The following is a 101236-nucleotide window of genomic DNA, read 5'->3' on the forward strand; positions in this document are numbered from 1 at the left end:
TGTGATGTCTAGTTACTAATGGTGCTAAGGATGGTGTCTATTGGTGTTGACACTCAAATTGGACCCAAGCCAATTTAAATAGGCCCATGATAGTTTGGGCCCAATCTAAGGAAAACTTCATAAAGCAGCATCATAATAGTACCATATTGGTTTTCCTATGGGATAAGACCACTCCTACCCTTTATAAAATAAGGGGTACATGGCCAATTGAGTTCCCATCTATCCAATCGACACAAAAACACAACAAATCAATCTACTACCTCTCTTTTCCCCTCTCTTCCCCTCAACTTCTCCTTGTTCTTTGTTAATGCTGCATGGATGGTGGATCGATGATGGCAAAGCTCTAGAATGGCCAGGCTAGCTAGAATAGCCCATAGCCACTGCATGCCCCGACGGGGTCCCTCCCGAGCGTGTGGTGTTTGGGGTCTCAAGAGACCTCGCCGGCGTGTCTTGTGTATCGCGCTCCCGGTGAGGCTCCTTTGGCGATGTGTCTTGCATATCACGCTCATTGCTGGAGGCACAAGGTCTAGGTGTGGACATCCCCTAGGCATCGGTCGATCCCAAAATTGGATAGGCCCTACATCGAGCGAACTAGCTCCTTATCAAGTGTGTGACCTGATTAAGCGTCAACACACTTTTTGGTGACCCCACTGGGGATGATTGGTTTGGCTATCTCTTATAGACAATCTCTCTGACCTAGCCTTACTCCTCATTGATCTATCTTCTTGAGCTCACCATTACCATTGCATCTGGCCCAAAAGGCCGATCGCATCTGGTTTTGACCCCTTGTGATCATGTTTGCAACTTTGCAACATGTTGCGCTTGCTTTTGGAAAATTCAACAAGGCAGTCAAGTTCTAAGTCATGGAGTACCAAGGTGTGACACCACAAAGTTAATACAATTACCATGAGGTATAGCTTGCAAATGCATCTTATGATTCTAATAATTATTTTGCAAGTTCTATGAACTCTCATGTTGGTGTTGCTAGTTATAATGGTACTAGATATGTTACATTGGCTAATAGTTTTGATAATGCTCCTCATTATACACATCATAATTATAAATATTATGGTCAAGAGCCGATGTCAACTATGAATTATTTGAGTTTTAATGCTACTAGCGACATACAACATGTAAATCTTTATTCATCGGCTATAAGTTCACAACATGTGGTTCCATCACAAGACATGCCGATGAATGAGAGAATTGGCTATAACAACGCTAATTATTTAGTCAATTACTCTCAAAATTTAGCACCATACACTAGTGCTCCTATTCATAATTTGGCTTCATATGTTACTCCCAACTCGAGCCAAATTAATGAAAATTCAGCAAGGCATGCTAATGGTAATACTCATGATTCGGCTTCATATGTTGCTCCTAACTCGAGCTGAATCAATGAAAGGTGGGCAAATATTCATACTCATGATTCAGCTCCATATGTTGCTAGTAATTCAAGTCAAATCAATAAGAATTCAGCAAGATATTCTCAATCAGACATTGATTTCAAAAGGGCAATGTTAGAGTTTGAAATAAGTCTTGAGAAGCAAAACGAAGATGTCACACCCGATTTTAAGGATAAAATGGGATGCATAATCTTATGTGCACCTAGAGATCAGTCACACACATAAGCCGATAAATTATAGATAGTATCATCACAAGTGTTTATTACATCATGAATAATATGACATAGTCTTCACATAAATACCACGAAAGTATAAAGATAACTCTCTCATGAAAGCTCCATAGCACAGGGACGTCAACTGGTTGACCACAAGTCTAGTAATCCTTAGGAAAGTTGTCATTACCATTGCGATCTATTACTCATCTGAGATTTTTATCTAAATAATAAAAATAAACAAGCATAAGTACATGTCGTACTCAACAAGTGTAACATGGGGCTCATGAGGCTCAAGAGGCTTGACACAGGTTTAACAACATTTAGCTTTTAGTTGTCATAGTTTTAGCATAAGAGTATCAACAAGTTGTTTTAATCCCAAAGTAAAACACATGATTAATGTAAACATAAGTAATATATAGCAAAAACAATTACTTAATAGTGATAATCTATTCCATAAGGGTTCCAAGGCCGCTCGTGACCATGAGCACGGCTGTTATAACAGTTTTACACTCTATAGAGGTTGTACACTTTCACTGTGAGTCATAATACCCATATGCCTAGGTTTATAACTCCCAAAACACTTCCAAGGTGAGCAGGTAGGGTACACTATGAAGCCTTTCAAAGGTTTGTCTAACAAGTTAGGGCCGCTAGGTTTCTAATTGGCAAGTAGATATAGGAACCCCCCTGTCGAATGGCACAATTCCTTCATGGCTATACACATAAGAGTAGAGGTTGTCCTATACCCATCTTGACAAGCCCCTCTTGTGCCATAACAAGCTATAAAAGGTCATCATACTTGACTAAAGCCATAGCCATGTGGCCCTCACAGATGTACTATAAGTCCCGAATGATCACTTACAGATAAGTCCTTAGGTAGAGAAATCTGAGGCATTTAGAAAGTAGCTAAACACTCCAACCCCCTTTTTCCAAGTTGCTAAAAAGTCATGTTTTAATGTTTATTGCATATACTATTAGTTAAGTTACAAGATCATGGTTTAGTTGAGCACTAGCAAAGCTACCCAATGCATATCCCATAGGAGTCAAGGCATAAGTACAATTCTAGGAAATCCTTATCAAGGTGACGCATGCAAATATGGATTGATTATTAAAGTGAATAGGTAAACAAGGATGATCCCATACTATACTTGCCTTGATCAACATGTTCTTGCTGATCCTGCTCATCAAAGTAGTACTCTTGATCACCCATGAATTGCTCACCATCTATACTCGATAATCACAACAACATACAAGCATCCAGAGCAATCATGCATAGCAAACAAAGACTATACATTAGAACAGTAGACCAACAGCATAAAATCAAGATGAAAAGTTTGTAAAATGAATCTACATCTCGCTACAAACACACAGACGCGAAGATCATGAAAACCAGAGCTAAAACGAAGAATTTATGAATTAAACAAGATTTCCTTTAACAAAATAATAAATTAAATCTAACCTCGAATTTCAAAAGTTCAAAGCATACTTAATAGTAGTATAAACATGTAGATTATGCAATTATGAATCTAACTTAAGTTGAACGGATCAAATCGGATTTAAAACAAAGATTTTTATGGCCTAAATAAAACTAGTGACAAAACTGTAAATAGATGAAAGCGTATTTTGGATCTAACTGAAGAAACTATATTTCCTAGAAGAGAAAATGTATTCTAGGAATACACTTTGGACCATGGGTTCGAATCTACAAATGTGCGGGGGTTCTTCTGCAAAACTACCGACCAAAACGGTACCGGTGAATATCGACCGTTGGATCGATGATGGACGCCTGAGAATAGATCAGAGAGAGAGCGGACCGATGGTGAGCTGGCGGTGGCGCCATGGCCATAGATGGGAAGCTCACCGATGTAACTAGATACTTGCGTACGGGTCACGATAGCATGAAGCGAGGGCATCGGAAGACAGAGAAAGCGATGGCGAACTCACCACAGTGAAAAACTACAGCATGGAGTGGACGAAGGCGGCGTGCAGCTCGAGATGGTGGACGGCGGACAATGGTGTAGGGCTTCACGATGGCATAGCGGCTCAGTGAGGTAGCGGCTTTGGCGAGACTTGATCGAGAAGCGGCGTGGTGTAGGGAGTCAGTATTTGAGGGCAGGAGACGTGGGGCGCACGCACACGGGCGGAGTCGGGGGTGGCGTGGGGTCTTAGCGGAGTCTGGCGCAGACACATGAGTAAGGCAACTCATCTAATAGAGTGGGCCCACCCATCAGCGAGACGCACGGGATAAACGAGCAGCGCGGGTGACGCGGCTGCTAGCTGGGCTGGCCCAAGGCGGAAGCGCGAGGAAGGAGCTGGCCCACTGTAGGGAAGCGGGGAAAGCGAGAGCATGCCGGCTGGCCTACGGGAGAGGAAAGCAAAGCTGGGCCTATGAGGAGAAGAAAAGGCCAAGCTAGGTCAGATGCCAGGGAGAGGGAGAAAAAGAGAAAGAATTTCCTTTTTATTTTCTTAAACACATTTTCACATCCAATTCAATTCAAATTAAAATTCCATTGCAATTTTTATCAAACCAAGCATCACAAAAAAGTTATGCAGCAGCGTGTATGCACAAACATGTAGCTATACTTTAATTTTAACAAAGTTTTTATTTTTCTAAATTTAAATGCTCACAAAATGCATAAATAACTCATTTTCACATATTTTAAAATGATGCAAATTTTAGGGTGTTACATAAGATCATAAGATTTTAAAAATAAATATTTTGGGAGTACTAGCAAGGGGCCGATCACACCTAAGTCATCGGCTATGAGTATGAAAAAAGAAGCTTTGTCCATTAGTACAGTGAGTAAAGTGAGAATTGATTCGGATGTAAGCAAGGGTTCAGCTACAAAAGCCAAACAACACAATATCCTTTTCGAAACAGTCACATCTCAAGAAATAAGTCTTGCTACAGAAAAGCATGAGAAGCACAAGAAAATAGCTAGATTTGATTTTTTGGGAGCTAAAGGGGTTGTACATTTATCTAGAGATAACTACATCATTGATAGAGATCAAGCCCATACAAGCAACAAAGAAGGGTTGCCTGCTTGCTCAAAATTGGTTGAGCTGACTTTGAAGTTGGCTAAGCCGATTACTGCCTGTCCTGAGTCGGCTAGGCTGACTTCCAAGTTGGCCAGGCCAACTACCCCTGCGGGTTTGCCTGCTAGTGCTAAAGTCGGTTAAGCCAACTTCCTATGTTCTAGCACAGCAGTTGTTTAGGTGCTTCTGGGTGATTTGACCCCTCTTGTTGATTAGTTTCTAGAGATGAAGAACAACACCATTCAAATCAAGGATGTGCACTTCTCAAGCCTGATCAACAATGCACAAGGTACAAGTACTTTACCAAATTCCTAATCTGGCCATATTATTCCAATTGCTACATCTATTAGCGATATTCTTGCTACTAATTTTAAAAGGCCGATTGTGGAAGGTACTTTACTTGTTGATGATAAAATAAATTCAAATTCTATCGGCCAACACAATGTTCCATATGCCAAGGCCGATAGTGGTAGTTCATCAAAGCTAAAGTTTTTCAAAAGCAGCTGCAAAGGTGTGGCCGAATGGATTGATAATAAAACTGATCCATTCGTTTGCCTAGCTTTAAAGCTGACTCCACAAAAAATTAGCTAAACAAATCAAAGTACACCTTTGACTTTATTTTTTGTGATCATGTCTTTGATATCTTGCTCAAGAATAATTTTGTTAGAATCATTGATCACAATGCTTTGCCATCTATTCGAAACTTAGAAGAGCTTACGTATTGCAAATGGCATAACTCATCTAATCATAATACTTCTAATTGCAATATGTTTTATTGAGTGATCTAATCGGCCATTGATAAAAGACGATTGAGATTTTCTGAAGCTCAACAAATGGACCAATTGGATCCAATTAGTCTTGATGGCAAACATGTTTCAAATCAGCTTGCATTAATCAATTTACTCAAAGCTCAAGGCTCAAATGCCCAAGAGAGAGATGTGGAGCCCTCAACTAGGTACAAGGTTGTTGCTCATGAACTGCAAATAGAAGATATTTCAGAGAACAACAAAGTTATCACAGTTCCAGAAGACACTAGGGGGGCAGGTAAAATCTCTTGAGCTAAAGCAAAAGTCGATTGATCTCGTTGAGTAAGAGAAATCAGCTAAAGATTCTCCTTTGGAGCATGTCGATCAAGATGGGAAAAGGGAGGATGCTTACATAGCTATTGGAGGTAAAGGTCATGACAAGCAGAAGGGTAGAAGGCCGAAGCTTAGCTTTGAGGAACTTCTAGCTAAATATGAGAAGATAGCAGAAGCAAATGTCGCTAATCGGCCAAAGAAAGTCCAATCATCAAAACTGCATCCAAAGCGCAAGTCTCAAGAGCGGAATTGGCAAGGAGATATATCTCACACAGCAGCAACATGTTCTTCTTTTGAGTAGCCAATTCCCATGTCATATGGACCACAACCCACATATTTTCATCCTTATTTAGGTTGAGGCTGGTTTGATGAAGTGGCACATGTTCCACCATATTTTAGGCCATAATATGTAGAGTATGCAGCTCCTAGACACTTAGAGAGATCACCATCTTGTAAAGACTATTTTTGATCAATATCAGTCCAGAGCTCAACCAAAGAAGAAAGTGGTAACGCAAGTTTACCATGTGAAGTATGATGGCTGTTGACGGTAGTTAACATTCATCACAAACCATCAATATAACTTGTAAAAATGGCTAAAATGGATCACCAACATAGACTTAGGGGTTTAAACTAACAAATTCTATGAGTTTTAGTGAATTTGTGTTTTTAGCAGGATTTAATCAGAAAACCACCTAGGAGGACATATTTGTCAAAGGAAATCATAGAATTCCATCGCGTAATCAACATAGGAAGACTCCAAAAGGCTCTCCACCAAAGTAGGACACATGACACTGACATGTGGGGCCGCCAGGCTGCCCGGTCCTTGTTGGTCCCACCTATCAACCTCGTTGCTACGTCGGTTCTCCATCGCCTCCTAGGATGCATCTACACCGTTTATTCAAGTCAGTTTGATCTGGGGTCCAGGATGATTCAATGGGGCTATATATATCTGCCTGCACCCCTCCCTCTAGGATATGCCTCATTTGATCCTGAGAGCTGAGAAGCCAGCAACCCTAATTCATATGTCCACCAGGATCATAGCTAGCAATCAAGAGAAGATTAGTCCTCAATAGGATCTAGTCTTGTATTAGAGATAGTGAGATAGAGTGAAAGGGAAGAGTTCTAGAGGAGTCCCGGCTTGTCGGTGCTCTCTCTATGGCTTGTACTCTGGTGGAATCAAGTTCTTCTTGAGCTTGCTTCTAAGATTTCTCTGGTAGTCGACTTCTAATTTAAGTAAGCATCTTGTTCATATTGTTCTTCAGGTTTGTGACTCTCTTTTGAGTACTTTAATCCTTATAGCTCCTGGGTTAAAGTAGTATTCATAGTGTAAGCGTGGTGCTTAGACTCGGTTACTCGTGGATGTACCCTACTTTCTGGATCGGTGCTAGCTCGCGAGGGTGACTTTTATAGCCTCATTGAATCCTTTGTAGTACACCTCCCGTTAGTAGGCCTAGCAGGACATTGTTGCTATAGAAAACATACTCTACCTATGTTTTCTCTAGTAATATCCCCAGAATTGAACAATAGAAAACAAAGCTTACCGAAGTTAGAACTAGAAGACCTTAGCAGTCTCCTTTACGCTCCTATTATCTAGCCTTGATTGTGAATTGGGATAAGTTAGATTTGGTTAATCTCACACACGTTTCCTTGAGTTCGATATAAAACTAGGTACTCCCGGTAAAGTGCTACATTGGTATAATATACGTGCGCCTGCAAATCATTCTGTGTGCATTAATTTAACCAATAAGCATTTCTAGCGCCATTATCGGGAAAACGGTTGCTAAGTTAACATTGAACCTAGCTTATCCTTGGATCATTATTCTTTTATTCTTTTATCTTTTATCTTTTATCTTTTCCCTTTTACCATGGATCTAGAATCCACCCCTATCTACCAATATGGTGCACCCACGAGCACACACCTACAACCATGAGAGTCTTCAAAGCCTATCCTAACACTTGGCTATGAGCTGCACCTGCATTTAATTAACATGGTTTAGGATCAACCCTTTTCGGGTGAAGATGATTATTCCCACCTAAATGAGTTTGAGAATGCCTACGCGTAGCAGGCATGTCATACGGAACCTTATGATGGAAGCTTTTTCCCTTCTCTTTGACGAGAAAAGCTAAACATTGGTATAATCTCACCATACGGAGTAGACAAGGAGATTGGGAAGCCTTGTGTTCTTGTTTTTGTTTACAATTCTTTCCCATCTCTAGAGTAGTTAGTCTTTGTTCTGAGGTTCTATCTTTTAAACAAAAGAAAAAAGAATCTCTAGGCACGGCATGGGAACGCTTTAAAACTCTCATTAATACTAGCCCTGACCTTACCATTCAAGACCCTATTCTTCTTTAACACTTCTATATGGGTCTTGATAGGAAAACCTCAAAGCTTCTTAATACGGCCTCAGAAGGCTCGTTCTTGCATGTCTCTACCAATTTAGGGAGAAGTATTCTTACGAAAATCTTAGAGAACATCCCTAAAGAAGTAGAAGAGAAGCCATTAGAGGAAGAATCCTAGATAGCTGAACTAGAATTCTTACTAGACCCATTACCAACTTCAACTGTCCCAGATCCCAAACCACCAAAAAAGGAGGAAACTCCAATTTTGGATTTTATGCTTGAATTCGAGGATGAACTTTTTGATGAATATGGAAATACCTCGAATTACCATACCATATGGAGACCCTAGAAGTCTAGAAAATCATCATTTCATGAAGAACCTTTAGACCCTTCCGAGGAAGCTTTCCTTAAAAAGACTATGAAAGAGCTAGTGTCTATTATAAGCAATGAGAGGTTAGAAGAGTCAGAGCTTTCCTCTAATGTGATTCACCTAGATTCACCTTCTATATCCATTCGTTGCCAAATTAATAAAGCTCCTTTCCATGCTCTTTACAATCTAGTTGTGGGTGTTAATATCATGTCTGCATCTTTTGCTCATGATTTATTGACACACATGCCATTAACCCCCAACAACAAAGTTATTGAAAAGTCTTTCAGAACACATTCTCTTAAGTTTAGGATTTTTGTATGTCCTCCCTATCTAGGTAAAAGGAACTTAGGTTCATCTGAGCTTCTATATCTTTGATATTATGGAGTTCTACCTATTGATAGAACAACCAATTGAAAGACTTATCCAAGAAGGACAAATGGGGAAGTTGAATATAAGACTCAGAAAAACTTTAAGCTTTATATACCCATTACTCATTCTCTAAATGCTGAGATTGAGCCAATTCTCGAGGAAGACCCAATGGAAGAGGTTAAGGTTGCATCTCTTGATGACTTGATTGAACCCAACCTTGAAGATGATGCCCAGTTCTTCATCGAGGAGGAAGATGAGAATCCCATAAACCCTAAACCTTTAGATGAATTGCTGGAACCACCTAAGCCCACCATTGAGCTTAAACCCTTGCCTTCTGGTCCTAGATATGTTTTTCTCAATAATGATCAGGGTTCTCCTATGATCATAAGTGATAAACTCTCTTAGGAAGAATCCCTATGCTTGCTAATTGTTTTAGAAAAGCATCGTTCTGCTTTTGGCTACTCGCTCCAAGACCTTAAGGGAATCAGCCCTGCTGTTTGCACCCATCGCATCCCTATAGATCCTGACTCTATACCTTCTATGGAGCCACAGCGTAGGCTTAATAATACGATGAGAGAGGTTATTAAGAAATAGGTTTTGAAACCCCTGCACACCGGGATCATTTACCCCGTGCCACATAGTGAGTGGGTTAGCCCTGTTCAAGTTGTACCTAAAAAGAGAGGCATGACTATTGTTAAAAATGAAAAGAATGAATTAATCCCCAAAGAACCATCACTGGATGGTGGATGTGCATTGACTACCGAAAACTTAACAAGGCAACAAAGAAAGACCACTTTCCATTGCCCTCATTGATGAAACATTGGAGCGACTAGCGAATCACTCTTTCTTCTGTTTCCTTGATAAGTATTCAGGTTATCACCAGATACTAATCCATCCAGACGACCAAAGCAAAACCACCTTTACTAGTCCATATGGAACTTATTCTTATCGTAGAATGACTTTTGAACTATGTAATGCTCCAGCTTCTTTCCAAAGATGTATGATGTCTATATTTTCTGATATGATTGAAGAAATCATGGAAGTTTTCAAAGATGATTTTTTTTGTTTATGGAAAAACTTTTGATGATTGTCTTGAAAATTTAGACAAGGTTTTGCAAAGATGTGAAGAAAAACACTTAGTCCTTAATTGGAAAAATTGTCATTTCATGGTTAGAGAAGGCATAGTGCTTGGACATTTGGTGTCTGAAAGAGGGATTGAGGTAGACAGAGTTAAAATTGAAGTAATTGAATAGTTACCTCCTCCTGTAAATATCAGAGGGATCTAGAGTTTTCTTGGTCATGCTGGTTTTTACCGCCACTTTATAAAAGATTTTTCACATATTGCTAGACTGCTAACAAATCTTTTGGCTAAGGATATTCCCTTTGAATTTGATGATGCATGTTTGAAATCTTTTAACATTCTTAAGAAAGCACTTATCTCTGCACCAATCATTCAACCCCCTAATTGGTCATTACCTTTTGAAATTATGTGTGATGCTAGTGATTATGCTATGGGGGCAATTTTGGGACAAGCCAGAGATAGGAAGCATCATGCAATTGCTTATGCTAGCAAAACTCTGACGGGACCTCAACTTAATTATGCAACAACTGAAAAAGAACTCCTGGCTATTGTTTTTGCTATTGATAAGTTTATATCTTACTTAGTAGGAGCTAAGGTGATTGTTTATACTGATCATGTTGTTTTATAGTACCTGCTCACTAAGAAAGATGCTAAACCTAGACTTATAAGATGGATTTTATTACTCCAAGAATTTGACTTAGAAATAAAATATAAAAAGGGAGTAGAAAATTCTATTATTGATCACTTGTCTAGAATGCAGTTTGAGAATTCACAGGAACTGTCCATCAATGATTCGTTACGGGATGACATGCACTTCAAAGACACAAAATCCAACCCCCGGTATGCAAATATTGTTAATTTTATGGTTGCAGGTTACGCACTACCAGGGGAGAACAAAAGAAAGCTCATCTATGAAAGTCATCTCCACATATGGGATGAACCATACCTATTTAGAGTCTGCTTTGATGGCCTACTTAGAAGATGTGTATCGGTGGAAGAAGGCATCAAGATCATCGAACGATGCCACTCATCACCATATGGAGGACATTATGGTGCATTCCGCACTCATTCGAAGATCTAGCAAAGTGGATTCTTCTGACCAACCATGTATGAAGATATAAAAGACTTCATCTAGAGATATGGAGCATGTCAAAGGCATGGGAATATCAATTCAAGAGATGCCATGCCACTCATCAACAACCTTTAGATCGAGCTCTTCGATATCTGGGGAATTGATTACATAGGACCATTTCTGAAGTCAAAGAACTGTAAATACATCTTGGTGGCAGTTGACTATGTCTCCAAGTGGGTTGAAGCCATGCCATACAAAGCTATTGATGCAAAGAACTCTAAGAAAATGTTTGAAGAAACAATATTTCTAAGATTCGGAGTTCCAAGGATGGTGATTAGTGATGGAGGCACTCACTTCACTAACAAGAATTTTCATAATTACTTGTCAAAGCATGGAATCCATCACAATGTTGCTACTCCATATCACCCTCAGACAAGTGGCCAAGCAGAAACATCAAACAAACAAATTAAGAATATTCTTGCAAAAGATGGTCAACGAGATGGGGACTACATGGAAGGATAAACTACCCGATGCACTATGGGCTTATAGAATGGCCTATAAAACACCATTGGGCATGTCACCATACCATCTTATCCATGGAAGGACCTGCCATCTACTTGTTGAGCTAGAATTCAAGGCTCACTGGGCCATCAAGCGATGGAACATGAACTTTGAAGCTGCCAGAACCAAGAGGAAGATGCAACTCTCTAAACTTGATGAATGGCGTGAAAAAGCATATCATAACACCAAGATATACAAGGAAAGAATGAAGAGATGGCATGACAAGATGATCAAGAAGAAGGAGTTTGCCCCAGAGAAAAGATATTACTTTTTAATTCTAGGGTTAAATTATTCGGGCATGAAAAACTTCAGAGCAAATGGGAAGGACCATTCAAGGTGATAAGCACTTCATCGCATGGAGCGGTAACACTTCAAAACGATGAAGGTACATTATTCAAGGTAAATGGCCACCGTCTCAAGATCTTTCTAGAACCTAAAAAACACCTGAGGATTTGAATGAGGTAGATTTCCTTATTTTACCAAAAATTTACACCACTGCCATCCTTCTTACGTTTCATAACGTGAAAATATACTTTTTGAGATTAGATAGGGATTAGAAACCACCACAAGAAAAATCACCATGAGAGGATGACATGTGGGGCTAGCTAGCCCCACCTAGAGGCCGCGCGGCCCACTGTCAGCCCCTCTCATGCCTAGTCAACTCTCTCATGTCTTCTAGATCCTTCCTTGTTAGAATCCTACAGTTTTTCACCGCATTCGCATATTCTTTCGTTACAAGACCCTTAGGGATAGATCTTGACCCCTGTTCCAAGTTGTTCCCCCTATATAAGTGAGCCCCTACCTGCCTCCATAGCCATCTCATCAAAGCCTCCTCTCTCCAATAGCAGCAAACCTCTCCTCCTCTCTAGTCCCCATGGCAAACAAAGAGATCGTCCCCTATGGTTTTGATCTTAGCAAGAAGCCCAATGTGCTTGCGCTGACCATCATTCCTCTAGAGGTCACCCCCATTCGCTCAAGCCAATCCTACTTCATCCAAGCTATCCATCGTCTGGTGATCGCTCCACCGCCACCACGTCCACTTCTTGAAGACAAGCCATGCCAACAAGAGCCTCGTCTAGACATCCAGAAGCTGATCAAGGTGACAAAGGAGATCAACCTCCTTCTTTTGAAGGGACATAAGGTGCTGACTGGAGTGAAGACCAATAAATTTGGAGATGTCACATGTGCGAAATACAAATCGATCACCCCTCGTACCACCATTGATGGAGTCCAAGCTATGCCTGATCAGATCAAGGTTGTTCCCCCAAAGGAGAAGAGGAGGAAGGTGCCATCACCACCTATCCCAAAGGTTGAGAAACATCCAAGGATGACTATTGCCCTCTTAGAGAAGATTAAAGACCTCTCTGATGTTATCTATACCTTAGAACAAAGGATCAATGAAGAACAAGTCTATCGCAAGAGCCTACAACATGATCTTAGCACTTTAAATCATTATGTTGCTAAGATGAGGAAGTGAGAATTAGATAGTTGATGATAAGGCACGAGTGTCGGGTCGAGTGTTTAATATTTAGGTTGCTCGCTTAGCTCAGATTGTTAGAGTGGTTGAAGTTTATGTTTAGGTTGGTTTGTGTAATAAAGTGTCTTATGATATTAATGGAGTCTTATTATTATTATTTTCTCTCTATTTCTTTTGGATATGTGTTTTGTCTCCACATGTTGTGCATAAAGGTATACAAGAAAACAAGTGGGGGGAAACACACCACATCGACAAAACAGAATTCGATTGCAAAAATCATGAAATTCAGAAAGCAATGGACCAAAAACTACGCTCGCCAAAGTTAGACCAAAATAGACCCAAGAGTGGGCCACCTAGCCTCCTACATGGGCTGACCAGCCCACCACAGTGCTGCTTCACCTCACGCTTCATCCACGGTCAGGTTTGCGGCCCATACACTCTATTTTCACCTATTATGCTTTCCGTTTCGAAGCAAAATGAAAATCCTTTGATAAAACAACTTTAAAACCTGAGAAGAGATTATTCAGTCATGACTTAAGGATAGACTCACATAATACTTTTCCTAGAAGCCTTGCTACTGTTGGGAACTTATTATTAGGGACCCCATGTTACTTAAGTTGTTGTGGAATGAGATATAGTAGAATAATGAGAACTTGATTCTTGATGTCTTGTTATTGGAGAATTTTATTTCAAAAAGTAAAATGAATAGCTACACCTCTCCTTTGTGGTAAGTAATATCCCACCAGAGCCATATATAGGATAGAGAAACTTTCTACTTGTACTACTTGTATTTGTATTGAGTTTGGTCAAACCTGGTGACCCTTGTTGAGAAATTTATCATACTCTCAAGATCAAGATCACGTACACTCCACATATATTTGCTGCTCCTACACTGGGAGTATGCAACAACATGTTTTCCATCCTCCCAAAAATGTTCTACTCCTATATTGAGAATAGACACAAAAAAATATGCTTGCTAGGATAAATGCTCCAAGTTCTTGTAAATATCTCTCTTGAAAAGTTTCAATTGCAGAAAGAGAGGCATGGGCTATGCAAAAGTTATTCATGAAAAGAAAAAGAAAGAAAGTATTAGAAAAAAATGGACAAGTGTTCAAGATATCTAAAACAATGGGTACTCAGATGCTTGCTTAAAAAAAGAGAGAAAGAGATGAATAAGATAGCCCATATTTTCTTGCAAAAGTTTTCAAGTTTCAAATAAGATAGACATGTTTCAAGGAGCATAGTAGAATTAGGTTAGCCACCATATACATATCCACACACATGCATATCTTGATCTAAGAGTATGACATTTTTCTCCTCAGATCCTCATTTTGACTTTACAATATATGCAATGCAAGTATGTTCTCATATCCATCCCTACCTGAGCTCCACATAAGCTTTTAGAAGTAGGTAAAAAGAAGGCACAATCATCAATGCCTTGGTGAGGATCCAAAAATACCACATATACCGAGTGATTCGAGAGTACCACAAAAAGGAGAAGGTAAGCTATGTTTTTGTTTTCAAAAAAATTTAATTGTTTCTCCAATTGACTTGACTAAAGGAAGATGGTGATCTGTTTCAACCTGTTCCATTCTTCAACCACCCAAAGTTTCATGGTAGACACTTTGAATCCTGCAGTGCATGAATGACTAGGAATGGTTTTATGTTAATGGCTTGTCATAAGGTTATGTCTTGAGTAATCCATCTTTTTATCGAGGACGAGTAAAAGCCTAAGTGTGGGGGAGCTTGTTGATGGTAGTTAACATTCATCACAAACCATCAATATAAATTATATAAATAGCTAAAATGGATCACCAACATAGACTTAGGGGTTTAAACTAATAAATTCCATGAGTTTTGGTGAATCTGTGTTTTCAGCAAGATTTAATTAGAAAACCACCAAGGAGGACCTATTCGTTAAAGGAAATCATGGAATTCCACCGTGTAATCGATGTAGGAAGACTCTAGAAGACTCTAGAAGGCTCTCCATCAAAGCGACATGCAGGCCACCTGGCCCCTGTGGGTCCCACTTGTCAACCCCATTGCTACGTCGGTTCTCCACCACCTCCTAGGATGCATGTACACCATTTATCAAGTCAGTTCGATCCGAGGGTCTAGGATGATTCAATGGGGCCATATATATATGCCTGCACCCATGCTCCAAGGTATGCCTCATTTGATCCTGAGAGCTGAGAAGCTAGAAACCCTAATTCATATGTCCACCAGGATCATAGCTAGCAATCAAGAGAAGATTAGTTAGATTTGGTTAATCTCACACATGTTTCCTCGAGTTCGATATAAAACAGGGTACTCCCGGTGATGTGCTACATTGGTATAATATCTATGCGCTTGCGGATCATTCTGTGTGCATTAATTTATACCAATAATGGCTAAAAGAAGAAAAGTTTAGAGTTGAATTCAACTAATGGAAAGCCGATTACATTGTTGAAAAATCAGGCTATTGATGGCAAAGACATGGGAACATTATCTATTGATATTCTAGGTGCCAAATCTAAACAAAAGAAGGTGAGAGTGCCTAAAATCAAGAAAGATTTGCCGCTATCCAAAACATAAATAAAACTGATATGCTCAATCGGTTTACCAAAGTGGCAAGAATAGAAATTATAGAAGCTTAGTGCAAAGAAGCTGAAAGAAAAGGGCTTGGCGTGGGTTCCTAAAGGAAGTATTCAAGCTCAGAAGGATGATGCTCAAGCAAGTGGTGCAACAAAGGCAAAGGAGAGAAGGAGATTCAAGAAACAATTGCCAAGTTAGAGGTTTGCACCAAACTATCAAAATCATTGGTCATGGCATCATCCATACTCTCTGCCTATGCCTATGTGGAATTCACCTCCAGGTATGCATGGTTATCCCTCAGCTCCTTATTTTGATCCTTGGTATGGATCTTTATGTTATGGAGGGTTATCAAATTATTTTGCTTACCGATGATCAAGAGCTAAAATATTTATTTCGGTTATGCATACTTTTGTGGATGAATTCATATGGCCGATGTTTTGATATCACCCATAGTGTAAAAATATAGCCGATGAATGCTTGCAACCATCATGCTATTAGAAAGCCCCCATGGAATTTACTATGATGGCTTTAAGGCCCGGGGGCATGATATATGCATTTTGATTTACTTCATGGATGTGACAATATGATTAATCGGCTTGCAAATAAGGCCAAGGTGTTGACATAATCATTATTTCTCACAATGGTGCCGTTTGAGACATCAAGCCGATTGAAATTACATTTGCACCAATATTTGAGCTGAATGTGAAGTTTTCTTATTCATCTTGGCTATATTGCAATCCATAGGGTATAACATGTTGAAGCCTTTGGTGATTCCTTGATAGTGGCACAACAAGTAGTTGATGAGTTTCAATGCCTAGAAAGATCACTTGATGCTCATCTTGATATGTGCCTTGATATAATTGCTTCTTTTGCTGAATTTTGAATTTGGCATATTACCAAGGCATGAAAATCAAAAGGCCAACATTTTAGCTTAACAAGCATCTGGCTATGATGTCGGTGGGCGTAATTTCCATATTCAAGAATAGCCGATGCATGAAAATTTCAATTTTTCCCGTGCAGGTGCAGACTAGTCGACTAAGCCGACTGTCCTAGTTGGCTCAACCGACCCCTCTCTGCTGAAGCCCAGTCGGCCAAGCCGACACCTCCAAGTCAGCTAAGCCAACTGCCCAAGTCGGCTCAGCCGACTCCCCTATGGCCAGCCCGGTCACTTCGCCTAAGAAGCTCCCAAATCGGCCCAATGTAACTTCTAATAATGTTGGGGGCAATTTAGAAGATTGGAGGACTCCCTTGATGAGAGATTTATGTTATCCAAGTGCTAAAATTAATAACGGTGTTCGGCAGAGTGCTTTCAAGTATGTATTACATAATGATGAGCTCTATCAGAGAACTACCGAAGATTTGTTGCTCAAGTGCTTAGGATCTGATCAAGTAAGAGTAGTTATGGGAGAAGTCCACGAAGGCATCTGTGGTACGCATCAATCAGCACCAAAAATGAAGTGGCTATTGCATAGAGCTGGTTTCTATTGGCCTACTATGATGGCTGATTGTTTTTGTTAATACAAAGGTTGCGAAGAGTGTCCAAAGTTTGGGAATATTCAGCTTGTGACTATTGCTATGCTTCATCCTATTATCAAACCATGGTCTTTTCATGGTTGGGGGCTAGACTTCATTGATCAAATACATCCCCATCTTCAAAGGGACACTATTTTGTGTTGATTGCTATGGATTACTTTATAAAGTGGATCGAGGCAGTTCCTTTGAAGAATATGACACACAAGGAGTTGAGTTTATCACCGAGCATATTATCCATAGATTTTGTGTTTAAGGGAGTGATGGAATTTGCCAAATTATATAAAATTAAGTTTCTCAATTCATCTCCATACTATGCTCAAGCTAATAGCCAGGCTGAGTCTAGTAATAAGACTTTGATCAAGTTTATCAAGAAGAAGATTGAGAAGAATCCAAGGAGGTGGAATGAAGTTTTGTCTGAAGCTCTATAGGCACATCGCATTTCAAGGCATGGTGCTACAAACATTACTTTTTTGAGTTGGTATAAGGTCAAGAGGCCGTGTTGCCTATCAAAGTAAATTTGGATGCATATAGGCTTGCTAAACAAAATGATTTATCTGCTGTTATGTATCATGATTTGATGATGGACAATATCGATGAAGTGACTAATCTGAGATTAAAAGCTCTCAAGGAAATAGAGAAAGACAAAGCTCGAGTTGCCAAGGCATACAATAAGAAAATCAAGAGCAAATCCTTCTAAGTGGGAGAATTAGTTTGGAAAACTATACTACCAATTGAATCAAAGAGCAATCAGGTTGTTAAGCGATCACCAAATTGGGAGGGTCCTTACAAAGTGATCAAAGTCATATTCATAAATTCTTATATGCTAGAGACATTGCAAGGTGAACGTCTCACAAGAGCAATCAACGGGAGGTGCTTGAAAAAGCACTTTCCAAGTGTTTGGCAAGAAACCTAAGTGCTCTCCAAATAATGGCCGATACATGTATTGCCCTTAGAACAAAAATGGCTGATGTATACATCGCCCTTAGTCGCTAAACAGCCGATGAGATGGGTATCGTCACTGTTTGGTTTTATTTTGATTGATCAAGTATTTTTAGGTCCATGCATCATTCACCTAAAAATAGGGGGACATATGTTGACACTCAAATTTAGCCCAAGCCAATTTAAATAGGCCCATGACAGTTTTGGCCCAATCTAAGGAAAACTTCATAAAGCGACATGATAATAGTACCACATTGGTTTTCCTATGGGATAAGACCACCCCTACCCTATATAAAATAAGGGGTACATGGACGATTGAGTTCCCATCTATCCAATCAACAAAAAACACAACAAATGAATCTACTACCTCTATTTTACCCTCTCTTCCCCTTTACTTCTCCTCGTTCTTTGTCAGTGCTGCATGGATAGTGGATCAACGATGGCGAAGCTCTAGCATGGCCAGACCAGCTAGAGCAGTCCATAGCCACCACACGCCCCAACAGGGTCCCTCCTGGGCGTGTGGGGTTTTGGGTCTCAAGAGACCTCGTCGGCGTGTCTTGCGTATCGCGCTCCCGGTGAGGCTCCTCTAGCGACGTGTCTTGCATATCACACTCATCGCTAGAGGCACAAGGTCCAGGTGTGGACATCCCCTAGGTGCCGACTGATCCCAAAATCAGCTAGGCCCTACATCGAGCGATCTAGCTCCTTATCAAGTGTGTGACCTGATTAAGCATCAACAATTGGCAACTCCGATTGGTATCATGCTTCAAAGGTTCATTCTTTACACCTTAGCATCATTTGGTAGCTATTACTCTCCCAAACTTCTCATCCATGCATATGTGCAAGGTTTCAAATCCAAACTCTTAGCACATATGTAGGGGGAGCTAATACTACCAATTTGGGTTGATGAAACTTGTCCATAATCTTTACACATGGTAATATGCTTAGGCAAGTAACATGAATCCAAAAAGATTTCATTGAATATCTTTGTAAATAGGTTATCATCAATTACCAAAAAGGGAGAGATTGAAAGCCCTAGTTTGGTTTTGGATAATTGATAAAACCTAGGACTAACCTTTGATCTAAGTGTGTGAATTAGAAAAGGTGGTCCAATCCAAGTGATAGAGCAAGATGAGGTCCATAGAGATGAAGATGAACATGTTTTGATGATGATCAAGCTCAACTTGGAAAAGAAGAAAGAGAAAAACAAAAACCGAGAAGATCAAGACAAAGGTATAAGATAGGTTTTTGTTTTGCACTCAAGACACCATAGAGGGTGTGAGTGACTTAGGATCGATAGCCATACTATAAAGGGGGGAAATCTTTGGCTAAATGGTTTATCGAGTGCCACTAGGTGACATGATTCTTGCACATGCATTTAGAAACCTAGTCTGCTAACCTTGACCCTTGTAAAATGCTTTGAAAAATGCTAACACATGTGCACACAAGTTCTACACTTTGTGGTTAGCAAGTTGGAAGTAAGGGTGAAGTGGTTGTGGACTTAGAAAAATAAAAAGAGGAGAAGGTCCATGACCGGACATTGTCCGTGGGGTGACCAGACTCACCTCGGGCGCGTCCAAACATTTATAGGCGAGGCAGCGTGGCTAGCTAAGAGCAACATAGAGTGATCGAACGATGGCATTCATGCACCTATGCGTCTGGTCATCTTCTACAGAGGGTGCGCGTCAGGTCGGCTGTGATGTAGGATGACGTTGGCTTCATGTGGGCATGCAGAGAAGAGATGCAAGGATGGAATGCTGGGGCACATCAGGTCGCCATTGACCTGATGCATCCAATCAGAGAAAACCGGCTCTAGATGCTCTCTAGACTTGATCTTATGCTAAGTGATCCAGAGTCTAGTCATTTCTTCTCTAAGTCTGGTCCCAACTTAACCCTAGGGCGCTTGATCAGTTGACCATTGAAGATCGACACTCGGTATTCAAAGGACGTGACATGTGGCATAGGATCCTCAATTGGATACTGGCTCAAGCGCATCCAGTCAACCCAACCGGCGCGTCTAATCAGTACACAGGATGCCCCACCTTGGCATGGCTCTATTCGTTTGAGGGGCTCTATAAATAGTGTTTGGCCGGCTCCAAGGCACCTCTCTTGGCACTTTGACATTCCTAACATCCTTGTGAGCTTAAGCAAACACCTTCCACTCATCTCCATCATTGATTCATCATCATAGTGAGATTAGGAGTGATTCCAAGTGCATTTGCTTGAGTGATTACATCTAGTGGCACTTGGGGATCATTATGGCTGTAGATTTCTTATTTCTCTTGGTGGTTTCCGCCACCTAGGCGCCTTGGAGCAGCGGAGGAGCTTCGGCACGAGTTGATGAATATTCGAGGCTAGCTCCGGTGATTGTGAGGGATCTTGTGCCTTCCCCGGTGGAGAGCCAAAAGGTAACTATAGTGAATTGCTCATGTCATTGAGTTACCTCACTTGTGGGTAGGTTCTTACAGTGTCCAATCGTGTGGATGAGGTTCGTGCAACACCTCTTAGCCACCAAACCACCAAGTGTTGGTCGACACAACGGGGACTAGTGTGCCGGCAAGCATGTGAACCTCAGAAAAAAAAATTGGTTGTCTCTTACCCTTTGGTATTCTCCTGGTGTTTGAATTGGTATCCATCTTGTGATCGGTTCACTCCTCTATGCGGCGGTATAATCACCCTACTCTCTCATTTACATTCCCGCAAACTAGTTGTAACAAGCTCTTTAGTGTAGCTAGAATTGAGAGCTTGCTTTGTCGCTTAAGTTCATCTAGTGGAGCTCTTTAGTGTAGCAAGTTTAAGAGCTCTTAGTGAGTAGTAACATAGTCAATTGTGTGCCTAGTGATCAAAGTAACTAGAATTATTGGATTGGTGGCTTGCAACTCTTGTAGAGCTAGAGCAAGTTTGCATTTCACTTTTTATCATACTAATCAAATTGCTCTAATTGGTTTGTAGAATTTTAAAATAGACTATTCACCCCCCTCTAGCCATATTAGGACCTTTCAGCCACTCACCTCGTCCCGCACGCACACCCCACCCCCGTCGCGCCCCGACCGCCGGTCTCCAGCTCACCGTGGCCCATTCTCCGGTGCCCGTGCCATGCCACCATCACTCCCTGTGCCCATTGACTCTCCAAACAGTATGAAATATGTGCAACATGAAACATTTGAATGCAACATCCAAATGAAGCGAATGAAACATTTAGAACATACACTTGCAACATATGTGTGAAACATATGCAACATCAGATAAAACACTTGCAACTTGCGACCATGAAAACATGTACTGCAACATAAGACTGAAACAACTGAAACATTTGGAACATATTCTTGCAACACATGTGTAACATCTAGATTAGAACGCTTGCAATATACATCTGGAATATATGAAACATTTTCAACAACACATCTGAAACAATTACAATATACCTCTGAAACACTTGCAATATGTGCAAAATCTCTGATCTACTTTTGCAACATCTATATGAAACATTTGCAACATACCTCTGAAACACTTGCAATATGTGCAACATCCCTAATCTACTTTTGTAACATCCATATGAAATAATTGCAATATACCTCTGAAACATCTAAAACACTTAAAACATACGCTTGGAACATACGCTTCCACCGCAACATCTCCTTGCTGAAGTCGTGCATCGCGGTGGCTACGACGTCGTTCATGTGTTTTTTTCTTGAATACCCAAAAGAGTTCTATGGTTCATGTGTACGTAAGGGCCCCAAATATTGTTTTGCCCTAGGCCCCTAAAAATTCAGGACCGGCCCTGATCGCACCTCTCTGTTTCCATCGAAGCTGCTTTCCTCAACATATGGATCCAAAGCCGAAGAGCCCTCATCCCACGGTGGCAGAGAGAAGGTGGACTAGTGGAGCCAGTCATAGTCGCACGCTTGTTGGGGTCGTAGAGCGCCGAGCGAGCCATTGGACACGGATGAAGTCCTCGTCGTAGGAGGTAGGGTGCGGGGCAGCACGCGGAGGTGGACGGTGAGCGCCAAGCGCCGGTATGTGGCCTTGATATCTCCCATGCGCTGGCCCCGGTCGCGGCCGCTGTCCCCACAGCCTTGTCAGCAGTCAGCCTCCCTAGGACCCTGCCACAGGCCCCGTCTCTGGACGGTGGCGATCCTCATGGCCGAGCAACTCGACATCATCATCCTCCCCTGAGCTCCCCTCCGTAGGCGGTGCTCCTCATGACCATCTCGACGCCATACTGATGCATCCGGGGAGCCAGAAAGGATTGGATCTGATCTAGTCGTGTAGTTTTCATTTTATTGGGGAAGATTGGATTGCCGGTTTCAGGTGCAGCGATGAGTGGGAGGAGCCCTTAAAGCAGTGGCATGGAAGGTGAAGCGCAAGGGACTCTTCTGGCGTGATCTCAGTTTTCAATGTGGATGTGATTTGAAGGGACGCACGAGAAGGGGAAGGAGAGGCATGCACGAGGAGATTGCGAACTTAACTTGTTTGATGACGTGGCTTTATAGAATTACATAGAAATCTGCTAGTGGGGGTCTCCTATTTAGGTACAGTAGATCACCCCAACCACTTTTATACTCATTTTCCCTCTTGTATATTTGCATAAAGAATCATATCTTACTCTTTATTCTTTCAACGTCCTTCCACCTCCAGATTGACACGTCGATAGGCGCAGATATATTTCCGCGCGATTGGATCGATTTTCCCAGGTACAGAAAAATTAAGAGTTGTTGGAGAGCAGTTTTTTAATCTTGCTAAGAAAATCTATATTGGGAGTGTGTTTTGAAAACTCCTGGAGATGCTTTAAAGACATCTCACATACATGCATGATAGTCTGGTGGTCAGCGGACAAATAGCTCGCACTTTTCCTTTAGCACCAGGCTGATTTTTGTGAGCACTGGACAAATCTGCTGCCTTGTTCCCAGTAGGTCAAGCTTTCATATTTTGGACATAGCTTTTAGTTTCCAACACTGATTTTATGATCTTAGATTTTTTGAAAAATTAATGAAGAGCCCTACAACTTTGAACTGATATCATATCAATTCGAGCAAATCCAAAATCATGAGACAAGTCCAATTCATTCATCTCTGTATCTCGGCTTCAATTTCGTTTGCACCTTCGCATCCAGGCTTCTACTTCTTGGTGTCTCAGACCTTGCTTAGTTCCTCCCCCTAAAGTTTACTTCATATCCCATTGAATGTTTGGACACATGTATGGAGTATTAAATATAGACTAAAAATAACTAATTGCACAGTTTGTGACTAATTTGTGAGATGAATCTTTTAAGCCTAATGAGCCCATGATTTGACAATGTGGTGTTACAGTAACACATGTGCTAATGACGAATTAATCAGGCTTAATAAATTCGTCTCGCGGATTACTGACGGATTCTATAATTTGTTTTTTATTAATATCCGAACACCCTATGTGATACCCCCATATGACACCTGATGTGGCACCTTAAAACTTTACACCCTGTATTTAAACAAGGCCTTAGATTTCTAGCATGTCTGGTAGGTTTTTAACATATCTTCTAATGTCTTGCTTGAGATGTTAATCACTTTGATCTTTACGTTGCTTAAGTCCAAACCAACATTGGCCCCGTTCGCTGGTCTGAAACTTGGCTGAAACTGGCTAAAAACGTTGTTCCGGCTGAATTGTTGTGAGAAAAAAAACATTGTTTCGGTTGAAAAAAAGAAGCCGAACAAGCCGAATATAGGAAAGCGGAACGGGCCCCTTGCGTTCATTTGTACTTTCCTAGAATACTAGCCAGCATTGTTTGTCTAAATGATCATATCGTTTCTTAAACATCAAAATCTAACTTAATGGCTTATAGTGTTTATTAACCTTACACATAGTATCATGGTAACGTGCGGACCACACGTCGGCAAACAGCCACGGGTCCAGAAAACGTCAACAAACCTCCGAGCAAGTGTTGGATGCCCAACTCCGATCCACGCGAAAGCAATTCACATTGGGCTCAACGGGTGACCTATTGTGGCATGACCAATGTTAAAAATCTGGCCATACCTAAGGTAATAACGTGAGTCAAGTTACGTTTTTCTTTGCCATACCCAAAACAACTTAGAAATGGCAGCCCCATCATTCATCAGCAGAGTGGTGTTACTAGTTACTCATCAGCTCACCCACAAGGCCACAACCACCTGGCAGCCACCACTGTAGGCCTAGTTTGGGAGCTGGGGCCAGATTATCCCAGGGTGCGGACGCTCAGACAGGGATTTCAGCGGTCATTCAATCTCCCGTCCCCAGCATGCATTTGGAAAAGTGACGCAACGTTACCACCTTGCATGTCGCCACTGGCGGAGCCAAGCCCCCCCCCCCCCCCCCCCCCCCCCCCCAATATTTCACAACAAAAAAATTTAGTAGTATGACTTAATATTTTTTTTATTTATATTAAGAGAGAGATTATATAAAATTCTTGTCATATATACATCATATACGTCTTGCTGTTAACGGGCATATCACTTACCACTGGAAAAAATAATGTCTTAGATCCTAGAATACATATAAGAAATTACGAGCACCCATTCAAGTCAGTGAATTAATTCCGATAGTCATCACAAGGAACCTAACGAGTTGAGTTACACTTAGTTTTTACATATGGGCTCTTTTGGCCGGCCCCCCTAAGGATAATTGCTGGCTCCGCCACTGCATGTCGCCGATACAGGGTATCAGGGAAAAGTGAGGCGTTCCCGATCGATTCGGTTCACGAAGGGCATCAGGTCCTACTGGCGCCGGTGCGACAACGACCCGCGCGTGGACGGCGGCGCCGGCACGGCGGGCTGGTGCGCCTCGGGGACGGGGATGGCAGCGGCTGGCCCAGGCCGTGGGCCATGAGGATCGGCGGCATGTTCCGGCCGGCGCGCCTCGTCAGGGCGCCAGCGTCGGCGCCGGCCCCGTCCCGGGCGGCGACGACCGTGGCCAAGGCGCCCATGCGCGTGCTCGGGCGGATACGGGACGCCTACGTCGACGTGATGCTGGGCGCGGCCAAGACGCCACCGGCCGTGGCGCGGGCGCTGCCCAGCGCGCCCGAGGCGCTGTGGCAGAAGCGGGTGCCCGTGCGCCGGTCCAGTAGCCAGCAGGCCCGGCAGAAGCCCGATGAGTTCGGCCAGAGGCTCTTCATGGAGATGTACAAGTCCGTGATCGCGTCCAGGAACCTCTCGGGCATGCTCCGCGCGTCGGTGGCGCGATAGCGAAACCAGATGTGCTGCTGTGGCAAGTCAGTATATATGACCAGCAACACAAGTCTTCCACATTTCTTTGCCTCTGGTTAACAGTAGTACATGGTACGCATTTACGTCCCAGTAATTTGTAGTGACCAATGTAATGATGTAACCGCTTCAACTGCTGTTTCTTTGTGATTTGTGGTTGTCATAGATGTTCAGACTATAAAGGAGAATTATATTAAAACTTGGCATAATATATCCCTAAATTTTCCTTTGAGATAGAGGGCCCCTGGACAGCAGCGGTGGCTTGGAGCCCTAGCTGAGCGGCGGCGGTAGATGTTGGGACCATCTAACTTCCCAAAGAACAAACAAATTATTGGACCATAACAGAGCTTCTTTGCTAGGAAAAGAATTATGAAGGAATAGTTATTTTGCATGAAACAATCCATGTGCCACATACTAAAAGCAAACTGAAGTAACTTTAATAAAAAGTTTATGTTAAAATAAAATGGAAAATTCTTGCAACGGTCATTAAGAATGGGAGGCTTCCTCCCAAAATGGCGTAAATGGATTGAAGTGTTTGTTTAGTGGTAAGGAATTGAAGGAAATGACTAAGCGGATTCCTACTTCCAGACAGAAACTGGTGTCAGACAATCCACTTTCCCCAATACAATTTAACATACTCCCTCGCTCCATCTAAAAATAGTTGACGAACTGGTCTCAGACAATCCACTCTCCCCAATACAACTTAACATATTCCCTCCATCCCAAAAATAGTTTTTTTTTTTGCGATCAATCCCAAAAATAGTTGACGTTACAGCATTCAAACATAGTCTCAAAATACTTGATCTTCTTGCTTCTCAATGCACCTTTCTCTTTGCACAATACATCTTTCCCTTTTCATAATATAATAATACATCTCTATCTCCATTCCTCTCTGAAGACATTTTGGTCTTTTAGCTACAACATTGATACTCGTGCGCAATCCTAAAAACTTCAACTAGAGTTAGGACAGGGAACGCACGGCTGTATCACGTGGGAATTCGTAGTTCAGGCGGTTACAGCAGATTTTCGTTCTTGTGTGTCGTTCCCCTCCGCTCGCTCGTTGCTTATAACTGCGAGACGGTTATTACATGGGCTTCCATTCTCCCGCCCAGACACACACGGGCCAAGCCCACTACTATACCACTAGGCCCATGGCCATATCATGCATCCACGTGTGCCAAGCCCACTACTACACCTGTGTCTCGCTCGTAGCTAGGCTGGGGCTTGCACAGGCCCATATTGTATCATGCTTCATGCCTGTTGCATCCCAAAAATCGAATAAACAGTGCAGCTACCCGCTAAACAAATGCACCCCCAAAAATAGATTACATGTCGTTTAAAAAAAGATTACATGAACAGAAGACACAATTTAAGTACCTGAGACTGAGAACCCACAGCTGACTGACAATGAAGCTATCTTGTGTATGAATATTCACATTATGCTCTTATGTATGTTACTCGTATATATGTATCTTATTTATTTACGTTGTTGTTCGTATTTTTATACATTTTTCGTGTGAATTACATACATGACTTGCCGACTTTAGATGAAACAAAAACCAACGGTTCTAGGGCGGCCAAAGGCTGGCCTTCGCCGCGCCCTGCCGCGCGCGTGTCGGCCCTAAGGGCGGGGCAGGTGGAGGCGTTCGGCGGGGGTGAGCGTGTGGCGGAAGTGGCAGCGGTGGCCGTAGGAGCAGACCTCGCCGCCGAGCACCATGCGGCAGACCTGGGTCTTGTAGCGCGGGTGGCGGATGACGGGGCGGAGCTCGGCGACGCCGTGAGCGAACTGGCACTGGTCGCCGTAGGGGCACGCCCCGGTCTCCTCCCACTTGTTGCACAGCTCCGTCTTGAACGTGCCCTGGTTGTACACCTCCAGCTCCCCATCCAGCTCCATGCCACCCGCCGCCGCCGTGTGTGGCGGCTCTTTGGGTTCCTCGCCTTTCTTGTCGCCGCCATTGCCCTTGCTGTACACGCGCTGCTGATGCCAGCATCGCATCAAGGTGCATGCAACAATGTCAGATGCCGATTAACAAGCGGGGTGGGATGAGGTTGGCGAGGCGTGAACTGGGGCTCACCGAGCTTGCGTTGGTCTGATTCGACGCGCGAGGCTTGTGGTTGTTTGCGGCCGGCGTGGCGGGGGCCTGCACCTTCTTGGGATTGTTCATCTTGAGGTAGTCGCTGGAGCGGACGGAAATGCTCTTGGGCAGCACGGCGGGCTTCTCGGGAGCGCATTCCTTGGCGGCATGCTTGTGGTCCCCGAAGCCGAGCCGGCGGACCTCGTCGGCGATGGCGGCGGCGGCGGCCTGCTTGCCAATGCCGCTAAGCAGCGCGAGGCGGCGCATGAGGTCGGCGTTGGCGACGCGGAGCTCGGCGTTCTCGCGGTGGAGCGCGGCGGCCTCGTCCACGGCGTCGGCGAGGCGGGCGAGGCAGAGCTCGTAGCGGTCGGCCACCTCCTGGTACTGCAGCGCGAGGCGGGCGAGCTGGAGCCTGTGGCCCGTGGCGACGGCGTCGGCGTCCGCGGCCGCGGCGTCGTCGCAGTCGTCGACGAGCGAGGCGGAGGAGGACGGCGAGAGCGAGACGGAGGAGGTGGTGGCGAGCGGCGACGGCGAGGAGAAGCCGAAGCTGGGGCTGAACGGCGACGAGCAGCGGAACAGCGCGTCGTCGCCGCCGCCGCCACCGATGCCGACGGAGGCGAGGTTATTGAGGTAGCCCGGCGGCGAGGCGAGGCGCTGGTCCCCGAAGGCGGCGAACAGCTTGAGCTCCAAGGCCGAGTGAAGGCGGCTGGCATTGCCCGGAGAGTTGAGAGCTTCCTGCATGGTCAGAGGCTTGTTCTTCCAAGGCAGACAAGTAGCCTCGATCTGCGAATTGAAGAAACAGGTTGAATTGAAATGGTGTTCTTGCAGCACAAAGGCGTTCGGTTCACTGAATTCAGCAAGCTGCCAAATGCACGATCCAAGTTTTGACAGGCTCCCCTGTACTAACGTGTAACCACCACTGACCTTGGATGAACTCGAAACAACCATACGACAGAAAAGAGTGCAATCGTGATCGACAGAAAGAATTGCGATCGGTGTTCCGTTAGCCACCAAAAATGCAACGAAGAAGCCATTAAATTGAGCTGCTGGACCACGAGCAATCAATCGTACCTCGTGGACGAAGAAGTGATGGAAGCAGAGGAGGGTATGTCGGAGAGGACGATCGAGGACTGTGGAGGGGAGGCGGGTGCTGGGAAGGAACGCGTAGCGTCGGTGCCTATATAGCTGGGGAGCATGCCAGGAGCAGGGGAGGCCGTGGGGCCCGCGAGTCGGCGAGACCGAGACAGCAGGGGGGGGGGGGGGGTACCGGAGCACGGTCGGGGGTCCGGTTCGTTCCTTCTCCCTATTTTCCCAGTCGGTGGTTGGCAAGATGGCTCTGCTTTTGGACCTCTGTGAGCTTCGCTTGTTTTACGCCGTCAATGGAACAGTTAGCAGTACCAGTTTGGTGCCGCTGCCGCTGCCGCACGACGACTGACTGCCCGATCGGTTCGAGCTGTGATGCTTGCAAATCACGGCTCGAGTGTTCCGCACAATGTACAGACTGGACTGGAGCATGTTGTATGTGCCAGTGCTGCTGCGGTTGTGCTAATCATCAGGGTTGTGAGATTGTCTTGTCCCGTCTTGTGGAAATCGATGGCTGAGACTGTACAAACAACATGATATTTTACCGATGGCTGAGGACTCTAAAGGGATCATGTGTTCTTTTCACAGATGACCACCCGTTCACCTTATCGATCGATCCGGTTGGGGAAATGGCAGTCGTGCCAGCACGGGAGGGTGCTAACGTTAATTTCTTCGACCACACTTCATCGAGCGAGCCGATGCGGACATGTCGGGCCTGTGCCTTGGGCTTTATGTCAGGTCGGGGAGGTTGCATTTCCCGCTCCTACTCCTCCTACAGTCCCGAAACGATCTCTCTCCAGCCTCAGCACAATCTAGGAAGTGACCATTTTCTGTATACATCCAAGAAACCCGTGCATAATCCAAGAGTCCAGAACGTAGTGCGTAGTCCTCTGTTCTTGTATCGCCTGCTTTCGTTTCTACTGGTAGGTAGCTACTTCAGTTCATTACCAACCTTCGACTGAGGAAGAGTGTTCAGAAGCTACAGATGTAGATGCTTTATAAAAAAAAGGGGCAGTTAATTGAAAAGCTGTTCCATGTTGGCATGCGCAACCATTTTGGCCACGCCGGCATCTCCGACGACTAAAAAGAATAAAATGTGGATATTTTTTAAGTACAACATTTGTTTTGGTTCGTCCGTCTGCTCATGTCTACGATCCCACGACATCTTCCACATGCATAATTCTTCTTGATTGAATATTGTCTGTCATGTGATAGAGGAATCACGGCAAAATAGAAAGTAGAAAATTATTGTGCTATCCATATACGCATTGCATGTTTGCATACACCAGCATACATGGCAACGAGCAAAATGAGAGAGAATTAACACAGAAAGAAAGAGAATTAAGACAAAATGAACCTCTTGCATTTCTAAGAATCTTGCCAAATCTGCGTATATTTAATTACTTATTCTCTTTGCATTTGCAAAAGGGACAGCTTTTTCCTCCTTTCATTTGGTTTCACGCTCACGTGTTCCATCGCCCTCGCTTGCTATTTCTTGCTGAAATTGCCCTTGGGTTTGTTCATTTTGAATCCTTTTCCCATATCCCCGTTCCCCAATCCATGGTCCATCGCGACAGTAGACACCAAACACCATTTCTTGCGTGAACTATAGACAACTAAATCTTTTGTACTAAAAACACACGGATCGCACGATAAGATAACAATATTGTTAAATTAAATACCGACGTTAAAGTGATATTTAATTCAAAAAGCAAAGTTAGTGAAATTAACACAGTCACGGAGAGCGTGACGTCGTAGGCTCACAAACTCTACTGTATAGACTTTTTCGTGATATGGCTAAGATAATATTTTATATCAGTAAAAAAAATTCTCCGATATCCATTTCTTTCATGCGCCAACAAATCCATGAATAAGTTTCGCTGCATCTCCATATAATCATGTACACACAGGTTCGAGTATATATGTAAATATTAGTGCCTGACACATGGATAATACTGCGTGTCTTAAAAAATCTCTCATAAAATTTTAAAACAAAGTATGTTATACTCACCGTATAAATGTGTTGCTTTATGACTATTCCACATAGACATATATTATAGAATAAGGTATCCACTTGAGTATCTGTTCCAAGATGCTGAATTAGGTGTTGTAATTCTTAATTTCAACATATTTTTCAGGTCAAGGCAACCAATGGTGACACTTTTCTTAGTGATGCATAATTTTATGGTGTACCTCTTGACTATCTGAGTAAGGATAAGTTAGCACTGCAAAGGTTCAGAAAAGCTACTGAGAAGATCAATGTTGAGTTTTTCTCCACTATGCATACTAAAACATATGTCCCTGTTTATCATTGTCGATGCTTTTGATGCAAAGCAATTCAACATTACCATGATCAGATATAAGTTTGAGTCTCTTGTGAGCAATCTCACAGAGGGACTCTCATCTTTTATATGATCTGTCTCAAGGATATTGGCAGGACGATGGACCCATGTTGGAATATTGCACCAAAAAATATCCACGTTTTGTCCACGATTTATTTCCCATAAATACATGCAGGTACTATGATAACACTAACTACACCAAATAAAATATTAGAGAGAATTTGCATTGTCTTCAGAAGGATTTATTTATTAAGTTCTTTGGACTCTACAAATAGTTTTAAAATATCTGTTTACATGTCTTACCTCGTATCCTAATTCAAAATTTTGTAGTTTAATTACATTATTTAGGTGATTATATATATATAATATTCAATACAAGAATAATATATGCATGATCTTCTTGAAAGATTTCTACAGTGTAAAGACATCTTCGTTTTTCATGCATGTCCGTTCTAACGCTATGGTAAAACAAAAGGACAATATATCAAATAAAAAATAAAAACAAAACTCATGCTCAAAGTCAAAGAGATAAATTATGGATGCTTGAACTTTGTCATCCATTATCTACCGGCGTGCCTATAAAATAGACTGAATAAACAATTAAACATAGATAGAAAACTAAATAAATGAAATGATCATTGCAAGACATCAATCATCTCATAGCTTCGGACAATATCGCAAAGCTACTAAAAACTGTAACCATGCCCTCACCTCAAACATTGTCCAGATAAATGGATTACAATGAAAGAAATGGATATCGGAGATTTCTTACTGCCAATATAAAATAGGGGCTCTTGCGTTTGTACCCTTGTTTTGTATCGAAATTGTGATTTTGCCCCTGTTTTTTTGACTTTGTGAATTTACCCCTACTGTGCCATTCACGAAGCACCAGTTTGCCCCTGCTCCGTCATCCACCCCTAACGGTGTTAAACTTTGTACAAAAGGACATGAATGCCCATGCGATTTTGCCCCTGTTTGTTATGCCTAATTGTGATTTTACCCTGATTTAGAATTATACTTTTTTATTGTATGCTGACAATTGATTAAATTTGGTCAAACATATTTGACACAACTTACAATTATTTGAACTCAGATTTAATATTAATAAATATTCAAAATTTTGGGACCAAAAGGTTTATAATGATGACAGATGTAACGCCATAAGAAATATTTCGATATAATCTTTTGTGTGGGACAAAAAATCTTCAATTTATAAGAACGCATGTAGAACATCGGTTAACAAACTGTATAAGTAGATGCATGCACTGATAACCTTAGTGCCTTACCACATAGAAATGTCATAAGTACATGTTTTTTCAGCAAAAATAACTACCATACAAGTTGGTTCATGTAACACTACAAGCCCTAAAACCACACAGAAGTATTTCTTTCCTTCTGCAATGCTGGCCATAAGATGTAAACTGAAAAAAATGGAATATTCCTGCTGCATGTTGCTGTCGTCCGACCCCGCAGTCCAGCCTGACGCCGGACGCCCTGACCAGCCGCACGTGGGCCAGCGGCCAGGCGCAGGCGCGCAGCGCAACTAGCCACCCGCTGCCGGCCGCCCAACGCGGCACCGCGCCGCAGCGGCCCGCCGGCCTCCGAGATTTGGAAGGACGAGGACCGGATGAGAGCCGCCGCCTGCCACGGTACGCAGGTATAAAATGATTTTACCAGTCTTCAACCAGTATTATAGCTCCATTGAAAGAAATTGTTTGCACGGGAAGCAAAGGAAATCAGAAAGCGATGGAAAAGATACTAAAAGTGATTGGACGCGAAGGATCACAGACAAAAAATACTTAAGAATCAAGCATGAAATAGTTCTTATCCAATGTGAATAGCCCACTATAAAAGCACTAAGATTAATTGCAGATTATAGGCCAGCACAACAGAAAACCTGGGAAGCAAAGGACAAATCTATCCAGTACAGAAATCCAGGGAGGATGCCCTTACCACTTTTGAAGATGAAGCAGATGATTCGGTTTCATATATTTGCCTCCCTGAGGTGCTTGGCGTATCATCTTCGGTAGCATCTTCAGGCTTGGAATGCCTTAGCGTTGCAAAGCTGCAATTCTGTGACACAGAGCAAGAATATCAAACGGTCAGCTTCAATCAAGTAAGATCCATCTGCCAATGTCTACAAGTAAGAGGCTGGTAGAAAAGTGTGTGTACATGTCCATGCAGCTTATGGAATGCAGAAGGAAATTACTTACTATAGGCAGTAAAAGGTATCAAACACCGGGAACAATGGACAAAATCAAAGGACTGTGCTGGAAAAGGAAGACGGCGTGTGCCCAACATCAAAAGAAATGCTGGAATTCCTCTCTCCAAGGCAAATTGTATTTGAGACTTATGCGAATCTCTTGGTGCAAATGAAAGTGTCATGATATTCTCCTTAAGCAAAAATCCACCTAAGCTGGCAACCTTCAGAGAGGAAAAGATCATTATGCCCGAATTTCCTTAAAAGTAAACCGAGAGCCTTCCCAAGTTTAGATTAACATATTACCCCGCATCCCATATCAAGACCTGTCCTGACGACACCAGTTTTCAGTGGAACATACTGGCTAAGCTTTTCAATATATTGTTCAGCTCCGTCAGGGAACATAGTCCCACCACCAGGAAAAATGAAGTGCGAACCTTCATGCTTCATCCACCCTTGATGACCTTTTCTTTCAGCAATCTTACCATAAGGCATGTTATCATGCCAGATCTGAAAGGTGAGCAATAACCATGGTCAACAAATATCAATCGAACAGATGAAAATTTAATCTGCATCCTAGGATAAACACATGAAACAAAAACACCCACTAATTGACAGAACTGAAATTACCTAAGTGATTATGTGCCCCCAGTGTAAGGTCATATTACCATCGCAATACCAAACATTCTGATACCTAGGCTATCATGTACACTAAGACGAATGTCTGATCACTTGCTTTCCTACAAACTGTCACCACAACTGAGAGCACGTATTTCACCTCCTACATCCTACCCTAAAAATAAACAAAAATAATCCAGAAAACACAATTCATAAGTGCATGCCAGGAAGTCCATTTCTGACATGTATAGAATCAGAAAACCATGAGCGTTGACTACTGGCAGCTAGATGCAGAAGTCAATCATACACTAGCACGAAGCTACAACTACAAAACCAAGCCAGTCTAAGCTTCGCTGAACGAATCAGGCTCTACAATGCACATAACTCAAACCTAAATAGACATCTAGCGGCAGATGCCTCAGATCAAACCAAGTTCTATGCTAGCATCCGAGCCTCCAAAGAGTGACGTAATTAACCAGCGATAAGTTCTGAGTGTCAAAGGCCAATGCCGACAACATGCACCTTGTGGAGGCTCTCGGGCCAGGGCACGGGAACGCGGTAGCCTCGGGGCGGCGGCACAAGGCACGCGATCGCCTCGCCACGAGCCGGGCAGTGGCGCTCGCGGTAGTAGTTCATCTCGCGGCTGAGGCGGGAGCTGCGTCGCGGGTCCTCGCAGGGGAGGAGGTCCACCTCCGAGACGGCGCACGGCGGCACCGCGCCGCCGCTGCCGCCGGCGCGGGCGACGGAGGCGGCGGTTAGGACGGGGTCCCCGCGGCGCAGCGTGAAGACGAGCGCGAGGAAGACGACCACGGCGATGAGGAAGACCCCCCAGACGACGTCGAGGAACGACCACTGCCATCCGCTTGAACCGCTGCCCTTCACCCGCTGTAGCCACCGCGGGCTCCATCGCCGTCACCTGAGCTGCCACTCAACCAGCAGACCAGTTAAGCGCGAATCAGCACTAGTTCAGCGCAACCAACACGCATCAACCGACCGAAGAAATTCCCACCCGGAGCACGGGAGCTCTCCAACCCGGAGCTCAGGATATCGCGCGCGCGGCCCAGATCCGGGCGAGGGAGGCGTGCCGGAGAAGCGACGGAGCTCAGGATCTCGCGCCGATGCGGGGTTGCCGGAGCGCCATGACCGGCGGGCGAGGTCGCCGAGGGCCGCCGTCGCGTGGGCGCGGGGTTGCTGGAGCGCCGTGGCCGGCGGGCGCAGGGGCGCGCGGCCGCGACGGTGCTCGGCCGCCGGTCTTCTGTCCGCACGGAGCTTTCGCGTCAGTCGCGAGCGGATAGCAATGAATGAAGAGAACGAGCGGATAAGAACGAAGAGGAAGGGGCATTTCAGTCATTTCGCATTTGATTTTATGTGTTTTGTTTTTTTTTTAATTGTTTAATCAGTCTCTAAATAACGGACATCCAAACCAGGGGCAAACGGCTCCTTCGTTTCAAAATAACAGGGGTAAAATCACAAAGTTAAAAAAACAGGGGTAAAATCACAATTGAACCTCTGAACAGGGGCAAAAACACCATTTTCCCTATAAAATATTATCTTAGCCGCATCACAGAAAGATCTATAAAGTAGAGTTCGTGAGCCTGCGACGCCGTGCACTCTGTGACTGTGTTAAATTCATAAATTTTGCTTTTTGAATTAAATGTCACTTTAACGTTGGTATTTAATTTTTTACAGTATTATTATCTTATCGTGCGATCCGTATGTTTTTAATATAAATTGTTAGTTATCCTGTAGCAACGCACGGACACGCTACATAGTCTAATATATTTGCGAAGTATTTACAAGGAAACGAAACACAACGTAGCTAGTGCTGCAGCCAAGCTGAGTCAGCCAAACGAATCGTGGCGGGTCCGGTCCATATATCCTACACACACGACAAGCACAGGACTATCCTACCTCAATCGATCGGGTACACGCACGACATAGGAGTATCTCTATCGGGTACGCACAAATTGCTCCTACATGGCGTGCATCCTCGCGCGGTCAGTGACGTGGGTGACAGTGAAGGCTCATCTCTCCGTTCGCAACAACGCAGGGCAGCGGGCTTGCTCCGATGGATCGAGCTTGCTTTGCTTTCACGGGTGAGTCCCTCTCGGCGCTCGCTAACCACCTCGATCGCGGCAGCCGCAGCCGCCTTAGGAAAATCAGAGTAACAAACATCGCGGCGGCCAGCGGTCACACCACACCGCGCACCGACGACGCGCATCTCCTCTCCTCCCCCTGCTGCAATCATGTTGCTTCCTGCTTACAGCTTTAACTAACTACTACGAGTTCGCCTACCGCGGAGGGAGCCGGAGCGCGCGGCGGCACGTCCCACTCCATCGTTTCCTTTCCTCGTCTGGGCCGGAGACGGAGGCAGCCGCGACTCCGCGAGCGACAGACAGAGCAAAAAAACAAGGGAAAGCTCTCTTGTGTGCGCGAGAGCCTTCCCCTGCCCGGAGTGACGGCCAAACGAATGGATGGACTTTTTCTTTTTAGGTGAGGGCGCGATTACGTACCCTGGTCTGGATCTGCTGCGGTCGCCGGTTGCCATCGGGTTTGTTATGCACTGTGTCTGGTGATGCCGACGGGTCGTGCGAATGAAGGCATGCACGCTGATGGATCCACCGAGCAGCTAGCTGCTGGGGACGGACGCACTGATGTGCCACTTGGACCAGAAATGGATGTTTATATGTTATCTTTGGATGGTTGCCGTGGCTATCCTATTGTATTGTATGTCGGGCCAGCGCGCGGACATGGGATGAAGGATGAGAAACTGACGGTTCCATCCCACACGAGAAAGATGCGGGAACTTTTTCAAAGTTGATGGCCGGGGGCGAGACCCTCGATGATTAGACTCGATGAAAAGTTATTTATGACAGAAATTTTGGCTTTTCAATATTAGGTATACATAAAAACAACATGCTATGTCAATAATACTTCATGTTAGCCTTCTTGGCGTTGTTACCAAAGTTGTGGACAGCTCCGAGGTTGCCCATAAGCCATAAACCATAGGACGCCCCTCTCATATACTAAGCAACGGTTGCCACGTTCTTTTTTGTTTTGCTTAGATTATTTTGTTATTAAATGGTTCTAAATTGTATCTTCTGTGTTCTTATTAAATTCACTTGCAGAAAATAAATCACATTGTATCACGTATGGTTGATAACTAACAGAGCGGCGATGTATTTATTGTAAGGGTTTAAACATTTTAATTGGAATCTTTATGATGACTAATGTTATATATGTTCTTCATCAATTTGATCAAAAAAAAGTTCTTCATCAGTTTGACTTATATAAGATTTATTGGGTACACAGGCCGTCCGATCAAATGGAATGGAAGCACAAACCTCCGCGCCGAATTATCGATAAGTCAAGGTCAGCAACCCGTGGCCTCTCAATCCGGCCCAACCGGCACTATCGGCCTTCTATCACGCATGGGCCCTCGTCCAGTTTGATGTCATATCCGGATATCCCGGAAGTTTTGGCGACAGTCGGCAGCCTACTGGAAAGTCTTGATAGGTCCGTCGAATTTGGCAATCCCATCAAACTAGCTTCATTCCTGCGTTCATCGGACACGGCACAGGCAAGGCAATAGGCAATAGTGTGCCAAACTGCCAAGGAAAACACACATTATTATCTCAACAGATCAACGTGCATGGAAATACCGTGGCGTTGGTCCTTTGATAGGTTGATTGCACTGTAGAGTACTCAGTACGTTATATGTATACCGATCAATGAGCAATATTGTGGATGTGTTCTTCTCAAACTTATCACGCTTTCAGTCTTCTTCTGTATCCACGGTGTAGTTATCTAATAAGGTGACGTGTGAGATGGCAATCCTATCCTTGGACATTTTGTACCTGTGGATGTGAGTGTAGGTACAAAATTTCACTAACAGATGTGACTATTTGAGTATGAGTATGAATTTTTTATCCGAGGTATGAATACAAATATGTTGCTTGACTCATTAGCGCTTAAATAGGAATTTATCTATTCTAGTTACAATATAACTTGTGGGTATGGATACATACGGGTATCATTACCTGATGGGAGGTGCAAAATGTTATCTATAGGTATATGTGTAGGTATCTGTTACTTGCTACTTAAAAGATACGGACTGGTTTCGTCCACAGGAAAAAAAAATCGTGTGCGCGCCTCTGCCAAACTCCGAGTGGAGTCTCGGTAGTTTCCCTGTGCCGCTGCAGCCTGGGCTCCAGATACGCTCGTCCAAACAGGCAACTTCGTGCGCGCGCTATATCCTGACTATCCGGTCTGAGACTGAAACGATCTCCACTTCTCGCGTCCGCGGAAGATGGCGTGGGAGCAGCTCCTCGGTCCCCTGGAGCAAGGTCGCACCGCTCGGTGGGAGCCTACGCGCTCGCCTGCCTCCACGGACGATAGCTGAGCGCGGCGTCGGCGTGGAGGTGGCGAGGGACGATAGCGACGGCTCGTTCAACAGAGACGGCGTCGCGGAGGCATGACGACAAGGTTCTGGCTACCAACGCGATGAAGCTGAAGGGCGGGAGTTCTCTGCGATCAGCGACGACAGGATCAATAATGGACGACATTTGCACAGGCTGCACGATAATTACATAAGGTTTGCGATGAAGCTGAAGGGCGGGAGCAATTGATTTACTGGGTTTTTTAATTGATAGTTGTAGGATTAAAGAGATATTTTAACACCGTATTTTATACAATCGCTTCACGAACAAAAACTAGCAATCCAAAGTTCGTCATAGGTCATTTTTTTTGGTCATGGATCCACCTGTGGCAGGCCACCTGTGCAAGGCGCCTCTCGTGCTGTGAACTGCACCTGGCGTGGTTTCCACCTTGCTGGCATGTGCATGTAAATGTGTTCGATGAAAGCTAACGTACTCATGCAATTAAATTTTTTTTGGCGGTCAACGGCGAGGCGGTCCCATCTGAATTTATATTGGCTCAAAACGGGCCGTTAGGTAGTTTAGCAGTGTTACAAGAAATTTTACATGGTTCAAGCATCACCCAGGTGGTGATGACTGAAAAGGCAATCAGTTACAAAATGATGTGATCATCCTTGTCTAGCCGTTTCAAACAACTGGCACCATTGATCGGCGACGTGCCGCTTCTTCCTAGGGAACCTGCGTAGCCATTGCTCTGCCGTCGCTTTGCACGCTGCAAGAACTTGAGTGATGCTTTGCCTTTCGTTTCTGAAGACGGCAGCGTTTCTTGTTTTCCAAAGTTGCCAGCAAGACAAGGCAACTAGCGCTGCGGACCGAGACTAGCTCGGGTGGCAAGTGCCCAGGTGTTCGGGCTTGCCGGCCGGAGTTCGATCCCCCGGGGAGCAGAATTTCCGGTTTCGCACCCATATTTATTTCGTGCAGACGTGCTCATCCTCTACGAGGAGCTTCGGTGATCTTTAGAAGGACGTTTGAGGTGTATAGGTTATAGTTTTTAGGGGTATGCGTATGTGTGGTGGTGTGAATGTGTTGTGTTGAGTACAGATACTATAACTTGTACGCTAGAAGTCTAGGTAAAATAAAAAAAAAGGCAACTAGCGCTGAAAACCCCTCTTTCGGGACTCCTGTCGGAGGACTGAAGGTGTGGATGCTGTCCATGGCCATTCCCGCTAGTGAGTTCAAACCAATCTTTTCCCAGAAGTGCCTACCGATTGAGCAGCCACCCATGATTTGTTCCGGAGTTTCATCCTGCTCGTTGCAGACCTCGCATGTGGCATCCGGCAGCACATGTTAGCGATGTAGATTTTTTCGGCATTGGATCCTTCCTTGTGTCAGTAGCCACATGACCATTTGAACACGTGGCGGAGCCACGTTGCGCCAGACAAATTTTGCTCTATCATGCAATTAATTTCAAGATTGCGAAATGTTTCATTTGACACTTTAGAATCCCACCAAGTATAAATTAAGACGACAGAAGCATACGTACCAAACTGTGTAAGCTTCTTTCTGAAAAAAAAAAATTGTACAAAACGTGAATTTCAACGTCACTTTGACTGAACCAAGAAAAAAAAACAGGAAAATGAAAAAAAAATGATGGGAACAGACGCTCCTAGCGGAAAAGAGGCGAAGGATGTGTGGAGTAAATAGAATCGAATGGATTTGAAAATAGTTTAGATTCCAATACAAAATCATTTATTACCTTTTCATTATTTTCTAAAAATAATCAAATCAGCCTAGTAAACTTGTAAAATGCATAATTATAAATAGAAGACTTCATATTTTCTATGGAATTAGATTCATTATTTTTTAATATGTTCATCCAGGCCGCAAGCCACATGTAGCCATAATTGTTGGAAAACATTCATTGTCACAGTGCAACGCACGGGCAATTCGTAACCCCATGCAACGTAGGGGCTATATCTAGTTAAATATTATCTATCGGGGTTATAACCCAGGGTATTTCAAGGCATCGATTAGTTAGCAGACAACGAGGCCTGCAATGCGCTAGCTGGCGAAGGCCTAAACGACTAAGGCCCAGTCAAGTCAAGCAATCTAGGCCGGACGCAAGGGCCAGAGTCAACCATGACCTCTTCCTCCAGCCCTAGCCGCGCGACATTCGCAAATCACACGACCTCTCGCCATTACGACTAAAAGCATTTAGGTCTCTAGTTGGGTTTCGGTGATTAATGACAATACGTGATTACTATGACTAACGTGTGTTTTGTAGAGGCAATTAAGTTAGGTCATGGTAATGGAGATCGATTGGGCTATCATGGTGGTCATGCCTCTACGATGGAAATCATTTCAGTTTTCAAAGGATGGACGACAAGGTTAAGGATGGACTAGTTCTGAGTGTCGATTGGAGTGGAAGAGACACTTAGAGTAGTTTAGAACTTTGTTTTTTCCTTTGACCATACTATTAAGGGGGGTATGGCCGGGTAGCTTGACCTAGGTGAATCTAGTGAGTTAGGTGTGGTGCACATTTGCTAAATCTAGACTAGGTAGCTCATAAAAAGCCCTTAGATTCATTGGAGTAAACTTCATTCACATATGATCGAGAGTTGGAAGTGAATGGAGGGTCAAATACTGACCGGACGCTGGCTCCGGGGTGATCGGACGCTAGCGCAGAGTCCGGTCAGTTCATTTAATCAAGGTGAAATCGTCTGGTACGACCGGACACTGAGAGTGAGAGGTGAAGTGACCGGACGCTGAGTCCCAGCGTTTGGTCGACTCCAGTAAGGTTCCAGAGAGGGAAAATCACGATCGGACGCGTCCGGTCACAACTTAAACACTGGAGTTCATGGAGAACTGACCGGAGTGTCCGGTCAACATGACCGGAGCGTCCAGTCACCCCGCAGAGGCACATAACGATTCATTTTTTAGCCATGGTTATTAATACTTCATCCATTCGTGTGTGGGGGTACTTTTGCTCATTCCAACAGCTGAGAAACACCTTTGAGAGTGCAAGAAGAGCAATGTTCTAGTGAGGTGATTGAGATTTGAGAATCCTAAAGAGAGCCCTCATTAGTGAAAGCAAGAGTAGCAAAGTGTGCATCCGCCCTTATCATTAGGCTTATCGTGGTCAAGTGAGAGTTCGTGCTTGTTACTCTTGGTGATCGCCATCACCTAGACGGCTTGGTGGCGATTGGGAGTTTGGTGATCATCCGGCGGAGCTTGTGGATGACCCAACTCAAGTTGTGAGCGGTTGTGGGTGATTCACCGCGATGGAGTGTCAAAGAATCAACCCATAGAGAGCACTTGATCTTTGCGCGAATCAAGGGGAGCTACACCCTTGAGCGGGTGCTCCAATGAGGACTAGTGGGGAGTGGCGACTCTCCGATACCTTGGCAAAACATCACTGCGTTCCTCCTTCTTTCTTTACTTTGTGCATTTACTTTGAGCAATTCAATTTTTGTCATTTACATTCATAGAATTGTCATGCTAGAGTAGAATTGGAACATAGGTTGCTAAATTTTTGTGTGGTAGATTAATAGAAACACTTTCTAGGCATAAGGGGTTAATTGGGCTAACCGTAGAATTTAATTATTGCAAAGAAATTTCGAATTAGCCCAATTCACCCCCCCTCTTGGGCATCTTGATCCTTTCAGTTGGTATCAGAGCCTCGTGCTCATGTTTTTAGACTTAACCGCCTAGAGAAAGATGTCTCACGGGGATGGATCTCCTCCTATCTTTGAGAGGGATGATTTTCCATATTGGAAAATCCGTATGGAGGCGTATCTATAAGCTCTAGATGTTGGAATACTTAGAGCCGCCTCACAAGGCTTCTCAAAACCTTAGGATGCTACACACCTACAAGGCAATGAGGTGAATTATGAAAAATATAATGCAAAGGCTCGAAACAACATCTTTAGAGGCATTTGCAAAGATGTCTTTAACCGGGTGAGGAACCACAAAGACGCCCATACACTATGGTCGGATGTTTGTGCGCTCCATGAGGGAATAAAGAGTGAGCGTGAGGAACACTATTATCTTGTCATGAAAAAGCTTAACTCTTTTGAGATGCTTCCTAAAGAATGTGCTAATGAAATATACTCGCGCTTGAATGTTCTTATAGAGGAAGTCAATGGGCTTGGACTCAATCAAATGCAACCATTCGATGTTGTAAGAAAGATCTTGAGTGTCCTCCCCATTGACAAATATGGGCATATTATCACCGTGCTTCATCAAGGTGATCTTTCCACCGCTACACCGACACAAATCTTGGGAAAGATCAATGCTCATGAGATGTACATGCACATCACACTACAAGATGGCTCATCCTCCACTAAGAAGAAAGAAAAGGACTTAGCATTCAAAGCTAGCCAAGAGAAGAGCAAAGCAAGGCTTGAGTATGAGAGCTCAAGTGATGATAAAGTTGATGATGCAAGCCTTGCTCTCATGGTGAAAAGAATAGCCAAGATGCTAAAGAAGCTCAACAAGAGTGGCATCAAGTTCGATGGCAAGAAGAAGAAGTTCTTCACAAGCTCTAGAAGGAAGCCAATCTCGGAGATGGATTGCTATAATTGTGGAGAACTTGGTCATCTAGCATATCAATGCACAAAGCTCAAGAAAGATAAGTACAAGAACAAGTACAAGGGCAAGAAAGATGACTCAAGCAATGAAGAAGAAGATGAGAAGAAGAAAAACAAGCTATACAAGAAGAGAGATGGCAAGAAGAAGGACTTCCACAAGAAGAAGAAAAGTGGAAAGGCATACATCGTCGGTGATTGGCTCACGGACATTGATTCATCTAGTGGCTCATCCGATGATGATAGTGACAACGAGAAGGTGGCCGCCATTGTTATTGACTCTTCATCATCTTTACCGCCACCATCACCATCATCCTCTACACACCTATGCCTTATGGCCAAGGGTGATCGCAAGGTATCAAATGATGATAGTAGTGGTGATGAACATGCTAGCAATGATGATAGCGATAGTGATGATGATGAATATAAATCACCTTCTTATGATGATCTTGTTAAATTGCTAAATCAATACACTAAGACCATTACAAAGAGTAGAGCTAAAAATGAAAAACTAGAAGCTAAGAATGATTCTCTTTTAGCTAAATATGATGTAGCCGAAAAGGCTGGTGTTGAGCTTAGAGAAGCAAATGATGCTATATCATTCAAACTCAATAAGTTCAAATCTTCTAAGAAAGAGCTTAAAGATAAACATGATAAACTTGAGAGGATACATAATGAGCTCATCACTAGCCACAACAAGCTAAAAGAAAAATATACTACTCTTAAGATTAATCATGATAATCTTGTCATTGCTCAAGAATTTCTATCCAATGAGCCACATGATACTACTAACAATGTTGTTAAGATTGATATAGCTACATCATGTGATGATTTGATCATTGAGAGCATTGAGCAAAGTTCTAGTTGCAAGGGCAAGCAAGTGGTTGAGGCTGATGATTATGATGAGTTTGTCAAGCTCAAGAATGACAATGAAAAGCTCAAGAAAGATCTTGAAGAGATCAAAAGCCACAACACTATTGTGCTAGAAACTCTTGATCATGATAGTGATTTGACTCTTGAGAATGAGAAGCTCAAAGAAGAGAACAAGAAGCTCAAGGAAGAGAAAAATAATGATGCTCTCAAGAAAGAGAACAAGAAGCTCAAGTTGGAGAAAGAGCATCTCAAGATTGGATTGAGCAAGTTCACAAGAGGCAAGCATCTTCAAAGTGAGCTACTAATGAACACCGTCATGAAGATGGATAGAAGTAGCATTAGGTACTTGGCAAACCAAGAGAAGAAGGTTCAAGCTCAACAACAACACAAGTCAAAGCCAAAGCCAAAGAGATATTTTGAGTGTGGACAAGAAGGCCACTTTGCCCATGAGTGCCAAACTCCACCACCACAACCCTTGCCTAAGCATGCTAGACCTTTTGCCTTTAATGCTCATTACATACTTAGAAAGGATTCTAGTGGAAAGATGAAAGTCATGTTCTTAGGACCTCCAAACAAGGATAGGCCTAAGAAAATTTGGGTTGCAAAGTCACTTGTTGAGAAGGTGAAGGGCCCTTAACAAAGCTTGATCTCTTGTGTATAGGTGAACTACAAGACCGGTGAAAGTCATTGGATAATTGATAGTGGTTGCACACAACATATGACCGGTGATTCTCGTATGTCACCTCACTAGATGAAGAAGTAGATGGACAAGAAAGAATCACATTTGGAGATAATTCAAAAGGCAAGGTTAAAGGATTGGACAAAGTGACAATATCAAATAATCATTCTATCTCAAATGTGCTATATGTTGCTTTATTGAGCTTTAACTTGCTATCCGTTGGACAATTGTGTGATCTTGGCTTCCAATGCTTGTTTACCGAGAAGGAAGTAGTTGTATCTAAAAATGATGATGATCAAGTGATATTCAAAGGATTTAGATACAACAACCTATATCTAGTGGATTTCACCTCCGAAGATGCTAACTTGAAGACATGCCTATTCACCAAAACAACACTTGGGTGGCTATAGCATAGAAGACTTGCTCATGTTGAGATGAGCTCACTCAAGAAGCTAAAGAAGAATGATTTGGTGAGAGGGTTGAAGGATATGAAGTTTGAGAAGGACAAGCTTTGTAGTGCATGTCAAGCCGGCAAGCAAGTTGCAAATACTCATCCAACAAAAGCTTTCATGTCAACCACAAGAGTGCTAGAACTCCTTCACATAGACTTATTTGGACCAACAACATACAAGAGTTTGAGAGAAAATCTTTATTGTCTTGTGATTGTTGATGACTATTCAAGATACACATGGGTATTCTTCCTTCATGACAAATCCTAAGTTGCATCTTGCTTCAAGAAGTTTGCCATGAGAGCACAAAATGAATTTGAAGTGAAGCTTAAGAAGATTAGAAGTGACAATGGGAAGTAATTTGACAACACAAACATGGAAGCCTATTGTGATGAAGTTGGGATCAAACATAAGGTCTCTGCAACATATACTCCTCAACAAAATGGTGTAGTTGAGAGAAAGAACCCAGACATTGATCACTCTTGCAAGAACAATGCTAGATGAGTACAACACCCCCGATGCTCTATGGGCGGAAGCTATCAACACCGCATGCTATGCATCAAACCGTCTATTCCTTCAAAAGTTTCTTGGGAAGACACCTTATGAGTTGCTCAATGGGAAGAAGCCGGACGTCTCTTTCTTTAGGGTGTTTGGTTGCAAATGCTACATCTACAAGAAGTGGCAACACCTAGGGAAGTTTCAAAGACGTTGTGATATTGGTTTTCTTATTGGTTACTCATCAAAGTCCAAAGCATATAGAGTATTTAATCATACCACCGGCTTAGTTGAAGAAACATATGATATAGAATTTAATGAATCTAATGGCTCCCAAGGAGCACATGAGAATCTTGATGATGTAGGTGGTAAACCATTGAGGGAGGCTATGAAGAACATTCCGATTGAAGACATCAAGCCTAAAGATGATGAAGATGATGTACAAGTAATTGATCCACCTTTTTCATTAAATGTGCCATAAGATGATGATAAAGATGGGAGACTAGAAAATGAAGACACTCATGTCTCTCATGATCAAATGGTGGTACAAGCACAAGATGTTGATGCTCCACAACCCCTTCCTCAAGTGGTCAATAGAAGAAACACACCTCTACTACAAGGTCATCCACAAGATCTCATCATAGAGAGTCCATCAAAGGGTGTAATGACTTGCTCACAAAAACTTGCCTCATTTATTGCACATCACTCTTTTGTCTCTTGTTTTGAGCCTACTAAGGTAGAAGAAGCTCTTCAAGATTTGGATTGGATAAATGCCATGCATGAAGAGTTGAACAACTTCACCCGCAATAAAGTTTGGACTCTTGAAGAGCGACCAAAAGGTGCAAGAGTCATTGGAACAAATTGGGTGTTCCACAATAAGCAAGATGATCAAGGCATAGTTGTGAGGAACAAGGCAAGACTAGTTACAAAGGGGTTCTCTCAAGTTGATGGTTTGGATTTTGGAGAGACCTTTACACCGGTTGCAAGACTAGAAGCCATTCGTATCCTCCTTGCATATGCATCACATCATGACATGAAACTATATCAAATGGATGTGAAAAGTGCATTTTTAAATGGCTTTATTAATGAACTAGTCTATGTTGATTAACCTCCTGGGTTTGAAGACCCTAGATATCATAATCATGTTTATAGGTTATCCAAGGCGTTATATAGGCTTAAGCAAGCCCTAAGAGCTTGGTATGAGCGTCTTCGGGACTTCCTCATTGAGAAGGGCTTCACCATTAGGAAGGTCGACACCACACTATTCACCAAAAAGCTTGATGGGCATATCTTCATTTATCAAGTGTATGTTGATGATATCATCTTTGGATCATCAAATAAAGATTCTTGCAAAGAGTTTGGTGAATTGATGTCGAAAGAGTTTGAGATGTCAATGATTGGAGAGCTTATATTCTTTCTTGGTTTTCAAGTCAAGCAAATGAGAGAAGGGATTTTCATCTCTCAAGAGAAATATACAAATGATCTTCTCAAAAGATTCATGATGGATGAATGTAAGCCAATCAAGACACCAATGCCAACTAATGGACATCTCGACCTAGATGAGGGAGGTAACATGGTTGATCAAACTCTCTACCGCTCCATGATTGGTAGCTTGTTATATTTAACCGCATCTAGGCCTGACATCATGTTTAGTGTGTGTGTATGTGTGCTAGATTTCCAGCTAATCCTAAGGAAACTCATTTTATTACTATTAAAAGAATCCTTAGGTATCTTAAGCACACACCAAGCATTAGCCTTTGGTATCCTAAAGGAGCTATATTTGAATTAGTTGGCTATTCTGATTCGGATTATGCCGGTTGCAAAGTGGATAGAAAAAGCACATCCAGAGGGTGCTATTTGTTTGGTGGATCACTTGTGTCTTGGTCCTCCAAGAAACAAAATAGTGTAGCTTTGTCCATCGCCGAAGTAGAATATATTACCGTGGGTGCTTGTTGTGCACAAATACTTTACATGAAACAAACTTTGCTAGACTATGGTGTAGTTCTAGAAAAAGTACCTCTTTTATGCGACAATGAAAGTGCGGTAAAACTTGCAAATAATCTGGTTCAACACTCTCGCACCAAACACATACATATCTATCATCACTTTCTTAGAGATCATGTTGCAAAGAATGATATTTCATTAGAAGGTGTAAGGACCGAGGATCAATTGGTGGATATCTTCACTAAACTGTTAGATGAGGCAACTTTTTGTCGATTGCAGAATGAGCTCAATGTGCTTGATTTTAGTAACTTCACTAAAAATTGAGCTTGTGTTGTCCATTGCATTGCATTGTAATATACAACATGTTTAATCTTTGGTAATGCATATAGGGCTTGTCTAATATGGTTAAGATAACCGTCATAAAGCGTGTGAAGAACCTTAACCTTGGATCAAACTTGACAAACAACTAGATTTACTTTCAAGTATTGCATTGCAAATGCATGAATGTTGCTTTGTCGTTTATCTTCAATTGCCCTCTTATTGCCTATTTTCTTAAAAAGAATTATAGCCTAAGGCAAAATATTTTTGAAAATTTTGAGGATTTGAGACAGGTCACTCACATCAGTCCCCATTGGTGTTTATTTGGATCTTATTAGAGTTGGGACTTGATTGGGAACAGGCAGCATGAAGGACTTTGGAGATTTGCAGGAAAAAGAGTGACTGGACGCTGCACCGGACTCTAAAGTCCAGCGTCCAGTCAGTTCACAGGAGGTGAACTGCTGCTAAGAAGGAGTGACTGGATGCTGAAACAGTGCCTTCCCAGCATCCGGTTAGATGGTGATCCAGTGTCCGATCAAGCGAAGAAGACGAAGTCAGGATCGACCGGACTCTGCCTGGGTCCGGTCAGTGGTGATCGGACGCGTTCGGTCGTGATTCTAGGGGTTTTGGACCTCTCTGGAATCGACCGAACGCTAGGTGGCAGCGTCCGGTTGCTGCCACCGGAGCGTCCGGTCAGTAGAAAATGTACGGGATCCGGTTTCTTCTCTGTTTCCTTATCTAATCTATTGGGGCCACCATAAATCATGTTGTGCCATGACCTAGAGCCACATACGCTGTCATCACCGCTCGCCTCGCGCGCCTTGCTCCCACGCCACCATGTCGGAGTTGCTCCATCTGCCCACGCCTCTGCTCCACGTGCCCGTGCTCTAGCAACGGCGCCCAGCCCACGCCGCCAGCAGCCCTTTTGTGCCACTCTGCTTCGCCATCCACGCGCCAGCACCGCTACACCTCTGCTCCGCGCGCCCTAGCTCCACGTCGCCATAGTAGCGCCACCCAACCATAGCACTCACCTGCCTCGCCGCGCCTACACCGTCGTTTGCCCCATGCGCCGAGATCCCACAGTAGCAGCGCTGCTTCACTAGCATCGCCCCCATGCTCCAGCGCCGCCGCCCATGCTCGTGCCCTCACTGCATTGCTCGGTCACCGAATTTCACTGTAACCCTAACCCTAGATGTTCAGTTGCTGACCCAGTGATTCCCCGATTCATTCCTCTTCTCGTCGATTTGCCGGTTCATAAGGTAGCAAGCCCTTATTTCCAAGTTCATATCCATTGCTTGCTTTCTTAGGGTTTCATATCTCTAGATATATTGTATTTATTTATATATCCTATCTATTCTATCATGCAGCGAGTCGATACCGTTGTGGTCCCTTTGGCAGTTGACAGTTAACTCAGGGCCAAGCTCGCGAGTACGGATCGAGGCCAAGCCTCAGAAGTGACAGTTGGTAGTTGTTCTTTTTAGCTTCATTAGATGGCTCGTGTCAAGAATGTCGGAGAAGGTCCCGGTGATGAGGATCCGAGGCCCCCGCCTCACCAGCCTATAGATGCAAAAGGCAAGGCGACAAAGATGCTAGCAATGAGGAAGCGCAAGTACCCTGATGTAGATACAATAAGAGCAGCCATAGTTGTAGAGGCCGCAGAGCACGTAGAGAGAGGAGATGCTCAGAGTGGTGTTGTTATTGCAGATCAGCTTTCTCCATCTACGAGGGCTGCACTTGGGTAGGTTGAGCGCCATCATGGTGGTCTAGCTAGGACTCTCATGGTTGGAGGATGGTGTGTCGCTATTGATGAGAGTCAGTCTCAGGGGAGCCTCAGTGGCAGCCACAGCCAGCAGAGCAGACTTAGGAGGGAGAGCAGGCCAAGGAGATAGAGTAGGTACCTCAGCCACAGCTTCGTCGCTCTAGTCGTACCCGTGCTCCAGTCACACCGAGGTCAGAGACACAATGGAGGGGTTCACGTCGACCGCCTAGACCACAGGGTCCGCCTCTAGGGACTCACTTGTATTTGAGGGCCACCCAGCCAAGCAAATTCAGTAGCTCAGATTTGTGGACTTTGAGCAGTGGTTCCCACCAAGGAGGGATGACCGAGCTTCAGAAGGCTTCTACACACCTCCGCAGGAAGATTTTTATAATGCATATCTTAACAGTGGGGCAGTATTCAGATCTCAGAGGGTGTGCAATAGTGAGACCATTGTAGCAGTAGCTAGAGAGCATATTCGCCCTTACCTATCTTACCTACCAGGGCTAATAGATTTACTTGGACAGACAGGCCTATATGTTCCATCTTGGGTCCATCAATTCTATGCTACACTTTAGATTGACCCGCAGCACAGATTCATTCAGTTTGCTTTCAGAGGCAGAGATTATAGGCTGATGAGCACTAGGGTTAGAGAGATACTCAGACTTCAGGAGCAGCCTATCCGGCTACATGAGGTTTGCTATGGATAGACATCGCCTCCCAGACGCCCTCATGGTGGTCTTTTGCCCCTACATATCTAGTCCGCCATTGCTTTACAGAGCCATTCGGCAAGGGGTCGAGCAGGACACCCAGTGATCTCACTCCTATAGCTAGAGTGTTGGATGCTATTATAAGGAGGACACTGCTTTTGAGGATGGGGTATCATGAGGGCTTGACTCGCATACAGTTATGGTTACTGAACTCTCTGATGTAGCAGACAGTGTTTGACATTTGGGATCTCCTTCTATCAGAGATGGAGGAGACTATTGCAGAGGGGTTTAGGGGTCACAGGCAGCTGCCATATGCTCACTGGATTACATTCTTGATCCATAGGGCAGTTACTATGAGGCCACCTAAGATGCTGGCAGAGTATAGTGGTGCTACTATAGAGTTCTCTGCATACAACATGACTCAGATGATCTATCATAGTACAGTGAGGACACCCAGCCAGCCGAGCTGATGTCCAGAGGTGCCAGAGACTACAGCTCAGTAGGATGAGACCATCAGGGGCATAGCAACTATAGAGGAGGAGCAACTTGATGCTCAGTAGGAGGGGATGGTTGAGTGTGACCCCAGTGATAGCTCAGATGAGGACTACCGTGATATCCCTTAGATGCCTCAGATGCCTCCAGCAGGAGGGGATCATGTCGTTCACCCATTCGACCTATCCGTTGGCTCTAGGATGAGCAACGGAGACGTATTTGATGGAGATGCAACGGTCTTTGTAGAAGTCCCAAAAGTGATGGCCAGTAAATGTAGTTCCGAGGTCAGTGATGATGCTGTTCGGGAGACCAAATATGTGGATGATGTCTTTGAAGAGCTCGACTGCTTTCTTTGCAGTAGCCGAGACGAGCGGTTTATACTCAATCCACTTGGAGAACTTATCAATGGCGACGTATATGTACCGAAAGCCACTTGGCACTGGCTTGAAAGTCCTAATCATATCCAGTCCCTAGCATGCGAAGGGCCAGGAAGCTGGGATGGTTTGTAGCTCTTGTGCCGGCACATGTATTTGCTTGGCAAAAAATTGACATCCTTCATAATGTCGTACAACGTCTTCTACATCGAAGATGGCTATGGGCCAGTAGAAACCTGCTTCGAAAAGCCTTGCTGACTAGTGTTCTTGAGGCCGCGTGATTGCCGTAGGAACTAGAGTGAATTTCGAGAAGTAGCTTCACTCCCTCTTCGTGGGTGATGCATTTCTATAGAATCCCTTCCTTGGCACTTTTCCTCATCAAGTTGCCGTCTACCAGCACGTAATGCTTCCTTCATCAAATTAGGCATTCGGTTTTAGTTTTGTTGGCGGGTACTTCGGTGCTGGTGAGGTACTTGATGAATTGTTCCTTCCAATCAGTGGCCGGCGAAATTACCGATAGTACAAGCTGCTCGGTGACGGGAACTTCCTGTACTTCCTTATCTTTCTTAATAGACGACGCTAGGAGATCTTGAATGAAGACCCCCGATGGACTCACGGCGCGAGAAGAGCCCAACTTAGATAAATGGTCGGGGACCTGATTTTGGTCGCTTACCACGTGGTGGTATTCGATGCCGTAGAATTTTTCTTCAAGTTTTCTAACTTCGGCGCAATATGCATCCATCTTCTCGCTGGAGCAAGACCAGTCTTTGTTAAGCTAGTTGATTATCAGCGTGGAGTCCCCGTATACCATGAGTCATTTGATGCTGAGCTCAATGGCTGTACGGAGTCCATGGAGACATGCTTCATATTCAGCGGCATTGTTGGAGGCCAAAAAGTGTATCCGGAGAACGTATCAGAGCTTATCCTTTGTGGGCGTAATGAACAGAATGCCTACACCAACACCATTGATGTTAAGGGCGCCATTGAAGTACATCACCTAGTGCTCGGGGCAAGTGGCGGCGATAGGCTATTGGATCTCGGTTCACTCAGCGATGAAATCAGCGAGCGCCTGAGACTTGATCGTAGGCCTGCTTCAAAATTCAATGGAGTAAGTGTCGAGCTCGACAGCCCACTTGATGATACGGCTGTTGGCCTCTTTGTTACGGAGGATGTCCCCTAGAGGGAACTCAGAGACCACGGTGACCTTGTAATACTCAAAGTGGTGGTGGAGCTTATGTGGTGTAATCAAGATGGCGTATAGCAACTTTTGGACCTGAGGATAACAAGTTTTGGACTCGTTAAGGACCTCGCTGATGAGGTATACTGGACATTGCACCTTATAGGCATGCCCAGCCTCCTCGTGTTCGACCACGATGGCTGTGTTGACGACACGGGAAGTAGCGGCGATGTAGATCAGGAGAGTTTCATCTAGCCATAGCGCCGTCATGATCGGAGGCTTTGTTAGGAACACCTTGAGCTGCTCAAAAGCTGTTTCTGCCTCTTCCGACCAGTAAAAGCGCTTGGAGGCCTTGAGGAGTTTGAAGAACGGTAGCCCTTTTTTGCTGAGGCGCGATATGAAGCGGCTTAAAGCAGCCATGTAGCCTGTAAGTTTCTGTATATCCTTGATGCATGTTGGCCATTTCATGTTGGCGATGGCGGAGACCTTGTCAGGGTTGGGTTCAATGCCATGAGCGCTGATAATGTAGCCCACCAGTATACCGGATGGAACTCCAAAGATGCACTTTGAAGGGTTCAACTTCCATCGGTACTTTTTCAGGTTGGCGAACGTTTCTTCGAGGTCGGCAATAAGATTGTCGGCGGTCCTAGACTTGACAACCACATCATCGATGTAAGCCTTGATGTTGCGACCGATCTGTGATCGAGGCACATCTAAATGGCCCTTTGATAGGTTGCCCCAGCGTTCTTAAGTCCGAAGGACATGGTGATGTAGCAGTATGCAACAAAGGGCGTGATGAACAACGTCTTGACCTGGTCTTCTTCCTTGAGGGAGATCTAGTGATAGCCAGACTAACAGTCAAGGAAGGAGAGCAGTTCGTAGCCGGCGGTGGAGTCTACAACCTTGTCTATTCGAGGCAAACCGAAAGGGTCTTTAGGGCAGTGTTTGTTAAGATCAGTATAATCAACACATATTCTCCATTCCTTATTCTTTTTTTGAACGAGAACAGGGTTTGCTAACCACTCAAGATAGTATACTTCTTTTATAAATCCGACAGCTAGGAGCCATTTTATTTCTACCCTAATAGCCTCCTTCTTGTCTGGCGTGAATCGGTGGAGTTTCTGCTTGATCGGTTTGGCGGTCGGCGAGACATTTAAGGAGTGCTCGATCTTCTCCCGTGGTACCCCCAGCATGTCTACAGGTTTCCAAGCAAACACGTCGATGTTGGCACGTAGGAAGGAGATGAGCGCGCCTTCCTATTTGGGTCAAGGTGAGCCCCAATCTTCACGGTCTTGAAAGGGTCGTCGAGGCCGAGGCCAACCTCCTTTATTTCCTTGGACTTGGCAGAGGCACGGGGAGGCTCCAGCTCTAGGATCTCCATGTCGTCGGCGAGCAATGTCTTGGCTTCGGTGACCACACTGGCCATCTGGATGGAGAGGTCAGTGGCTTTGACGAGAGCGAGACTCTCTGTCTTGTAGGCATAGGCGATGGAGAGGTTGGCCCACAAGGCCAGAACTCCTGCAGGCGAAGGCATCTTTAGCACCAGATAAACATAGTGCGGTATAGCCATGAACTTGGCTAGAGCTGGCCAACCAAGTATGGCGTGGTAGGCGGTGTTGAAGTCAGCGACGTAGAAGTTGATGTGTTCGACGTGGTAGTTGCTTGCCGTGCCAAACTGTACTGGTAGGGTGATCTCCCAAAGCGGTTTGGAGGCCCTACCAGGTACCACACCCTAAAAGGAGGAGTCAGAGGGTGTGAGATCTGATAACCCAAGGCCTAGCTCCTTTAGGGCTCAGGTGAAGAGGAGATTTAGGGCGCTCCCACCGTCCACGAGCACCTTTCTGAAAAGCACGTTCTGGATGGTTGTGCCGGGGACGAGGGGGAAACGCCCTATGTAGGGGATGTTCGCCCACTGGTTGGCCCTACTGAAGGTGATGGGTACCTCGGACCATGGGCGATAACTAGGGTTAGCGGTGTCGTCTTCCGTAGTGACGGAGAGCACCCGCCGTGCGGTGAGCTTCCGTTCTCTTCTGCTTTCAGTGGTGGCGAGACCCCCGAATATGGTGGCGACCACCTTGTCGTGGTACTAGAAGGCATTGTTGTTACCCCCAGGTGGTCGGTGGTCTCTGGCTCCATCGTTGGTGTCGTCTTCCATCTTTTTGTCCTGAAATTCCTTAGCCAAGCCGAGATAGTTCTTCATCTTGTGTTTGGCGTTCTTGTGAAGAAAGCATGGGCCAACGAGGATTTTTTGGTATTGCTCGTCGTAGTTGCGCTTGGTGTGAGGTTGATTGATGGCGGCGATGATGTGGTCTAGCCGGTGGCGATGATTTTGGCCAGGCTTGGGTCCTTCTATTCGATCACAGCCGTTGTCATGATGGTAACTACGGACATCGAAGTGGCGGTCGTTGTGGCATCGGTCGTCGGGGCGGTCATCTTAGCGGTGAGGTTGGCAATGGGTGCCTGCATCCTCGTTGAAGCGCACCTCGGCTTCCTCGGCGTCGGTGTATCGGTTGGCAGTAGTGATCATCTCGCCAAGGCCTATGGACGGCTTGCGGTTGAACTTGGAGCGAAGCTCGCGATGGTGGAGTCCTTGGGTGAAGGCGGTGATGACCTTAGCTTCCGTGATGTTGGGAATAGAATTCCTCATCTCGGAAAAGCATCAATTGTAGCTACGGAGGAGCTCGGACAGCTTCTGGTTGATGCGGTTGAGATCATGCTTGGTGCCTCGACGAGTACACGTAGCCATATAATTGTCGGTGAAGACTTTTTAGCTCTTCTTAGGATCCGATGGAGTCTGGGGCAAGGCTAGTAAACCAGCTCATGGCAGGTGGTGTGAGCATGACGGGGAGATAGTTCGCCATGACACTAGTGTCTCCTCCGGCGACGCGGACAGCGGTGGCGTAAGCCTGTAGCCACTGTGTTGGATTCATCCTTCCCTCGTAGGGCTCGACCCTAGTAATTTTGAAACCATGGGGCCATTGGAGTGTTTGGAGCGCCCTCATAAACACTGGAGGCCCTTCGGGGTTGTGGTCGGTGTTGGCTGCAGCGTTGCCAGCGTCGATCTGCTTGAGAGCTAAGTCCAGGTTTCCATACTCCTGCTCGTACTCCTAGCGGCGGTGCACTTCGTCTTCATGGCGATCGAAGCGACGTTGCTCGATACGCCATCGTGCATCCCGGAGGTTGCTGAGGTGCACTCGAGCGTCCTATTCGACCTCCTAGTCATGTTGGCGATGGTGTTCGGCACGATGGCCCCTGGCTCCCCCTATAGAGGCAGTGACTGGTCAGTGAAACGGCTTTGACTGGGGCGGCGATTGGATCTCAGCGCAGCTGACTAGCGAATCGTGCTCGTGGAGCACAAAGGTCTCTGATCCTCGTGAATCTCATTAACCTGACAGTGTGCCGCTTTAAGCATGGTGGCGACCTTGGCGAGCTCGGGCGTCTGCGGGAGGCGGGCGAGCACGTTGGCGGCCACTGTCAGATTAGCGCTTGGAGTCTTGAAGACATCGTGGCCATCAACGCGGAGAAACTCTTTGTTGAGGTCACGGTGGAGTGGAAGTGGCCTTCCTTGTGAGTCGAGCTAATTATTTCGAGCAGCCTCGGCCCGTGCAATAGCTGCCTCATTTTCTCGACGCTGCGCACGGTTGACGTTCCGGTTCTCATGAGCGACGCGTTCCTCCTTGGTTTCGCTGTTCCAAGGAGGGCTATCGATGCTGACGTTGAAGATCGCGCCACCCCGGAAGGGTGGAAAAAGGAGCTGCTCGATGAAGGTATCGGCGAGGGTCTCCGTAGAGCCCTAAGACTCGGAGCCTAGGTTTTCCTCCGAGATGGTCTGGAGGGACACTCCAGGGCACCAGTCTACGTGTAGCATGTTGATGGTTGGCGGAGGCTGAACAGCGAGCTGGTCGGCGAGTGGATGGGCATATCCCACCTGGTCGGCGAATTTCCCCCTCAGGGCGTCTTGGTAAGTAACGACAACGTTGGTGAGCCTGAAGGCTAGAGCCGTAAGTCCTGAAGTTTTTCAAGCAGCCTCCGATAGATCTAGATCGGAGGGTGGTCAGTGCTAAACCAAAGTATCCAGGGCCGATTCGGCGACGGAGAGGCAATCGGTGAGCTTCAAATCGACCCGATCGATGGATTCGATCAGATTGTCATTGTTGATCTGCCTCCTCTGGTAGCGAGGAAGCGGGTGGCGGGTCGTTGATGAAGGAGATCTCGGAAGTGGTTCCAAGATCGGATCTGCTATTGCAGGCGCGAGGGTGGTCAGCACAGAAACGATCTACACCGGCTTGAGGAGCTCACCGACTCCGTCAGCGTTGATGACCCACGAGATGGATCCGACCGTGAAGATCTGGCCAGGCTGCGGAAGGGACGAAGAGCCTGTGGAAAAAGCCATCTTGATCAATAAGGAAATAGCACGCACAGCCCCTACCTGGCGCGCCAACTGTCGACAGAATATCGTCGATAGTCCTCCGAGGGGTATCCCACGAAGGTAGATTGATCGGCAGAGGAGCGTGAGATCAAGGACAAGAAGGCAATAGAGACACACGAGTTAGACAGGTTCAGGCCGTCAGTATGACGTAATACCCTACTCCTGTGGTCTGTTGGTTTGTATTAGCTATCGTCTGATATTGCGTGTGTTTAGAGGGGTCCCTGCCGCCTTATATAGACCGGAGAGCATGGTTACAAGTCGGTTAGATCTGAGAGATAACCGGAAAGTAATAACTAATTACAGGAATCTTGTGATCATACATATCCTAACATATCTCGTAGTATCTTTGGGATATCTTCCAGATGTCTTGCGGAAGGCGTCGACCAGAGTCGTGCCCCGCAAGGCGTCGTCTTGTGGGCTGGGCCGCCCCTGAGGGCGCAGCCCATGTGGTCTGCCGTGGGTATCCGGGGTCATACCCCCACAGGAGGGTAGGCTCCGCCTCGGCCAACGTCTAAGGGCCGGCCCTGCCTCGCCCGATCCATCGAACACAGTTCCTAACAGAAGTTCACGTCGCCGCCAACCACTACGGGCTAGAAAGTACCACTCAAGGTCAAACCTCTGGCATCGTGCAGGAAGCGATCACATCTCAGCATGACCCATCCCTGCGACATGTCATTCTGGGGAACTCACATCGCCCATAGTGACGGACGCATGGTCACTGTGCTGCCAACTCCTTGCCTGACCACCGTCCAACGTCAGTCAACCGGCGTCAGTTGACTGGCACTGTACCGCTAGCCTCCCGTATGGTTTTCTGTCAGAGGACCCTCTGACCATTCCGTCCGCTCGGATGGGACGGAAGACAAGAATGGCGCACGACGCCTGCACGTAAGCTGCAGTGGCCAATAGGACCCCGGTACGCCGCCGCTGCCATCACGATCTACAGGGTCAGCGGGACCCACGCAAAGAGGAGGGCGGCGCACCTCCGGGAGCCTGATTTTCTCTTTCCTTTTTCCTCCTCCCTTCGGTGGTTAAAATCCCCTGCTTCCCCTTGACCTATAAAAGGGAAAGCAGTGCGTCCTACTGAAGGGATCGATTCATCGAAAAAACACGTCACATCACACCAGAGACTTGGGAGCTACCTCCCTCTCTCGCTAGTTTGTAACCCCCTACTACAAACTCAGTGCTAGTAACACGAGCAGCTCAAAACTGGACGTAGGGATATTCAGCCCGAAGCAGTATAATTCTTGTGTCCTCTTAGCACATCATTCGGGTTAGACGCGTAATATACAAATTTTCTAGCCGGTGTCTAATCGAAACACCGACAACATTTCACTAGAGTATCTCTACCAGACATTTCATTTTAATGCCTGCATTTATAAGCACATAATTTGGGTGCTTTATTTTGCAGGCCTTGAAGCTATCAGCTCCTCTTGCAACTGGTCTTATCTTGGTCTCATGTTGCCCTGGTGGACAAGCGTCAAATGTTGCAACTTATATATCCAAGGGAATTGTTGCGCTTTCAGTTCTTATGACCACGTAAGCTTGATGTTTTGCTTGCAAAAGAAAGGAATTTGTTTGGTACTTATGTTAATCTCTTTGACATCCATACACCTGCATCTTTCCTGAGCTTCTTTATCCATTACTAAAGCTGTAGATACTTAGCATCCGCATGCATGTATCCTTTTTTTAAGAATATACACTGCATATCTTTGCATTAAGAATAATAATAACTTTTAAGAGTTCAAAATTGAGCCACCAGGGTCACTCGCACACATTTGCAATATTGACATCACGCACACAGTTACTCGTGCACATTTGCTCATGCTATGGGATTATACACATCTGTCCTGACACCGTTTCATTTTCTGTTGCACTTATCATTTTATTATTGTGCTATCTGTTTCCAGGTGGAGCATTTAATTGCTAAAGGTTTATACTATCACAATCACAATATTGATTTGGACAGTGCATTCCTGTTGCCAGTTTCTATTGCTAGCTTTATGTTGTCGAGTTGATCTTATGCCAGATCTCTCTGTAACATCAGTCCCGCGATTTAATGCCAACAATGCTCTGCTGTTGTCTGAATCAAAATTTGGATTTAGTTGAGGATTCCATGGTGAAATTTTGGAGTGAAAAAAAAAACTTTTGGAATTAACATAGGCAATGTCAAGTTTAACTAGCTTCTAGTCATAAATCACTTACGAGGTTTATACCCTCTGTAGTATCATAGCAGAAGATGTTTGTGTAATATTTTTCTGTAGAATTTGATTTGCAGGTCATTGACTGTTGCATGTAGTATTTCTGATTTCACTTTATTGTTCTGTTATGCTACTTAGTTTTTGATTTAGAGATATTCTTTCGATGCTATTTATGCTTCCTTCAGCCTACTTCTCTATTGCATTCTAACATTCCCCCCGTGCATGTTATAGTTGCTCAACTATTGGTGCTATAGTGATGACACCCCTCTTGACAAAACTCCTTGCTGGTCAACTAGTTCCTGTTGATGCAGCAGTAAGGACACTACAATCCTGTTCCAATTTGTTTCCTTAATTATGTCTGCCTGAGTTAAAAGGATATTTTGTTTACGCAGGGATTGGCCATCAGTACTTTCCAGGTTGTTTTGGTGCCGACTGTTGTTGGAGGTGCTTAAAAAGCTTAATGGGAGATTAATTTACTGACTTTTAGTGTCTTAGAAATATTTTATGACAGCTGGTGTGACTATTTCTTTCACTATTCAGTATTGGCCCATGAATATTTTCCTAAGTTGACTGAGCGCATTATCACTGTAACGCCCCTGATCGGTGTCCTCCTCACCACTTTGCTTTGCGCAAGCCCTGTAAGTCTTATAAAGAACTTTCCTGAGTAAGATTCAAGCCTTTGTATAACTGTTAGTAATTCAAAATCATTTTTTTATATATTTCATGAAAACCAAAATCCACTTTTGTTGAGTTAAAGAAAACGCAATAACCCATTCTAACCTGAACAAGCATGTGATGATTCTAAGCATGGTCAGGTGTCCTTATATTTTCTTAAATAGTAATGAGTATAGGTATATCCTATTCCCTTATACTCCCTGCTTTCAAATTGTAAGTGGTTTTAGTTTTGTCCTAAGTTAAACTTGTCTAGCTTTGACCAAGTTAAAAAAAAAAGACATACCCAGTGCAGAGAGCTTCCGCCCTGTGCGGGACCTTCCGGTCACAGGCGGTAAGACTCTACCGCTTGCACCAGGCCCGCCCTTCCTAGCTTGACCAAGTTGATAGAAAAAATATATTAACATCTACAATATCAATAAATATACTATCAAAATACATGTCATGTTGTATATAATGAATCTTGTTTGATGTTGCAGATGTTTGTGCATTTTATTATAAACTTGGTCAAAGCTAAAGAAGTTTTACTTAGGACAAAGCTAGCATGACTTACAATTTGGAGCTAATGGAGTATATTAGTAAATAGTTGCTCCTCATAATGATATTTTGAATAGTATGAATGGGATACTATTTTTTTCTCTAGTTTTGATTCAAAACTGAACTTTTGCAAGATTGGACAAGTCGCAGAAGTGTTGAAAACTCAAGGTGGTCAACTTATTTTCCCTGTCGCTCTGCTTCATGTTGCTGCATTTGCTCTTGGGTACTGGTTATCGAGATTATCTACCTTTGGGGAATCAACCTCTAGGACCATCTCAATTGAATGTGGGATGCAGGTAAAGATATGTTGATATGCTCAGGTTTAATCTGTTCTCATCTAGGCATAGAAATTTGTAGCACCGTTCAAAGCTAGATGGTTCTTATTCGTTGTTTGGGATGTTATTGGATAGTTATGGACAAGTAAAGAATCAATTTGATCAATTATTTGTATAAATTACTCTGCTTGTATGGTTTGTTATGTATTATGTAGGTTGCTTAAACACCAATATTCGTAACATTATTTTGCTGCCTAATCGCTCAAACATGTTATCTGTCAATTGGTTGATGATGTGTAGACGGCCCCTTGATGAATATGTTTAGTTTTCCACTATTGATATAAAATGAAATGAGATTGACTTTTGCAATTCATACTCTGTTCTATCGAATGAAGTTGTTAGACACTGAAATCTCGGTGATTGTACTAGCAGTTTGGTTCACAAACCATCAAAACATCATTAGCTGGATGACTACCCTTCAGTTACCCTTGCCTAGAGCAATGTGCATTTTCATACGTTTAGTGCTTGTCAATCTCACTTTTTTTCTGGCAGAGTTCTGCACTTGGATTTTTACTTGCTCAAAAGCATTTCACAAATCCACTCGTTGCTGTTCCTTCAGCTGTCAGCGTTGTGTGCATGGCTGTAAGTTCTCTAGTTCCCCTCTCTAATCCCTGCACTCATTCATTTGCATTCACCACAATTTTTTTTTGGGCGGCGTAAATAAAATATATTTGTCAAAGGTCTTCTATTTTATTTTTTCCATGACAGCTTGGAGGGAGTGCTCTTGCAGTTTACCGGAGAAACAAAGGGCTTCCAGCGAATGACAAAGATGATTTCAAGGAGTAAAGAAACTCAACACATGAGCTCCTAGCTATTAGAGTGCAGTTAGATCAGAAGGATATTCATGTTCTAATACTTTAGGCATAGATAGGAAGGCCTATTCTACTGTTGATTATCATTAGGGGTTCCGCTTTGCCTATGTTTGGTGTGTACTATAGTATTTCATACTATCTTTGTTCATGAATAAATCACGTTCATGAATAAATCAATTTTTAGAGTTATCCTAAGTCAAACTTTTTTTTTATGTTTAACCAAATTTATTAAAAAAGTATAAATATTTGTGATACCAAATAAAATAGATTATGAAAATAATAGTATGATGTATCTAATGATACTAATTTGGTGTAACAAGTCTTGGCGCTCTTTTATATAAATTTAGTTAAACTTAAAAAGTTTTTGAAAATAAGCTGCTTCCGTGCAGAGCAGTAAAAAAAAAGTTTTGTATGGGTTTACGATGCAAGGGTGAGTAAATAATATTTTGAAGAGACTGATCTGTTTGTTTAGAGTTGTCGTAAGTCAATTGTTAGAGTTCTCCTAACTCAAACTATTCAAAATTTAACCAAATTTATAGAATATTAAATTATATTTATTATTGTTTGTATGGGTTTTATTTTAGACTACTCCCTTTGTTCTAAATAAAATAACTTTTTAGAGCAGTCACAGCATTGTAAAAAAAAACTCTTCTTTTAAGAAGAGAGAAGGAGCCTCGTTTTTGCACGTTGCAACATACCATGACCGGAAGAAATATGCTAGCATCGAGGTCTGATTGCATCGATGCCACGAGGTAAATTTTGTTTTGGTATGCCTGAAGCACTCACATACTACGCATCGAAGGATTTCAAAAAAAAAAACTCATCCGCGATGGCTAGACAGCCCCTGGGTAATCTTCTCACGCAGATCAAGAAAATCTCTGAACCTCTGCCCCACTCATACACAGCGGCACCGCATCTCTGTGAGATGAGCTGGTCACAGACCTGTGCTTTGGATATGGGACAGACGAGAGAGTTTTTTTAACTCGCTCGGAAAAAATCCCCGAAAACAACGCGCTGGTGTGCCACACCTAGGGCTTGAACCCGCACCACGAGGGTGCTACTGAGAGCGCTAAACCAGACGGCCTGGCTAGCGTCCGTTCGCGCCTTGAAGGATTTCTTTTTTTTTACCTTTTTTATTCTTATATCTTATATTCTTATGGCACACTTTGTCGATTCTGGATTGCCTAAGCTGCAGCCTGCATGGTTTAAAATCCAACGTGACTGGTGACCTGTGAGGTTCGTTTCTCTTCTAACCCAGTGCCTTTGCCTGTGCTGCGGCTGCTCTTAGAACATCTTCAAAAAAAATCTTAAATTTACGTTTAAAACCTCATTTAAAGAGTCATTTAAATAGAAGTAGTTATTTATATCTTTCCACACTCCAACAATTTCTTTATATATTATGTGTATTTTTGAGACACCTTTTCACTCTTTATTTTTGGCCAATGAGAAATCCATAATCGAAGATAGCAATATCTAGAGATCTGATCGAAGAAGCGGGCCTTACTAAGGTACATCCCTTACCTCATACTCCCTCTATCCCCCTATGTGTGCTGTTCTAGGAGTAGTACTAGATGTCCAGATTCACACAATATTCAATGCACCTGTACATCTGTGTCTAGGTTTAGATACTTTTTTGGCTACACAAGTCTAGAGCCAAAACGACTAACATATTGGGACGGAGGGAGTAGAAAGTAAGATCTCAAATAAATCTTAGCCCTTGATTTTTGAGTTGCATACAACAATTAATTAATTATAATGTTTAGAAAAAGGAAAAAATAAAAAGGCAACAAACTAAACAAATGTAAATAAGATATCTACTATCCACGAATAGTTTGTTCGTTGCCATATAAACCAATGGAGTGCACCAACATGCAACAGCTACATGGAGGTGGAGCGCCCAAGGCAAAGGCCTAGCACCATGCCGGACCTGACAAAGTAGAGCTGTAGAGGTACATCATATACACGAACATGTCTTGTGAATATATTGATGGTTTGAGCCTAATCAACTTCAAAAGCTGCACTTTGATTACTGAATACTAATGTTGAATTATAAAAATAAATATTTAATTTAATTACCAACATGTTCACGTTCCAACTTAAATAAATAACTAAAATGCACCTCTACGTTTGTCACATTATTGTAGAAAAAAATACAACTAACATCTATGTACAACTAACGTCTATGTACATCTAACGTTGAGATAAGTTACAACTCCACGTAGATTGATTAATGAAAAATGTTACATGTCACGTTGGGAATCATCCAATACAAATCCACGGTCACATGTTTGTATCTCTAATTGATATATAAGTTACCTCAAATTTGATTACTTTCCTATTTCTCAAAAATAATAAAAAAACATTTCTCCTATTACCTGGTAGGAGGTAATATCTGATTATAGCCACCAAAATCGACGGTCCACAGTTATTTAGGGTACCGTAGCAAAACCATGAAGAAGTTGTCTAGGAACTTTTTATCACCAAAATCTCTATTCCTATAAATATGGAATGATATCTAAAGAAGCTCTTGGAGTTGCTCTTAGAGAAAGCTAAGTTAAAACTACTACTTTATTCCCAGGATAAATCAACTTCTAAAGTTGTTCTAAGTCAAATTATTTTAAAAATTTGACTATATTTATTAAAAACCCAATATTTATAACACCAAATTAGATTTATTTGGTTCATAGACGTTGTTACTTTTCTTCTATAAAGTTGATCAAACTTATGGTAGTTTAACTAATTTTATAGAGAAGAAAGAAACCTGGTCTGCGGGGGCAAGACGACAGCATTGCACTTTGAGGCCAATCTCAACGGGGTTTCAAAGGAGTTTAATAAATTTTGTTGACTTGACAGCTTATTTATAAAGAGAGATAGAGAGAGTTCTCCACTGAAATTGGCCTAAAGGTAGAAAGACCCCTCACGCAGGCCGAGGGTGCTACTAGTAGTTTAGACCAGCCGGTCTAGGCAACGTTCGCAAATAAATAAATACGCTATAAATTTAACTTTTATGATAATATTACTAATCGGACATCTTAAATATTTATGCTCTTTCACGGTAAATTAGGTCTAACTTAATGTACTTTGACTTTAGGACAACTTTATAAGCTATTTTGTTGTAAAAAAAACACTTTATAAGCAAATTTTTGAATGAGGCGGGGGGGGGGGGGATGATGTATTAAAAAAGCATTTCACTATGGTGCGAAGTCCATGTATTAAGGTTGCCTTGCATTCTAAGTAGGCCGAATTAAACATGGCAACGCACGGACGCGATTACCACTTGTATTGGCTGGCGCGGACATGATCACTAGTACTGTATATATAGTACAGTACTGGTAACTGTTCAACGTCAAAACCGTGGGTAGGTAAAACCACCGGTAGTAGCCCGGCCGGAGATGCAGACCAAACCACACGCGACATTAGTATGGCTCGAATGCTCGATGGCTTCCGTGCGTGCAGGTGCAGCATGGCTACGGCATTTTTCCGTCACTCTGATGATTCTGATGGGGTGGTAGGAGGATCCAATCATACAGTCTGTTTTCAGCCAAGACTTATCAATTAGTTAGCAGTATTTTTTTCTCAAAATAAATCAATACTAATCGAACTTATCAGCCCAAAAACCAGCAAACAGCAGACGACTGGTGGTGCCATCATAAAGCTCGAACGCAGTCGCCATGCCCTCGCTCTCGCCGCTGCCCGTACTGCTACGTATTCTGCAGCTAGCTGCATGCCTCCCTCCGTCCCTCAAGCCTGTACTATTCCTGTAACGTCAAATCGACACGTACTATGAACCCTACCAAGGACCAGCTGGCGTTGTAGAACGGCGAGAAGAATGGAAGATCGCCATGTCCAGTCCACTGGAAACTTAGGGCAACTTTAAACGTAGTACTCCCTCTATCAAAAAAATTAAATCAACTCTCACTTTTTGAGAAAATAAAACAATTTTAAATTTAACTAAATTGACATAAAAATACTAGTATCTATGGTACCGAATAAATATTATTAGATTAATCATAGAATATATTTTCACGATAAACCTATTGGAAAACATAAATGTTGATACTATTTTCTATAAATTTGATCAAACTTAACAAAGTTTAACTTCTTCTAAACCTAGAATTGTATTTTTTGGGGGATGGAGGGTGTATAATTTAAGTAGGGCTAGCTATATATTCTGCCACATCAAGGTGTGCTAAGTGCTAACTTATCACATTTTGCTCTAGTGTTTAGTACAGTCTAGCATCCTTGAAAATCAAAAAATGAAATTTGTCTAGTTTTAACAGTTGAAGAGTGTCCGTTACCTGGGTTCAAAGTTGAGGCTTGAAAATTGGACTCGCGTGTAACTTGGGTGTTGAAAAATGTACTTTACCCTTGTTCCATCTACCTAACTTTCCACCACACCCTATTATGTTTGCGGGCAGGTTTGCAAGTGCAAAGAAATTAAAACAAAAAAAAAAAGCCTTAGTGGGTGCTAACTTCTTTTTTTTAGGAAGAGTAGGTGCTAACTTTAGCCACTGGCGCAACGGATATTAGCTTGACACCATCACTCTAACTCCAATGTTTACCTAAGGTACGATCGTCTTCTTTCTTCTTGAAGCACCTTCTTATAGACCAAACATTAAAGCTGCTCTTACATCGATGACTTTTAGACGGTGTTTATTTAGGGATGTCACGTCGGAGTGGAGTGTTCAGATATTAATAATAAAATAAATTATAAAAGTCCTCGGTAATTCGCGAGACGAATTTATTAAGCCAAATCAATCCGTCGTTAGCACATGTTTACTGTAGCACCACATTGTCAAATCATGTACTAATTAGGCTTAAAAAGATTTGTCTCGTAAATTAGTCACAATCTGTACAATTAGTTATTTTTAGTCTATATTTAATACTCCAGGTATGTGTCAAACATCTGATGTGATAGGGAATAAATTCTAAACAAGGCCTTAATCTGCTGCATGACTGATGCTTGCTGATCTACCAATGGTAAGCGGGAGACTGAAATCCCGTAGCGGTCCCCAAGATTCAAGAACGACATATGGGCCTTCACGCGCCGCGTTGCTCCTTCCGTTTTGCCCGTATCTGATGCGCCGGCGTGGGGCGACGCTGGCTGGCTGCCCGATCCCATCAAGACCTTCCCGTCACGCATTCCTCGGCGGGAAAACCTCGTGGGCGCAGCGTGGGGACGACGGCTGGGAATTGAAGGAGGGGGGAGCGAATATCCCGGCCCGCGGGGCATGGCATGGATCCCACAGTACCAGTACGTGCCCCCGCGCGCACGCAGGTTGTCACCTCCGCTGGATCGCGCCGCGCCCGACGCACCGGCACCGGCCGGGCCTGCCGCGCGCGTGACCTCACCTCACGCATGACACGCCCACGCCGCTAGCCGCGTGGCCCTGCATGCCGCACGCTGGCCGCAGTGCTGCTCCTTGCATGCTGCTGCCGCTGCTGTGCTGCGCCTGCGCGCGTGGGCCAGCGGGCACAGGCCGGGGCCCTGTTTAGTTTACCCAAAATCCAAATTTTGGCACTATACAAAAAGAAGATTCCTCGTCACATCAAACTTGCGGTACCTATATGGAGTACTAAATGTTAACGAAATCAATAACTAATTGTACAGTTTGGTTGTACTTTACGAGACGAACGTTTTAAGCCTAATTAGTCAATATTTGAATAATTATTATTAAATAAAAATAAAAATTACTATACCTATAGTACCTGCCAGAAATCAGGCGGCGCCGAACTGGGGACCAACTAAACGTGGCCCTGGGCGCCTGGCCTGGCCGGTGGAGATGACCGGAGGGCGGAGGCTGACGCCACGCCTTTTCCACCCCCTGCGGCCTGCCGCCTGCCGGCCTGCGGACCTGCGGCTCCGATCCGGCCGTCGCGCTGGCGAGCTTTGCGTGCGGCCCCGCCGTATGCCTGGCTGGCTCCACTCCACTGGCCGTCCGTCCCGTCCCAGCGGACGGTGAATGATTGAGGCCTGATTTAGAATTATCCCATCAAATCTTGCGGCACACGTATAAAATATTAAATATAAACAAAAAAAACTAATTGCACAGTTTGATTGAAAATAACGAGACTTATGTTTTAAGACTAATTAGTCCATGATTAGCCATAAGTGCTACAGTAACTACCATGCGCTGGTGATGGATTAATTAGGCTTAATAAATTTAGCTCGCAGTTTACAGATAAGCTATGTAATTAGTTTTTTTATTAGTATCCGAAAACTTATTCCGACATCCCGAAACATTAGATGTGACGTCGGCCTGAGATGATGATACGAGGTACTTGATCTTTTTTCTGCCTCTTTATTAATCGTCGTCCTTTCCTTTGCCAGCGCAGGGGCGATGCAGAAGCAGCCCTACTTTACCTGGCAAGTCCTGCAGTAATGACCGGAAGGTTTTCGAGATCATGGTACCTTCCGCTCCCTTCCATTCTTCCCCACCACGGAGCCAGCAAAAAAATTATAGGCCAGACGAATTTCAAAGAGAAAATAAATAAAAAAAGGCTTTATTTTCACGACGCACCATATTCACATGCTACAATCACACAAATCAGGACAAAAATGCTACAATCACACTTTATGGCGAAAAGTAGACAAGAAACACAAGATGTTACCTCAGATTTGAAGAATAAATTATAGTTTATCCATACATTGTAAAATACATATAACTAAAAGAATGGATGAACCTGTAGATTGGATGAATATCAATTAACGGCCGGACCCAGCACCATGAACTTCCTGTACCTCACGCCACTCCTCTCCTCCTCCCTCCATCGCCAGACGCCAGCTGACTAGCTCCTGTCCTCGGCAGGCGCACCTAGGCTCCTAGCGGCAGCCGACGGGCGGATAGGCGCCGAGCGGTGGCTGGCCGGCGGCCGCTACCGCTGGGGGGCGGGCGGCAGATGGGGTAGCGTCGTGGCGTAGTGGCATGCGGTGGCCGGCGCAGCGGCGTCGAGCGGCGGAATCACGGATGCGCTCGAGCTCGATGCGGAGTTGCGGACATGGACAGCGGCCGGATGCGGGATGCGTTCGATTGGGGAATTGGAAATCAAATTGGGCCCTTACTGGGCTAAACTAAACTGACAAAAAAGGCCCAGCAACAACCATGGACTAATGCTGTTGACGCTCGTTTGTCGCCAGGGCACTCTGCTTGGCACCTCGACGACCTCGCGTCCTCGGCAGCCGGGGATAGGGAAGAAGATGGGATCTAGGGTTATGAGGCTACGCCACCGGTAGCTAGGGCGGCCGCCCCACCACGCCTCCAGGGCAGCTCCGTCCCCATAGGCTCAAACTCCCATATTCCCTCTGTTCTGAATATAAGATGTCCTATAAAATATTAGGACGGGTTCCAGGATAAAGCAAATGACATACTCCCTCGATTCCAAATTATAGGACATTTTGAATTTTTAGATACATAATTTTGATATACACTTAAATATACACTATGTCTAGATCTATAGTAAAGTCAATAAGTTAAAACGTCTTATAATTTAAAAGAGAGGAAGGATGTAACTCTCATATAATTAGAATGCTTACTTACTATATTGGGTTTTTTGGATTGGTTTCATTACAATTCTGAAAATTTTGACAAATATCATTACTACTCACCTATTTTGAATTTTACCATTACAATTCTTTGATTTCTTAAAATACGCCATGATGTACGTTTGGAAAGGACTTAGGCCCACAGGTGTACACGGCCACCTTCCGCTTCGCCCTAGCCTACAAGTCACTCGTTTGGTCGACAAGAAAAAATTGAGACTTCGATTCAACTTCTCTGGTCATGTGTTCGGTGTCAAATTATTTCTGCTTCGTGTTTTTGTAGTTCATTGTATTTTTATCGTCTTGTTAGCAGTTTAGTTATTTTTCTTTTCTTGTTTTACTTCCGGATTTGGACCTGACACTAATGCCTCTTGACTAAAAAAAGTTTAAGCTTGTACTTTATCTAACATTCCCACAATATCATGTATAAGCACCTTCAAACATAATAATACATGCCCGAGGAAAACGAAAGTATCACCGATTCATAATTTCAAATGATCGTTAGTTCCATATGTTAGTAAAACAAAAACCTTACATGCTTACATACTACCTCCGTCATTGAAAGAATGTTATTAAGAGTCAATAAATCTCAAATTTGACTAAATATATATATAAAGTACTAATATTTCTAAGGTGTAATAAATATCATCGGGTAAATTATGAAATATATTTTCATAATTAATCTATTTAGAGATATAAATGCCGATGATATTTTCTATATATCTAGTCCGACTTAAGAAAATTTGACTTAGTCCAAACCTAAAATGACACTCTTTCAAAGACGGAGGTAGTGTGTTTATCTCGTGAAAAGTCAACTTCATCAGTCGAGCTTAGCTAGAATTTTAAATGTAGTTTGGTTCATTTTTTTCCTTTTTTGTACTATAACATTTTGCAGCAATAGCAGGGCACATTGCTTCATGTTTGGTTTGGCTTTGATGTAATCGATGGTCTAGGGAACTGATACGCCCGCATGCAAAGTGAGTATCGACCACCTCTCGACGGTATCAGTTAGCCCAGTCGTACACAACAATCAAATAAATAGGGCTTTTCCTTTAAATCGTATTCTCTCCATCTCTGAATAAATTAGTTTCTAGAGTTGTTTTAAGTCAAACTACTTTCTTATTTGATCAACTTCATAGAAAATAGCACAAATATTTCTGACATCAAATGAGCATATTATGAAAATATATTTACTATGGTGCGTCTAATGATATACTTTGGTATCGTAAATCTTGGCACTTTTTATATATAAATCTGATCAAACAAAAAGAATATTTGACTTAAGAGTTAAGAGAACTATAGAACTTGATTTATTTAGGACGAAGAGAGTAATAGACGGTACCGACAAATTTATCCCATTACTGTACTCTTTTGACTGAACCAAAAAATATTCTAATGTGATGACAAATGAGGGCATCATCCTCTCTGGATAAGAGTCTAGATAAAGCCTCGCCAAAAGAATCCGTAGGGGAGGCTCGGGCCAACGCCCACATGTCTCTTTGTTGTTGTCATGGATAGATCACAACACCTACAGCGGCCGGCGTTGCTTTGCTCCATCGTGGTGGCTTTTGTCCCCATAACATGCCGTTACTTGGTTGTAGTTGTAGTCCTACTACATATGTAAAGTCCATCACTTGGAGACGGCCAAATTGCATACGTATTTGGGGATTCCCCTGTCACTACCGCCTGGACCACCGACGGATGCCTAGGTGCCAGGCTATAGAGCACAAAGCAGAGGATTATTCCATCGCAAGTTTGCCGAGAGCAGAGACCAATTTACCTCAGGTGGACGTTGTTCGCGAAAGCAACGTTAATTGCCACGTGTCAGGATGCCTAGAACATAATGTTTGCATGGTGCACTACAAGAAATACCCTTATACACGACGATTTACTTTAGTCATAGACAAGCGAAAATGCGTCACGGTTAACTTACAATGATGATCGGAAAGAACGTCATGTATCCCGCGTCATACATTGAATCCCTGGAAGCCCATTTAGCCCAGGCTAAGCCCGGTAGCTTGTGACAAAATAGACCGTCATAACCATCTGCCACACAGGATGCCATGTAGGATGTTTCTCCGTCAATGATTTGAGTTACCATGTAAGTGCCATGTGTTCACAAAATTGACCATCACATATTATATAATGAAAATCACAAAGCCCAATTATTTGGTTAACTCAAATTTGCAGCACATTAACACAACATGTTCTGATCATCATAAAACCTAAGGAAACACAAAAACATGTCATTGTCATCCTTCACATCTATTACAATAGCATTCTGGACAGCCTGCATAAGCTTGAATTTTTTTTGCCGTATAGTGGCACTCCTTCAAAAATCCATTGCACCAGGTTCTTGGTCTTTGTACTTGTCTCCCTGAAAATACACATGTGCACAGATTAACTCAAATGTTGGCAAAGTAAACCGTAGGCAAGGAACAAGGCGTCAAGTCATGTACAATAATAGAGAAGGTACATACATTGGGACATCTACACAAACCTAATAGTGGTCCTATTGTGACCTTTAAGGAACTGAGAGGAGACAAGATCTCTCTTAGCAAGTGTGGCGAACTGACTTATAAAATCTTAGTGGAAACATGTAATGGACAGTCTTAGCTTGAGGACCAAATGCATGAGGCAGGTGTATGTGCTTTCAGTTTTTGGGCAGCATCATGTACATAGTTGGAACTGTTTTTAACAATATTAGGAACAAAGAAAATATTGCTCACAACTTCAAAGAAATAGTGGTAATTTGGTAACTGGTCTACAAATAGTTAAATGATCAGGCATTCAGTTTATGCAGATGATGATAAAATTGACTGAAAGTAAATTCACTTGTAAAGTAGAGGCCTGCCAATTAACCATATACCAAAAACTACCACATTAGCAAATTGGTGTAAATCAGAGGCAAGAAGCATTCATGTTACGTGCCCTTTATTACCTTCTGATTCTTGTTCTGCTCAATTCAGTAGCTCAATTCACAGTTAATAGGTTGACTATGGTGATAGACTATGATTCACCGATGCCACTGATCATTGGTTCAGTCCCTCAACTCATCCCTTTGTCGCTGCTGCTGCTGCAGTTGCAGATATGCAGTTACATGTTCTTGCAATCGAGACCTGCACAATGGAACCTAAAAAACTTAGCATAAAACTTAGCTTAATGTTGAACTGATATTAACAATACAAAGATCTTTATGCTGAACTGATATTAACAATACAAAGATCTTTATATTGAACTGATATTAGCAGAGAAAGCACATAAAGATTGACAAACCTGATAAAGAAATATGAGAAAGATGATGATAGAGGAATCACGAGATCCAGCGTGTCACCTATTATGCAGATGACGGGGAAGAACACAGCAGGCGCCGCCTGCGTTGCTGGTGATGTTGGTGAAGAGCATGGGGAAAGAGAAACCACGACTGCCCGTGGGGAAGGAGCAGGCGCCGCCGAAGGGGGCGCTGCCATCGGAGGCGCTCCGTCGCCTGAGGGGGCCGCCGCTAGAGGGGGCACTGCCACTAGAGGCGCTCCGTCGCCTGAGGGGGCTGCCGCCGGAGGGGGGGCTACCGCTGGAGGGGACGCTGCCACCAGAGGCGCTCTGTCGCCTGAGGGGGCCGCAGCCGGAAGGGGCCGCTGTCGGAGGGGGGCAATCTGGGATGATGGAGGGGACGGCGATGGTGGTGGAGGGAACCCGATCTGCTTTAGAGAGAGACGAGAGAAAGACGACTGGTGGTGGGAGATGCTCGATCAAAAAACCCTAAGTCCGTTATATAGTCGATACTTGTAAATGGGCCGGCTGTGGGAGTCCAAATGAACCCATTCCTGATCCATGATGTTTTTGGAATGCGTCACCTGTAAACCATCATGTACCATGGAATTTCTTGTAGTGGTGCAACCTCTCTAATAGTGTTTGCTTTTATCAATAGCTCGTAGTATGACAACATTAATTGACATGTGCCAGGCATCTGTAACAATAAGAATCAGATACTAGCCTAAGCCAACATATCAAATAGTGTTAGCTTTTAGCAATAGTTTGTAGTATGATTAAACCCACACGACACTCTCACATGTTCTTGGAATGTGTGTATGAGCCTAACTTTTGATTAAGAGCTAACTTTTCTCTCTATTTTATTAAATATTAAAAAAATGCTTAGAGCTAGCTTAGGCTAGTCTTAGTGGAAGTTTCATCCGCATTTAATAAGCTGCCACGTATGCATTTTTGATGATGTGGCACCATATTTCAGAAGAGAGAGAAGAAATAAGTTTCATGAGGATGAAACACTCCTGCCACACTTACCAACTAACAATGAGTCATGGAATTAAATGTTTATGAAAGTATAGATTGAAACTATGCATTAAGAGTGTCTGTTTCATTGTATTTTATTTGATGTGGTATTCTTGGAAACAATGCTATGAAACTCTCCATTGAGACTAGCGTTATGAAGGTGTCCTAAGATACTATAGTACTACTAGCACGTTGATGGTACTGGTGGCATCGTGATTAATCTGTCGGGCAGCCTGAGTTTATCCCTGTTGGATGATAGTTCACACTTGACAGCTCCTTTCACTGGTGAAGGGTCGAGATGGCGACTAGAGGGGGGGTGAATAGTCTTTTCTAAAACTTAAACACATCGGCTAACCGATATAAATACGGAATTAAAACAATCGGTCTAGACAAGACTACACCCATCTATATATGTTCACTAGCACCTTGCAAAGATACTAATTATGCAACTAAGGTGCCGGGCTAGCTAGAGCTCTCCTAAACAATTCTAGGAGCAAGGTTACACAAACCTATACCACTAGTACTTTAAGCAACAAGGGAGCTCCTACACATGCTAGTAAGCAAAAGCACAAAGCTAACTAAGCTCACTAGCAATGCTCAATAACAAGGCAACCAATGCCTAATTAGAGAGCGCAAATACTTAGCTACACAAACTAAGTAATGTGACTAACAAGGTCACACAAACCAAATTAGCCACGCAAGGGAGCTACTTCTATGCTACACAAGCAAGAAGGTAATTAGCAAGCTACACAAGCTATCTAATTACAAGAGCAACTACACAAGCTTAATATGTATAAAAGTAATTGCAAGCTTGTGTAATAGGGATGCAAACCAATGGGAAGAACAAGGTTGACATGATGATTTTTCTCCTGAGGTTCACGTGTTTGCCAACACGCTAGTCCCCGTTATGTCGACCGCTCACTTGGTGGTTCGGCGGCTAATTAGCATCACCCGCTAAGCCCGCACATCGAGCGCCACAAGAACCTACCCTTTGAGTGAGGGTAGCTCAATGACATGCTTTACTAAAGTTGCTCTTCGCAACTCCCGCGGGGCGAGCACAATGTCCCTCACAAGCACTTCTCCGGAGCGCCGCACAAGCTTCTTGCGGGCTTCCACGGAGACCACCACCAAGCCATCTAGGAGGTGGCAACCTCCAAGAGTAACAAGCACCACTGGCTTGCAACTCGATCACCTAGTGCCACTCGATGCAACATCACGATGCAATCGCACTAGAATCGCTCACTCACACAATCGGATGATCACTATCAAGTATGTGTGAGAAGGAGGGCTCCTAAGCACTCTCAAGCATGGACACAAAGTCCCCCAAGGTGCTCCACACCAGCCATGGCCGAAGGCCACTTCTATTTATAGCCCCAAGGGCTAAACTAGCCGTTACCCCTTCACTAGGCAACGGTCGGGCCGACCGGACGCTCCGGTCGTGTTGACCGGACGCTGAACCTCAGCGTCCGGTCGCCCGCAGATGGCCACATGTCCTGATTCCAACGGTCACTTGACTTGACCGGACGCAGCAGCTTTCAACTGACTAGACGCTGAACCCCCAGCGTCTGGTCGTTTTCAATAAGGTACCGACCTCGACCGGACACATCTGGTCACACTTGATCGGACGCAGCCAGCGTCCGGTCACACTCCAGCTTCTGCGTCATCGTACGTCAGCCTGACCGGACGCAGCCTGCCAGCGTCCGGTGCATTCAGATCCAATGTCCGGTCAGTTGACCGATGCCAGCATCTTCGTGATCAACTTGTTTTTACTTCTAACTTCTTCACCCTTGCTCTAATGACCCAAACCCATCTCACCCCTGCAAACACCACCTCCTTTGTAAATGTGCCAACATCACCAAGTGTACACCACCATGTGTATGTGTGTTAGCTTTTCACAATCATTTCCCAAAGGATGTTAGCCACTCAACTTGCCACGCCACTCGATCCTAGCGATGATGCAAAGTTAGATCACTTGAGTGGCACTAGATGACCGATATGCAAAACAAGTTTGCTCCTCTTGATAGTACGGCCATCTATCCTAAACCCGGTCATAAACTTCTCTACACACCTATGACCGGTGAAATGAAATGCCCTAGGTTATACCTTTGCCTTGCGCATTCCATTCCATCTTCTCCAATGTTGATGCAACACATGCACCAACATGATCAACAATGATATGATCCACTTCATATCATCACGTAATCATATTGGTTCATCGATCTTGACTTTACTTGCTCTTCACCGTTGCCATCGTCCATCGGCGCCAAGTCTTGCTCAAGCTTCACCGCCACGCGGTCCATCACTCCAAAGCCTTCGACTTACCCTTCACGCTTGCAACCGGTCCATCAAGCCAAGTCTTGTCTTGATCTTCTCCACCTTGATCACATGACTCAATGTCATGTCTCATGTGCATTAAAGCTCCTTCATTATCACATGTGTGAGCTTTGCAACATCTCTAAGCCATTTTCACCTTCATGGCATGTGTTGCTCACACACATGTACCTGTGGACTAATCACCTGTGTATCTCACATAAACACAATTAGTCCACCTAAGTTGTCACTCAATTACCAAAACCAAGCAAGGACCTTTCAACTGGGAAACTGTAACCTCTACTGGGACCTAGCTAGTAGTAATTCATATGGTGATCCACACATATACTATCTATCAAACTAGTGCATGCATGGTATGGTCCATCCAGCCCTTAAGCGTGGATGGCTGGACGAGCCTCAAAAGTTGTGTGTATAGGCATGCTTCCTTCGTCCATGACTTCATTTGCTTTTATAGATGCATGGTGATGGTGTGAGGCCATTAGATAATGCTGAGGTGGTGGTGTTGGTTGGGTCTTTCTTCCGTGGTTATATCTGCGGCAATTGGCGCCATTCGAGGACCAGGCTATGGGCTACCGCCTCGAGAGTCTGGGCCAGCGTTACTGCTACTCTACGTGTCAGCCTACAAATTCAAGAGCCTTCACCCTTATCCTTTGACTCATCGGACGCTGCATCACTCGTCGTTAGGCAAGACTATGGAGGTGTTTGGATCAGGAAGCTAATAATTAGCACATGTTTTGGATACCAATTAGAAAGCCTTGATGTGAGCTAATTCTAGGCTATTAAGAGCTAATGAGATCCAATTGGTGGTTAGCTAGAGTCCATTAGCCCATGATTAGCTCATATTTAATCTATTTTCACAACGTGTGGTTAGCTAGAGTCCATTAGCCTATGATTAGCTCATATTTAATCTATTTTCACAACATGGGCTAATTTTCAACCCTCAGATCCAAACAGGCCCTTAGTATAATAGTCCATTTGTTCAGAGGTTGTGAGTGTGTCACCACTGCAGTTGACGTGAGAGGCTGCCTCTTTGTCAACTCTGAGTTCTCGATAAATCAGATTACTCGCATGTACACCGAATGTGGTGGGGTGCGTCAACTACCTCTTGGCAACAATTATTCAGGTGTGACTTAGTAGATCATAAATCTCTATTTTGTTTGTGTGCATAACATTTATATCTCGAAATGCAGTAACATTTGCTACTTTGTAATGTAATTATAACAGCCATCGAGGCTGGTGACCAACCCTATCCTCCTCCACCCCCAAGCTCCTCCGACCATGACCACGACACAGGCAACATCTTACATATCATTGAATGATTTGAATATTAAGAATGTTGCTCTACTCATCAAATGGTTGTTCAAGCTACTAACGATAGAAGGAACATGGCAATAAATTCTACGCAATACTCCCTCCGTCCTAATATATATGGTGTAACCACTTTTTATTCATGTCCCACGATATGGCATGATCTCTCTAGAGGCACGTTCATCGATACAGCAGTACTAGTGTTGAGAGAGAGAATTAAATGTGTTTCTTGGTCTTTGAACTAGAGGTGGCCTTATATACTAGGACGAAGGGAGTAAATATCTTGGAGCTTAACTGCTTTCACAGGTCTATTGAAAAAATGTGGACCAATCTCACGAAGGTTAAAGAAGATTTTCTTTACTTTGGATCTTCATAATCAAAGATGGCCCACAAATTAGATTTTGAGAGGACAAATGGTTTAACAATACGACACAACATGAACAATATCCCTGTTTGTACAACATAGTTCTGAACAAACTGGCCATCATAGTAGATGTTTTGAGTTCCTCACCTCCCTATTTTTTTGGGCGCGGGGATCTGATATGACCTAATTTAGCAGCATGGAACAATTTGTTACCACACATTGGTAATATTACGTTGACACAAGAACAAGATAAGTTTCATTGGAATCTACATCCAAATGGATAGTTCTCATTAAAATCCCTCTATATGGAGCTAATCCAATTAGATGTCCTCAATAGTAACAAGAGAATGTGGAAATTAAAGCCCCTTTAAACGTTAGGATCTTCCTTTGGTACTTAAGAAGGGGAGTGATACTGACGAAAGATAATCTAGCTAGGCACAATTGGCAAGGAGGAGAGGACTGTTGTTTTTGTCACAAGAATGAGATAGTTAAGCATCTTTTTTGAGTGTCGATTCGCGTGTGCAGTTTGGGTTTGTTGTGCATGCAACTATAGGCCTAGTGTATCCAACATATTTGGAAGTTGGTTATGGCATTTAAGTAAGGCCTTCAAGTCGTTAGTCTCATTGGGAGCAGCTGACATTTGTTGGTCGCCTTGGTTATATAGGAATGATGTAATTTTTGAAAGAAAGTATGTTTCTTCTTCCTTACATGTTATCCTCTCAACTATCCATTGGCTTCATACATGAACTATACTACATAGGTCGGCTTCCTAAGATTGAGATGGGGTGATTTGTGTACAATTGGAGCAGATGGCCAATGAATACTTTCCCTAGGCACATGGGTGGTCATCTATTCCTTGGATTGATTAATACTCACTCCATTCCAAATTATAAGAGGTTTTGACTTTTTTTAGATGTATAGCTTTTGCTACACACTTAAACTTATGCTATGTCTAGAAGATACAAAGTAAAAGCAGTGTATCTTGAAAATCCAAAACTTCTTATAATTTAGAATGGATGACGTACTATACTAGTGATGTATGTATTTTCTTTAAACTTTGTAAGCTATGTGCATCCTGATATGTAGAGGTAAGGAGTGTTCTCAAGATGATTATACCAACTCAATTAAAACTTAATAAAAGTTTACCGAAAACCCTATAATTCTAATTAATATGATGCTTTATTTTCATCGTACATTACTAATTTAAAAAATAACCCTCATAAATAATCTTGGAGGTATGTCCGCTTGTTAGAACATGGATAATCTTGGATGTATACGGTGGATAACACATTGGAAATTTATTACCGGTGGCTACTATTACAAGCCTGTATGGATGACTTCATCTTCATGTACGGAGTACACTGTTTTCCAATGAGCGTATATTGTTTCGAGGCGGCATAGATGAGTGTCTGTTGTATTATTTTTATTATTAGCTAGATGCTGTGAGAAGACGATCTGGTTGTGCAGCACCGCGTAGAACCCTCTCAGTCTCCATTGCAAATGCAAGCATGAGACAAAAACCAGTGACCGCCAACTGTAGGCTCGCTCGAGCTTCAAATTTGTCCCAAATAAATTGGAGAATAGCTGTTTTGGTAACTGAACTATCACTAGAGGCTAAGTTTCATCCCTCAACTTTCAAAACGTCTATTTTAATTCTTAAACTCTATTTTTAGGCTGAATTTCATCCTATAACTATGAAGATGGCCATTTCACTCCTCAAACTTTGCATTTTGGACTCAATTTCATTCAAAGTGTATTTTGGTCTTTAAACTTTTATTTTTAACTCAACTTTGTATATGGTCCTAAGTGGAACGCTGCACTGTTACACCTGGTCACCTCCAACACCACCAACAAATGGAGATAGAAAAATTATATTCATCCAAAAACTTTTTAGTAGCCATTAATAATTTCAAGCTATTATTGTTAATGTAAAGTTTGAGGAAAAACAATATTAATCCAAAAACTCTTTAGTAGTCACCTATTATATATTGAAACAATAGAGATCTAGGCCCAAATAATAACCATTTATGTATAAAATAATATTGTTATCCATAGGCTAAAAATAATTCATATTTAAGAATATTTAGGTCTATATCTATATCCATCTTAGAATATGAATATAAACATTGAAAGTGTGCTATCCGATTCGGTAGATGGGACGACGCTAGGAACAATAATACCTAATGATAACTGTCCATCTCAAATCGTGGATGGTGCTGGACAAGGACGAAGTTGAGCCAATATGCATTTTGATAATTCATGGATGAAATTGTGCCTAAAATATAAAGTTTTCTTTTTTGATAGACAAAGTTGAGTAAAAAATAAAAGTTTAAAGAACGAAATGCACTCTGACAGTCTATGGATGAAATTGAGCCCAAATGCAAAATTTGAGGATTGAAACGGTCATCTTTATAGTTCCGGGATGAAATTGAGCCTAAAAATAGAATTTGAGGACCAAAATGGTTGTTTTTTCTCGAACACGTAAAAGACTTGCGCGCCTTTATATTAAGGAAGAGAGTTTTTTTTTACAGTACGCCTTGGCGGCGACTTAGGCGTGGCCACAATGATATGAACTAAGCTCAAACCCTCCCTGAACATGTCGACTCTAGCCTATTACTCTGGACATCAGACAACCGATGTTCTTAGCACCGGCGTGTACCCATTGGTCCGCCACATGTTGACGACGGTCGTTTTGAAAATTTATGAATGAAACTGAACCTCGAATAAAGCTTAGGGACCGACGTGTGGCTATTCTGCCTCCCAAATTCGTATCTTATACTGCTCCAGTACACAACAACATCAACACAAACCTAGCTACGGACGTGCTTGGCAAACTGGCAACGGTAATCTTGAGCGCATTAAACCTATGCCCTGGGTTACGGGGATCAATGGACCAGGCTACGCAGTAATGTAACCTCCAATAGTATATGCGCCGAGGCCCGAGCCGGGAAGCGAGCGTGACGGATCCCGGAGGACCACGCCCAGTAGTCCACTTGCACTGAGAGCGTGATTAGGACGACTCTCGGGGCCCACGGTGCAGTGGGCCGGCAGCAGAGAATCATCGTCATCATCATCAATGATTGAGCGAACAAACGACGCGGGGCCACGCCCACGAACGCATGCACTGGAGCCACCCCACCGTCGCCGCCGCCGCCGGCCGCATGCGGCATGCCCGAGACCCGGGGGAACATGTTGCCAAGGCGCTACCCACGCGGCGCGACCTAGTGGAGCCACCCTTCGTTCCTCTCTAGCGCTAGCCTGCCTTCAAGCTCTAGTCGTGGGGGGCCATGCATGCATGGCCGATGATCAAGCTGAGCGCTAGCTTATTAAATTCGCGTTGCATGCTCGGGCGAGTGGCTTGTCTCCTTCCGGTCCTGCTGCCATGCGTGCCGCATTCCTCGGCATGCTCAGCTCGGCCGTTACCGCTCTACTAGTATCTAGGTTGGCCGGAGGAGAACGTACGGTAGACTAGCTAGCTAGCTTTTTGGCCATGTTCCTTCCTTCCTTCTTTTTTTTTTCTCCGGCCAGCCGGCCGGCGAAAATCTACCATAAACCTTATTCCTATATGCCAAACGCGCCCACTCGTGAGGCCACATCGCCCTTTACTGTGCCAGCCGATTTTTTCCCTATCCCTCTCCCACTGGTCATTGCCCAGCCAAATAAAAAAAAACGCCCCTCCAGGCTCGACTCGGCTTCTCCCGTCCTCATCGCCATTGCGACGCGGCCTCTCCCAAACCCTAGACACCTCCGCCGCGCCGGTCCCCACCGCTGCCTCTGCGCCGCTCGTGCCGCTGTCCTCTAAGCACACCATCCGAGTCAGACGCGTAATATTAGAAATTTACTTGTTGCTAGTGACTCGAAACACCAACAGGTAGACTATACATTCTGTCCACATATTGCGTGCCGTATGCATTAGTTGGAAGCCTATGTCTAACCTTTTGTTATTATGGACAGAAATTTGCTCCTTTATATTTTTGCAATTTTCTCATATACCTCTGCATATTTTTGGTTCTCGGGCTATGAAACTAGAATTATTTCTTCTAATACATTATGCCGTTGTCCTGGCGAGCCAACATGGGCAAACGACGATAAGTACGTACATGCTCCCCACTCTAGCAGCTCTCTCTCTCTCTATCTAAGTAGGTCTGTTGTCTACAACTAACTTAACTTTCCTTTAATTTTTATCCAAGATTCATCTTTACTGTTGCATCTTTCTCCATTTCAAAGAAATTATGTGGCTTACTACCGCTATGATTTACCATACCTTTTGCTCTGTCTAATTAGGATATTCTAAGGTACATCTTTTGTATATATGGGCCCCGTTCGCTTCGCTAAAAAATAAACCGAAACACTGTTCCGACTGATTTGTTGTGAGAGAAAAACACTGTTTCAGATGAAAAAATAAGTTGAAAAAGACGAATTATAAGATAAGCGAACACGGCCAAGATGCATTTGTATTTGCATGCTTAGTTTGTTTTCATAATCTACAGAACCTACATTTAAATTAATTTTAGATACCTACATATGTACGCTGCAGTGCTCCGAAGGTAGCTTCTAAATTTGCTTATTTGGATAACAGGGACAAGATATCTCAAGTTAGCGTAATGGGATGTGAGGAATCGTTATTGTTGTGTGGCCCTGTACAACTAAGTGGGGAAAAGCTTCACACACAGGATGAAGCATGGAACTTAAATGTATGTGCGCTATACTACCCTTTGTGTGTACAATTCTAAAAATCCATTGAGGTGTTAACAGTTAGCTTGATCTAAATTGCCTGACTATTACCATTACAATGGTTCACATGGCACTCCTTAACACTTTCATGAAATTAGGCTCCTTCACAGCCAAAATATGGACAAGATTTACGTTTGCTAATTTGGCCTACGGGTCTAGAAATATGCTACTCTGATGCAAACATTTATCTCACAAATTTCATTCCTATGCTGCTATGCACTACAGATTTGCTGCAGATTTGAGTGTCATGTCAATTACCTAGGCATTACTTAGGTTCTACACTTGTAATAACCATTAGTTTAATAGTGTGTTATTAGCATCAAATGCCATTATATTACAGACTAGGCCCCGCGCAACCGCGCGGGGATTTCGTACCACTTTCATCATAGTTCTTTGTCAATTTAGAATTGCATCTGTTAGTTAGCGTTTTCAGCTTCATCGGTGTCCATTTGAGGACCTAAAAGCCATTGGTTACAATCATAAGGGTTTTGTCAAACTCATCACGAAAACAAGGTTAGTGTGCCTGCTTATTTATGTAGTTACTGACACTTACAGTTAATGGTCATTTTGAGTTCGTCCTTCGTCAGTCATTGCTATGATTGTCCATTTACCACTTTGTGATTAAAATTGTATCGCGTTTTCACTGTCTTCAGAATTGAAATGCATCTTCGCTCTCAGCTACTGACTGCTCACTGATTTCCTGTGGTGCTAGATTTGTGCCGATAGTTGTTATGCTGGCCAACACTATGGCCTGCTTTCTCCTTATCCAATGGGGACAACCGGACAACGGTACGTTCTGTTAGTTTTGGGACAGCCATATATGAAATTTGTTTGGTTGATTTTGTTGTTGTAGTAATATACCAATGTATCACAAAACCAACATACATATATACAAAGAACTCATTTCCAATGGTCAGTTCCACATTTTCAGTGATTTATGTGGTAGTTCTTTTCAGTTTTACCTTTTCTTTTCTCAAACTGTTTTTAATGTTGTGTGTATTGTATTGTTTACTAGGCACGAAATTCACCTGTGACTCAAATGTACAGTAGACTTACGCTTTAGTGCATACCTATATTTCATAAATAAATAAAAGTGTGATTGGTTAATATGGTATTCTAACATGCGAGAAAATGAAACCCATAGATAAAATGTATTGTAGTTGGATGAGCAGGTGTACGTAGTAGCTATAATCTGGTGACATTTTCTACGTAGTTTTTTGTCCTTGGCACGCAGCATTAGTCTATCCAAAGTGCAATTTAGTTTCCACAAATCTGGGTTTCCAATGCCCGCGGCAAGATTGCCATCAGATTTTTGACTAATCATCTCACGTCATTGTGTTATCTAACTATGCCGATTCTCTCGACTAATTCGGGGTTTCTGCAGAGAAAATGAGTCACAACCTGATGGCCGATGTTAATGCCTTTGCTGACCGCCTGAAGATCACCAGACCTGAGGTAAGCAGGAAGATGACTACTGGAATAATCTCCATGAGTTTCAAGACAAAAGAGTTTTGCTTATGACATCCTCTATTTCTTTTCTTTTGCTGCCCATCCAGGTAAGGACTCATGAAGTGTTTAATCAATATGGAATTTGTTTGACTACGTACCACTCATTCAATTATTCTTATATGAGCTTCTGTAAGTTTTAAAGTTTACTTGCCTATCCATCTAAACGATTGAAGACCTATGCAGCTATCCGATCTACAGCGGGAATTGACAACCAGTTCGGCCAGGGAATGTGCACGGATGTGGTTGCGTATATTCTGATTGGTGTTTGGATTCTGAGGTCCACTTCGATTACTTTGCCATATCTGCCGTTACAGTGATTTCCTATACCTTTCGACTTTGGTGTGTGCAATTCATATTTTTTGGTGATCCAAATATTCTTTCCACCGTGTGTAAATTACTATCCCCCCTATATGGTCCTTTACTGAAACTGGGTTACGTGATGGAAATAGAATATAATACTTCTTGATAAAAATAGAATTGCAATGCTTCTTTCATACGTCGGTTTAGCCCTGTATGATTAGGGGTACTGGGTACATTTCATTCTCTGTAATTACACACCTCTTATCTACATACTGTGTACTACATTGTGTCCTGCAAACTAATAGAATCCTGATATCCATTTACTATAATAGATCGATTTGAAATGATTTATGGATCCTCTACTCATAATAGATACCATTTCTTTCTACGGTTTCTGCAGGTCATTAATAATTGTTCTAGCTCCGGCTATGCCAAAGACCATGTCAACTACCACTCGAGATCAACACATTTGAATCCACTTTCCTCGAATGATTCATATTATTGAATCATGACTACGACCACTCGCCCGCTGCAACGCGCGGGGAACTGACTAGTTTAGTCTACTACTAACGTCGACCTCGATGTTGGCACATTGCCTGATCGTCAGATTCTTCAAATCTTGATCGGATGGCCTGCCGCTGCTGCGCCTGCGAGGTGGAAGGCATGGCATATGCATGCCGTACTGCTCTCAGCCATGCATGCATGCAGCGAATCCTCGTCCGGATCAGAGTAGCAACATGGCCACCAGGCTTGCCAATAAATGCTCGCATCAAAGCCCTCACTGTAGCTTCTTGTACGTGACTGGCCTGCCTCTCGGACGGATGCAAGCATGGAGTACGATAGCTCAAGCTCAACGCCTCAACCTCAGGGCTCACGCACGGCCCATCATTTTGATCTCCATGCATCAGACTCTCCCAGAGCTGCTGCCTGCTGAACGTATTCGCAGATTGCGAGCTCTCACTGCTCGACCAACCGACCTAGGACAACCATTGATTCCTGGCTCAGAGCTGCTACCTGCTGAACACTGTACGCCTAGAACCTCGCGAGACGCAACAGATCGGTAGGAGTACTGTAAGCTCAAAGCTCACGGTCCGTGCTGCTGGAACTAGAATAACCATCATCCGTTAGCTTGGCTTATAAGCCATATTTTTCAGTCAATGAACAATATTTTTTTTAATTCTTTCATAACAAATTAGCCAACAATACTTTCCGTCATGACTCGGCCAAGCGAACGGGGCAAGGTTCGCCCGGCCCGAGCCCTCTCTGCATGCACCGCTGGGTCCTGGGTGGCTGGCTGGCTAGCTGGCTAGCTGGTTGGCCGTTCCATTTCCATTTACTCCAGGCTGACCACCGATTTCTCCTGTAGAACCCCGCACCACCGGCTTGGTTTTTGTTTTGGAGCAGCGAAATTCCAAGGAGTTTCACATGGTAGAACACTTCTTCTGACCACAAATAGTAAGCACAATTAATCCAATTTAGGATTACGTACTGTTCCCACCCATGGCCACTGGCCTTCATTCTGGCAAACAGCAGCAAAGCTAGCATTCAGCAGTTCATTGTTTATAAAAAGAAATTCAAAGGGACCGAGATGTTGCAGTACGAAATGGATGTAGCCGCGCCAAACACATGGAGGAGAAGTGGAGGACGATATTATGTGGGAGTAGACAGGGTTAGTGTATTAATTGGATGGGGATATGGACCAAATCTGGCTTGTCGAATTAAATAAAATTCACTTATTCTATGATATTGACATGTATCTTGATTGTACTCTCTCCCCTTAAATAAAGTAGACATTATGAACATCATCATGGTCTTTAGAATATAGCGCCAAACACATGGAGGAGGAGTGGAGGACGATATTATGTGGGAGTAGACAGGGTTAGTGTATTAATTGGATGGGGATATGGACCAAATCTGGCTTGTCGAATTAAATAAAGTTGATTAAATAAAATTCACTTATTCTATGATATTGGCATGTATCTTGATTGTACTCTCTCCCCTTAAATAAAGTAGACATTATGAACATCATCATGGTCTTTAGAATATAGATTTGCGTTATAATAATTCTTGTATATGAGCTTAGTAAATGAGCAATAAAAAGAGCCTCCACTCAAGGAACAGGATTTACTACATTAATCGGAGAAAATAAAATCAAAGTGGCCATAGTCATTTGATAAAAACTTACAGACCACTGTCATTATAAAAAAAAACTTAGCCCAAATACTCCCGCATATGTTCCACTATTACCCATCCATACCATTATTAAGAAAACTATATGAGGCCGATAAAAATGAAAGAAGCCAACCATGTCCTTATGTCATACTTAATGCATATACATTTAAGGTTACAATTGAAATGATATAATATAGAAAAATACATATCAATTTTGAGAAAAAAAAACATGGTAAACAAATCAAATGAGATAAACTCCAATGCAACAGAACAACAACAATAATCTATCTATATTGCGGAAAAATACAAGAATTCATGTTTGTTTGTTTACCTGCCACCTAAAGCTATTGTCCCCTACAAAAGAGGAAGACGATAATCCCTCAATGTGAGGTAAAAATTTATTGACGGTTGACGCATAGGATGCTATAAAGCGTAGTCATGTCAAGTGGTAGTCGACATTAGACTGTGCATTCTCGCATATAACAAGATGAATTCAATAAAACAATGACATAAACATTTACTCATATTACGATCGACATTGGCAAAACTAGAATCAAACCGAAGGAAACAAGCGTTTCATTTCCACACTAGTCCTGAGCCCATAGCTATATCATTATTTGGGCAAAAAAGGGAAGTAATCCACATAACAATAGCATCTGGCAACGGCTAGAAAAATTCCAATGAAACCATAAAAAGTGACCTTGACATGAAATTGAGTGGCACCATCTCCAGATATCAAGATCATAGTGTCTGCCAAATATAAGGGCAAGTATAGCTTGCAAATCGAGGCGATTGTGAAACACCTACTTCAATAAAACACTAATAAAGGCATAGATTTGATAGAATCATAGAACGACACGCGAGTGGAACGGATGTGAAGACTAGTTAAGTTATACTAGCTAGGGATGAACAACATCATAAGTGCACACGGTGAGGGCCACCTTGCTAGTTACTATAATATATCCACCGCCATATCTTTTTTTTTATATAATAGAAGATTTAAAGTTTTCAAGGAACATATATCGAGGTGACACAAATTCTTGAAACTAGTTTCGGACCTCTACTCAAGACAAGAGCACACAACTTTAGTACTAAAAAAGACCCGACATATTTTAGTGACTATCAATCATAATACTAGACCACCACCCATGTGTCCATAAAACTAACAATCTAGTGATTATCAATTCTAAGACTAGATTGCCACCTATGTGCCTTGGAAAAAAAAAGCCATTGATTGTCCGCACTAATTACATGAAGTTGTCATACTAACTCCTGACTCCTGACTAGTGACCTTGTACCGAGCTAATGGATAATTGTGTAAACAACCTGCAAGGGATATTTTTCTTTGAAATACCACATCATTTCTGTTTAACCATAGTGACCAATAAGAAATGGAAACTCCTAGCAGCACTAGCGGATTTATTTCTTTAGGAATACCCATAATAAAAATCTCAAACATTTGAGGTACACTACAAGGTTTAGATAAACCGAGCGCCACTTGGGTTGTGAGCCAACCGCGTGGGCAAAACAACATTTGAAGGACAAGTGCCTAGTTGTCTTATTTTCGTGACAATAAAAGCAGTGTATTTTGTTTCCTTGCCATTTGTGTTTAGCTAGTCTATCTTTTTCGTTAAAACTACACCCCCGCGTAGGCTTAATAGAAAATTCTTAATTTTTATTAGTGGGGCCTTTAGATTCCATATCTTTTTTTTTAAATTGGGATATCCATTTGTATTAGCGGTTGATAAAGAGATTTCATCGAGGTTATCCATTCATGTGAGATTCTAATGAAACTCATCTTGATCAGACAGTTAAATCTTAGCATTGTGTGGTAATAATCCATTCCATGGTATTCCCTTTATTCCAAAATAAACCAACTCCTAGAATCACCCTAAGTCAAACTTTCTTGAGTTAGGGCAATTTTATAGTGAAGAATAATAATATTCATGACACCAAATAAGTAGATAATGAAAATATGTTTCACGGTGCATCTAGTGATACTAATTTGATGACATAAATATTGGTATTCTTTTTTATAAATTTGGTTAAACATAAAATACAGACTTAGAACAATTGTAAAAGTTGATTTATTTTTAGGACGGAGTGATTCAGATCCCAATGCCATATCAAATAATTTGTATTATATTTTGATATAAATGTACCCATACCATTACAAATGTTCAATGTTGCTGCACACTAGCTAGTCTCTATGACTAGTGAACTAACAATTGTTTAGATTTTTAAGGGCTAGTATTAGCCAACCAGTTGTTTGTTTTTATGGCGGATCTAAACAGGGGCTAAGTAATTGACAGCCAAAGTTTGGATATTTTGACTCATGCGCACAACCTCAAACGTACGTCATTCTTAGCTAGCCTCATGAATCAAATACACTACTGTTTCCTGTCATTTGTATACTAGTACTGCCTTTTCTCCAAAAGGAATATCACAGCATCTCTTGTGTTTAAACAAGAATAACATCATGCATCTTTCGGCCATTTAGCCACTAACCAACACTTGAAATACAGGCGGCTAGAGGGTACGATGCTCCCACTCTCCCACACCCGCAACCACTCCTACCTTCGAATCACGCAAGCGAAAACCGAATGGGAAACTTAACAATGATCTTGACACATGCACGCGAGAGTGACAAGTGCTATTCCAAATTTGCAAACGCGCCGAGGGACGAAGGACCTAGTAACACCCACCCACCTACACAGTGAGTGACTAGCTATAGCCTAGCGTGGAGGACCATGCCTCACCACGAGGCACCAGCATTGGAACATACACTCGCTCATCTTTCGTTTTCCAAACCGAGAACCCATGAACGCGCGTCACACGCCTCCATTCCACTAGCAAATACGTATTGAAAAAGGGTGTGTCTCCACGGCAGTTGTCTGAGATTTTGCATAAGCTTCAGTCATCTTCAACCTCTTGCTTCGCCGAGTGCCCCGAGCTAGCCAGCCCTTGGTGGCGTCCTGCCTCGTCGTGTAAGTGTGCAACTGCAGCCGCAAAAGCATCGCTTGCTGACCCGCGCGTCGGGCCGCCGGCCCTTCCTTGCTTGCTTGACCTGGCTATACCTACCTGCCTGTGCGCCCTGGACTGCACCGCACAGGAACCCCCGATGTGCAAGCGCCCCTGAGCTATCTAGCGGCGTTAGTGGACCGGCACGCGGTGCCTGGCTGGCTGGGAGAGATCGCCGGCCGGCCGGTGCCTGGCTGGGCACAGCGTCGAAGTTAATTAGTCAATCGTTCATCTTCTTTATGAGCCAGTCGATAGACGGATAAGCAGATTATTAGATAACTGTGCATGAGTATTTCTCATTGAAAAAACACACTCCGTCCCACTAGTACTAGTACTAGTACCACTACTACGAGCTAGCACAACAACGAGTGGAGCAGGCCGGAGAGCACTGCGCGCGCGCTGCAAAGTCCGCGAGGCGAAGAAGCGTAGCGCAGTACTCCTATCCTACTACTCCCAAACCCCTATAAAACCTCATCCACAGTAAAACCCCGAGCACTTGTCATCGCACGGTAAAAAAAAACGCAGCCCCGCACGCGCGCGCGCGCACACACACACCCGTCCGGCGTCGTTCGGCCAGCAGACTCGCTCCAACTCCGAGCAAGGGCGGCGTGCGCGCGCGATGGACATGGACGACGACATGGCGCGGCAGCAAGAAGAACAACAAGGCCGCGCTCGCGCGGCGTGGGTCCCCGGCGCGGTCATCGTCGGCGCGGGCCCGTCGGGTCTGGCAGCGGCCGCGTGCCTGGCGGCGCGCGGCGTGCCGGCCACGGTGCTGGAGATGTCGGACTCGCTGGCGTCCACGTGGCGCCACCGCACCTACGACCGGCTGACGCTCCACCTCCCGAAGCGCTTCTGCGAGCTGCCGCTGCTCCCGTTCCCGCGCGGGTACCCGGCGTACCCGTCCAAGGACCAGTTCGTGGCGTACCTGGAGTCGTACGCCGCGGCGGCGGGCGTGGCCCCGCGGTTCGGGTGCCGCGTCGAGGAGGCCGCGTTCGACGCGGGCGCGGGGGCGTGGGCGGTGCGCCTGGCGGGGAGCGGGGAGCTGCTCCTGGCGCGGTGGCTGGTGGTGGCCACGGGGGAGAACGCGGTGCCGCGCGTGCCGGACCTGCCCGGCGCGCCGCGGTTCGCCGGGCGCGTCCTGCACACGTGCGACTACAAGTCCGGGGAGGAGTTCGCGGGCAAGAAGGTGCTGGTGGTGGGCTGCGGCAACTCCGGCATGGAGGTCAGCCTGGATTTGCGCCGGCATGGCGCCACACCCTCGCTGGTGGTGCGCAACACGGTAAGTAACTAACTAATGATCCGCCCCGCCGCGCACACTTACATTTTTGGCCGTGCTTACTTACTCCTACTAGAGCGGCGGACCTATTACCACTCATTGCTAGGGACCCGTTGTCTTGCTTTGGACAGCCAAAGTACAAGTGCTGCTGCGAGTTTTGTGCCATCCTGCTTTCCCCTTGGATGATTGTTGTTTTTATTGTGCGCGTCGCGCTTGGTTTTGGGGCATGCTAGCTGCTTCAAGCTTCATCGTGCATGGTCATATTTGGCGACGCTAAGCATAATTAGACCTACTAACATGTACGGTGTTTGGGATGTCTCTGTCTTGTCGTCCCATGTCGTTGTCAGCACCCACCCATAACACAGTACTGGCCGCTTGCTCTGTTTCTTCTTCCATGGAGTACTTCTATGACGATGGATACTTGTGCTCGCGCATTGCAGGTTCATGTGCTACCGAGGGAGATGCTGGGTCTCTCCACGTTCGGCATCGCCATGGCGCTGCTGAAGCTGCTCCCCGTGCAGGTGGTGGACCGGATCCTGCTGGCGGCGGCGCGGCTGGCGCTGGGCGACACGGGCAAGCTCGGGCTGAGGCGTCCCAAGACGGGCCCCATCGAGCTGAAGAACCTCACGGGCAGGACCCCAGTGCTGGACGTCGGGACGCTAGGCCACATCAAAACCGGCAAAATTAAGGTTAGTAGTGCCAGCCAGCCTGCTTTCACCAAAGAGGAGAGCAAGCAGCGGCAGTTGTAGAAAATTACACATGATGATGACCGGTCAAACACCGTGGGAATTTGAGCCCCCGGGCCGGGGACGCCGTGGGCCAGTGCCTCCTCATCTGGCAATGGCAGCCCGGAGTTAAGGCTCACTCACGCACACATTTCTGAGTTTTATTTCCACCCTGAAAAAAAAATGCAAATGCTTCGTCCTGGCTGATGCGAAACACATGATGGATGGATGGCCAGGTAGTGGGAGCAGTGAAGGAGGTGACCCAGCGCGGGGTCAGGTTCGCGGACGGCAAGGAGGAGCAGTTCGACGCGATAATACAGGCCACGGGATACAGGAGCAACGTGCCGTCCTGGCTCAAGGTAAAATCCCCTCCATCTCTTCACCTTCCTTCCTAGTACTGCCGCCTGCAACGACACGAGGGGGGAAGAACTGAGTGACGCCGACGGACGGAAAAGGACTCGCTTTTGTTGTCCGGCGGAGGTTTGGGGGCCGGGCCTGGACGCGCTGCAGCGCTCATGTCGTGTTCGGCCATCCTGCCCCGTTGGTTGCCCTTCTCCCGAAGTGTCCCTCGCGCCAAGTGATCGAGTCAGTGAGACTCACCCGGGGGTATATATGGGCGCGTGCACAGGAGCAGGGCCCAGTCGGCTGCCCTGGCGCCGGCCGGCGTCCCTAGCTCACGAGGATGACGACGACGGGTATACGGACTCGAGACTACACTTCACTTCACTTTGGGTCCAGCGGACATACTTGTCGATCCTTTGATCAAGGGGAACGATCGATTTTCCCTAGTCTTACGGAGGTGACGTGTTCATACTTTGCAGGATGGAGATGACGTGTTCACGATAGAAGGAATGCCCAGAATCCCCTTCCCGAACGGCTGGAAAGGGAAGAACGGGCTCTACACCGTCGGGTTCTCGCAGAGGGGGCTGCTCGGCGCCTCGGCGGACGCCCTCAACATCGCCAGGGACATACATTCTCAGTGGAACGACATGATGAGCAGACCCGGTAATAATATTGTTGTGCTTCAATGTAACAACAATGCTGTTTGACTGATCGATGGACCCCCGATCGTGTAAATGTACAGAACCCAGGTGGTTATACTGATGCCTCCAAAAGGTAGCGTTGTGGATGTACATGATGACGACAACAACATGATTTTTGTTTGCCCAAGTGGTGGCCAGCTTGAAAGCCTTTAGACAGAGAATCAATGGATCTAGATATGGCTTTCTAGACGTGCCTAGTTCTAGCATTGATACGAGAGCAGCTTCCTTACGGGAGACGGGGAGAGCAGGGGGGCAACGTGAGGGAAGCCAAAGTGGCAAATGGGTGTTGTTGACAGCTCCATTGGTGGACTTGGGCTTCCTCTTCTGGGCCAAAATTAATGAGAGGGGGGGGGGGGGGGGGGGGGGGGGGGGTATCTTAAGGTTCCTGGGCCATGACTAGAATCGCGGCCCTAGTAGTCCTAGGCTTAAGCCCGCTCCTGTCCCTAGATCCACCATCTCAGTTTGGTGTGAGTTTGTGACCCATAAACAGGTCTTGCATGAGTGTTGAGTGATAACCGCACACCACTACATGGCCTTCTCCATCTTGCATCCTAAGTGCACCACCGAAAGCTCATACAGACACAAGGATTTGTGTGGCTCTTCAGCTCCTTCGTTGCCCATGTGGGTCCCTAGACCCATGAGCCTTGTCGCCATAGTCTAGCACCATTTATCATGGTGATTAACGGGTTCACTGAATGACAGCGTTGGTAGACACATACAAAGGCCTAGCAACATATGCGAGGATGCTGTGATGACCATGGAGCGATTCCTCGTCCTCTGGAACTGATGTAGAGATGTTTGATCTACTCCAGGGCGCACGAGCAATTGTTGGCTTTCGTGTTGAAGATGTGATCGGATGGATGGCCATGGGCAATCTATTGCTAGTAGGAAATCCCATAGGCCATCTTTGTGGGCCTAATCCTAGATGGCTATGAGTATACTCATCTTTGTGGGCCCACTCATAGCAAAGGAGTGCTTCTTAAACTCAAGTTTTTTTAAAAGCTGTCGCACTACAGTGTTTATCGAGCAGAATTTATGGAGCGGTCTCAACACTCTCTTGATCATCTTAGGCCCTGTTTGGTTACCCCTCCTAAAAGTTTTAGGAGCTAAAATCTGAATAGAATTTGCTTAAAGAACCAAATACATCCTCCTAAAAGCTCCTAAAGTTCATCCTGGACCCCCACTACCCCTCCTTTATTGCCCTGCCCTCCCCCCTCTCTCTCCCACCCGCGCCTCCCTCTTGCGGCCCCTACCCTCCACTGACGGATCCCCGCCGAATCCGTCTCCCGCGCCCCGCCCGCCCACACCTCCGGCCTCACCTCGCCGGATCCGCCGGCCCCAAACTGGTCCGCCGCTCCTTCGCGCTGGACCTGGAGATGGCGGCGGCGCTGCTCGCCTCCATGTACCCTCCGTCTTCCCCACCGCCATGGGGCCCGAGTCGGCGCCGCCCCTCTGACCTCCTCCCGCCGTTCCTCGTCCTCGACCCTCGCGCCGCCGGATCCGCCGACCCCCACCACCACCCTGCTCCGCCGCCCGTGCTCCCCGACGGGCAGGGGGAAGGCCGCGACCAAGACGAGGCGGCGGCACGTGGTGGAGCTGCTCACGCTCCCGTCCGTCGAGATGGCCACCTCCGTGGAGACGGCGAGGAGGAGGAGGAGAGCGAGGGCCACGACGGGAGCAGAGAAGGAGCAGGGGTAAAGAGGAGGGTTGCATGGTTTATTTGCTAGTGCATTTATTGCTTTTAGTCAGTTTTATGAGATGGAACCAAATACTCTTTTAGAAGGTTTTGGCAGCCTCATAAAAGCTCCAAAAACTTTTAGCTCCTAAAATTTTTAGGAGCTTAGAAGCCTTAGCCACCCCATGATGGGCAATGGACAAAAAAAATCAAGCATGCGAGGCGAGATGCATCCGGATACTACCACGTGGAGGTGGCCGCCTCATCGGCGTCGAGGTATCGGGCTTTCCAAGTCCGCTGTCCGCAGGACATGGTATCCCTGTCGGACGCAGATTCAGTAACGTAGCTTCTTCAAGTTAGGACGTAACTTTAGCTGCTGGTATCCACCGTAGACACCGTAGACTTTCCATCCAACGGCTGCCCAAACAAGTGCCAAAGACTTAGTGCTATGTTCGCTTGACTGATAAGACATGGCTGAAAGTACTATTGACTGATTTGTTGTAAGAGAAAAATATTGTTCGTTAGCTGAAAAAATACGACTTATAAGTCAAGCGAACATTGCATTGGCCAATTTTTCAGCGGCGAAGGCACGCAGAGCAGACTACGCAGTACTGAAACAAGAGTAGAAAGTGATTAAAAAAAGGAACGTGTGTATGTAGCAAGAACAAAGACCTCTTTAAAATTCACAAAAAAAACCTCTTTAAATCAGTTAGAGCTAGTTATTAGCTCTTGATACTTTTTTATTTTATATAATAAATGTTGTAATTTTTTATAAGATCTACAACTTTATAGTTTTCAATTCATAAGTTTCAACAATATATTAATCGCGTACCACATGGAAATCACCGTGCAGCATGGCCGATCTTACCACGTGAACACATATGGTGTGATAGTGTAATTTTGCCGCGCTTGCCTAGCGTGACCAAAAGGGTTAGAAATAAAAGTAAAAATAAGTGGAGTTATTTTTAAAATAAGATAATTTTAATATTTTTAATCTTTTTTAAAAATCTTATTTCAAAAATAACCTTATCTATTTTTATTTTATTTTTATTTTTATTTCTATTTCTAACTCCTTTGGCCACACCAACACCTTTGGTGCCAAAAAAAATAACGCTGCCGCCCACACACGTTGAAGCGGTAAAATCTATCACGTGAGACGATGATTTCCATGCGGTACATGATTAATATGATAGTGAAAAATTATATTATATTTTTTAGCGTCTTAACGATATCAAATGAAGGGTGGGCTTGGTGCAAGCGGTAGAGTCTTACCGCCTGTGACCGGAAGATCCCGGATCCGAGTTGCGGTCTTCTCGCATTGCATAGGCAAGGGTAAGGCTTGCCACTGACACCCTTCCCCAGACTCCGCACAGAGCGGGAGCTGTCTGCACTGGGTACGCTCTTTTAACGATATCAAATGAAAAAAGGTAAAACGAAAACATTGTAGATCTCATTGAGAGCTAGAAATTTTATATAAAAAAATATCTTTGTTTGATACCATACAAGAAATATATGATTTTTGTGAGGTAGGAAGCTCAAGTACGCGATTAATATATGGTTGAAACTATATGTTATTTTTAGTGTATCCTAATGATCTCAAATAAAAAAAACCTAAAACTATAAAGTTGTAGATCTCATAAAAAACTAAAACTTTTTATATAAAAAGTAGGTCTCACCTGGCTTCACTGCTGAAAAAATGGCTAATAACTAGCTCTAACTAATTTAAATAGATCTTTGTTCTTGCTACATAGTACACACGTTCCTATTTTTAATCACTTGCTACTTTTGTTCAGTACTGCACATTCTGCTCCAGCCTGGCTTCACTGCTGAAAAAAGTCACTGAATCTGCGTCCATCCCATGTCGCCCCCGCGCTTCAACTTTCACTGCTCACGTTAACGCCAATGTTTTTTTCGAAAACCACGTTAACGCTAAAGAAACTGGCATGTTAACGCTTGGCACTGAAACGCCATCTGGTAAGCCCATTTCCTTGATACTACATGCTTGGAAAGTTGGCAGCCCATGGCCCATGGCCAACACCGAACTGCTCGGGATGCACAATGAAATCTTCAAAACATCATCACATGGCGACCTTGTTGCAGATTGAGATGACACTCAAGTACTTCGAGGGCCGTGGCCCATGGCCCATGACCACAGCGGACATGCTATCGCCATAGCCTGCCTGTCGCATTCACGGTTTTGTGGCCTTTTGTAAAGAGAGAAGATACGGATATTTTCACAATATATACTCCTAAGACTTTTTATATCATTTTATAATTTATAGAAATATAGATTTTGGTGAAAAAAAACCCTCCAACAGCATATAGAAAAGTCAGAGAATACAAAGATATGGGATATGAAAAATAATTTTTACTCAAATGATTCTCTAAATAATGATTTAGAGAATAGATTTTGAGTTTTACTCAAATGCAGTTGCCTGGTATTTTGTTTTCTTGTCAGTGAAATTTCACAGAACATCACATGTATACTGCCAGAACATCACAAAATTCATCACAGAACATTTTAAAATATATCACAGAACATCACATGTATTTTAGCAGCTGCCTGAGAACATCACAAAACATTAAAATACATCACCTAACACAATGGAACATCATATGTGTATCACTTGAACATCGACATATATATAATACACACGACATTATAGAACAACATGTACTACGTGAACATTATATATATATATATATATATATATATATATATATATATATATATATATATATATATATATTACATAAACATCACAAAATATATCACAGAACATGACTGATGGTTAAGCAACATCAAGCCACAGAGACACACCCATAGATTTTTGGAAGACTACGGAGATGCTGTTACAGTATATTCTTTTCATCTAAAATATCTGTTCTGTATAGTGATTTAAGCATCTTCGTCGCCTCCAGCTTTGTTCCCGGTTTGCCGCCGGCCAGAGCACCAACGGCCGACTAGTGCTCGGTAGTCCACGTCCCTGAGGCGCAGCAGCAGGTACAAAACAATCCCGGAGATGAACCCCAGCGCGGCGCTCGAGCCCGTGAGCGAGACGCCGGCGCAGATAAGCATGACGAAGGACTCCTCCTTGGTACCCATGTCGCGCGACGCCATGGCGAGCTCGATCCCGGAGAAGAGCAGCATGACGCCCAGTATCCCGATCGGGAACTGGCCGAGGATCGTCACGAACGAGTTCCCGAACACGAGCCCCAGCGCCAGCTTGCCGATGGCCAGGAACACCACGGACGCGCCGCTCCGGCCGCCGAACCGGTACTGCCCCGCCAGCCCGCCCGCGCCGTGGCAGCACGGCATGGCGCCGAACCAGCAGCCGACGAAGTTCATGAGGCCGACGCTCACCGACACCCGCGCCGGGGAGAGCTCGGCCCGTTCGGGGAACAAATCCGACGAGAGCTTGCACACCGCGATCACCGAGTTGAGCACGGACAGCGGGAGCTGCGGCACGGCACCTTCCCAGAACCCGACCTTGAAATCGTCCCAGGTGATCCTGACGACCCGCAGAGGCGCCGGCCCGAAGCGAAGGCCTTGCAGAATCGACGGGTCACGCACGAAGCAGAGCACGAGCCCGAGCGCGAACACGATGAGCGCCGCCGGGACGCGGCTGCAGGAGCGGCGGCGGCGACGGACCACCGTGCCGTCGCTGGCGACGGCGTCCTCCTCGTCGTCGCCGGAGCCGGTGGCGAGGATGATGAAGAGCAGCGCGGCGAGCGCGAGGACGAGGCCGTCGAGGCCGAGGAGCGGGCGCGCCGCGGCGGTGGAGGCGGAGGAGGAGCGCGAGAAGTCCTGGACGTAGCGGACGTACTTGACGGCGGTGAAGGCGAAGGAGAGCCCCTGCGAGAGCTGGACGCCGCGCACGACGGGGAGCGGGAGGAGGCGGTAGATGCACGTCATGAGCCCCGTGACGCCGAGGAACAGCAGGATGGCGGCGACCGCGAGCCCCGCGGCCATGATCTGCGGGACGGTGAGGTGCGCGGAGGAGAGCGCGACGGCGGCGATCGACTTCATGGGCTGCACCGGCATCGGGATGCCGAAGAGCAGGCCCGTGGCGAAGTTGTAGAGCGCCGTGAAGATGAGCGTCGTGCCGAGGTCCAGGTGGGACGCCAGCGACAGCGCCAGCACGATCGGGATGTAGGTGCCCAGGTCGCCCACCGCGCCGCCCAGCTCGGACCAGACGGAAGTCTTGAGGCGGATGCTTGAGGGCAGGAACCCGAGGAGGCGGCCGCTGCCCTCGCCGGGGAGGAGCGGGTCTGCGGCGGCGGACGCCATGGGTCGTTGCAACGACTTCCTTTCCTTGGGGATATTTCCCCTGCACGTCTCTGACCGGTGGTGGATGGTTGCGCTTTGCGCTACGGCTGAGCTCTACTCCTATAAAATACTGCGCGGCAGCTGTTTTCAAGAATTTAACACAAAGATGCGATCTTGATGCTCTTTCTTTAAAAAAATACGATGATGGTGATATAGTTGATCAGCACGTAGGAGTATGATGAAATTGGTGGACTTTTTGAGAGCTGAAATTGGTGATTTTAAATTGTAACAATGGCAAGTGAAGTGATACATATCAGAGCAGGTGGCGGTGGGCTGGTGGCGGTGCAGCCGTGAACTTTGAAGCGTCGTTCACTCTCCATGGGACTCGGAAACAATTTAGGAGTTTTTTTTGCGATCGCGCCATGGCACGTTTTTATTAAACAGAAGTAGAATTTATTACAACATAAGCTAACCAGCGACCAAACACCCGTAGCTGTGATTTACATACTAGTATTTTGTGACACACCAGCTGAGCACAAGACCTAAATATCATCGGCGTCAAACCCGACCGGGTTCATGGCTACCGGATCGAATTTGCCCCCAAACAACAGCTGTAGGGCCTCTTGCTTGGTCGACAAAGGGGACGCAAAGGCCGCCCTAAACTTTTCAACGATCTCGGCGTCCGCAGCATTGGAGTCGACGGCGATACCAAGCTTCTGCTTCAGAACATTCTGCACCTGTAGCGTGGAGTTGGCCGCGCGGGGTTTCCTAGCGATGCGTTCGTTGCGCCTCAACGTGAAACCCGACCTCGACGTCTTGGACCTCCTGGCCTTGGGGCAAGCACGGATGATGGGGGTCTGTAGAGGGATGCATATCCGCGACTCGATCTCTTCTTGAATCGAACTCGACTACGCCGGTCTGGGAGGGGCGCAAAGCGCATTTCGCGTGCTGCCGTCCTCGTTGTCGGCTGGACGTCGCCAAGAGGGTTGTCGACCATGTCAGTCATCGTCACCGCAACATGGCCTGGTTCCGAAGCGGAGCAACGGTCGAGGGACGGACCTTGGATTGTCGCCTCAACCATCATTGGATCCATCGTCGTGTCTACTGCCGTTGTCAGCTGCCTCGGCCAACTCCACAGCATGAGGTCTGCCTTGCCCTCAAGTCCAACTCTATCGCACGACGAGCTAGAGTGACATCCTGCTGACACTCGCGTGCAAGGGGGGCCCCGAGCCAAGCACAAACCCTAGTCGCGCCCTCAGACACATGGAACTTCGAGGAAAGGTGTGCCTGAAACTCCGCCGGTGAGACGATAGGATGATTCCCACCAATGAGTGTGACTAGAACAAGGGAGAGGTCCGCTCCAGACGCGACGTCCACGTTCCTCTGGACGACGAAGACCTCGACCTTGGGACGGCTATCAACGTCACCTCGAGGTGGTGATAGCGACAGGCTGCTGCTGTGGTGCTGCTGTGGCGACGATGATGGTGTGATCGACTGCTGCACACGACGAGGCGAGGACGGTGTCGGCGTCTGGCGTGACATCCCGACGACGAGCTAGGTCACCTTGGACCAGCGAGGCAACTTACCTTAATGGCACCCCAGCCAGGGCGACGCGCTGCCGAGGACAAAGGCTTGCACGCAGGTGAAGGCCCTCGCTTGCACGCCCGCGAACGAGCACGCTTGCACGCTCTGGCCCGATGGCCGGTACACCGACAGCAGAGGCAGCGGAACGAGGAGCGACACTGAGCGGCGATGTGGTAGTGCACGAGGCAGTTGAAGCAGAGACCCACAAGCTCTGATGGGATGGGGCGGTGGCATTTGGGTGTCGTTCTCCCTGGACAGCGCCGGTGACGACAACTCTCGACAATCTGAAATCCATCGGCATCGACGTTTGGGCCTTGATGGGGCTGCCGGGTGAAAGCTCTAGTTTGGTTTTGGTTAATTGATGAAACCCTAAGTGCTAACCTAGTTTATCAAGATGATTATGAGATAGGTAGCACTTCTCCAAGTGATGAAGCAATGGCGAAGATCATGACAATGGTGATGGCATGGTGATGGTCAAATGCTTAAACTTGGAAAAGAAGAAAGAGAAAAACAAAAGGCTCAAGGCAAAGGTATAAAATGTAGGAGCCATTTTGTTTTAGTGATCAAGACACTTAGTGAGTGTGATCACATTTAGGATAGATAGCCGTACTATTAAGAGGAGTGAAACTCGTATCGGAATGCGGTTATCAAAGTGCCACTAGATGCTCTAACTCATTGCATATGCATTTAGGATCTAGTGGAGTGCTAACACCCTTGAAAATATTTGTGAAAATATACTAACACATGTGCACAAGGTGTTTGTAGGGTTGAGATGGGTTTGGGTCCCTCTCTCCCTCCCGCCGAGCTTGCGAGGCGGGATTCGGCGCTTTCGGGAAAATGAAATGTCTATTTTCTATTGCGCTGGATGCAAAATTCTTGGTGGTTGGCACATTTGAGCAAGGGTGAAGAAGTTAGAGTTGAAATGGAGTTGGTCGAAATGATGCTGGCGTCGGTCTACTGACCGGACGCTGGGTCACTCAGCGACCGGACGCTGAAAGGCTGCGTCCGGTCGAGCTGTCAGACGGCACAGTCGCTAGGGTTGAGCACCGGACGCTGGTCTGCGTCCGGTCAAGGTGGACCGGACGCGTCCGGTCGAAAAAACATGCCTCGGGGAGCTTACTGGAAACGACCGGACGCTGGGGCTTCAGCGTCCGGTCAGTTTTGACCGGAGCGTCCGGTCAGCTTTGTAGCCGTTGAAATCTGACGAACAGCGTTTGAAGCTGGTGACACGTGGCGTCCATCGGGCGACCGGACGCTGAGGGCCAGCGTCCGGTCAGTATGACCGGAGCGTCTGGTCAGAGCGCGTTTTGCCCAGTGAAGGGGTACAACGGCTCTATTTGATGGGGGCTCTATTTATAGCCCCATGGCCGGCTCAAGGGACAACTCTTGCACATTTTCATTGACATAGCAACCTTGTGAGCTTAGCCAAAGTCCCCCCACTCATCTCCATCATTGATCCATCATTATTGTGAGATTGGGAGAGAATCCAAGTGCATTGCTTGAGTGATTGCATCTAGAGGCACTTGGTATTCGTGTTGCGCTGCGGATTTCGCTTGTTTCTCTTGGTGGTTGCCACCACCTAGACGGTTGGAGCAGCGGTGAAGGATCGGCACGAGTTGGTGATTGTTCGTGGCCGCCTTCGGTGATTGTGAGGGGAGTTGTACCTTCCCCGGCGGAGTGCCGAAAGGTAACTCTAGTAAATTGCTCGTGTCATTGAGTTACCTCACTTGTGGGTCGGTTCTTGCGGTGTCCTATCGTGTGGACGAGGTTTGTGAAACACCTCTTAGCCGCCGAACCACCAAGTGTTGGTCGACACAACGGGGACTAGCGTGTTGGCAAGCACGTGAACCTCGGGAGAAAAATCGGTTGTCTCTTGTCATTTGCATTCTCCCGGTGATTGGCTTGATCTTCATCTTGTGATTGGTTCATCCCCTACACGGCGGTATAATCACCCTACTTACTTGTTTACATTCTTGCAAACTAGTTGATACAAGCTCTTTAGTGTAATTAGAATTGAGAGCTTGCTTTATTATTTACATTCATCTAGTTGAGCTCTTTGGAGTAGCAAGTTTGTGTGCCTAAGTAATCATTGCAATTAGAATTATTGGATAGGTGGCTTGCAACCCTTGTAGAGCTAGAGCAAGTTTGCATTACGCTATTTGTCATACTAATCAAATTGCTCTAGTTAATTTGTAGATTTTTAAATAGGCTATTCACCCCCCCTCTAGCCATATTAGGACCTTTCACCGGGGCGTGTCAGGTACGGACGCCTTACGCCGTGGGCCGAGGCACTAGTGCACT

At 44.7% G+C, this 101236-nt stretch overlaps 5 protein-coding genes and 1 pseudogene across 9 annotated transcripts; 3 read left to right on the forward strand and 3 right to left on the reverse strand.

The window, feature by feature from the left end:
• Positions 1 to 15158: 15158 nt before the first annotated feature.
• Positions 15159 to 25248, forward strand: LOC136454908 (uncharacterized; annotated as a pseudogene).
• Positions 25249 to 26567: 1319 nt separating this feature from the next.
• Positions 26568 to 28489, reverse strand: LOC136452573 (zinc finger CCCH domain-containing protein 9-like). Of its 4 annotated transcripts, none has more exons than XM_066453181.1 (3): positions 28266 to 28393; positions 27342 to 28124; positions 26568 to 27244 (listed from the first exon to the last, which is right to left on the reverse strand). In XM_066453181.1, the coding sequence occupies exons 1-3, from the start codon at positions 28287 to 28289 to the stop codon at positions 26888 to 26890; spliced, it is 1164 nt and encodes a 387-aa protein (XP_066309278.1). In that variant the 5' UTR covers positions 28290 to 28393; the 3' UTR covers positions 26568 to 26887. The 4 variants fall into 4 exon arrangements, with proteins under 4 accessions (XP_066309278.1, XP_066309279.1, XP_066309276.1 ...); XM_066453182.1 differs by lacking the exon at positions 28266 to 28393 and adding an exon at positions 28413 to 28489 and having other exon boundaries at positions 26570 to 27244; XM_066453179.1 differs by having other exon boundaries at positions 26570 to 27244; positions 27342 to 28402.
• A 3509-nt stretch (positions 28490 to 31998) lies between these two features.
• LOC136454909 (probable pectin methyltransferase QUA3) lies at positions 31999 to 34496 on the reverse strand (the record flags this gene model as incomplete). Its single annotated transcript, XM_066455151.1, has 5 exons — positions 31999 to 32407; positions 32720 to 32839; positions 32980 to 33190; positions 33273 to 33476; positions 34107 to 34496. Coding segments are annotated over 4 exons (843 nt in total), but the record flags the coding sequence as incomplete, so codon positions are not given.
• Positions 34497 to 55726: 21230 nt separating this feature from the next.
• Positions 55727 to 60809, forward strand: LOC136454910 (probable sodium/metabolite cotransporter BASS2, chloroplastic). Its single transcript, XM_066455152.1, has 8 exons — positions 55727 to 55774; positions 57651 to 57778; positions 58672 to 58753; positions 58833 to 58884; positions 58981 to 59078; positions 59784 to 59945; positions 60477 to 60566; positions 60693 to 60809. Exons 1-8 carry the CDS (start codon positions 55727 to 55729, stop codon positions 60768 to 60770), a joined length of 738 nt encoding a protein of 245 aa, XP_066311249.1. The 3' UTR covers positions 60771 to 60809.
• Positions 60810 to 88882: 28073 nt separating this feature from the next.
• On the forward strand, positions 88883 to 91662 carry LOC136450210 (indole-3-pyruvate monooxygenase YUCCA1-like). Of its 2 annotated transcripts, XM_066450576.1 has the most exons (5): positions 88883 to 89641; positions 90079 to 90327; positions 90600 to 90722; positions 91185 to 91368; positions 91448 to 91662. In XM_066450576.1, exons 1-5 carry the CDS (start codon positions 88982 to 88984, stop codon positions 91465 to 91467), a joined length of 1236 nt encoding a protein of 411 aa, XP_066306673.1. In that variant the 5' UTR covers positions 88883 to 88981; the 3' UTR covers positions 91468 to 91662. The 2 variants fall into 2 exon arrangements, with proteins under 2 accessions (XP_066306673.1, XP_066306672.1); XM_066450575.1 differs by having other exon boundaries at positions 91185 to 91662.
• Positions 91663 to 95838: 4176 nt separating this feature from the next.
• On the reverse strand, positions 95839 to 97612 carry LOC136450209 (molybdate transporter 2-like). The gene has a single exon (XM_066450574.1). The coding sequence runs from the start codon at positions 97370 to 97372 to the stop codon at positions 95981 to 95983; it is 1392 nt and encodes a 463-aa protein (XP_066306671.1). The 5' UTR covers positions 97373 to 97612; the 3' UTR covers positions 95839 to 95980.
• Between the last annotated feature and the right edge of the window lie 3624 nt (positions 97613 to 101236).

Source organism: Miscanthus floridulus, chromosome 5, assembly GCF_019320115.1.
Source record: "Miscanthus floridulus cultivar M001 chromosome 5, ASM1932011v1, whole genome shotgun sequence".
Lineage (NCBI taxonomy): Eukaryota > Viridiplantae > Streptophyta > Magnoliopsida > Poales > Poaceae > Miscanthus > Miscanthus floridulus.

What these genes read in the sequence shown, in the direction of transcription:
- LOC136450209 (XM_066450574.1), bottom strand. Translation starts at nt 97,372, where the DNA reads ATGGCGTCCGCCGCCGCAGACCCGCTCCTCCCCGGCGAGGGCAGCGGC.
- LOC136452573 (XM_066453179.1), bottom strand. Translation starts at nt 28,289, where the DNA reads ATGGTTGTTTCGAGTTCATCCAAGGTCAGTGGTGGTTACACGTTAGTA. An exon ending in ATCAGACCAACGCAAGCTCG is followed by an intron (nt 27,245 to 27,341) that starts GTGAGCCCCAGT and finishes TGCTGGCATCAG; the next exon opens with CAGCGCGTGTACAGCAAGGG.
- LOC136454910 (XM_066455152.1), top strand. Translation starts at nt 55,727, where the DNA reads ATGGGCATATCCCACCTGGTCGGCGAATTTCCCCCTCAGGGCGTCTTG. An exon ending in TAGTTCCTGTTGATGCAGCA is followed by an intron (nt 58,754 to 58,832) that starts GTAAGGACACTA and finishes TTGTTTACGCAG; the next exon opens with GGATTGGCCATCAGTACTTT. An exon ending in CTTTGCTTTGCGCAAGCCCT is followed by an intron (nt 59,079 to 59,783) that starts GTAAGTCTTATA and finishes AACTTTTGCAAG; the next exon opens with ATTGGACAAGTCGCAGAAGT.
- LOC136450210 (XM_066450575.1), top strand. Translation starts at nt 88,982, where the DNA reads ATGGACATGGACGACGACATGGCGCGGCAGCAAGAAGAACAACAAGGC. An exon ending in CGCTGGTGGTGCGCAACACG is followed by an intron (nt 89,642 to 90,078) that starts GTAAGTAACTAA and finishes CGCGCATTGCAG; the next exon opens with GTTCATGTGCTACCGAGGGA. An exon ending in ACGTGCCGTCCTGGCTCAAG is followed by an intron (nt 90,723 to 91,184) that starts GTAAAATCCCCT and finishes CATACTTTGCAG; the next exon opens with GATGGAGATGACGTGTTCAC.